Source organism: Bos indicus x Bos taurus, chromosome 1, assembly GCF_003369695.1.
Source record: "Bos indicus x Bos taurus breed Angus x Brahman F1 hybrid chromosome 1, Bos_hybrid_MaternalHap_v2.0, whole genome shotgun sequence".
Classification (NCBI taxonomy): Eukaryota; Metazoa; Chordata; class Mammalia; order Artiodactyla; family Bovidae; genus Bos; species Bos indicus x Bos taurus.
This window is the reverse complement of record NC_040076.1, coordinates 57,982,293-58,096,706: the sequence shown is the minus strand read 5'-3', so window position 1 is coordinate 58,096,706 and position 114,414 is coordinate 57,982,293. Positions and strand designations below refer to the sequence as shown.

General features: G+C 41.8%; 1 protein-coding gene and 1 non-coding gene across 4 annotated transcripts; both read right to left on the bottom strand.

The window, feature by feature from the left end:
- Positions 1–5,706: 5,706 nt before the first annotated feature.
- SIDT1 (SID1 transmembrane family member 1) lies at positions 5,707–113,518 on the bottom strand. Of its 3 annotated transcripts, XM_027522156.1 has the most exons (26): positions 112,611–113,517; positions 73,888–74,009; positions 72,762–72,932; positions 63,793–63,838; positions 57,670–57,771; positions 56,969–57,052; positions 55,050–55,137; positions 53,398–53,469; positions 52,589–52,682; positions 41,320–41,363; positions 33,981–34,052; positions 32,517–32,662; positions 31,684–31,757; positions 30,579–30,645; positions 28,844–28,917; positions 27,290–27,413; positions 26,976–27,093; positions 23,340–23,476; positions 22,600–22,708; positions 19,370–19,384; positions 18,225–18,301; positions 16,253–16,299; positions 10,941–11,046; positions 10,740–10,850; positions 9,428–9,541; positions 5,707–8,069 (listed from the first exon to the last, which is right to left on the bottom strand). In XM_027522156.1, exons 1-26 carry the CDS (start codon positions 112,818–112,820, stop codon positions 8,007–8,009), a joined length of 2,487 nt encoding a protein of 828 aa, XP_027377957.1. In that variant the 5' UTR covers positions 112,821–113,517; the 3' UTR covers positions 5,707–8,006. The 3 variants fall into 3 exon arrangements, with proteins under 3 accessions (XP_027377957.1, XP_027378058.1, XP_027377966.1); XM_027522257.1 differs by lacking the exon at positions 33,981–34,052 and having other exon boundaries at positions 112,611–113,518; XM_027522165.1 differs by lacking the exon at positions 19,370–19,384 and having other exon boundaries at positions 112,611–113,516.
- LOC113899818 lies at positions 43,175–43,281 on the bottom strand. The gene has a single exon (XR_003513000.1). It is a non-coding gene; the product is annotated as a U6 spliceosomal RNA (small nuclear RNA).
- Positions 113,519–114,414: the final 896 nt, after the last annotated feature.

Here is a 114,414-nt window from a genome sequence, read left to right as displayed (position 1 = left end):
TGCCAAATGTAGTCAGTGAATGTATAAGAAGGGCTTTGGTTCTTAACTGTACAAGCTTAGAAACTGAAGCGAGAGTCCAGTTTAGGGAGCCCAAATGATTCAAAGCTGCAGTTTTATCTTGGTTGGCTTTCCTAAAGCACAATGTGTTCAGTGTCACTCAGGTTTATATAACAAACATCTAAATTTCAGAAAAACTTTCTCCTTTTGTTAATATGTTCGGGGGTTATACAATTCCAGGCTGTGTTTTGCATATACAGACACAAATAAAAGCTACAATTTATCTTGCCTGTCTCTGTTCTTGTTACATAAACCACTTATTTCTATGTTTCAGTTTTATCCATCTGAGAAATGGGGATAATAGTAATAATGCAAACTTTACGGGATTAGTGGTGGTAAGTGTTTCAGGATCAATGTATAGAATGTATATAAACCCTTGGCACAATGCCAATGACACGTTTGCTGTTTTAATAATCAGTTCTGCCACCGGGCTTCCCTGGTGGCTCAGAGGGTAAAGCGTCTGTCTGCAATGCAGGAGATCCGGGTTCTATCCCTGGGTTGGGAAGATCCCCTAGAGAAGGAAATGGCAGCCCACTCCAGTACACTTGCCTGGAAAATCCCATGGACGGCAGAGCCTGGTAGGCTACTGTCCATGGGGTCGCAAAGAGTTGGACACGACTGAGCGACTTCACTTCACTTCTGCCAACGTTAATCTTGTAGAGGTTCGAGATGAAAATTGAGGGCAATAGTTTCCGATAGCAAGATCCCACTAAAAGGGCAAACCTCAGACCTCAGTCCCATGCTTGTCCTCCAGCAGGGAGGGGTTTTCGCAATTTCTAAGAATTAGGGAGATGGAGCTGTTTTTGTTTCTTCAAGGATGAATTAAAATGATCCCCACCTCAATCTTCTCTCTTTTTATGTCTCTGTCCTCTGCTGGGATTAAAACTGTGACTTCTGTTTTTCTTATGAAAAACTGAGGTTGTTGGTTCAAAGTATTTGTCTTATTTTTCTGATTTCTCCCCTTTCACTGGAGAGGACTCACTTTTCTCTTCCTCTGGGTATGACAGGCAGGTTGTGAGAGCCCAACAGTGTAACCTTCCTGCGAGTCCAAATTGACGTTTTCAAGTACTGCCCAGCTCGGCAGCCTCAGCTCAGAGGAGCCTAAGGGTCTCTTTCATTTTGCTTTCAGTCTTCCTGAAAACAAACTCACAACTGGACCACATCAAAAGTGCATCCATCCTCCTTTGGCTCAGTCCCCTTCTCTGACCATCTTTACAGAGTTCTCACTAAAACAGCATTCCCTAGGCTCTTCCCATCGTGTGTGTGCCACCAACACCACGGCCCGGTGCTTCTCCAGAAGGTAAACGACTTTCTTCCCCTTCTGGTTTACTCTTAAACTTTGTTACTCAAAGAATCAGCTATCTTCCCCTCTGTGTCCCAATCAAGTCTTAATTTACCCTTTTGTTTAATGCCAGTTTCTTAGGGATGGGTCAGGCTGAAATCTCATTGGTCCCTTCCTCTTTCAGTTCAGTCGCTCAGTTGTGTCCGACTCCTCGCGACCCCATGAATTGCAGCATGCCAGGCCTCCCTGTCCATCACCAACTCCTGGAGTTCACCCAAACTCACATCCATCTAGTCAGTGATGCCATCCAGCCATCTCATCCTCTGTCATCCCCTTCTCCTCCTGCCCCCAATCCCTCCCAGCGTCAGGGTCTTTTCCAATGAGTCAGCTCTTCGCATGAGGTGGCCAAAGTACTGGAGTTTCAGCTTCAGCATCAGTCCTTCCAATGAATACCCAGGACTGATCTCCTTAAGATGGACTGGTTGGGTCTCCTTGCAGTCCAAGGGACTCTCAAGAGTCTTCTCCAACACCACAGTTTAAAAGCATCAATTCTTCGGCACTTAGCTTTCTTCACAGTCCAACTTTCACATCCATACATAACCACTGGAAAAACCATAGCCTTGACTAGAAGCTTCCCAGAAAACCCTTCTGCTTGAACCAGACCTTTGATCGAATCTCAGTTTGGTCTCTCAGGTTTACGTTTGCTTATTCTTGCCTCATCTCAGCTTTCCTTCTCCTTAATTCTTCATACACCTAGTTATTACATTGTTCTAGCACTTGAAAGTCAATTTGAAATTCTGACATAGTTGACACAATATTAGTAATAAGCTAATGTCTTCAAAGTAGTACGTTCCTGGGAGCTAGTCATAGCACCTTCTCTCTGACACTGAGCAGAGTGCCTCCAATTATTCTATTTCTCTGCTTGGTTGTGTGGTAGAATTGGCAGCCACAGATGGCGAGAACCTACACCTCCCTGCAGAGGTCCTCCTGGAAACCTATCAGGTATCTTTTTCTAGGAATTTGGTTTTGAGAGTTGTATCAGTAGTTTAGGGCCTACACGTCTGGGCATAAATATTGCTGATAAATATTTGGACTCTCTTTGGGTCTGCATTAGGCCATTCTCTTCTTGGAGCTCTTTGCCTGCTTATAATGAACAAACTATTTGTTTCATGCGTATCTCCTCTTTTGGAGCGTAGACCCATGATGGAAGAGACTGTGTTTAGTTCATTGCTGTGCTTGGTTCCTCCCAGTGCTTGGCCCAGATATTTCTTGACTTTTGACTGAAGCAGTGTTTCTGATTCTACATAAGTGAACAGAGAAGTGGTGAGAAGAAGATAAAGGGGAAATGGATGCCCTAAAAAGCAAGTGACTTGACAAGGTATCCCACACTGAGGGAGAAACAGGGTGGACCTCAGGCCTGAATTTGTTCTGTTCCTTGAAGAGGCCTGCCTAGATCCGGGTACTGAGCTTTGTGAAAGGCCCAGATAAGGAACACAAGAAAAATCATGAAACACAAATCAGCCTTTTTTTTTTTCCTGTGCTGGCAACATTAGAGCACCCTAAAGGGGAGGGCTTTTGAGTTAATTTGGATAATCTTCTCTTTAAAGGATTTAAAAGCTCTAATTCACAAAGAATGTAAAGAGTCAGAGGAAATTAGGGGCCCAGGAACCAGCCACAATGGGATTGTATGTTCTGACTTGAAAATATTGCAGTGTTTCAATTTCTTGTCTTCTGAGTCATAACTATAATGCTGGGATAAGAAATGGGACACCCAGACATTAGCATGGCTGTAACTTGATATGACTTCAAAGCTATTGAAGTGGTTAGCTGTTTTTCATCTCCAGTGAAATGGATAAGCCTTAGATGACAGGGACTTCAAGGCAATGAAAAAGAGGTAGGAGTTAAAATTTTTAGTTCAGGGGAAATCATGAAAACTTCTAATCTACAGATATTTAGAAAGAGGGAAGAGTCCCTTACTACCGCCTTTCAGAAACTAATTGGCAAAGGCCGATCCACCACCCTAACCAAACTTATTTGAATTCATGTGTGTTAAAGCCTAAGATTTAGCAGGTGATTAAGAGGAGAAGGGGATGACAGAGGATGAGATGGCTGGATGGCATCACTGACTCGATGGACCTGAGTCTGAGTGAACTCCGGGAGTTGGTGATGGACAGGGAGGCCTGGCGTGCTGCGATTCATGGGGTCGCAAAGAGTCGGACATGACTGAGCGACTGATCTGATCTGATCTGATCTGAATCTTATTGATGATGGTGCCTTAATATGGAGGAGACATTTGAACTTAGCCACACAAATATATCTTGTTCCCACTGAAACTGTTGGTAATTAGTCAAAGCCATTTCCCCTGCATTCCCTAATCAAGGTTGCTTTAAGACTCCCATGTCCTCCAAGCCGCACGTGGCCCAGACAATAAGAAACGTGTTTGCCTGAGACGTTTTCCGGGAACCTGGAGTCAGTGGCATCTAGCTCAGCTGAATTGGTTGAAACGAGGTGGGATCCCCGACCCTCCAACTGGGCATGCGCGGGTGTCTGCCTGTGCCCTTTGGGGTGTGCAGAGGCCCGTAGCCTAGTCACGCCTGCAGGAAAGATGTCGACACAGCTTTTCCCCATCACCTATCCATGTCTCGCCACGCTCCCTGCGCCCCAGCCCACCGTGCTTCGGCTTCTTTATTCCTCATCCCAGATATACCCCGCCTCGTGCCTTCGCGGAGGAGGAGCTGAAGTTTGTTCTGCCGGCTACTTGCATGGCTGCTATGTGGATAAACCCTGTCTTTGCTGCGAACCTCAGCGTCTCGGCGTTTTGGTTGCTGTACGTCGGGTAAAATGGACCTGGTTCCGTAACACCACCAAAGAGCGTTAAAAGCCAAAAAACAAAAAGCGACTATAAGCTGGGCAAAATTATGGTAAACAAGGGCTTTACTTTACTTCGGGCAGACGCCGGTTCTATCTTTACTCGTAATGATCTTCGTTAGTTTCACCAGGAGACGCTCCCAGGCCTCCTCTGGGACCAGTTTTGTTACCTGCAGGCTGAACATCCCGGCTTTCTCTACGGATAAGGGTGGGGAGGGTCAGGGGAAACGTTTGCACAGGGCATCCCCTGGACCGTGGTAGCAGTAACTGCTGGGGAGAGGACAAAGTCTAGGTTTTCTCTGAGATTCCCAGGGCAGAGCTGTCAGTAATGAGGTGTGACTTTGTGCACAGCCAGACTTTCCACTTGGCCCTAGCTTTGGTAGGGATTTTTCATCTGTGTTGCAGTCTTAAGGGCCGGCGACAGTGAAATGCAACTTTAAAAGGACAAGGAAGGGAGGGAGATGTTTGTTAACTCTGGACAGTTCCTCTGGAGGGGGAGAGGCCTCCCAGCCCCTTGAGGGCCTCCTGGGACTGAGGACAGATAACAGCACAGCTGGTTTCAATGAAGGGCCCGCATGGGTGAGAGATGCCATCCAAGCAGGGGAACCTGCCACCCTGCAGGATTCGAGAGGTGCATGTGAGGATCTTCTCTTTGCAGGCACTGCTCCTCCTGCTCTGCACAGCTCCATGAAGTGTCAGGTAGATGTGGCAGGTGAGGACCAGAGAGTTCCAGGACTTTGCACAAGGTCACACAGCAAGCAGGTGAACATATCTGGACTACAGTCTGACTCAAGACTTTTTCCGAGACCCAACAGGTCCTTCTATGAAGAATGTGTATCTTTGTTTTCCCCCTTTCCCCAAGTTTTAGACAGTCTCCTAGGAGGAGAAACATTTGGGTATTACTGTTCCCCTGACACATACATTTGTGACCCCACAGATCACTCTGGGGGCTGCCTGGAGCCACAGAAGAAGCAGCTGCCTCTGTCATTGCCCCAGGTGCTGACTCCATCTCAGCCATGGAAAGTCCCTTCCCCAGATAGACTCTGGTTTTCCACTGGTTACTCCTGCTGCTAAAATAAAACCAGGCTGATCCCTCTACCGCCCAGTGCTAACAGCTGGGGCCGCCTCCAGCCTTCGTCAGGGGTGTGAAGAGGCCATTTCTTATGTGCCGTTTTGCTCCTCTGGCTGCCACGTCTCTGCCCTCCAAGTGAACTGCTCTCATTACCCTGTGCCTCTGCCAAGATCCTCCTCACGGGCTGGCTGTCTCCCGTTACCCTCCTGTTGAACTCAGAGTTGCCTTCCCCTCATGTAAAGAGAGAAGTCCACGAGCACAGAATTTGCACAGGCCTGTGCTAAGCGTGGACGAGGGACCACTATGAATAACTCTGGCCACCCCCTCCATCCTGAGTTCCTATCAACCCAACCGACACAGTCAAACGCCTTTCTTGTATCTTCCTACCACTGCACAAATCAGCACAATAGAAAGAGCTAACAACAAATACATTTAGAATTGATATTTATAGGAGCAGGTTTGGTCTGGGTTTTCAGCCCTGCTGCAGAGAACAAAACTGAACCACAATATGTGAGCTTATAGCACTCGGCAGACACTGTCAGAAAACAATGCTGAAGAATACAGCAGCATAATCCATCCATTTCTACAGGGCCCCCTCTCCATTTCCATGGACATATTTCCCAGACAAGCTACCGAACAGGTTAAGTGTCCTACCATTTATTCACTCAGGCCACAGGGGTGCTTGAACAAACTTTGTTGTTCACATCCTGCCCCCACCTTTTTTGGATACGAAATCCTTTAGTGCATTAAAAATAAAAGAACTAAGTCAACTCAGCAAAGTTAAACAGGTTTGAAATTTGTTTTAGATGTTAGATTAATAGAACCATTTACTAGGTGGCCTTCATATGGCCTATGTGTTGAGTTCAGTTCAGTCACTCAGTCGTGTCCAAGTCTGCAACCCCATGGACTACAGCATGCCAGGTTCCTCTGTGCATGGGATTTTCCAGGCAAGAGAACTGGTGTGGGTTGCCATGCCCTCCTCTAAGGGATCTTCCAGACCCAGGGATTGAACCCATGTCTCTTATGTCTCCTGCAGGTGGTTCTTTGCCACTTGCACCATCTGGGAAGCTACCTGTGGCCTATGGAAGCCAACAATTTTTAAGAAATAAAGAATAACAGAAGACCAATTACAAATTTGGGAGCATTTTAGAAAAAAAGGTCACAATGCTTCATTGAAAGCATCTCTGTGTTCTTAAAATTAGGGTTAGTTTGCTATTTAAACTTCCAAAATGTGTTGTGAACATTATTTTAGAGAAAGAATAATATATTTTAAAAAGGGTGGCTGATCCATTTCCCTAATGAAAGATCGGAAAAGCAGAGGTGAGAAAGTAACTTCGGTTTCACAGGCAGACATACCTGTGTGCGTGTGTTTGCATGTACAAGTTATGATGGCATCCTAGGCCAGGTAACAGGGGAGTTTGGTCAAAATGGGACTTTCTGGGGGCAGAGCAGCCACCAGTGTGAGAGTGAGGGTGGGGGCTGTTGAACTTTTCAACACTGTCCTGGGGAGAGAATGTAAATCCAAGAGACAACTCCAAACTGGCTGAGCTCTCTGCAACTGGAGAGGAGGAGGGAGATGCGCTCATCCTGAGACTGGCCTCCGGAGAACCTAGGGGGGAAGGTTGGAGCCCTGATCTGCACGAAGCAGCAGAGGAGGGTCATGGTCGGTGGCACAGGAGCCTGAGAGCAGTGACCCTGATGAGAACACTTATGTCTTCCCCACGGGTGATGTGGGCACAGGATGGAGCTATTTGAATTGGAGGTGCTTTTGCTTTTGCTAAATCTGTTCCAGGAACCCAAGTCTTTTGTGCGAGACCCACTGGCCTGATGCTGATGTCACCAGTCTCCTAGTGCTGTCGGGCATTCCTCTTGTTCCTCCTGATGGTGGAAGAATTTCCCATTTCCCCGTCCATCTTGGAGCTGATCTGTGGAGAAACAGGGCCTTCGCAAGAAGGTAGAGCCTGAGTCATGGGGTCAACACACAACGGAGGGATGAAGACGCAGGGAACAGGGAAGCACCCACGCCTTGGTCCCAGAGACAGTTACCTGCCAAGGGTGTGTGACAACCTGGAGCCCAACCTGGAGTCCTCCTAATGCTGCTGGGAGCCTGAGGGAAGCGTACAGCATTCCTGCAGTGGAGGTGACCAGCTGGTGCTACAGAACGTCTATCCCAGTTGGGCAGGGCCTTGGAGCCACCCCTCTACCAGACTTCAGGGAATCACATCATCCCAGGACCTTGGAGAAGGAGGCTGGTGTTTGGGGATATCTAGAGCAGCGGATGTTACAGAGGTGCACAGCCTGGAGTTTCTGGGCAGGAAATCTGGGCTGCTGGCCTCTCTGGGCAGGGAGGCAGGTGGAGGGCAGAGTGTAGCATGGTTCTGCCATGGCTGGTGAGTCTCAGGTGAGGGTAGGAAGAGTCCCAAGGTGGTTGACTTCAATGCAGCTTGCCCACGTCTAGTTCAGAGTTGCGACAAAAGGGGATGGTGGGTGTTTCTGACTCTGGAGGGCTCATCTCTGTCCACAGCTGCAACTTCTCTTCTGCCTCCTTTTCTTGCAGGTTTGGGTCCCTCTTAGCGCCTCTCCTCCCTGTGGGAATGTGTACAGAGCTCACCCATCAGTGGGCGAGTGGAGCGTTTGGCAGTGGTGACTTTGCTGCAGTCCCTGTATTTTTCATGAAACAGCACCAAGATCAGTGGCTCTCTCTCCCCAGCTCTCCATGCTGGAGGCTTAGAAGACAGGAATCTGGTCTCTCCTAACCAAATCTAGGTCATCATCCAGGGTTAACAAAACCTGAAACAAAACGGGCCAAAAAATGAGAGGAATGCACAGTTGCGTTAAGTCCCTGTTTTCTGACTCACAAGTGTACTTAATTGTTTTCATGTCTTCTGCAGTGCTGTGATCTTAATAGACACTTGTAATCCTGCAATTCATTTATTCAAGTATATATCAAGGGTCTATTAAGTGCTATTCTAGATGCTAGGGATACAGCTTAGGATAAAAGATAGACAAATGTCTACCCTGATGGAGCTTACATTTGAGAGAGGGCTTCAGACATGAAGCAAATGCATGAACAGAGGCTACTATGTTAGATAGCAGTATGTACTAAGGATAAAAATTAAACTGTGGAGGGAATATAGGGAGTATGGGATGGGATGAGGTAAAATTTTTTGGGGGTGGCTGGGGACATCATTACCACTTAGAAGGGGACATTCGAGTGGGGACCTAAAAGGAATAAAACTTTGTTGCAATAGAATATTGCTATAAGAATTGTTCCCCTACCCTCCATTTATAGTTCCCTCTACCATCACTCTCTCTGTGATGTAGAGGGAACTCTTAGCTCCAATTTTATTATCTCTCTCTCCCCAGAGAATGTGACGATTAAAGAAAGCCTTAAGGAAGAATGTTTATACAGACTGGTTAAACTTCCCAAACTGGCCACTAGGAGGCAGCCCCGCTCCGCTCTTGAGGTTCCTTGGCTGAGACTAAAGTAAGGGGTCAGAGTGAACCCAGGAGGCCCCTATTACTTGTTAAAAGAACTTGTGTGCAGGCACCATATACTTTTATTTTGGAAAAGTCAAAATTAAGATGGAAGTATGCTGGGAGTTGTCATCCTGGGTTGTTACAATATGCACAGCTTCAGGGAAGGTGTGTGGGCAAAAAACGAAGGGACTGCAGGAGAGATTTGGAAGAGACTGGTTAGAAAGGCAGCGAGGAGGCCTGGTTGCTATCCTGAGCCACTCCAGGAATTTGGAAAATGTTTGTATTAATAAAGTATGTAGTGAGACTGGAGGAGAGGAAGGAATGTGAGTATGACACAAGAAGGAATAACCTAGTGGGGCTGAGATGGTAGCGAGTGCCACCAAAAGCACTTCCTGGGGAAGCTGGGCATGTGAGTTCCAATCATCAGTGCAGTCCAAGCATTGTGCAACTGAAGAAAAATTATTTTATCACTGTGTCTTAAAGTATTGAAGAGTAAAAGAACAAAATGAAGATCTAACTAGAGGATACAATGTTAAAAAAAAAAGAGATAATCTGTACATTGAATCATAATGAAGACTTGGAAATTAAAAATAGGATGTAAGTAAGAGGGGAAGAGAAAAAAAAGAATATAAGATGTAAAGAGAGAAGCAAAGTTTTTATAAACTCACCAAGAATGAGAAAAACAGGGCAGTAGCAGAGAGGAAGTGCCAGATGTCATGGTCGTCAAAGAAATCCAGCAGGATGCACTCTCGGTTCTTCTCCCGGGACTCGGCTGGTGTTCCCTGAAAGGAGGTGAGGCAGGATGTGGGGGAGTAGTCCCACAGTTCAACTCCGTAGAGGACGGAGCATCCAGAAACCTATAGTCGCTACTAGATGCCTGGGTCACTACATTATTAGCTTCCAAGAAAACATACGTCCACACAAAAATGTGTCCACAGATGTTCATAGCAGCAGTGTTCATAAAAGCCAAAAAGTGGAAACCACCCAAATATTCATCCACTGAACATCTGCTAAAATGAGGCATGTTCATACAATGGAATGAAAAGTGAAAGTGCTACTCAGTGGTGTCTGACTATTTGCGACCCCATGGACTATAGCTCACCAGGGTCCTCTGTCCCTGGAATTCTCCAAGCAAGAATACTGGAGTGGGTAGCCATTCCCTTCTCCAGGGGATTTTCTCGACCCAGGGATTGAACCCTGGTCTCCTACACTGCAGGCAGAATCTTTACTGTCTGAGCCATTATTCAGCAATAAAAACACATGATGTGCTGATATAATGTGATCTGTACAAGGGTGGACCTAGGAAACGTTACACAGAGAAGGCAGACTCAGACTGCGTATGATTCCATTTATGTGAAATGTCCAGGATAGGTAGATCTATAGAGACAAAAGACTAGTGGTTGCCTCGGGCCAAGGGGTTAGGGAGAAATGGGGATGGACTGCTAATGGATGTAGGATTTTTCCTGGGGTGATAAAAATGTTCTGACATTGTTTGTGGTGGTTATGGTGATGGGGAGCTAAGACTTCCTCCCTGGTCTATGCCTCACATACATCACCAGTTTCCTAGGCCTCAGCTTTCCTATCTGTGAAATGGGTTTATATACATCTGCACCTGGGTATCTGTTTATGGATGATGACTATGATAAGGTGGCGACGATACACTAATCAAGCGTTCTGTACATATTAAGCATCCATTGGAACAGGATCGCAATCATAATACAACACACAGTGAAGATCACATTGGCAGTGGGGATAGGGTTTCGTGTTTAAGAAGTGCCACCCTGGTAATAATGACATGGCATTTATTGAGTATTTATGTGTGGATATTTATATAAAACCAACCCCTTTTAAAAAAGCGTTCACATTAGAGAATATAAAACAGATTAACAGCAATAAGCCCATGAAGAGAGGGAGATAGGAAGGTCAGAAAAGCAAGATGGAGAGAGCACGTTGTCCAGGAGACAAACACTGTTCTCTTACCTCCCAGCTGCTGAGATTCTGGAAGAAAAAATACAGGGCGGCAGCCCACACTACAGCGGTGGCGACAATGCAGAAAAGCGGGATCAGGAGGATCTTCTCGGAGCTGCGAAGCTGTGGGTGAGAAGCAAATGCCGCCAGGCTGCATGCATCACCCGGTCACCTGAGGAGGGCCCGCGGCGCCCAGCCAGCAGCCACTCTTACCTTCATGATGATGTAAAAGGCCAGGTAGAGCAGCAGGTTGCAGATGAAGATGCCCAGCATGTAGGAAGCGAAGTCCCTGGGTCGGTAGATGAGTCCAAAGAGGGCGCTGAGCGCACAGAGGAATTGTTGTGTAGCCAGGAAGCTGGACTTTTGGCATTACCCACCCTTCCAGCCCCACCCCCATTTCTGGTGGGAGGGGAATTTAAAAAATCTTTTAACTTTCAATTTATTAAATCTCTTTCAGAACATTCATTTTAATGATTATAAGGTTCCTATCTGTGGATGTACCTAAACAGTACTCTCTGGCTGAAATGAGTTTTCTCTTTGTCCTTCAGTTGTTCACTATTATAAAAAACGGCAACAATGAATGCCTTTAGACATATCCTGCTTTTTTCTTTTTGCATTTAAGATGACTAGATGACTAGACATAGAATTGTCTCAATAATTGGTTTGACACATATTACCAATTTTTAGCTAGCTGTCTAAATACTGAAGTTTATTTGGTTGGGGTTTGGCCTTAATTTTGTTCCAAATTTCTACTCAGTTATAACAGAGATCTTTATTATGTGGGGCTTCCCTGGTGGCTCAGCTGGTAAAGAATGCCTGCAATGCAGGAGATAACAGAAATATTTATTATATAGCTCTTGCTTATCTTGTGATTTTGAAAGCTTGTTTTTAATACACACTCTGCACATGTATGACATATAGTTGGATTTCTGGCCTCTTCATTCTGATTCACTAATTTATAATTTTGAATCAGTGCCTCACCATGTTATTATTGTTTTATAGATTATCTAACATAGTTTGTCAGATGTGGTTTAGTCGCCAAGTTGTGTCCGACTCTTGTGACCCCATGGACTGTAGCCCGCCAGGCTCCTCTGTTCATGGGATTTTCCAGGCAAGTGTGTTGGAGTGGGTTGCCATTTCCTTCTCCAGGGGATCTTCCTGACCCAGGGATTGAACCAGGATCTCCTGTATTGCAAGCAGATTCTTTACCAACTGAGCTACCAGGGACTTCCCAACGTAGGTTAGGCTAGCTTGCACTATCCAATATGGTAACCACATGTGGCTATTTAAATAATTGAAAGTGAATTTTCTCAGTCAGACTCCATTTCAAGTGCTCAAATAACCACAAGTGGCTAATACACTAAGCTTTATTCCAGAAAGTTCTGTTGGATAGTGTGGGGCTGTCGCTATACACTTCTGTGCTTGCTTTCTTCTGTTAATCCTTTGCAGAGACCTTTGAAAATTTTGTCTAACTAGGTAAATAAATTTCCGAATAAAACCCTATTAACTTAGTTCCAGTTTCTAAATTTGCACATTACCTTGAGAATTGATATCTTTACAATAGTTAATCTTCTCCCCCAGGGCATGGTATCTTTCTTCATTTAGCTAAGTTTTTGTCTATATCTCCTAATGAGGCAGTTAAATGTTTTGCAGAAAGATCCTACATATCTCTCAAAGTTTATTCCTAAGTATTTAAAGTGTAAAGCTGTTACTAACAGTTTTTGTTCACTTTTTAAAATATACTTTTTATTGAAGTATAGTTGATTTACAATGTTGCGCTAACTTCTGCTGTACAGCAAAGTGACTCAGTTATACACCGAGTGCATTACATACATGGATTCCACTGGATGCATCCATGTTGCTGCGGATGGTGTTATTTCATTTTTCAATGGATGAGTAGTATTCCATTGTATGTATGTACCACATCTTCTTTATCCATTTCTCTGCCAATGAACATTTAGATTGTTTCTATGTCTTGGCTATTGTGAGTAGTGCTTCTATGACTGTATAGGTGCCCATTTCTTTTTGAATTATAGTTTTCTCCAGATATATGCCCAGGGGTGGGATTACTGGATCATATGGTAATTCTATTTTCAGTTTTCTGAGGAACCTCCATACTGTTTTCCAGAGTGGCTGCACCAACTTACATTCCCACCAACAGTGTAGGAGGCTTCCCTTTTCTCCATACCCTCTTTAGCATTTGCTGTCTGTAGACTTTTTAATGATGGTCATTCTGACCAGTGTGAGGTGGTACCTCATTGTAGTTTGACTTGCATTTCTCGAACAATTAGTGATGTGGAGCATCTTTTCATGTGTCTGCTGGCCATCAGTATGTCTTCTTTGGAGAAGACTCTATTTAGGTCTTCTGCCCATTTTTCGATTGGGTTGTTTGTTTGTTTTTTATTATTGAGTTGTATAAGCTGATTGTATATTTTGGAAATTAAGCCCTTGTTGGTCGCATTGTTCGCAAATATTTTCTCCCATTCCATTGGTTGTTTTGTTATGGTTTCCTTTGCTGTGCAAAATCTTGTAAGTCTGATTAGGCCCCATTTGTTTGTCTTTATTTTCATTTCTATTGCCTTGGGAGACTGACCTAAGAAACCATTGGTATGGTTTATATCAGAGAATGTTTTGCCTATAATCTCTTCCAAGAGTTTTATCAAGTCATATGTTGTGTTTAAGCCTTTAATCTATTTTGGGTTTATTTTTTTGTATGGTGTAAGGGTGTGTACTAACTTGACTGATTTATACGTGGCTGTCCAGTTTTCCAAACACCACTTACTGAAGAGACTTTTTCCCATTGTATATTCTTGCCTCATCTGTGGAAGTTTAATTGACTATAGATATGTGAGTTTATTTCTCGGCTGTCTATTCTGTTCCACTGATTTGTATGTCTGTTTTTGTGCCAATATCATGCTGTTTTAATTGCTGTAGTTTTGTAGTATTGTCTAAAGTCTTGGAGGGTTATGCCTCTTGCTTTCTTCTTTTTCTTCAGAATCATTTTGGCAATTCTGGGTCTTTTATGGTTCCATTTAATTTGAGGATTGTTTGTTCTAGTTCTGTGAAAAATATCATGGTAACTTGAAAGAGATTACATTAAATCTGTAGGTTGCCTTTGGTAGTATGACCACTTTAACAACATAAATTCTCCCAATCCAACAGCATGGGATAGCTTTCCATTGATTGTTTAAAAAAATATCTTTTAAACTCATACCTAAATAAATATATAAAATATTTAGGAATAAACCTGACAAAACAGGTAAAACATTTATATGCTAAGAACTATAAAATATAATAAAGGAAATTAAAGGTGATTCAAAGAAATGTTTTTGTTCAATTTTTATTTCAACTGACTTTGTCCTATATGATATAGGAAATTTCCTCTTCTCACAATTTGAAAGCTTCAGTATACTCTAAACTCTTGTATACTTTTCACACATATTCATCATTTATTAGCATTTTGCCACATTTGTTTTATTTTCTCATTCTCTCTCGATGTATACATACATCTCTCCCTATATGAATATACATACACACCACTCTTGTTCTTCAAGGACTATATGGGACTGACTCAAGGTTGCTGCTGCTAAGTCGCTTCAGTCGTGTCCGACTCTGTGCGACCCCATAGACAGCAGCCCACCAGGCTCCCCCGTCCCTGGGATTCTCCAGGCAAGAACACTGGAGTGGGTTGCCATTTCCTTTTCCAATGCGTGAAAGTGAAAAGTGAAAGTGAAGGCGCTCAGTCGTGTCCGACTCTTCGCGACCCCATGGACTGCAGCCCACCAGGCTCCTCTGTCCATGGGATTTTGCAGGCAAGAGTACCAGAGTGGGGTTCCATTGCTTATGTTCAGTCATTCCATGACCTTTGTAATATCCATGGGAAACTGAGGATGGAGAGCCTTAGTGAGGAGGTACCGCCCCCTGCTGGGCAGTCACAGTACTAGTGTGTCGTTGTGCCTCATTTCCCCCAACCCTGCGGGCGCTGGTGTCCCACAGAGATCCTGCTAAGAAGAGAAAGGCCATACACCTTGTCTTGTGAGCAGACCTGGTTTGATTTTAGTTCTACAAGAGGCAGGGACAGGCCAGGTGATTCTGACCCTGTGGACAATGTCATCGGTTTTTTCATTATCGTATCTCCTACCAGCACCCTCCACCCTGTCTTACAAAGTCACCAGGACTGTAGGGTCTTCACTAAAAGGGTGGCCAAGCGAACATCACAGGTGATCACGGCCAAGAATCACCCATCTCGACGTGTCCCTCAGTGAAGCACAGTCCTTCACAGGCATGACCTTCCCCAAGGTAACCCCTGGGGCAGCAACGTTGTGGGAAGTTTATTTTGGATGCACGTGGCCCGTAAATAAGAATCAAATTCTCATGACTTGATTCTGGTTTTCCTGGGTTCCTTGATTATGGTTTTCAAGAATATACATTTTTAAGAATAATTTGGGACTTCCCTGGTGGTCTAGTGGCTGAGACTCCGTGCTCCCAATACAGGAGGTCTGGGTTTGATCCCTGGTCAGGAAACTAGATCCCACATGCTACAACTAAAGATCCCACATGTCACAACTAAGACCAACGCAGCCAAATAAATAAAAATAAATATTAAAAATTTAAAAAAAAAGAATAAGTTGCAAACACTAGATACATAAAATATAGCTAGCATAAACATACTTTTGCTGCACTGTTCTACTTTGAGGTAGGTCATTTGAGGAAACAAAGGGGCTTCCCAGGTGACTCGAGTGGTAAAGAACCTGCCTGGTAAAGACGTGAGAGACACGGATTTGATCCCTGGGTTGGGAAGATCCCCTGGAGGAGGGCATGACAGCCCACTACAGTATTCCTGCCTGGAGAATCCCATGGACAGAGGAGCCTGGCGGGCTACATAATCCATAAGTTGCAAAGAGTTGGACACGAGTGAGGCAACAGCACGCATACAGGAGGAAACGAAGCCAAGGTAATAATGAAGGAAAAGAAAAGGCAGAAGAATGATACATGCAGAGTAGGAAGACTGAGACCTGGAGGGAAAGAAAGAAACAGGAAAGAGACTTACACACACACACACACACACACACACACACCACCCCACTCCCCCTAGTAAGAAAGAGATGCCTGCTGGGTAGCATTATGGAAAGCTCTAAAAAAAAGAGTTTAAAATGGTTGCATTTTTGACTGCTGGCATAGTTAATCTCTCTCTTTATAAATATGTGTGTATGTATGTATATGCATATATAGCTAATCTAATTTATCCACATAAATATAGCAAATTTGATGTTTGTCTTGTTGAACAAATGAGTTCCAGGCATCGACATGTGGGACTCATTGCTTTAAGGTAGGCCACTGCTAGTACACAAGTGCATTTTTTGCAGGACGACAAATAGCTTTCTTTCAAGTCTCTAGAACAAGCACAGTCCCACACTCTCCTTAATTTCAGATTTCTTTGTAAAAATGACAGCCAAGGAAAGCTAAGCCACAGTGTTACAGAGAAGTTAGTAAAGAGAAAGACATGTTTTCCTAAGACTACTTACAAGGACCAGTTAACCAGGTTCCCCACGATGAGTAATACCATCCTGTCCTGGAAAGGAGGAGAGAAACCAGTGAGTGAAAGGCTGCGTGCACTACTTCTTACCATACATCAATTATGAGAAAACTGCTTTAGTGAAAACAGTTTTTCTATCGATATAGGAGAGCTGTGCCTATGAATGAACACTAATCCTCTGAAGGACTAAATGGCAAAGCCTCCGACTACAAGCAGACATGACCTCCTCCCTGTAAATGAATGCCTGGTAAGCAAAGCAGTCTTGCTGTTTCCTTCCTGTTTTTAAAGGAGCTGGGCACCTGTGATTCTTTCCCTGGGTTGTGGTGACTGGTGGGACCTAAGGCAGCTCTTGAGACACAACTGGGATTTGTTTCATTACTCTGGCTCCAAGGAGGTCCCGCAGCTCCCAGTCTCCTGGTTTCTAGACACACATTTTGAATATGTTATTGACCGGAAACGTAGAAATACATTTTAGAGAGTGATACAATTGACATCACTGTGAGAAGCTGTTAGCACCTAAAATTGACCAAAAACTCATAATATAATTCACGGTTGTCATTATCATTCACACTTTGCCCCGTTTGGTTTTTGTTCCAATCTTGTGTATATTATAGGGCTGCCCTCATAGCCCAGTAGGTAAAGAATCCGCCTGCAATGCAGGAGACCCCAGTTCAATTCCTGGGTGGGGAAGATCCGCTGGAGAAGGAACAGACTATCCACTCCAGTTTTCTTGGGCTTCCTTTGTGGCTCAGCTGGTAAAGAATCTGCCAGCTATGTGGGAGACCTGGGTTTGATCCCTGGTTGGGAAGATTCCCTGGAGAAGGGAAAGGCTACCCACTCTAGTATTCTGGCCTGGAGAATTCCATGGACTGTATAGTCCATGGGGTTGCAAAGAGTCAGACATGACTGAGAGACTTTCACTTCACTATGTATATTATAAACTCAAGTGTATTACTATATATTTTTTAAAATGATGTATCATGAACTTTTGAGTGAAGAAGAATTTTTTGGTGCAAATACTTTGCACCAAATACTTTCTCTGATTGTCTGAGCGATATATATATACTAGTGTCTGAGAAGATCATAGTACTTCAGAATATGGATCCAGATGATGTGATAATCACAAGTTCATGATACATCATTTTAAAAAATTCATAGTAATACACTTGAGTTTATAATTTTATATATTCTTTATATAAAAATCCTTCTGATTATAAACTATCAGCAGGAATTCAGTGAACACCTATGTGCCAGGCCCAAAGGGGATCACGGGTTCTGACCACAGGCCTGGGTAAAGGCTGGGGCAGTGGCTCAGAGGAGGGATGCAAGTTCTCTGGGGTCCCTGGCCAGCGAGCCAAGGCAGCTGAGACCAGCACCCTGATCCCTCTGCTCACTGTAGTAGCATGTAATGTATTGAAAACTATAAGGCAGAATATTTAACAGTGTATTTTTACCCAGAACCAATAACTATAAATTTGAAAAAAGCATTCCTACTCACTGTCAGAATCAAACAGTACACAAAAAGCAAACAAATGGAAACTCTAAAAAGTATAAGTTCCTGATGAAAGTGATTGGAATGACCATATGACCCAGATGGCCTGGGACGGTCCAGGTGCCATCATTAAGACTGCCTTCTATTCACAAATGAAATAATCATACTTCTTTGGATGATGCTTTTATAGGGACACTCTGTCTTGACCCCCCCTCCCTAGCAATCATCACTGTTTGACAGTTTTATATATTTTTTTTCTTTATAGATTAGCAATTTTTATGTAAAAAGGGTACCATTCCATCTTGTCTTTTAAGAGTGAGAAGAAAAGGAAGCAAGATGCCTCTTCCCTCACTAACTGGATCTCAGCCACCCTAGGCCATCTGGCCCCCTTGGTCTAGGGAGCCTTGAGTGACTGCCCGCCGCCCTGTTGTCTGGGAGAGGGCCAAGGGACACAGAGACACGCACGTACCATATACAGAGGCCGGCTGCGCTGCTGGATACAGTCCGTGTAGAACACCACAGCGGCCCGCCGGAAAATTCCCCAATCTGCTGATGACACAATCGCATGGTGAGAAGGCTTAGTCACTGGTAATACAGAACACTCCACTGTGGCCAGAGCTTTTGTGGCCAGGATGAAGATGTCCTCACCTCATAAAAGCCATGCTTTGCACCTAATAGGTCAGTAATAAATACTTGCTTTAAGAAATGCACCACCACCCCCACAGCCACCAGGGATTTCATGACAGGTGTGCCTCATCCGTGCGACATCCCACAGAAAGGCAAGCAAGATGGACACGGGACAAGCACTCACAGATCACTCGGGCAGCTGGCCAACCCGCCTACGGTCTCCTGTGGCTAAGTTTCCCTCTGTTGATGGTTTACTCTAGTGCTGTTTTCTTTACAGCAGAGATGTGATGGGGCCTCTCAAAAGTCACCTTAAAACATCTGCTCTCTCTAGACCATGGGAAATCGTAGCTTGTGAAAATTCAAATTTGTATTTCTCAGTGTGGTTAAAAGTCAGTAAAAATTAAGCCAGGGGATACTGGGGACTATTGAGCATGTCCAGAAAGGCTGAATGTGGATTGAAACAATAGTCAAAGGAACATAGATGGGAGAGAGAGAGGGGGGAGCTTTTTTTTATTTAATGCAATCCTTCAAAAGGATGGTATGAAACACAGTGAGTATGCATGTCACAATTGTTATATAAACAGGACCAGAGCCCCAGGTGGGGCCATCCTGTGAGCCATCTGCATGTAGATGTCACAGGCAAGGCTGGAGTCTGCCTGAAGTGAACATTTCAGTGAAGGTGGACCCCAGGTCTGTTGTGACTGCTGCTACTCTTCAAGGCCAACCCTGGGTTCGGCTGAAGCAGCTGGACTAGATACAGTCTGGGGGCATGGTGGTAGGGTAGGGGGATGTGCATGCACTAGCCCAGAGGAGGTGGGCTGGTTGGGGTGCATACCTGTCTCTGAGTCTCTCTCTGCACCCTCTTCCTACCAAATCCTGCCCAATTTGGAAGGCATGTTTAGAAAGCAGACTTGGCAGGTCAGCCAGGCAGGTTGTTTTGTTAAGAAAACAAGCTAGAAAACCCCGGGAAGGACAGCTGAACATTACCTGTGTCAGACACATCTGAATCAGTGGGAAGCAGAGAAATGAGAAAAACAAAAAAAGATTTGTAAGAAGGAAGCCAAACAGGTAAACTACTGATTGTTTTATTTTCCTCTAGAAATGGATGACTTTAGTTTTCTGATTACAAAAGAAATGTTTTCTCATAAAGAACACAGACTGCTGCTGCCTGTCTCACACGTTCAGAGCATGAGTCAGACTTTTCTCTCCCTGTGTCCTTTTGTGCAGACTGAACTGAACTGAACTGCAGCTTATAACCCTTCCTCTCTCTGTGGTCCTTTTGGGGAGGCAAGGGACACAACGGTGATTTGGGCAAGTAGCTCTGTTGTTTTCTGTCTGGGTTTCCCTGGTGGCTCAGATGGTAAAGAATCTGCCTGCAATGCAGGACACCCGGTTTTGATCCCTGGGTCAGGAAGATCTCTGGGAGAAAGGAATGGCAGTCCACTCCAGTATTCTTGCCTGGGAAATCTAATGGACAGGGGAGCCTGGTGGGCTATAGTCCATGGGGTTGCAAAAAGTCAGACATGATTGAGTGACTAACAACACTATGCAATGCTCTGCCTCCTTGCTGCCACTGTTCCTGTGTCCACATTTATTTTCAGGTGAGGCTTGAGGGCCACAGGGAAAGGAGTCTGTGATTTGAGAAAGCAAAGGCAGTTGTCTGACCACTCTCCACTAACCCAACTTCCTGCCTCTGGACTAAATGTAGATGCAGTTGTCAAATGAAGTACCGAATTTTCCTTTTGACTCTGGTAAATCTGTAACCACTTGGGGGAAGACTCCCTAGGTACAGGAATTTAAATCTTCAGATAAGCTATGTGAGGACTATCTTCCCTTTGCTTCTCCAGACCCACCTACCATGTCTCTGTCCCTACCATGCCTGGGGAGGCTGACCATAGGGACCATGCAGTGGGTCCCCTTAATTCTGTTGGGTTTGGACAGTGAGAAGCCCCAGCAGGAGACTTCAGGGATAGAGAAAGGACAGTCAGCTCAGAGTACCATCTGCCTGGTGCCCGCCCTGTGAGGCTGCCTGTCAACCAAAGGACATTGATCCTTTCCTGCTGACTTGCTCTCCATGATGCCCTCCTTCCACATCTTGGTAACCACTTCCTCCATGTCTTTTTGGGCTTGTGGATAGTAAGCTTCTCTGCTCCTAACCCCAGGTTACTTTCATTCTTCTCTACCCCACTCCTATCCTATGGAGAATCCCTTTGTGAATAAATCATTTGTCTTTGGGCATGACATCTTTTTCCTGTTGGGACCCTAACAAACTATTTTATGGTTATAATAGACTACATTAAATTCCTCCTTTTTAGAAAGGTATGGGGCAAAGGTGATATAAATATATTAAAAGCCCCTCTATCTATTAATGGTCATGACCATTACATGTATCTATATTCAGTTTTATTTTTCTGACTTGGAAAACCCAGAAAAATAGTGCTTAAATTATTTTCCTTTTGAGAGTTTAGTTTGTACAGTTTCATCCACTTCTGAGTATGGAGGATGGGACATGAACAGACAGCTGGACCAGATGTCCTACACAACTAGCTCATGACGCTTCCACTGGAGGAGTTGGAGGCACCCTGGCTATGTTAACACCAAGTGTTAATCTACTGAGCATGCCAAAAGGGAAAATTAAATTGCTAAAATGATTGATTGTTTTATTTTGTTGTCTAATCTTAAAGCTGGGCTTCTCTGGTGGCTCAGATGGTAAAGAATTCTTTACCCAGATGGTAAAGAATCTGCCTGCAATGCGGGAGACTGGGTTCGATCCCTGGGTTGGGAAGATCCCCTGGAGGAGGGCATGGCAATTCACTCCAGTATTCTTGCCTGGAGAATCCCCATGGACAGAGAAGCCTGGCAGGCTACAGTCCATGGGGTCGCAAAGAGTCAGACACGACTGAGCGACTAAGTACACAACAGTTTTAAAGCCAATTGTTATATAGAATTGCTCTTAGATGTGGGCAACAGGGGTGCCATATTTGAAAGGCCCTCATTCCCCAGTGAGTGAGGAGTCTGCAGAGCAAGGGGATTGCTCCTCCCAGGCCACATTCTGAATTCCTGGACCCAAGAATTCCCTGCCCTAATGGCCTTGAGTTTGCTCTCAGAACCTGCATAAACTTTTCCCCTGGTTTATTTTCCTGAGGGCAGTATGCACTTCTACAGGCAAGGAATGGCCAATTGGATGTTGGACAAGTGTGTCCATATGCATACCTGTGAGACCCCTTAAGATGCTGGACAGAGCCAGCAGTGGGAAGAAAAGAGTGGCAGGGGCTGGAGACCAGCTCTCCTGTACAGCTGTGTTCTGTTCTGTGTTCTAGGGTATTCTCCCATGCACCTGAGAATTTTAAATTTGAGCTTGTACCTTTTAGGTTGTAATAAAGGTGCATTTATCAGTTGTTGGTCTGCTTTCTTTCTTCCCCGTATATAACAGTGTTTTTAGTTTTCTTTATAACATAAACATTTTCATATGTATGGTGTATAGGCTTTTATTTACAGTCTTGCCTTGGCTCTGGAAATATTAGGGATGAGGCTCTATGTTTATATATGTTGGTTTTTCTTGAAATATACAAATGAATCTTTGGGTCTGACTTCCCAGACCTTAAAATGATGGGTGAAATTTAGATGCTCTAATATGACTTGTTTCCATGTATGCTGAATGACCAACAGGAGCTCAGAAGCTGATTTCCACAGGGCACTAGGCGTTCTAACATGATCTATTCACAATGTTAGAGAACGTTAGGCAGGTATCCTGCCTCTGAGATTGGCAAGTTGATCTCTGAGAGTTCCAATCCCAGAATTTGAAAAGCATATATAAGTTCTTGATAGCCACTTAGCATGGTTAGAGAAATATTCTTTTTAAATACTACAGACTGAGAAATACTCTTTTCGGTGGAATTAGTGGTGTGACAATCATACTGTTCTGCAAACGCACTTTCAAAGCCTGGTGAATTGTAAAGCTTTTGAGACTTGGGAGTTAGAAGGATGCCTCAGCTCTGAGCTAGCTTAGTTTCTCAGTTGAAAACAGAACTAGTGATAATAAGTTGCTGAAATTTTATACAGGAGAGGAAGCTCTTAGAGAAAATATATGCTAATAAACACAATTCAGAGCACGTGCTCATGGTGACCAGTAACACTCCCATTTAGGATAAGCAGGACAATTATTTCTTGGGGGGGCATTAAATGGCATGTTTAGTATAGGGGAACAGGTGACTCACCTATCTTGAAACGACCCATGTAGTAGATCTGGGTGCTGAGGGCCAGAGAAGCCAGAATATGGATTGCAGAGAAGATGACCCAGAACCACACGTCATTCTTCCCAAACACCTGGAAGTAAAGATGGAAGTTACCATCATCTATTCTTTTCCCCAAAGAACTCACTAAAGTTGTTCCTTCTCTTGTGCATGCATACGTTGTCAAAAACCGAGCCATGTGTCTGTTTTGGATTTCCCCGTCCTCTGAGCTCTCAGGGATCTTACTACAGTCAGAGAAGGAGGAAGAATGGCTACCTGGCTGCGTGAAAAAGAAAGAAATGGAAAAGGGCAGCAGTGGGTAAGGCAGCTGAACAGCAGTCGAAGAGGCAGGCGGCCTACAGTTGGAGGCTGATGCTCTCCAAAGAACAGAAGGCAACTGACACTTGTCCACACGTGTTGGGGAAGTGGCTTCTGTTCCTTCAGGCCAGTCTCTGTCCCATTAGGGCCTATGTGTGTCTATTCCAGTTTTACCTGAGTCTGGTCCCAGCTGTATATTAACACTGTCCAGGGTCAGTTATACAGGGATCTGTTACATTATCAAAAATTCTAGCTAAATAACTAAAATGCCATGAATGGGCCAATGATGAGAGTGTGTCATGGGACAAGGATTATGGTTAATTAAACCTGTACACCTGAGGTCCAAAAAAAACACCAAACGTTAAAAAGCCTCCCAAGAGGGCTGCTGGCCGTGGGGAGGGACACACCACTCCAAGGACGGTGAGTGTGATGACCAGGGCAAAGGAGGCGTAGGCGGCGTAGGCGCTGGCGTTGATGTCCGGGTGGCGGGTCTGGTAGAGCTTCAGCATGCAGAGGCCGGCGATCATGTACATGAAGGAGGTGTCTGCGGAGGAGCCGAGACAGTCAGGATCCAGTAGGCGGCAGACTGATCTTCAGAGAACCCTGCCCTCCCGGCCTTGGAGTATTTGCTGCCCTCAGCCCGTGTGCTGACCTCCAGTGTACTAGCCTCCCGAGACACATTCGAGGCAAGCCCTACACACTCCACTTCTCACCCCCTCCAAGAGGGGGCTCCTAGCTCACAGAAGAAAAGTACCAGATGATATGATGAATAACTGACTCGCAGGGGTGAATGTGTATAAACGCCCCTGTGCAACAATAAAAGAACCTTTAACAGTGACAGGATAGTGTGACAATAAAGAAAGTCCCAGATGGATGCAGGAGGTCCTTCTCAGTGTCCTGAAACATAACCACATTGATTACTGCCCATGTACACAGCTTTCTAGCCTAGGGACAGGAGACACCTAGAAATTACACATGGCTTAGCTGTATGAGGGTTGTGGTTGTTTAGTTGCTAAGTCACGTCCAGCTTTTTTGTGACCCCATAGACTGTAGCCTACCAGGCTCCTCTGTCTATGGATTTCCCAGGCAAGAATATTGGAGTGGTTGCCATTTCCTTTTCTAGCGGATCTTCCCCACCCAGGGATCAAACCCAGGTCTCCTGCATTGCAGGCGGAATCTTTACCATCTGAGCCACCAGGGAAGCCCCAGGAGGGTTAGGGAACTGCAAATTAAAACAACAATGTAATGTCTCATGTTACTAAAAAATGTGGCAAACTGTAAGTATCTAACAATAACACAAATTAGTGATAAGGGGAAAGTGGGAACTCTCACTCAGCTAGTGGGAGTGCAAACTGATACTCTGAGGAGAAACTTGGTGCTTTTTTTGGTAAAATGGAAGATACATAAAGCAGGTGATCCCCAAATTCTAATTCTAGGTGTTCCAGGGAACCTTTCTCACATGTTCACAAAGACATATATATGAAGATATTCATTGCAAAATTGTCTGTACCTGACCTGCCTCTTGAGAAATCTGTATGCAGGTCAGGAAGCAACAGTTAGAACTGGACATGGACCAACAGACTGGTTCCAAATAGGAAAAGGAGTACGTCAAGGCTGTCTATTGTCACCCTGCTTCTTTAACTTATATGCAGAGTACATCATGAGAAACGCTGGGCTGGATGAAGCACAAGTTGGAATCAAGATTGCCAGGAGAAATATCAATAACTTCAGATATGCAGATGACACCACCCTTATGATAGAAAGTGAAGAAGAACTAAAGAGCCTCTTGATGAAATTTAAAGAGGAGAGTGAAAAAGTTGGCTTAAAGCTCAACATTCAGAAAACAAAGATCATGGCATCTGGTCCCATCACTTCATGGCAAAAAGATGGAGAAACAGTGGAAACAGTGGCTGACTTTATTTTCTTGGGCTCCAAAATCACTGCAGATGGTGACTGCAGCCATGAAATTAAAAGACGCTTGCTCCTTGGAAAAAAAGTTATGACCAACCTAGACAGCATATTCAAAAGCAGAGACATTACTTTGCCAACAAAGGTCTGCCTAGTCAAGGCTATGGTTTTTCCAGTAGTCATGTATGGATGTGAGAGTTGGACTATAAAGAAGGCTGAGCACCAAAGAATTGATGCTTTTGAACTGTGGCGCTGGAGAAGACTCTTGAGAATCTCTTGGACTGCAAGAAGATCCAACCAGTCCATACTAAAGGAAATCAATCCTGAGTGTTCATTGGAAGGACTGATGTTGAAGCTAAAACTCCTATACTTTGGCCACCTGGTGCGAAGAGCTGACTCATTTGAAAAGACCCTGATGCTGGGAAAGATTGAAGGTGGGAGGAGAAGGCCCGACAGAGGATGAGATGGTTGGATGGCATTACCAACTCAATGGGCATGAGTTTGAGTAAACTCTGGGAGTTGGTGATGGACAGGGAGGCCTGGCATGCTGCAGTCCATGGGGTCCCAAAGAGTCAGACACAACTGGGCGACTGAACTGAACTGAAGTGAACTGAGCAAAATATTGGCAACCTTGAAGTGCTGTACAACAGAGAAATTGATAAATGTAGTATATTTTTATTACATAGTGACAGTTTTCAAAAATGAATGAACTGGATATCCTTGATTCATTACCAATAATTCTTGAAAATTTTGTTGAATGAAAAAAGGATGTAGAACACAGTGTGATAAATTAGTATTAATTTGTTATTCAAATTAAAATGAAGAACTATTCAAATGAAGAAAAATTATAAAAACGAACTAGAAGGATAATATAAAGTTGATCATAGTTGTTGCTTCTGAGGAAGGAGAGAGTGGACAAGTTTGGAAAGCAGTTTGAAATAGGACCTCAACTTTACACATGTTGTATTTCTTTAACAAAGTAGATTAAGGCAAATATTTTAAAGTGTTGGCATTTTTTTCCTTCTGAGTGGTGAATGGTATTGTTCTCTATAGATTTCCTCTATTAAAAATGTCTTCTATTTTTAAAAAGTTAAAATATAACAGAGTATCTGTGGTGTTAACAGCTGGAGGCTAGAGCACAAACACAAAATAACTGTTTGCAAAATTCACATCCTCAAGTGTGGAGGATATTGTTAACTGCCTTCTTCCAGCATCAGCTATTCCTGCTCCATCCTAATAGCATGAAGATGCCAACTCAAATATCTCAGCTCCACTTCTGCTCAGAAATGCACACCTCACAGCCTGTTTGTTTAGGAAAGCTCACAGCACTTCTGGTTTCAGGGAAGCGTCTCCCTTGTCTAAAGGTAACTTCCCCTCCTTTGGCACGGGGATTGGTGTAGCAACCCTGGCCCAAACTAACCCACACACAGAAAGAATCTGAAGTGGACTCAGGGCTGTGTGAGCTATTGAGGAGTGAGGGGCTGTCATCTGGGGAGTGTGGGGAAAAGAACTCTCCTTGATTTCAAATGATGGCTTCCTGGAAGCCAGCTTGCTGCCTCCTCCAAGACATCATGGTATGGAGATAGGAAGTAATGACCCAATGTAGCTATTTTTGCCACCAGGAGGAAATACAGCCTGAGGAGAAGACTAACATGCAGTCTGGGTGCAGCCAAGGTGGGTGGTCACAGAGAAGGGGAAGCAGGGCCACCTCTGGACTTGTGCTGATAAATATACTTGTTATTTAATCCGATTTGAATTGGATTTTTTAAATTACTTTCAACCCAAAGCAAGCAAACTGCTAAGTTAAGCCAAGCTACATTGAGGGAGATTTCTAGATGCCCTGTTGGCAAATCTACCTGCCCTGCTGCCTGACACCTACCCCACTGCCTACCTGCAGACCTAGCCATGAGATTGATACTCAGTGTTCAGTGCTTTCTAGTCGATAAAATGTGGTCAGGGAGGAAGAAATGATACAACGTGGGAAAATCACGCCCTGTGGCGAGGCACCCTCTGATCACTTCAGCACATGTAAATGTAATTTAATTCTTGCAAGCTCGACTTTGGCATTTTTGAGAGAGTCCCAGGATAAGACTCCTGTACCTCAGATCTGTGTAGCTGATGTAAATTGTGATTACCGAACTGGAAGTTGGAGTAATTGGGGCAGACGTGGTAACAAGCACTGAGCACCCCTTCCATCATCAGTGCAATGCCCATGGCATAGAAGAGACCGAAGTGTTTGGGAATCCCGTATTCCTGAAAAAGCAGGAAGCGTGGTCAGTGGGAAGATCCTCATTAGTGACTTTGCCGCAGAACCCGGCACCCGCGCTCTGGCCCTGTGTGGTCCCTTACACGTGATCCATCATCACACCAGATGTCCCTCCTACTTGCAGATCCTGTTTGGAACCATAACCCTTCCTAGCTCCCACCTCCCTACCTGCCCTGTACTCACCATGGCAAAGATGTCCTTGGCTTCCAGAGCTCTTCGATGGAGAATGTCCCGGTGCAAGACTATCAGCAGGAAGAGGCAGCCCAGGAGCACGTGGCCCAGGTTACTGAGAATGTTGTTGAAGGCACTAAGGAGATAGAGATAGCGAGGGAGTCAAGGCATCCGAGAGCTTCAGAGGCTGAACGAAGGCATGGAGGGGCGAGGGAAATCAGCACTGTTTTCCACCAATAACCTTTCCATGAGACTTCAGGACTGAAAATCATCAGAGAGCATCTTTGTCCTACCTCCGTATTAGGATGCTTTGCTTAGCCTGTGATAATGTGTCTATTTCCTCCCAGGGATGCCTGTTCAGCCTCCCTAACACCCAATGATCCTCTCCTGTCCCGGTGGGCACTGGCAGAGTATGAATCCTAGGAAAGAGAGCTATTCTGCAGATGGGCAGCTGGGCCATTCAGCTAGTTGCGAGAGTGAATTCAAATACATGGACCCATGTTATACATCCATATTCAGCTCCGTAACTGTGAATTTCAGGATAAATGTCAACTGGTCACAGTCAGCAGATTTCTTTCAGAAAACTGAGTCTAGTTCATTCTGGATGAAAAAGCCAGGCTCCCAATTGCCAGGAAAATCCCTCTTTCCACTTCACCATGTGCTGGAGGATGGAGCACAACCTTAGGAGCAGCAGGTCCAGCTATGAGGCCCAAATCACTCACAGTTGAGGGAGCTTCTGCAAGTCCTTGCCTTTCTAACTAAGCCTTAATATCTTTATCTAAAAATGGGAGTAATGAGACTTCTCTTGTGATCCAGTGGTTAAGGCTCCACACTGCCAGTGCAGGGGGCATGGGTTTGATCCCTGGCCAGGGAGCTAAGATCCCAATGCTGTGCAGTGCAGCCAAGAAAATAACTTTTTTAAATGATAATAATAATTAAAAGTAATCTCCTTAAAAATAGCAATAAAACTACTAAATTAAAAAAAACAGTGGTAATAATAAGCATATCTATCTTATGAGGTTGTTTAGTGGATTGAACGTATTTGCAGCTCATGCCCATAGACAAGGGTCATCACAGCTAGGGACCTGATATTTTCAAACACATCCCACCTTCTCCTTAGCAGATTATTCTTAGGGCTGTTTCCTGAGCTCCTCCCCGACCCACCCCCCTCATACAGGAGTGGGAGAGGAATACCTAGTCTCAAATCCTTGATTTCATTGCCCTTTACCCTTGATTAGGGCTTCCCTGGTGGCTCAGATGGTAACAAATCTGCCTGCAGTGCAGAAGACACGGGTTCAATCCTGGGTGGGGAAGATCCCCTGGATAAAAAAATGGCAAGCTCACTCTAGTATTCTTGTCTGGGAAATTCCACGGACAGAGGAGCCTGGCGGGCTATAGTCCATGGGGTCCCAAAGAGTCAGACACGACTAAGCAACTATACTTACTTTTTGATTGAGGTAGTTTTCCACAATTGTTTCTAGTATTTTTTTAAATACACATTTCATACTACATTACACAAAAAGGCATCTCTCATTGCCTCATGGGCAACCACAGGATTGGGCTTACCTCAAGACACCCAAGGGGTGAGCACAGAGGAAGTTGTAGAAGCAGATATCCTGGTTGCCAGTGACGTTGACAACCTGTAAAAGCAAGAGCGAGAAGAGGAGACGCTGTCTGTCTCCATCCCCTGAGCCTGAAATCACAGAAAGCAGGCGACAGTGCTTGCCGTGATCAACTGTCAGAGATCTACAGTGTAACCAGTGCTCCTTCTCAGCAGGGCATGAGTCATTACCTCCAGCCTTCACACAGGTACAGACACATTTCATTTAAATGCTACCGTCTTGCTTTGAACTCAAATATTCTGTGTCCCTCATTAGGTGGCCAGACAGAATTCAACTGAAAACATTTCCTTTGTTCTTATTGTAAAAGGATTCTGAAAGGATGTTAACTCTGGGGCCTGCCTAGCAGGACTGTCACAGTACATCCTATTTTCTAGATGAATCTTGGGAGGGTAAAGAGCTGTCCCATCCTTTGTATTGAATTGATAACCACAGGGCAGGTGGACATAAGGAGATATGTGGTCAGTTTTCCATATTTATCACTATCGTTAAGAACCCTCCTATACCACAGCTGTATCTTCCAACAGAGCCCCAAAGTATTCAGAGAATATTTAGAGTATAAATTATGGTGCTCAAACCTTATAAAGTCCTTGTCCTCATCATGTATTAAGTATGGAGTTGGTGAAATATTATTAAACTGTTGACACTCTAATGTGGGTGTATATTGGAATCACAAAGAGTTTCATCAGTATTGATGCCTGATTCCACTCTGATCTAACTGCTGTGGGGTACAGCTTGGACACTGGTATCTTAAAAAATCTCACAGATGATTTGAACACACAACAAAGTTTGAGAGCCATTGTATTAGAAACACCTTTAGCCTGGTGCTATTCTAAATGGGCTTTTTCATGTATAATAGATCCTAGACAAGATCATTTATGTGTGGGGATTCTCAAGCTGTTTTAATTATTGTTTTTTTTTTTTTTAATTCTGATTGCCTTTACAAAATCTGTTTATTTATTTTTCATTGCAAAGGACCTTTGTTGCTACACAGGGGCTTTCTCTAGTTACAGCTAGTGGGGGCTACTCTGATTTGCGGTGTGGGCTGCTCATTGGGGTGGCTTCCCTTGCTGTGGAGCATGGGCTTCAGAGCACAGGCTCAGAGGTTGTGGCACACAGGCTTAGTTATTCTGTGGCATGTGGGATCTTCCCAGACCAGGGATCAAACTCATGTCTCCTTCATTGGCAGGTGGATTCCTATCCACTGTGCCACTAGGAAAGTCCTTTGTTTGTTTATTATTTATTTTATATTTCCTTTTCTTTTAATATTTTATTAGTGAAGCTGTTCTTACTTTTACAAAAAATATTTACCCTCAATGACGGGACACCGGCTAAATTAGACATCAGGTTTCTTTGTTTTGGTCTGGAACTTTACCCATCATCCCACAATGATCAAAAGTTTAGACTGGTTAAACAATAGACATAGCTGACAGACACCAAGACTAAATGAGTGCAAGGTAATAATTTCAGACTGGTAGACAAAGTAATACAAGAGGTCTGTGATAAAACATTGGGGAACTAGATTTAAAGCTCAAAGACGACCCAATGGGGAAATCCTGTGGGAATCCGAATGAGAAATTAATTCTTGGACAGAGCTCTTTATACCTTTCTCTGTAAATTACAGCAAAGGTCTTTCTCTGCTCTGTGAAAGCTGGGATTTGGGGGTCTGAGGCCGCACTTACTGTTTGGTAGGTGATAACCAGCTGGATCACAGGCAGTGCATAAAACACAGCAATGGTAATGATGTTCCTATGCAGACAAAAGGAACCAGAAATGGTTATTTCCAAATTAACAATGGAATTTTTGCTTTTTAATTTTTTTAAAGTATCTTTCCACCCCATAACTGCCTGCTTAACTCACCAAAGTGATTAGACACTGATTACATGGTTCCTGTTTCTCCAAACTTCCTCTCATACAATCATTTGCATAACAGTGTAAATACTACTTCTGGTTTAAGGAAATTATCAATAAAGGCCTATCTCTTTAGGATATCATTAGATTAAAAATGATCAGAGAGCAGGTAATGGGTGATGGATCACACGAAGGGGATGTGGCTCTCTTAGCTACCTCTTAGTTCCAAAACACTGGTCCCACTATGCCGTGGAGTTCCACGTGACCCCCACTGGGTGGCTCTTGTTTCCCTCTAGCATCCGTGTCCAAGTAAAAGGTCATCCTTCCAGAGAAAAGAATGAGAGGAGCTGCCACAACTGTCTGTCAGGGGTTTCTGAGGGAAAAGAGGGACCCGGCCAGGCACCTCAGACTTTCTGCCTGGAAGGTGGTCCTGGAAGGACCACCACCTCTGTGTGGTCCATTTATCGCAGGTCTATTTATCATTGGCTGATGATATCATCTTCCCTCAGGGTGATTTCTAGCTACCGGGAGGTGCTCTAGGCATCTCATCCCAGAAATCACTGGCTCTCCCAAGGGTAAGTCCTGGTGAGAGAAGAGGGAATGGTTCCTATTTAACATGCCTCCTGGAAGATAGTTTTAGTATCTTCCTGGAAGAGGATTTAGTGTCTCCCTAAAAACACGGGATTCCACTACTGTTCTTATTTATACTTTGTATTTATTTCATTTAGGACTGGTTGCCTTTGATTGTGTTTTGTTTGTTTGTTTTTCCTATGCATTGTGACTTAAATCCTTTAAACACCTCTATGTGTGTCTCATTAAACACTGAAACCTGTGATTTGGTTCACTTATATGAATCACGTAAGTTCACTGTGGCTTTTACAAAGAAAATTTTAATTTTACTAAAGAGAGCCATAGTCCTTCTCATCATCTACTCACCAAAAATAAATCTTATACTTTTTGCTGACAATTCTTCGGTCCTTCCTGGACAGATCTGACAGGTAAAGGAACATCTGGGATGCCAAGTAAAAAGAGAATGCAAAACTGTACTTGGATGTCTTGCATAAAATACAAAGAAGAGCTTTACATATTTCAGTTTAATCCCTCATTAGGGATTAAAATGATTAAACAAGACTTTTCTCATAATTTTGCTTTTCCTAGGATGCCTTTAAAAATCCTAGTATTTCCCTTGGCTTTAGGGAAAGTGGCTGATGTGAGAAACCCAATGGGAATCTTGAATACTTCTTAAATTTCAAGAATTGGTTTCCCAGTTTTCAGAGATGCCCACTGTGTGATTCTTGAATTACAGAGTTGAAACCATACCATTCACCTTCATGTCGCTTACTGGGTACAACATAGTCTGATACACATGAATCAGAAAGAAATGAGCTTTTACTCCTGAAGCATTTTATGTCTGGAACCAGGGCGTTTTTCCAAGTACACCCTTCAGTGAAATCTTTTCTTGCACCTGGTTGGAACCCTTCCTCATCTTTGTCCATAATCAGCCACCTCAGACCCATGAACATTTTAGTGCTCTGTTCTCTTTACTGCTGTCACTTTTTCCCTCCAGAAAGGAGTGTTAATTAACTGAGTATTGCTTTTAGTAGCTAGTTAAGCTTTATCTAAAAAGCCCCCTGTGAAATTTGACTCCCCCTGAAGAAAAAAAAAAAAATATATATATATATATAAAGGCAATTGAGGCATTGTTGAAGTTGTATTTGACTCCTGAACTTTCTGTCCTCTGGAGGGTGTGGCCAGGCAGAGAGAGGTACCTTGGTGCGGATGATGTTCTTATCGCTCTCAATGTCTGGCATGGTGTCAAAGTCACTTTCCTCCACGGAGCTGTCAGTGTCTGACTGGCATGGCTGTCTACCATCAGAGGAGGATATTTGCCTGCCAGGACTGGAGCTTGACTCATCTGAAACAGAGGAGACTCTTCTGCCTTCCCAAGCTGAGAAGAACCCATGGAACCCATCTCGCTCTCTCTCTGCAAAACACAGTGCTGACTCATTCTTGGACACGTTGTGTGGGTAAAAACCAACTCCTTACCCACAACACATGCTCTCTCAATTCTTCCTCAATGGACTTCTGACTCTCCTATTTTTACATTTAAATCACCTATTTCTAGGGCTGAATACAAAATATAAAGGCATCTTCTGTGTTAACTCTTTGGATGCAAAGATAATGTGCTTATATTTCATGTTTCATACTTTGAAATATGAACATAAATATATAAACATACACATGCATGTACTTATGTATAGCATCTACCACATGTATATGTAAGCACCTACATATCCGGCAGCTATACATTTCTCATGGATAAGGTATCTGTACACTGAAATCCCCCACATGCCGTATCTGTGATTATATAATGAAAACCACATTTCAGGAAGAATCCTTGTGTTCCTGTGAATGTTTCTGAGAGCAGATGGGAATTTGTGCAGCTTAATGAGCACATGAGCCAAGCCTACCTTCCACTTTTATTTCTTCTGTTCAGATGGTTAAAGAAAAAAAACAAAACCCTGTTCTTGCAGAGCCAGAAATAAGTCTCCGGCGCTGAGCCCACATGCTTCTCAAAGTTACAGAAGAACAGGGCAGGAATACAAGATTCCCAGCCCCGCTATACTGACAGCTTAAAGCACACCATTCATAGACCTGTAAGCATCATGGAAGTGTGTGGAAGCCTCAGTGCCCTCCAATGCTAGCAGGACAGAGATAAGAATTCTGTCCCCTTCAGGCCACTTAAGCAGCCTGGGGGTTGCCGTGTGAGTGACTGGTGGCAGTGAGCAGGTTCAGTTATGAAGTTAGCCCAAATGGAGGATTGCTAGGCTTCGGTCATGTTCACCTGCTGCACAGCCTCATCTTCTGAGCGCCCTTACTCCTCTGAAACCTGAGAATGAAACAATGGGTCAACTGATGTTGGGCTCCCTGACATCAGACTCTTGACGCATTTTCCACACCCTAAACTCAGTCTGGGTATGAAAAAAAACCCACAGGAGTTGACAGCAATGGTCCCAGAAAATTCTGCTTGAATGTGGCTAGCAGACTCAAGAAACAGATCAATAGAACCAGAAAAAAAGCTGGAAGGAAACTTCCAGATCACCCAGTCAATTAATCTTATATGATGACCACCTTGCCCACTTTCACAGTTATTAGTGGCTGGAGGGTCACTTGTATCCTATTCTTGGGAGAATCAGGAGACACTTCCATGAATGGACTCATTGTAAAAATACCTATTGCCCCGTAATTGCTCCCTTCAGGGGTACTGGCAGCAATGGGATTTGACACCGACATATTTCCAGAGCCTGTTAAAAAGAAAAACAAAGAGGCAAACACTTGTGTCTAGTTGCTAGAATGAAAGGACATGACTTTAAATAGTTTGATTTTCTTTTCACTCTAATATAAGGAGTCTGCAGGGCAATTTTATGGTCTGCAGGCCAAATCTAGCTCGCCACCCGTTCCTGCATGACCCTTAAACTAGAAATGGTTTAAAATTTTTTAAATGGTTGGAGGAAAATCAGAAGAGCAATACTATTTTATGACAGGTGAAATTTTAGATTTTAAGTGTACATAAAGCTCTATCAGAACACAACCACTCATTTGAGTCTGGCTATGGCTACTTTTGGCTATCAAGGCAAGGAGAAGCAGTTGTGACAGAGACTCCATGGCCTGCAGAGCCTGAAATATTTACTATTTGGCACTTTCCAGAAAAAAAAAAATGTTGCTGATTCCTGCCTAACAGTACTGCAGAATCATAAGGAGTGTGGGTCCTGGAATCACTGTGAGAAAGGTCACCCCTGAACATAAACACCAGAAATAAACTTCTGTGATTAAGGCACTGTAATTCAGAGGTTTATTTGTCACAGCCATTAGCAGTACCCTAACTGTAGGCAGGATTAGCCCTGACAGGAAAGAAATTACTGCACTCCTTGGAACAAACAATAGTGACTACAGGAGCTATGTACAGGAATATGGGTTATTTGGGGCATAACACAGAGATGGAATGGACTTCCCTGGTGGCTCAGACAGTAAAGGATCCACCTGCAATGCAGGAAACCTGGGTTCGATCCCTGGGTCAGGAAGACTCCCTTGGAGAAGGGAATGGCAACCCATTCCAGTATGCTTGCCTGGGAAATCCCATGGACAGAGGGCCCTGGCAGGCTGCCGTCCATGGGGTCACAAAGAGTTGGACACGACTGAGCGATGAACACTTTCACTTTTTTTCAGAGATATAATAGGCGTGTCTGTTGCCGAATGGCTGTTGGCAGTGAGAGAAAAATATTTCTAAGATGGTACTCCTCAAACTATTCCAGTGAGGTTTGGAAAGCCCCAGAGAAAGCTGCCTCCTAAGCTTCTCACTGGTTATTGGAAAAGATGCTCTCCCGTTGAGTTTGTCCACTTCTGAGAATTAGGAGGAGCTGAATAAAGAGAACACAGACAAGGGCGCAGGCATCTAGGCAGTTTCTCTGACTCTGACTTAGTGCCACAATATTTCTGGGAGCCACCGTCATCTGTGAAGACACCTGAGAATATTTCTCTGCTGTCTCCTAAGCTTTGTCAGGGTCTGGGATGTTGTCAGGCTGCTGGGAATTCCATCATGTGTCTTCTTCCTGAGAGGTGAGATTGCTTGGATCACACTAGGGGTGAAGAAGTCTGTGAGTTAACTAGTCAGTGTCTTGTACTCTTGCAGAAAAATCTATTTTCAGTGAAGACATGTAAGATAGTCTATATCCTCATTGCAAATATATTTCCATTTCTTCTTTGAAAATATCATCTGTATTCTTTACATTAATGCTACAGTATGCAACACACGTAAAAGAACCAAAAGCCTCAGACAATTCATTTGTTTGTCACAATTAGCTCTTTTCATCCAGCTTTCAAACTTCATTCCCACTGGTGGACAGTAAAAACATTCATAGTTTGGGGAGCCAATCTGTAGGCTTCATCATGTTTTCACTCTTTGTGGGCCTATTCCTTTCCTCCATGGAGAAAAATAATTAAATCTTAAGTTCAAAACATTTAGCCAGTGATGAGGAACAAATCAATAGCCTGGGAGACTCAATTTCCTCCCTCCTTTTGGTAGCCTAGCCAAGAGCCAGCTCAGTTGGACAGCAAGGCCTCTGGCTAATGCAACATTCCTGGCAGGCAAAGCTATTCCCAGGGCTCTCACAATGGACTTTGGCATTGTTCCTAGGCTTGGAGACTCCTTGATATAGTTCTTACTATTTAGAGAGAGTAGATGTTCCTTGGCTTTTCTTGGGCTTACCCATAAATATGTAACATGGTATCAACACCATCTGTGCTTTTCATCCAACTTCAAGGCAAAGAAACAGGTTACTTTCAGACTCTTAAGAGTGAGAGATTACATCTTTTGAGCACAGTCAGAGTATTATGGGAAGATGCCACGTACAGTTTGACCGACTCTCCTTGGCCAAGGACAGATTTGGCTGTAGTTTGGGCAGAGCGCTTTGCTGCCGCCACTACTGAGGGTAACAAGTAGTATTACCACTATTACCACCACTGCTGGTGCTGCTCCTCAGGCTTCTATACTGTTGCTGCGCTTGCTGCTGCTATGACTTCTGTCACTACTGCTGCCTGACGTAGAGCGTCTGACACAAAGTAGTAAGCTTTTGATAAACGTTAGGCAGCAGTGGTGACACTGGTGTGTGTCAGACACTCCTTTAAGTTCTTTCCAAGAATTCATTCTTTTAATTTTTCAATAACCTTGTGACATGGGTGCTATTACTATCACCATTTTAAAGATGACAAAAAGCAGGCACAGACAGATCAAGTCATTTGTCCAGAATCACTCACATAGTGGATAGATAATGGTTCATTGCACTGATCTCAGTTAAAATTTATCTTCTTAATTGAAAAAAAAAGGAAGGGATTTTCCTTTAACATTTGAATACCTGGCAGTGAGTGTGTTGCTTTTACAGTGCTCATTTTTCAAAAGAGACAAGGAGTTGAGGCGTATTTGCATTTCCACTCATATATTCAAAAAAGGTATCTAAGCACAATATTTGATTTTTAGTTGGGATGCTGCTGCTTGCCTGTAATTCCGTATAGTCTTCTTTCTATCAAGGTCATTCTGTGTGGGGCGGGGCGGGGGGCAGGCGACTCTCACAGAAACCACCATTCTGGTCTCTTCCTTAAGTGATGTAACCTTCACATTTCCCTTAGTAGCTTTCACATTTTTCCTCTTTTCAAGCCTAAATTCCCTTCTTTTAATCATTAACTTAGGTCCTTGTTTACAGTGTAATTTAAAAAAATATTACATGTGCAAATAGTGAAAATGATACTAAAATCATAAACCGCAGGATTTCAGGTCTTTTCTGTTCCCAGGAAGCCCTCTGGTATGGAAAATAGATGCGTGCATAGGATAATGCTTGAGTTCCACTGTGGCGGGGGGTTAAAGTGGTCTGTGGGAGGCAAAAGGTTTTTGTGTGTGTGATCAAAAGAGGCAAAAAAAAAAAACAAAACGAAAACTAAAATCAAAGCAAGAGTGCAAACAAAATCACTGTTTTGTTAGGCAACAACTTCACTAAAAAGAAAAAGCCAGCTGTGTAGGTTTGTTCAGACTTGGATCGTTTCTGCACTCTACTCTGCCTCACAGCTGAGCAGGACCTGGTTTCAGTATAGTCCCCAGTCCCTTGCACTCCAAAGCAACCACAACACCAACAGTTCTATCATGGACAAGAGCATCAAGATTTTCATTTGCAGTACAATTGTTTCAAATCTGTGCATTTTTATATGCACAATTAAATAGGAGATTGGCCAACACGGGATTACAATATTCTGTTAACTTTTCTAATGTCTAGAAAGGCAAAAACCAAAGCACTGCCTCCCAAACTTCAAATGTGATCGATGCTCCCAGAAGGCAAGCCATATTTCTGTTTAACTGTATGGTATATAGAAAGCAGAATTAAACACAATATACCAGCTTATAGGACAGACTGAGATGTTCTGGCTGGGAATAAGCAAACATATAAAGTTGTGAATGAGCTCATCTTAATGAGGAAACTTGTTCTGGTATGTTTTTCTTTACACGTGAGCCCTTTGCCATCTGTCTGCTTTGCTAACTTAGAATAGGATAAGCTTGCCTGCCTGCCTTTTATATTAATTGCTCCATGTGAGGGGAAAAACTTCATTTCATTTTGAGCAGGCTTGACTCTTTCAGGGATTTCACATTTATAACTGTCCTGCCCGCTTCTGTCTCTAGCCTTAGAAGGTTGGAAGCTAAGAAGGAGTCAGAAATGATTGTCAATGAGCTGCTGTGAGGTTTCATTTTTATGCCAGTTGGCTCCCTATTCCAGCTGGTGTCGTGTTGTATTAACATGTCAAAAGTTGAGGAGAAAATAAGGAAGGACACCCATCTTTTCAAGGGTGTAAAAGTAAAATTCCTCTAGAAGAAACAAACAGGCAAGCAAAATCAAGGAAATTTGGAAAAATCTATCAGCAAGTCAATACTAGAGCCTGAGACCCGTTACCACAGATTCTGAGGATGGCTTGTGCTCCCCGACTCCTCTGCACTCAGCACACTGCTTGTCTTCTCCCTTCCAGACCCTGCTCTCTGCTGGGAGGCTGATTCAGTAATAGCTCCGTCCAGGGAAGGATCTGATTGGTCATTTGGTTCCTCAGTCTACAGACTTGTCAGGTTTGTCCAGCTCTCCTACTTGAGAAAGTACCCTCCTCTTAGGCTGCACACAGCATCATGATGACAGCTCATGTGTCCCAGAGGCCTGCAAGTGATGCTTCATCTGTCTCTCTTTCGAGGTGGTAACTGAATTTCTGTGCAGGCTCTTTAACAGTGATGTGAAGTGTAGGGTTTCTCCACTGACAGAGTCCCTGAGTGAGAGAATGATAGTGGCTCGGGCGTGTCTGACTCTCTGTGACCCATGTACTGCAGCCTGCCAGGCTCCTTTGTCCCTGAAGGAAATGTTTCTAGAGCACGGAGGCTTGCCTGGTGCCCCTCAGATGACCAGAGAGACCCCTGTCTTAAGTGACAATGGAGAATACGAGGTCCATCCAGTCACACCAGAGTAATCACGCCCCTTCTCGCCCGAAGCTGCTCTTTATAAACACTATTTCCACTTCATCTGGGCCCCAGGGTCTTATCTCCTTCTTATTCCCATGAAGTATGAAAGAAATTCTTCTGCTTTTTTAGTTCAGTTGGAGCCAGTGTCAACATTTTTCAAATAAGCTTACAAACTGCAGGATAAATCAATGAAAAACAAATGCAGGGGAGCTAACAGATTTTCCAAATGCAGCCGTCCTATTGTTACGTAATTAAGAGATGCCAACCGTTTGGCGAATTGTAGGGACCTGGCTCCATTTCCTCCACCTCAGGCACACCTAAGGTGAAAGCATCAGGCCCAGTTCCTCCTATGTCTAACTCCACATTGAAAGGCAGCCAACAGGCCAAGTCTAGTGGGATCCCCTCTTTCAGACTCTGCTCCTAGCATTTTTTTCTAGGCTCTAGCCCCCAGGGCACTTCCTGTATCTCTGAGCTCAGTTAAACTTCATGTAGCCCCTGTGGGCACACTGATCCTGGCCCTTCTGTATCCTTGCTCTCTGTATCCTTGCTCTTCTCCAGAATTTCCTCCCCTGAATCTCTCACATTAGTCTACAGGTAAAATCCCTCACTTGCTTCTGTCTCTTGCTCCAGACTGGTTTCTCAGTGATCTGCTTCCTACGATTAAGAGTCACTAACTGGTTCTTTCCTAGGATGGAGATTGTCTTCTCTGCTCTTTTTTGCAGCACCTGAGTCTTGTCTCACCAGTGGTCATGTGCCGTCTTTCCCCATAGCCTCTCTGCATGACAAAGGTTCCTTTCGTGCATGAGTGCTCAGTCGCTTCAGTTGTGTCTGACTCTTTGTGACCCTATGAACTGTAGCCCACCAGACTCCACTGTCCATGGGATTCTCCAAACAAAAATACTGGAGTGGATTGCCATGCCTTCTCCAGGGGATCTTCCTGATCCAGGGATGGAAGCCATGTCTCTTGCATCAGCAGGCAGGTTCTTTACCTCTAGCGCCACCTGGGAAGCCCACAAGGTTCCTTTCTTCCTCCTAATTTCAAAGCCCTTTGGCATGAACATCTCTATTTTCTAACTAAGCTAGGATTTTGTTCCTGTATTCTCACCTGTGCCTGGCAGCCCACATTTTTAAGTCAGTGATTCTCAGTTGGGGGTAGGAGTAGAGGGAACATTTTGCCCCCAAGAGGACACTTGACAATGTCTGGGGATATTTTCTGTTGTCACAAGGTGGGAGCGTATTCCTGAATTCTAATAGATGGAGGTGAAGAATGTGGTTAAACATCCTACAATGTACAGGGCAGCTCCCAACAACAAAGAATCATCTGAATGTAGTGTCAACAATGTTGAGTTTGAGAAACCCTGATCCTAGAGAAGGATAACCTAACCCTAATTCTATAAGCAGGCTTGACTGATCTTAGGTAAATAGATTCCTTTGCAGTGACTGGTTTAGAAATGAGTGTATGATCCACTCTAGGCCAATGAAACATGAAAGACGCTTTTAGGTGCTTCTGAAAAAGTCCTTCCCTCTGGATGTTGTCAGTAAGGACCCACCTCACCACCAGCACTGGGGGAAAAGCAGAACCAGGGGAATGGCAGGCAAAAGGACCTGAGCCACTGGATTCAGTGAATCCTGAAGCCTACCTTTTTGCTCAACTTTCAGGGAGAGGAGACACTCTTTATTGTTTAAGTATGTTTGAGATAAACTTTGTTGTTACCTGTAGCCACCGGAATCCAACTGATGCATCTTTATTTATTTATTTTTTGGATCACTCTTTCATTTCTGCTTGCCATCTGAAGGGTACCTCTAGCTCTGAGCTAATTTTCAGAGCCTTCTTGATCTTGTCAACACTAAGTAACTCATGCTGATTTAGGCTTTTTAGAAAATAGGACACATAAAAGGTACCCAACTTCCAGTTATAAAATATAAGTCCTGGGGATGTACTGTAAACATGGTGACTAGAGTTAATAATAATGTATTGCATATTTGAAAGTTGCTAAAGAATTGATCTTAAAAATTCTCACCACAAGAAAAAATTGTGTGGTGATGGATCATCTTGGGCTTCCCTGGTAGCTCAGACGGTAAAGCGTCTGCCTTCAATGCAGGAGACCTGGGTTCGATCCCTGGGTTGGGAAGATCCCCTGGAGAAGGAAATGGCAACCCACTCCAGTACTCTTGCCTGGAAAATTCCATGGATGGAGGAGCCTGGTAGGCTACAGTCCATAGGATCGCAAAGGGTAGGACACCACTGAGCAACTTCACTGGTGGTGATGGATGTTAATTAGATTTCTATTGGTGATCATTTTGAGTCTATACAAGTATAGAATCATGTTGTACACCCAAAACTTATACAGTGTTACATGATTGGTTCTTACTAGCTCTGCTTTCTGTAGAAAGACTACAGATTAGACCACTCAGGGGGGATGGGAATCAACAGAGGATTTGGAAATAACAGAAGTCAGAGAGACAGAAGTACCAGATGGGATGTTATCTTTTACTTGACATCAGTTTGAATTGAAACCAGGGGTTTTTCTTACCATCACTGGAACCAAAGCTTCCATCAGTGGATTTTCTCCGAAACCTGCAGACAAGACATACACATGTTCCTAAGACAGCAAAAACCTCAGCATTTTACGTTTGTTCCCATAGACTTTGTTGCAGATTTCTCTGCTGGGATCTCAAATGGGCCTTTGGATGTACAGAAAACTCTGACACACTGCTGGTAGAATTGTAAAATGGACCAGTCACTTTGAGAAATCATTTGGCAGTTCCTCAAAAAGGTAAACCTAGAGATGCAATATGACCCAGCAATTCCACACCTAGGCACATACATGCCATTTATTTCCACGTTCATTTATCTTCAGATCATTCACATGCCATAAAATTCATCCTTTAATGTGCAGAATTCAACCAATTTTAGTATGTTCACAAAGTTGGGCAACCATCACTATTCTCTACGTTCAGAACATTTTCATCATCACCCAAAGAAATCTCAAACAATAGCAGTCACTCCCCATTTTCTATTCCTCCCTGCCCCGGGGAACCACTAATGTACTTTCTGCTGCTATAAAATTGCCTATTCTGGATATTTCATGTATAAATGGAATTATATTGTATGTGGTCTCTTTGGCTTCTCTCACTTAGCATAATGCTGTGTGGTAGCATGAATGAATACATGAGTCTTTTTTAAATGCTTAATTTTATTGGAGTACAGTTGATCACCAACTTGATGGACCTGAGTTTGAATGAACTCCGGGAGATAGTGATGGACAGGGAGGCCTGGCGTGCTGCGATTCATGGGGTCACAAGGAGTCGGACACGACTGAGCAACTCAACTGAACTGAACTGAACTGATAGTTGATTTATAATGTTGTACTAGTTTCAGATGTACAGCAAAGTGATTCAGTTATACATATACATACATTCATTCTTTTTTAGGTTCTTTTCTCATACAGATTATCACAAAATATTGAGTAGAGCTTCCTGTGTTATACAGCAGGTCCTTGTTGATTATCTATCTTATGTATAGTAGTATGGGTGTGTCCATCCCAAGCTCCTGATTTATCCCTCCACCCCATCTTTCCCCTTTTGTAACCAGAAATTTCTTTTTGATATCTGTAAGTCTGTTTCTGTTTTGTAAATGAGTTTCATTTATACCTTTTTTAAAAATGAATTCCACATAAGAGTGATATATAATATTTTTCTTTCTCTGTCTGACTTAGTATGATAATCTCTAGGTCCCTCCATGTTACTGCAAATGGCATTATTTTGTTCATTTTTGTGGCTGAGTAATATTCCATTATATATGTGTGTGTGTGTATGCATACACACACACACACACGCACACACACATATACCATATCTTCTTTTTTCATCCCTCTGTTGATGGACACTTAGGTTGCTTCCGTGTCTTGGCTATTGTAAACAGTGCTACAATGAACATCAGGGTGCACATATCCTTTTAGATTATGATTTTCTCTGGATATATGCTGAGGAGTGAGATTGCTGGATCACATGGTAGTTCTATTTTTTCTTCTTTATTTTTTAAGCTATGAAAGTATGATAACACATTTATAAGAGACTCCAAATATACAGAACAAAGTTACATATAGTTCCACTATATATTACAATTATTTCTTAAAGCAGGTCAATTAAGATTTTTAGTTGGAGTTTCAACATCAAACTCTCAAAAATTAATAGAATGTATAGACAGAAATGTAAAAGGAAAAATCCCAGAGGGATGGTATGGGGAGGGAGGTGGGAGGGGTCTCAGGATGGGGAACGCATGTACACGCGTGGCAGATTCAAGCCAATGTACAGCAAAACCAATACAATATTGTAAAGTAATTAGCCTCAAATTAAAATAAATAAATTTATACTAAAAAAAAAGAGAAAAATACGGAACACTTCACGAATTTGCATGCCATCCTTGCGCAGGGGCCATGCTAATCTTCTCTGTATCGTTCCAATTTTAGTATATGTGTTGCCCAAGTGAGCACTGGTAGTTCTATTTTTAGTTTTTTTAAGGAACTTGCATACTGTTCTCCATGATGACTGTATCAATTTACATTCCCACCAACAGTGTAGGAGGGTTCCCCTTTCTCCAAACTGTCTTCAGCATTTCTTGTTTGTAAACTTAAAAAAAAAATATTCATTTGACTGCTTGGAGTCTTAGTTGCAGCACTCGGGGTCTTTTGCTGCAGTGCACAGACTCTCTAGCTGTGGTGAACGGGCTCAGTAATTGTGACATGGGGGCACAGTTGCTCTTCAGCCCAATCAGGGATCAGACACACATCCAGGGTGTTTGATGCGTGTTTGATCCCTAGTTGCATTGTAGGGTGGATTCTTAACCACTGAAGCAGCAGGGAAATCCCTATTGTTTGTAAACTTTGATGATGGCCATTCTGACTGGTGTGTGTTGATATCTGTACGTAATTTTGATTTGCATTTCTCTGATAGTGATGTTGAGCATCTTTTCATGTGCTTTCTGGCCATCTCCATGCCTTCTTTGGAGAAATGTCTATTTAGATCTTCTGCCCATTTTTTTGATTGGTTTTTTTTTTTTTTGGACATAGAGCTGTTTGTATATTTTGAGGATTAATCCCTTTTTGGTCACTTCATTTGCAAATACTTTCTCCCATTCTTTGGGTTGTCTTTTTGTCTTGTTTAGGATTTCCTTTGCTGTGCAGAAGCTTTTAATTAGGCCCTGTTTATTTTTGTTTTTATTTTTATTCCTGTAAGAGGTGGATCAAAAATAGACTGCTATTTATGTTAAAGGATGGTCTGCCTGTGTTTTTCCTGAGTTTTATAGTGTCCAGCTTTACATTTAGGTGTTTGATCCGTTGTAGTTTGTGTGTGTGTGTGTGTGTGTGCACAGTATTAGAGAATGTTCTAATTTCATTCTTTTACATGTAGCTGTCCAGTTTTCCCAGCACCACTCATTGAAAATACTTATATCTTTTTATGGCTGGATAATCATAGCTATTGTGTGGATATACCAAGTTTATTTGTTTATACTTGATGTACACTTCGATTGTTTCCACATTTTAGCTATCATGAATAGCACTGCTATGAATATTTGTGTGCAATTTTTTGTGTGTGGATATATGTGTTAAATTCTCTTGGGTCTATATCTAGGAATGGAAGTGCTTGGTATGAGGTAACTTTTTAAAGCTGTTTTCCACTGCAGCTTGATAGCAGGAACTATTTTACATTCCCACTAGCAATGTAGAAGTTTCTAATTTCTCTGACATCATTATCAACTCTTGTTATCTTTCCAGTAAAATTTTTTATTGTAGCCATCCTAGTGGATATAATGTGATATCTCATTGTAGTCTGACTTGCATTTCCCTGATGGCTAATGATGTTAAACATCTTTTCATATGCTTATTGGCCATTTATATATTTTCTTTGGAGAAACATCTATTTTATTTAAAAAGGCCCTTTTAAAATTAGGATATTTTTATTTTTATCATTGGGTTGGAAGGATTCTTAATATAGTCGTGGTTACTAGACTATTATGGATATATGATTTGCAAACATTTTTTTACAATTTTTTGTGTTGTATTTTCACTTTCTTGATAATGTTCTTTAAAATAAAAAGTTTTAATTTTGATGAAATCCAACTTACCTATTTTTTCTTTTGTTACTTTTGCTTTGGGCGTCATATCTAAGACACTATTACCTAATCCAAGGTCACAAAGATTCACTCCTGTATTTTCTTCTAAGAATTTTATAAATTTGACTCTTTTATTTAGATCTTTGTTCTATTTAGAGTTTACTTTTTTATATGTTCTCAGGTAGTGCTGAAGCTGAAACTCCAATACTTTGGCCACCTGATGCGAAGAACTGACTCATTTGAAAAGACCCTGATGCTGGGTAAGATTGAAGGCAGGAGGAGAAGGGGACGAGAGGATGAGATGGTTGGATTGGCATCACTGACTCGATGGACATGAGTTTAAGCAAGCTCTGGGAGTTGGCGATGGACAGGGAGGCCTGGTGTGCTGTAGTCCAAGGGGTCGTAAACTGAGCGACTGAACTGAACCGAACTGAGGTAGAGGTACAAGTTCATTCTTTTTCATGTGGAAGCCTAAGTGTCTCAGTATTATTTGTTGAAAAGAATATTCTTGTTTCATTGAATTGTCTTGGTATATCCTTGTCAAAAATCAATTGACCGTAAGTGTAAGGGTTTATTTCTGAACTTTCAATTTAGTTTCATTGATCTATATGTCTTATGTCAGTGCCAGAGGTTTTTTATTTTTAATATTTATTTATTTGACTGCACTGGTTCTTAGTTGCGACACCTGGGATGTTTTAGTTGTGGTGTGCGGAACTCTTAGTTGAGGCATGTGGGATCTAGTTCCCTGACAAGAATCAAACCCAGGCCCCCTGCATTGGGAGTTCAGAGTCTTTGTTCTTTTTGTCATGATTGTTTTTCCTATTTGGGATCCCTTGCATTTCCATATGAATTTTAGGATCAGTTTATCAATTTTTGGAAGAAAGTCAGCTGGAACTTTCATAGGAATTGTGCTGAATTTGAAGATCAGTTAGAGGAATATTGCCACATCTTTTAGTTTATATCACTGCTATAACAAATTATCACAATATTATGGTTTACAACAATACACATTTATTATTTTCAGTTCTGGATGTCAATTCTAAAATGAATCTTATGTGGCTAACATTAAGATATCAGCAGGGCTGTATTCCTTCTGAAAACCCCAAGGAAGAATCCATTTCTTTGCCTTTTCCAACGTCTAGAGGTAGCCTGCATTCCTTGAGGCATGGCTCCTTCTCTATCTTCATATATGTTACTCTAACCTGGCCTTTCCTCATCATATCTTCTACTTTGACTCTCTTGCTTTTCTCTTATAAGGACCCTTGTGATTACATTAGAATGTATAATTACATTATACATTACACAGATAATCTAGGGTAATCACCATAATTTTATCATATCTGTAAAATCTCTTTTGACATGTAAAGAACATAGTAACAGGTTCTAAATATTAAAACAGGGACATCTTTTGGGGGCCACTATCCTGTCTACTATACCGTTTTAACAATATTAAGTCTTCTAATTCATGAGTACAGGATGTCTTTTTACATATTTAGATTTTCTTTAATTTCTTTCAAGGATGTTTGTAGGTTTCAATGTACAAGTCTTATATTTAATTTGTTAAATTCTTTTCTAACTGTTTTATTTTCTTTGATGCTATTGTAAATAGATCATTTTCCTGATTTCATGTTTGAATTGTGTATTTGCTAGTGTATAGAAATACAATTGATTTCTGTATATTGATCTTGTATCCTATAATTTTGGTAAACTCAGGGTTTCTTTTTAGAGATAATGAAAGTTAGATAGTGGTGATGGTTGTGTAACTATGAATATACTAAAACCACTGAATTTTTAAAAAGGAGTAGATTTTATAGTCTATGAATTATATCTTAATAAACTCACTAATGTGTTTGTTCTCTAGCTGAAGTTTTTTTTTTAATTATTAATTGCTTGCCTCCTTATCTGTCTTCCCTTTGTACAATGTAAGTTCTATTAGAGCAGGGATCTAGACTGTCTTCTTCATCACTGAATCCCTAACCTTTGGGACAGGGCCTGGCACCCAGGAAAGGATAAGTAAATATTTGTTGAGTCATATCATTAAGGAGAGCAGTTACAATTGGGTCTGATGAGTCTAGGTGACAAATGAGGCTCTAGTGAAGTCCCTCTAAAAAAGAGCAAGTTTAGTGATATTAACTAGCAAGCAATTATACAAACTGATAAAAGATGATTGGGTTTGTATTAATTGGCTTTACCCACATTTGCCCTAGGTTTTGGAGCTGATAAAATTCTTTATTAGAGAAGTACAGTGATTTACAAAGCTAGTGTGAGGCAGGCAGTATATAATAAATAAAAGAAAAAGAGTAAATGAGAACTATTCTAGATTGGTTGAAAAATGGCTATACTTCATCTTGTATTCAGCCCATTCAATCAAAAATGGATTGTATCTTCACCTCTTGCATCTGGACTGGGCTTATCACTTGATTTGACCAAGGACACCAAGGGGGAAGTGATATTGAGCCCCTTTAAAGCCTACACCTTAAGGAAGCCCTGCATTTTGTGCAATTTCTCTTGAAGATACAATAAACCAGGGCTTGACTGCTGGAGGATGAAGGGCAAAGTACACCTGAGGCCAGTCTGGAAGAGCCTGTGCTTCTCTAACCTGCCCAGTAATTTCACATTATGACCATCCCAGCTGAGATCTCTGAAATCTAGTGCATGTGTGCATGCTAAGTCACTCAGTCATGTCCGACTCTGTTCCAGCCTATTATGGACTGTAGACCGCCAGGCTTCTCTGTCCATGGGATTCTCCAGGCAAGAATACTGGAGTGGGTTGCCATGCCCTCGCCTCCAGGGGATCTTTCCGACCCAGGGATTGATTCCATATCTCTTTGTTCCTGCACTGCAGGCAGGTTCTTTACCACTAGCGCCACCTGGGAAGCCCCTAAGCCTAGTCCAGAGTCCAAATTAGCAGAATCATCCAGTTCACCCATAGATTTATGAGCAAATATAAATATGTATTGCTGTATGCCATTGGAGTTTTTATGGTTGATTTCTATGCAGTGTTATTGTGGTAACAGATAATTAATACAGGAATCAACAGAAGGACAAGTAATCAGTATTATGCAGTTTAAATTCAATGTCTGGCACAGTGACTGAGAGGACGGAATGAGAGACATGGATGCAGTCAGTGCTTGACTCAGAGTATCATTGCAGAGGCTCCATAAATACTTGTCAAATGAACTGTAGCTTGGAGGTGGGAGAGGGATGGAGTTGAGCCAAAAAAACATTTAAAAAAGAAAAAGAAAAAACAGAAAAAAGCATAAAAACACTTTGGATTCTGAGCTCCCTGAGGACAGGAGCCAGGTCTGTAATCAATGTTTCCACCCGCATCTCATAGTATGTGCTGCAAACACTACAGGTATTGGTAACAAGGAACAGGAGGCTCAGCAAGCAAATGGTATTCTGCTCCAGGACTGGCTTCGCTTGCTTCTGTAGAAAACTTTGTGATTTCTGCTCGGTTCAATGAAGGAAGCGTTCTGTTAGCATTTTCTCTCATTCCGTTTCCCTAGTTAGATGCCAAGTAGTTCTTATGTCTCCAGATCTCTATTTTCAGTTTGCCTGTATTTGGAAAGATTCTATGTCTGTGCAGCTGACTGTATAGCACAGTAATCTGGGGCAGCCAGAGGTTTCAATAGAGCCTTAGGCCGCAACTTTTAAAAACTGTGTTCACTTCAGCAGGCTGCATAACAGCTTTAGAGAGATTGATATCCAGTTATTAACTTAATTTTTCTGTCAGTTGTAGTGTTGATTATGTCTGCTAGGTAACTAAAGAGGTAAAATCCTGTTTTCTAAAATCTAAAACATCAGTGGTAGAGACAGTTGTCCTAAGAGAGGCAGAAAAGATGAACTTCTTTTTCCATGACACTAGAACTCATCTGAATCAAAGTTGGCAGCTTTTTGGACCCTTTTTCAACTGAATCCATGCTGGGGTGCCAGGCTTTGGATCTGGTCTCCTTAATCAGGACTACCCTTCCTCACATGCCCTGCCCACTCCAGTCCCATCTTGACCAGCTTGCTTTAAGAGCTAAGACTCTGGAGCCAGACTCAGTTCAGTTCAGTCGCTCAGTCATGTCCAACTCTTTGTGACCCCATGAATCCCAGTTCGACAGGCCTCCCTGTCCATCACCAACTCCTGGAGTCTGCCCAAACCCATGTCCATCGAGTCAGTGATGCCGTCCAACCATCTCATCCTCTGTCGTCCTCTTCTCCTCTTGCCCTCAATCTTTCCCAGCATCAGGGTCTTTTCCAATGAGTCAGCTCTTCACATCAAGTGGCCAAAGTATTGGAGTTTCAGCTTCAGCATCAGTCCTTCCAATGAACACCCAAGACTGATCTCCTTTAGGATGGACTGGTTGGATCTCCTTGCAGTCCAAGGGACTCTCAAGAGTCTTCTCCAGCACCACAGTTCAAAAGCATCAATTCTTCGGCGCTCAGCTTTCTTCACAGTCCAACTCTCACATCCATACATGACCACCAGAAAAACCGTAGCCTTGATTAGACAGACCTTTGTTGACAAAGTAATGTCTCTGCTTTTTAATATGCTATCTAGGTTGGTCATAACTTTCCTTCCAAGGAACAAGCATCTTTTAATTTCATGGCTACAATCACCATCTGCTGTGATTTTGGAGCCCAAGAAAATAAAAGTCAGCCACTGTTTCCACTGTTACCCCATCTATTTCCCATGAAGTGATGGGACCAGATGCCATGATCTTTGTTTTCTGAATGCTGAGCTTTAAGCTAACTTTTCACTCTCTTCTTTCACTTTCATCAAGAGGCTCTTTAGTTCCTCTTCACTTTCTGCCATAAGGGTGGTGTCATCTGCATATCTGAGGTTATTGATATTTCTCCCGGCAATCTTGATTCCAGCTTGTGCTTCTTCCAGCCCAGCATTTCTCATGATGTACTCTGCATATAAGTTAAATAAGCAGGTGACAATATACAGCCTTGACATAGTCCTTTTCCTATTTGGAACCAGTCTGTTGTTCCATGTCCAGTTCTAACTGTTGCTTCCTGACCTGCATACAGGTTTCTCAAGAGGCAGGTCAGGTGGTCTGGTAGTCCCATCTCTTTCAGAATTTTCCACAGTTTATTGTGATCCACACAGTCAAAGGCTTTGGCATAGTCAATAAAGCAGACACAGCTGTTTTTCTGTAACTCTCTTGCTTTTTTAATGATCTAGCCAGACTGCCTGGGTTCAAATCCCATCTCCTTCATTTAGTGGCTGTGAATTCTTGGTCAAATTACTTAACTTCTCAATACCTCAGTTTTCTTAACTGTCAAATAATAATAATAATACTAGTACTTACTGTTGTTGAGATTTAGATGAGATAATCTACTTAGAAGGCCCAGTGCAGTGCCTGGCATAGAGCAAGTATTTGTTCTATGTTAGTGGTTATGATCTAATCAATTAGTTGAGCTGATAACCAGTTAATATATATATATACTTTCCAGGTGTATTTGCCTGTAGACTGCTGTTTTTATTTTTAACATTTTTTATTTGAAAATATTTTTAGAGAAGCCATAAGAATGGACTATAGAATCCCCACATATTGTTACCTAGATTCATTTATTGTTAGCGTATTACTCCCTTTGCTTTACCATTCTTTGTCTCTGGGTACATGTGTGTGTTTTCATATATGTGTGTTAGTCACTCAGCCGTGTCCAACTCTTTGCGAGCCAATGGACTGTAGCCCGCCAGGCTCCTCTGTCCATGGGATTTTCCAGGCCAGAATACTGGAATGGGTTGCCATTTCCTTCTCCAGTTTTCATTTATATGTATATATAAATTTTGGCGGAACAATTTGAAAGTAAATTGCATATGTCATCAATTTTTATGCCTAAATACTTCCAAAGAATAAAGATAATCTCTTATATAATCACAGTGTAATTGTCAAATTCAATACACTTAACACTGATATGATATTCTTATCTTGTCTGTATTACAGTTGTGTCAATTGATCCAATAATGTCCTTTACAGCGTATTTTTCGTCTAGTAAAAGATCCGGTCTGAGATCGGGTATTGTCTTTAGTCATCACGTATCTTCAGTCTCAGTCAATCTGGAACATTTCCGTAGCTAATTTTTGTCTTTTGTGACACATTTTAATAGAATGTTCAACATTTTGAGTTTGTCTAGTTTTTTCCTCATGATTATAGTAAAAATGGGCATTTCTGGCTGGAATACTACACAAGTGAGGTTGTGTCCTTTTCAGAGTACCACACCTGGAAGTGTCCATCTTCCTGTTGGTCATATTAATATTCATCACCCTGTCAATCATCCAATTTCTCCTCTGTATGGTTAGTACTTATCCCTTACAACTTCCAAGCTTTTTGTGGGGAATCACTTTAAGGCCATGCAAATATCTTGATCCTCATCAGATTTTCCTCCTAGCTTTAGTATTCATTGATGATTCTTAACCTGATCTATGCAAAATACTGATTTTCCAATTCTGGGACTCTGTCCTTATTTACCAGTCAGTGTTTGGTGTTCTGCCCTAGGCAAGGGTCTTCCCTCCTATGTCAATATTTGCTAATGGCTCCTTTCCCTAATGTGGAAATGTTTTAGTAATTTTGTTGAATTCATTGAATGTATATATGCAAGTATTTAGGTCCTTCCTTCCCTCCCTCCTCTCCTCCCTCTCTTTTTTTCCTTCCTCTCTCCCTTGTTGATAAGGATTCATGAATTTCTGTTTTTCTCAATGGTTTGTAATTCACTATTCTCCTTAATAATTTTGGTGCTCAAATTGGCCCAGATATGGTCAGTGGTTTTTGAAGTCAGTTTCTCAGTTGCACAGCTTCATAAAGGTCAAAGAGGGATTCATTTCAGAGGTAGGCCTGTATCACTGAGAAGTTGTATTGCTGTGGTAGCTGTGAGGTGTTTCTACAAATGAGGCTAATCTTTCCCAATAATCTGAAAACTCTACGTTGGCTTTGTTTACTTTAGATGCTCAAGAGGAGAGAGAACATTTGTTTATTGTACCTCCTGCCATTCCTTTGCAGTTGTTTCACAGAGACCAGGACACACTATGGAATTCTCAAGTTCAGGCTTGTTCAGAAATACAAGGAAAGACTGCAACTCTTTTTCACTGGGGGCGCCAAACTCTTGGGAAGGGAAATTTCCTTGGTCAAATTACAGCATGATTATCTCCTTTTTTCCGGTCAGGGAATATTTTGACTGTAAAATTGATGCTGTAACAGTAAAAAAGCACCTGGAATATAGTGTCACAGCATATGTATTACTCTTGGCACTTATTATACCACAAGATTTATTTTAGGCATTAATTCTACTTTTTGATGGAATGTTCAAAGCTGTTTCTAAATCTCCATGTTAGGTAAAACTGATTTCCTACATTCCATAAGATCTACACTGAGCACTTTCTGTTCTAAAAAATACCCAAGCTGCCTTTCTGTTGAAGTTTCACTAACTATGAAAATAGCTATCACTACCAACACTTACTCTGTGTAGGACATTGATATAAACACTGCAGTTATACTGATCTGTGAGGCAAATTATTGTCTCATTTTACAGATGAGGAAAGTGAAGTACAGAAACATTAAGTAACTTGCCCAAGATCACACAGTGGCTAAGGTAGAACTGAATCCAGTCAGTATGACTCTAAAGTCTAATGTGCTAACTGCTAAGCAGAGACAGGTGAAGGCGGTTGACATTTCTTTAAGCTCTTGACATACCTGATATAATGAATGAATGCAACAAACAGGCATCCCAAGTAGAAGGAGAAGAAGATGAGGAAACTGAGAAGAATGGCTTTCACATAAACGGATCCTGAGGGAAGAGAAATCGCTCTGGTCAGGATGTCCTCAGGAGAAAAGAGGACCGTGTTTGGGGCAGGACAGCTTAACAGGCCCATCTGCATCATACTAAGCCACTTCAGTCGTGTCTGACTCTGTGCGACCCCATAGACAGCAGCCCACCAGGCTCCGCCATCCCTGGGAGTCTCCAGGCAAGAATACTGGAGTGGGGTGCCATTGCCTTCTCTGCATCTGCATCATACCCATTCTTAAATTCTAAGATAATCCCGTTCAAAGCAGGGAAGCTATTGGAGGTCACCTAGTCATTGTCCATAAACGTCTGCCTTTCACAGTGATGACTTCCTCAGGGAAGCTGGGAGGGACTTCCTATACACAAAATCATAACTGACTTCCCTTTCTTTCTGTAAGGAATTTAACAAAATGCTTTGATTCTCTCTTCTATCTCTAAGATAAACGTTAGTTTTCTTATGATGTTTCTCTGAAAGGATGACATTAGCACTGAATGACATGATCTCCTTCCTGACAGGAATCTCTCCACTGAATGCTGGTACAAGGAGAAGAGGGCAGCAGAGCATGAGGTGGTTAGATAGCATCACTGACTCAATGGACATTAATCTGAGCAAACTCTAGGAGATGGTGAAGGACAGGGAAGCCTGGTGTGCTTCTGTCCATGGGGTCGCAAAGAGCTGGACACAACTTAGTGACTCAAAATAACAACCAAAACTGACCTTTACTGGAAGGAACAATGGTGACTTGAAGGTTCTTTGCACGTTGTAGATTCCAAGTCTGGTTTTCCTTTTCTGGTAAAAAAAAGAACAAAGCACAATGGGTCAGATACTATGTTCCTGGCCTCTCATCTGAACAGTTGTTTAAAAACTATCCAGGATGAATTCTTGTTGCTAAATTTTCTTTTAGCAAGAGCTATATGAAAACCAAACCACCAAACCTTCAAACCATCTAATACTCTTTGGTTAAAACTTTCCATTTGACCTTGGTTTGGGTGCACTTTGGTAGCACTAAGTGACTTAATTGAGAATGTAGCCTCATTTCTTAAATGAAGAAGTCTTGACCTTTCTGCTCATATCACATATGACTCAATATATCATGGAAATCTGAGGAAAACAGCTGCAAAAATAGAGAGCTCCTTCATCTTTTGGTTTGCATTTTTCTAGCCAGTGAGAATTTGTTTTTCTTATATAGCCATTAAAGGATTTGTAGTTTACAAAAACATTGGATGTTGGCAAAACTCTAGAGCTATGTAACTAAGAGATTAAAGAATATATGAGAAGGCCCAAGCGGGAGGGGATATATGTATACTTTTAGCTGATTCACATTGTTGTTTAGCAGAAACTAACACAACATTGTAAAGCAAATATATTCCAATAAAAATTAAAACAGTGCTTAAAAAAAGAATACATGAGAAGATTCACCTGAATACCAAGAGAACACTGTTACACTCAACAGTAAACACTCTCCACGTTGGTCACATATGGCCCATCAGCTGTTGAGGGGTCCATGTTTTCCATCAACAGCCTTTTCTGTTGCCATGGTAATTAGTGGGTAGTTGCCCACAACCACTGTATTGTGCCTAAGAGCTTACACATTGGGTAAGTTGTCAATTGGGATAAGTTGCCCTATGTTGCTTACTTACTATCTTGAAAGATACAATTTTGGCAGTGGGAATTGAGAATTCTGACTTTTCCTGGGGAAATGATGACTACTGATAAATATAGGTGGCTCCATTACTGCTAGCTACCAAAATGATCTTAGAAAATGGACCTCAATTTGCTGTATTAAAATCATTATTTCATGTGTGTGTGTGCGTGCATGCACGTGTGTGTGTGTGTGTGTTAGTCACTCAGTCATGTCTGACTCTTTGCAACTCCATGGGCTATAGCCCACCAAGCTCCTCTATCTGTGGATTTCTCCAGACAAGAATATTGGAGTGGGTAGTCATTCCCTTCTCCAGGGAATCTTCCTGACTCAGGGATTGACCTGGGTCTCCTGCATTGCAGGGGAATTCTTTACCATCTGATCCACCAAGGAAGCCCCATTACTTCATAGTAGTAAATATTTGTTGAGTAAAGAGCCAACCTACCTCATATAGTCTGAGGAAGTACAAGACTTTGAAAAGATTCAAGGTGGTAAATGGCATTTTGAAGTATCAATAATGTCTTGAGATCTATTATTTTCTTCCCTTTATTTTTTTCTCAAGTACATCTCAGACTGCCTTGTCAAGCCACTGCTGATAACCCTGACTTACTTGGAACTAGAGATGGTTGAAAGGGATCAGAAGGGGCCAAAATGAACTTTTTGGTTCGTTTCCATTCCATTCCATTACGTTTTTCTTCATAGCCAATTATTCCTCACTGTTGCTTACCCTGGATGAAGAAAGATCCTCCACAGGCATAATCTTCAGGCTTTATCACAAACACCACAAAGAACTGCTCACCTGGAAAATCCTTCTTCTGCGTAAGACATAAAGATAGTGAGAAGAAGGGAGAAAATTCATGGTGGTGGGGGCAAAAAAGAAGGAAAGAGAAAAAAAGTAAAGTTCATCCCTCTCCCTAACTCCTTAGGAAGGACTCACACATTCCCATGATCTACTCCAGGTTATCCATAATAAAATAATTGTTATATCCAAGGAATTATGTAGATACACTCTTCTGATTTCAGTCTGTCTTGTGCCACTTGACTGCTTAGAATTGTATAAAATATATGTCAACAGCCTATGTTTAATAATTAATACTTACATATTAAATTCTTGAATAAACTTTATTTTTAGAGCTGTTGTAGCTTTTTATAGTGTTTTTATCTTAAAATTCATTGATAAATGACTTTCTGAAAAGTCATTCAGTCAGCAGACAAATAAATAATTTAGGTTAGGGAAGCAAATACTCAAGTTAGGAGACCTGAGTTATAGTCCTGGCTTTGACTTTCTCTGAGTGAGCTTCTCTGTGTCCCAGTTTGTTAACCATGAATGACGCATGGTTGACAAGATAATCTTTAAGATCTAGTATATTTATACAATCTTGACTTTATATTATTCCCAAATTTCTGATGTTTAACCTACCCAGAAAATGGCCCAAGACTGAATCAGGAGTCCAGAGAGATGTACTAATTTGTTGCCAAATACATTCAGAGTAAGAAAATACTGATAAACTTCGTTCTTCATTAATTTACTGTCCAGATGGTGTAAAAATCTGAAATTATGCTTATTTTTTGTCCTTTTAAATTTGGGACTATATAATGCTGAGGTGCTAAGGAAAAAAAATACTAAAACAAGAACAGATATTTGAGGTATCAAATCTGAGACATTAAAAATTAAAGCCTAATAGAAATTTTTAGTTCTGATACTTAAATTATAATTAACCCCTTCTCATTCATGGCCTGCTATTCAATAAACAGTATCTCCTTACCTAGAGAACACATCAAGTTGCAGGTACCTCAAGTAAATACCACTCTAAAGGCAGGAACAGAATCTCTTTGAAAATATGCTGACATGATGTGTATATATTTTTGCCATAAAATTATCACTGAAACAAAAATTTAATTATAATACCAAAAGGGCAAACTTCTACACAAATGTGGTTCATATACCTTTGAACTTACCCATTCTGTCCAGAATTGAAGTCCTCTTTTGGTTACTGTCATTAGTACAAATTATCAAAATATGTGTCTTTTAAATTGAAATATACTATTTTCAGGTGTCTCAGTGGTAAAGAATCTGCCTGCCAATGCAGGAGACGCAGGAGATTCAGGTTTGATCCCTGGATTGGAAAGATCCCCTGGAGGAGGAAATGGCAACCCACTCTAGTATTCTTGCCTGGAGAATTCCATGGACAGAGGAGCCTGGTGGGCTGCAGTCCATAGGGTAGCAAAGAGTAAGCAACTGAGCATGCATGCAAACATAGCTGATTTGCAATATTGTTTCAGTAGAATATATTTAGTTGTTTTAAATTGATCAGATAAACTTTACGCTAAATTGGCACCCGCCCCCCGCATTGAGTAGACTGGCATCTTTCACCCTTACCTCTGTAAGCAGACACCTCTCCTGCTGCATCACAGGTTCCCAGGATTCCCCAAGGGGAACAGGGCACCTGGTAGAGCAGCATTATCCACCAGGTATAGCAATCTTTATTTTGAAATCAATCAGAAAAGAAAGAGATTCAGTGTACACAGTGAGTGGTAATCCTTGACGTTTCTCGAAATTCAGTGGGTGACCAAACTGGTCCAGTAGGAAACCTGACTATAAACTGTGCATTGTCACTGATGATGCCCACAGAAGTGATGTCTCACCTGTAGTGTGATGGCAGCTTTCTTAGTCATGGACTGGTAGACACCATTAAATTCCACATTGTGGTCAAGGTCATATACTGGGCACTGTCATGTGCATGGGGGATAAAAAGGAAGACATCACTAATGTCACATATACATACCACCCATACCACCTGGATCACAAAGGAGGGGGTCCTTACTGAGCCAGAAACCATGAAGAGTTTCATCCCAGAGCAGTCAGGAAATAATTTTCCTAAAATTTGGTGCCTTGTCCTCTGAAGTCAAGGTCACTTAATATTAATATTAAAGAGAACATAAAAGATCTGTCTTAAAGTATATCACACCTTTCCCATATTTTACTAATACTTTATGAGACAGAAAGGGCCTAATGACACAACAAAAAATTCAAAACATAGAACAAGCAGTAGGTTCCTATTTTTCTTGTGCAGTTCACAACTTCGTCTTCCTTATTCTCTGTCACGATCCTCCTTCCCGCCCTCCCTTCCTTTGTTTATCTTGGTGAAGAGTCAACTTCTATCTCCCCAGATCAACGTCTATAAGCACACACTGTGCACTTGTGTGCATAAGATATAGCTTTTACTATTTAGCAGTCTTGTCAGCAGTACAAAGTAAGAGGATGAAATGGTGCTCACGCTCTCTCTCATTTATCCTAAGACAATATAAAACTCCATATTGGAAGGTTAACAAGTTATGAAACTCACCATGATATTCTGGACTGAGACAACAGAGCATGGATAAGCCAATGTAGACACGACTTTAATGATAACTGAGTCTACGTCTTCAGGAAATTTGTATAGGAAATACTGAGAATAAAAAAAAAGGATTTGTTAATGTTAAGAAATGTTTATAGTCACAAACTATTTTCTCATGAATAAGGTGGTTTCCTCTAATATGAGGCACAAAGTTCAGATGTAAATCTCAGTAAGCCTCCAGTAATTCAGCCAGCCATTCATCTCTTGCATATTGAGCAGATGCTCTGTGCAGGGCTCAGATACTAGGAATACAGCCATGAGCAGGACAAAGGAGCCATTTCATACAACATTGCTGTATTATTTTTTTATGATATTTATTTCTCAACTAAACTTTGCTACACTTCATTCCAATTTCAACTTAAGAAGGTCCCCCCACCCTTTGAATCAGAGATATGTGAAATGTAACAGGAAACAAAGTTTACCTCTATGTGGTCATTTTGAAATATGAAGCTCTTTCTTGAAAGGCAGACAAGCTTGTTCTTCAAGAATCTTAACCACCTTGCCATAGGTAAGAATTAGCACTACATCCACCTTTCCCCTAGACTTTTTTTTTTTTTGGCCAAAGAATCTATTTCTTGGCTGGAACTCAGTGAGATGACATTTAGATTCAAAGACTAAGCCCTACATTTAGGCTCCTGAAATATGTTCACAATTTTGGGCAGGCTAAGATATCTTTAAAAGTATTTCTCAAATATCAGAATAAGGAAGCATTTATAATAGAGGTTATACTATTTACCTACTTAGATTATCAATTCACCAGAAAAATTTATTAACTCTAAATTTTAAGCATGTTGCTAATAATGAAGAAAGGGAACTTCTTCCAAGTAATTATAAATATAGTAACTGGTTGAGAAGCTTGACATGAAATACATGATTAAGACTTTGAGGAAAACCAGAGAAAGATGCCACAAAAAAAGAAAACTACAGGCCAATATTACTGATGAAAATAGATGCAATAATCTTTAATAAAATTCTAGCAAACAGAATCCAATAACATATTAAAAAGATCATACATCATGACCAAGTGGGCTTTATCCCAGGGATGCAAGGATTCTTCAATATCTGCAAATCAATCAATGTAATACACCACATTAACAAATTGAAAGATAAAGACCATATGATTATCTCAATAGATGCAGAGAAAGCCTTTGACAAAATTCAACATCCATTTATAATAAAAACCCTCCAGAAAGCAGGAATATAAGGAACATACCTCAATATAATAAAAGCTATATATGACAAACCCACAGCAAACATTGTCCTCAATGGTGAAAAATTGAAAGCATTTCCCCTAAAGTCAGGAACAAGACAAGGGTGCTCACTCTCACCACTACTGGAAGTTTTGGCAACAGCAATCAGAGCAGAAAAAGAAATAAAAGGAATCCAGATTGGAAAAGAAGTAAAACTCTCACTGTTTGCAGATGACATGATTCTCTACATAGAAAACCCTAAAGACTCTCCCAGAAAATTACTAGAGCTAATCAATGAATATAGTAAAGTTGCAGGATTTAAAATTAACACACAGAAATCCCTTGCATTCCTATACACTAACAATGAGAAAACAGAAAGAGAAATTAAGGAAACAATTCCATTCACCATTGCAATGAAAAGAATAAGATACTTAGGAATATATCTACCTAAAAAAACAAAAGACCTATATATAGAAAACTATAAAACACTGATGAAAGAAATCAGAGGACACAAATAGATAGAGGAATATACCATGTTCATGGATTGGAAGAATCAATATAATGAAAATGAGTATACTACCCAAAGCAATCTATAGATTCAATGCAATCCCTATCAAGCTACCAACGGTATTTTTCACAGAACTAGAACAAATAATTTCACAATTTGTATGGAAATACAAAAAACCTTGAATAGCCAAAGCAATCTTGAGAAAGAAGAATGGAACTGGAGGAATCAACCTGCCTGACTTCAGGCTATATTACAAAGCAACAGTCATCAAGACAGTATGGACTGGCACAAAGACAGAAATATAGATCAATGGAATAAAACAGAAAGCCCAGAGATAAATCCATGCACCTATGGACATCTTATCTTTGACAAAGGAGGCAAGAATATACAATGGAGAAAAGACAATCTCTTTAACAAGTGGTGCTGGGAAAACTGATCAACCACTTGTAAAAGAATGAAACTAGAACACTTTCTAACACCATACACAAAAATAAACTCAAAATGCATTAAAGATCTAAATGTAAGACCAGAAACTATAAAACTCCTATAGGAGAACATAGGCAAAACACTCTTTGGCATAAGTAACAGCAGGATCCTCTATGACCCACCTCCCAAAGTAATGGAAATAAAAGCAAAAATAAACAAATGGGACCTAATTAAACTTAAAAGCTTTTGCACAACGAAGGAAACTATAAGCAAGGTGAAAAGACAGCCTTCAGAATGGGAGAAAATAATAGCAAACGAAGCAACTGACAAAGAATTAATCTCAAAAATATACAAGCAACTCCTACAGCTCAATTCCAGAAAAATAAATGACCCAATCAAAAAATGGGCCAAAGAACTAAACGACATTTCTTCAGAGAAGACATACAGATGGCTAACAAACACATGAAAAATGCTCAACATTACTCATTATCAGAGAAATGCAAATCAAAACCATGATGAGGTACCATCTCACGCCGGTCAGAATGGAAGCCATCCAAAAGTCTACAAGTAATAAATGCCAGAGAGGATGTGGAGAAAAGGGAACCCTCTTACATTTTTGGTGGGAATGCAAACTAGTACAGCCACTATGGAGAACAGTGTGGAGATTCCTTTAAAAACTGGAAATAGAACTGCCATACGACCCAGCAATCCCACTGCTGGGCATACACACCAAGGAAACCAGAATTGAAAGAGACACGTGTACCCCAATGTTCACCGCAGCACTGTTTATAATAGCCAGGACATGGAAGCAACCTAGATGTCCATCAGCAGATGAATGGATAAGAAAGCTGTGGTACATATACACAATGGAGTATTACTCAGGCATTAAAAATAATACATTTGAGTCAATTCTAATGAGGTGGATGAAACTGGAGCCTATTATACAGAGTGAAGTAAGTTAGAAAGAAAAACACCAGTATAGTATACTAACTCATATATATGGAATTTAGAAAGATGGTAACGATAACCTTATATGCGAGACAGCAAAAGAAACACAGATGTATAGAACAGTCTTTTGGACTCTGTGGGAGAAGGCGAGGGTGGGATGATTTGGGAGAATAGCATTGAAACATGTATATTATCATATGTGAAATAGATCGCCAGTCCAGGTTCAATGCATGAGACAGGGTGCTCAGGGCTGGTGCACTGGGATGACCCAGAGGGATGGGATGGGGAGGGAGGTGGTAGGGGAGTTCAGGATGGGGAACACATGTACACCCATGGCTCATTCATGTCAGTGTATGGCAAAAACCACTACAATATTGTAAAGTAAGTAGCCTCCATTAAAAGAAAAAAAGACTTTGAGGAAACCAAACAAAAAAGCCCCCATATCCAGCCATTAGTAAATATATCACTTTGAAGGAGTGGCAAACCCATTAAAACTTCATTTTGCATTCCCTCATCCTCTTTACTAATCTTATCCTGAGAACCAGAGCAATGAAAATAGAACTTTTCAACAATCCAAAACCTTCCAAGTGGGGAAAAATTATCTTAAGATTAAAGAGTGTCGTTAATGCTACTGTCTGGAAGTCTGTTCATTCCTTGTAGCAGAAGAACCCACTTCATTTTGCGCTTTTATTTTGGAGCTTGATTCAAATACATAGAATACAGGGCTCTTCGAAAGGTGAATACTCTGGAATTCCCAACATGTGCTCTTGGTTCTTAGGGAAACCATACTTTATTACCTCAAAAGCATTATTATGGCTACTATTAGCAGTAATGAAAATGAATGTCATATATATTCCTATATATTCTAGGAGTTAGTTTTGTGCAAGCTGTAGACCTCTGCTGAAGTCTTATCTATATGCCAAAGTATTACCAATCTTCTTTTTTTGTAAATTGCTTTAAATTTTATTTATTTAATTACTTGGCTGTGCTGGGTCTTTGTTGCTACATGCGGGCTTTCTCTGGTTGTGGCGAGTGGAGGCTACTCTCTAGCTGCAGCGTGTGGGCTTCTCACTGTGGTGACTTCTGTTGTGGAGCACGGGCTCTGGGGCATGAGGGCTTCAGCAGTTATGGCGCAGGAGGTTAGTTGCCCCGAGGCATGTGGAATCTTCCCGGACCAGGGATCAAACCCGTGTTCCCTGCATTGGCAGGCAGATTCTTAACCACTGGAAGAACCACCAGCGAAGTCCCACCAGTTTTCTTTATCTCTAAATTACCATAAATCCCAAGTAAATAAACCCTTTGCCTTGATAATGTACTTTTTCCAGAAAGAAGCAAATGACAAGGATCTAAAGCAATGCCTGGAATTGAGGCTAAAAATCACCTTCTTACGTCCTGATTACCTAACCAGTTTCTGTAACCTGCTTCTATCTATAGGAACAGAGGCAGGCAGTGATGATACAGGTTGTCTGAGTCTAAATTCACCCAATAGTTTGGGTGAATTTAAAGGTACAGAAATTTTTTCCTACAGTTGAAGAAGATATAAAATATAGGCCAAAATGGGAACAGTTATGAGTAAAATAAGACCTTATAGGTGTCAAAGGATTTCTGTTTTGTTTCATGAGTTTTTCTAGGTATATTTTACTCTAGTTTGTAATTTATATACAAATTGTTTGGACTTTAGTGTTTAATAATTTTTTTTAATGGAAAGAAGCTGCAATATATAATCATCACTGGTTTTCAGTCTACAAAGTACATCACGACATTCAGGACTCTGGACTGGACTATTCGACTGTACTCTTTCTGCAGTTGAGGTGCAAGTTTTTCCCTTCCTATCTAGATACCTCCCACTGCACCTTGCAATTAGTGCTTTCAAACATTTTGTGAATCAAGTGACCGATACTTTGAGGTCAGTGGACTGTGGGTCTGTAGCCTCTTCTGTCACTGGGTGGCAGCATACATGCACGTGGAGACTGACTGATGGGGTGTGTGACTCTTAAAGGTGTGCGGGGGTCAGCTTTGGCAGGTTTGGGGAGCTGACTGTGCACATGGATTTCCAACTCTGTGCTCAGTGATGTCATGATGGCAGTCTGAAATCAGCCGGGGTGGAGGTATTTACACTGCAGAAATGGGCAAACTACAAAACAGGGCTTCTCTCTGAGAACTGGTTCACCAGCTCACAAGTGATTGTAATAGATTTACAACAGCATCTATACAATATGTTAATCTAGTATATCCAAGGCCACTTTTGACCAAAGTTGTATTGCAGCCTACTGAAAATTTACAAGAAACATCCGGACATTAAGTAAATCTGCTTTAAACTTGGCTATTGCATGAACCTTACTCTTTCAGAATCTATGAAAGGAAAAAGGAAAGTAGCTAGCAGTATCACTAGACAAGCAGCCTGAATCAGTCAAAGTTCTAATCTGTTTATTTGGTTTACAATGATGGCCTAGTGGAGAGCATAACCCAAGTATCTAAATCTTCTGATAATTTTTGTCAGCATACCTGTTCTTTCTTAATGATGGGAGAAATGAATTTTATCCGTAACACTGTAGATATTAAAATCTCTCATTTTTGTTATATTTTCCAGATCAGTTGTTTACTTTTGTATCTGTTTAGTGGTGGCCTTCCACTCTCTGTCTCCCCATCCCCATCCTAATTATAAGGTCCATGCAGGCAGAAGTGGCACCTCTCTCCATCCTTCTATCCCTGGCACCTAATACAGCTTAACACTGTACCTGGTGTGCCTAGTTGGCCCACAATTTGATGAATGAAGGTTAAGCAAAGGAATATCTGTAAACATGTCATGCCTCCCATTTCATACCAGTTCCAGTGATAAGGTTAATAATGTGTCTAAAATCTCAGTTATAAGAACCACATTCCAAAAATACAAATATAGCTCAAATTGTAAAAGATTAAGGGCAACACCACATGCTAACTCAACTTGTTACCATGGTTTATTTGGGTAAGAATCATGATAACTTTGAAGCCTTCACTTACCTGAGGTTGAGAGGGGCTGGCAGTGAAGTGAAAGGCAACATTTGTCCTGAGAAATACAAGGAAAAGGGGGAAAAGTGAAAGAAAAGCAAAAGTTATTTCTTAAAAAAAATCTCAAACTAGATGCAAGAAAAGCCCTTCCCTTTGACAAAGCAGTTCTGTCTGGGCCCATAAAAGTGACAAAGTACACTGCATGGGAACTTGGTGGTTTCAGCTATCAAGAATGATCAAGGTGGGGAAGGGATCAATTTTATGTCTTTATTAAAAAAAACCCATAAAGTTATACCTATACAAGTAAGTACTTTGACTTTTATAGACACATTTGTCTTCAGATTCTCTTAAGATTTTACACTCAACTATAGGTTTTAGGTGTCAGAAGTGGGCTGAAAGAGAGAGGAAAAGAAGGCTTGAGGTTCTTTTGCATAATTCAGATAGAACTTAAAAATAATTTTGATGTATCTATGGCAACAGTTAGAACTGGACATGGAACAACAGACTGGTTCCAAATAGGAAAAGGAGTACGTCAAGGCTGTATATTGTCACCCTGCTTATTTAACTTATATGCAGAGTACATCATGAGAAACGCTGGACTGGAAGAAACACAAGCTGGAATCAAGATTGCTGGGAGAAATATCAATAACCTCAGATATGCAGATGACACCACCCTTATGGCAGAAAGTGAAGAGGAACTAAAAAGCCTCTTGATGAAAGTGAAAGTGGAGAGTGCAAAAGTTGGCTTAAAGCTCAACATTCAGAAAATAAAGATCATGGCATCCGGTCCCATCACTTCATGGGAAATAGATGGGGAAACGGTGGAAACAGTGTCAGACTTTATTTTTCTGGGCTCCAAAATCACTGCAGATGGTGACTGCAGCCATGAAATTAAAAGATGCTTACTCCCTGGAAGGAAAGTTATGACCAACCTAGACAGCATATTCAAAAGCAGAGACATTACTTTGCCAACAAAGGTTCGTCTAGTCAAGGCTATGGTTTTTCCTGTGGTCATGTATGGATGTGAGAGTTGGACTGTGAAGAAGGCTGAGCACCGAAGAGTTGATGCTTTTGAACTGTGGTGTTGGAGAAGACTCTTGAGAGTCCCTTGGACTGCAAGGAGATCCAACCAGTCCATTCTGAAGGAGATCAGCCCTGGGATTTCTTTGGAAGGAATGATGCTAAAGCTGAAACTCCAGTACTTTGGCTACCTCATGTGAAGAGTTGACTCATTGGAAAAGATTCTGATGCTGGGAGGGATTGGGGGCAGGAGGAGAAGGGGATGACAGAGGATGAGATGGCTAGGTGGCATCACTGACTCGATGGACGTGAGTCTCAGTGAACTCCGGGAGTTGGTGATGGACAGGGAGGCCTGGCGTGCTGCGATTCATGGGGTCACAAAGAGTCAGACACGACTGAGCGACTGATCTTATCTAATCTGATGGCAAAAATATCACTTTTTAAAAAACATGATGAATAGATAATCACCAGGGGAGGGTCTCTAGGGAGAGGAGTATGCTCTTCCTGCCCCAAACACCCCACAGTTGTCTACATTTCCCTCCAAGATGGGTCTTCTTTGGGTTAGGCATTGCCTTCTAAGACCCTTCTTAAAATGCACATACCACCAAAAGAATATAATGAAGCTATTTTCTTTTCAATTATCAATTTTCTAGAAATTATTTTATTAGATATTTGCATCTTCTGTGAAAGACAGCAGTGATCCAGCTCTGAGGAGAGTGTGAGGAGGATGTGGGAAATATACATTTGTAGCATAGAGTGCTATTGGAAAGGACACGTGTGAACAGTTCAAGAGACTGGAAAATGCAAAAACAGAGTAGGTCTTCTCTGTAGTCACGCAAGGGCTGTTTGGGGCTTTTGTTCTTTCTGGTTCTTGTCTCATCTTTAATTGTGAGGATCACTCACACATACTCACTGTACTCTCAATGCCTGCATCAGGAGAATGGCATGATCCCAGCCCTTCAGTGTGACCTGCACTTCTGGAAACCTGAACTTCTGGGGCCCCTCCACAGCTTCATCCCCTGGCGCTCTCTAAAGAGTCTTGTTTTATCCACTCCTAATTTTTCCTTTTATAAAAATTAAACCGTTAAACATTTTTACTAAGGATTCCTTTAGAAAGGGCATGTCAGGACATCTGAAGCATGAAGTTTGTAATTGGAGGCGTTGTTTAGAAGTCACAGATTTTGAGCACTGTTTCTAAAGGTAATGACAAACAATTTAGGTCATTAGCAGACTAGACTTAGAATTTAGCAATAGATACAATTTATATATATATCCACTCTCAATAGAAATCATCACCAGAGTCAAGGGTTGGTTCTGCTGAAGCATGGTTAATAACACATGACCTTACGTCACGTAAAGAAACTGAAGTTGGTGTCAAATCCAGCTCTGTGTGTGCTCTGAGACTCCACAGCCAGAGTCAGAAACCACATGCTGTGCATGGCTCTCTGCAGCATGCATGGGGAATGTCATCTGCAGTTACCAGGGCAACACGGGCCCTCAGTTCTGTCTGTTACCAGGTCAGGGGAACGAAAAGGATGGTGGTTTTCTTGGCTGGCAACAGACAGGTTAAGATTTCCAGAAGCGAACAGTTTTCTTTGGCCAGAAATTTGTTTTTAAATTCTCCCCTGTCATTTGCATTCCAGTTAAGACATTGAATTGTGTGGACATGGATAGGGATTTTCTGTGTTTTTTTTTTCCCCCTTGTTCTTTCTGTTTTCTTTACTAGTACAAAACATATAAACTTTGAAAACATATTATTTTCCTTAAGACTATCCCATGTAATCTCCTCTTTCTCCTGGAGTCAACAGTGTGTGCAAAATAAACATGGTGCCTGTTGCAGATGAAAGGTTCTGCTTCCTTCCGCATCGGCCTCCAGCAGAGGTGGAGAAGGCTTATTTTAGCAGGGGTCATTAAACAACAGAACAAGTCTAATTGAGACACATGTACACCTTCAGTTTTAGAGAAGGAAGTGTATAATTTTTGACTTATTTGTTTGAAAAAATTAAACACAGGAAACAAATGTTTACCTAATAAATAAGAAAACCTAAAAACTAACTTTGTTTCCTCACTGGCTAGCTTGAGGAAGAGTGAAAGAGAAAAAGAGCAGAGGAGTCAAGAGAGATGGGAGAAGAGGGGAGAGGGGTCCATGGAGAAGGGAGAGAGAGAGAGAGAGCAGGAGGTAATGAAACAGGACAAGGAAAGGGAGATGGGGAGAAAGGATCAGTGGAAAGACAAAGCCAAAAGCTAAGTCATTTTTTAAGGTGAGTACAGAGAAGACTGTGAGATTCATATTCATCTTATTATATGACAGCAAGCCCCTAGCACAGAGCAGAGTGGGGATTCAAAACCCTCCCTTTGTTTGTCGAAGGAAATTACACTGGTTATTCACCTGGACTATGGACTTCAGAGTATCGTTTCCTGTTATCTCCTTCCTGCCATCTGTCATGAACTGACTTTGTTTACCACAAATCTCCCCACAGCCCTCCACCATCTGTAGCCCTCCACCTCATGGCTCTGGTCAGAGGATAAACTCCACGGATGTGCTAAATTCTGTCCTTTCTTCTCTTCTCTGGGACTTTGCTTCTACAAAAATCCAACTGTCCTATAAACTTTATTTGCCTTGCTTCTCCTTGGTTTATAAACATACTGTAGTCTCAACCATTTTCAACATAAATAACAAACAAATGCCCCCAACAAAGTTGTGCCCTTTCCCCTGGATTTCCCTCCTTCGACGTCATTCTGTATCGTCCCTCTCCTTCACAGACCAGCCTCATCACAGGGTGCTGTGCTCCCATCCCTCATTCACCCTTTCCTCTCCCCACTGCTGTCAGGGTTCTTTCCCTACCATCTCCCTGAGGTTGCCAGTCACCTCCTCTTGGCTAAATCCAGTGACTTAATCCCTAATGTTCTTTCCCTCTTTGTGACATTTGACACTGACTACCACACCTTCTGCCTTAGAACTTTGCCTCCCATGGGCTCTGTGACATCTGCTTTCCTGGGTTTTCTCTCATGCATCTGCCCATGCGGACTCAGCATCTTCTGAGAGTTCCTGTTTCTCAGAGCATCCCTTACATGAGGATCTGACCCACAGTCCTGTTTTTGATCTCATTTTCCTTAACCATATATATCTTCATTCATATATGTATAACCATATGTTATAATTGCCATAAAAATCTCATATATATGTATGTATGTATGTGTCTGCACACACACACACACACACACACACACACACACACAGTTGCTGCAACAATGCCAGAGAATCACAAGTCTCCACATTCAGCCCAGGGCTACTTCTAGAGCTCCACTCACTGACAAGTGTTTCTCTGCTGGGCTTCTGTACTTCACTGTCCCTCAAGGCATCTCAAACTCCATATATGATCAAAATGGAATGTAATCCCCTTTCCTTGACCCTTATCTGCCACGTCTGTCCATAAGCCTCATCTGACTTCTGATACCATTGTTGGAGTGATCTTGGATTCCCCTCCACAACTACTGCTCACTCTGTCTTACTGATTCTATTAGTATGAAGCACTGTCTTTGCTCAAGTAACATCCAATAAGAAAACAAACAAATAAACATGAAAAGCAATGTAAATCATTATGTACTCTACCCCAAATATCAAAGGGCAATTACATAGGATGACGCATAATAAAATGGTCTAAAAGCCTCTTCACTCATCCATTTCCTCAAAAATCTATTGCTATTTACAGCATAGTAGCTGTGCTAGCACACTGAAAACTCCCTCTCAAAACAGACTCAAGAGCCCACTTAGAAGGCTACAGGAGGGTTGAAGGATTCAAGTACTCATACAAGACTGTATTTTTTAAATTTAAATTTATTTTTTAATTGAAGGATAATTGCTTTGCAGAGTTTTGTTGTTTTTCGTCAAACATCAGCATGAATCAGTCGTAGGTATACATATGTCCCCTCCTTGTCTGATCATGCCACATGTAGTTTTTGGATTTGTAAATTGTCCCCATGTGTGTTATTTGACTCTTTTTCTCCATTACAACTTTGTTGCCGCCATAATATATTCAGGTCCTGATAACTTTTTTATTCCTCTCTATTCAAGTAAGTTTTCATTTGCCTATGTGCCTCTACCCCTGCCTCTCCAATTCGTCTTCCACATGGCTACTAAAATCATCTCAAAGATCAGATTCATTAGTGGCTTCCATAATCTGCAAGGTGAAGTCTAAACTCCTTGGTACAGAATAAAGATCTCAAAGAGCAAGGATGGGGTACTGCCTGCCTTTCCCCTTGTCTCCTGTAATTCTGCCTTGGGCACCACATGGCCCAGCCTTCCACGTGAAGCTTCTCTTTGGTGGGCGCTGTGTCGCTCAGCCCTCTCTCCTGAGCATTGTGCTGGTGTGCATTCGACACTCTGCTAGGTACTGCACTTCAAGTTCAGCATGAACTTATCATCTCTTCCTTCCCTCCTCAAAATTCTCATTTTCTCTTAGAGGCACCGCCATCTACAAGTTATAATGGTCATCCTTGACTCTCCCATTTACCTCACCCCAAATATTCAATCAAGCTTTGTCAACTTCACCTCCAAATTCTTCCATTCATCTCCATATTATTTATCTCGATCACAGCATCAGTCCTTTTAATTTCTCTGCCTCCAGTCTTGCCCCCTTCAAATCCATTCTCCACACACCTATGACAATTTAGACAACTGTCTAAATTTCTTAACAGCCCTTCCAAGCTCCTCCCACCCCAGGGTCAGGTGTCTGCCTGTTCCTGCAGCCTTCTGCTCTTCCCTGTCTGCAGCATCACACTCTGGCACACTGAACACCAGAGCAATGGTGTCTGGGAAAAGAAGTGAGGGAAAAACTGGTGTGTGTGTGTGTGTGTGTGTGTGCACGTGTGTGTGTGGAGACAGGTGCAGGAGAGTTAAGACAGCGAGGAGTAATGTTTTAAAGCATAATTTTATTTTTTAAGCTGGATTTAAATAAAGAAATGCTTCTTGGAATTGAGAAACATTTTTAGGTCAACAAAAATTCAGAAGGCAGTTTTAAAACAGAAAGTAGAAATAGCATGTTATAGTGGGAAGAACTCAGAACTGCAAGTCAGAGTCAAATCTAGTCTTGATGTTGCCCTTTCTCAGCTGTGTGAGTGTATACAAATCACTTAACCTCTCTGGGCATCAGTTTGCTCATCTGTAAAAAATGAAATGAGTGAGTTCAATCCCCAAATGTCCTTCTATTCTTAAAATTTATAATTCGAGAAAAAAAAATCCCAGGATATGTTTCATGTACCTTCTAGTCTGACACAGAAAAACATACAAGAGAAACTTCAATGTAAGGAAAGTTGAGTTAATTCTTCAGTGTTTCTCTCAATACCTAGAGTCCAGATGTCCCCAGACCTCAGCTCTTGCCTGATCCATCATTCTCTGGATTTCTGGGTTTCCAGCAATGCAGGATCCCTGGTTCTATCCCTGGGTCGGGAAGATCCCTTGGAGAAGGAAATGGCTAACCACTCCTGTATTCTTGCCTGGAGAATTCCATAGGCAGAGGAGCCTGGCAGGCTACCATCCATGGGGTTGCAAAGAGTTAGACACAACTGAATGACCTGGGACAATCCAGGGCCAGGGAGGAAGGGACACATAAATCTCAGTTCCATCTCTTCTCTGGCTTATTTTAGTCTCAGAGAAACTCTTGTAACTATGTACATTTTGAAACAGTCTTGAATGTTTGGTTGCTGAAGTCAAGTCACATTGTGAGAGGCAGAAACAAAAAACAATGTGAGAATAGATTCGCAGTTTCACTACATGTGAATCATTCATTAACACTCGCAGACTTGTGACCTTATGACTTCAGTTTCACAGAATTCAGTTCTCCAAAGCATCTAATTAGCCTTAGAGATACCAGCCCTAGGATTCAAGTACACTGCTACCAAGTGACAGTGACAGGTTAGACACACAGAGGCCAGTTAGTAGATGCAGGGCTTCTCTGAAGCTCAAAATGCCCTCTGTTCAAGCAATGTGTGCCATGTCCTTCAGATTATGAGCACGCATTCCCATACTGTTTAATATCACAAATAAATTTAAATATTAAAACAAGCACAAGAACCACATTTAGAAATTGCTTAAAGGTAGTTGTTCTCTAACTCTGGCTGCACGTTAGAATCACATGGAGAGTCTATTAAAAATATATACACTATAATGATCAAACTTCCCTCTTAGATACTGATATAATTGATATTTTTCTGCCTTTTTTGGGGGGTAGGTAGGTGGTTCTTTGCTCTTGAAATCATCACATCACTTTTTTTACTCTGCAGTTAATGGAGGGACTTGTAAAATGCTCTAACTATTTCTCCATCCTTCTGAACATTCATTAATCCATCTGTCCATCTATGTCCAGGTATATATACACCGTCACAGGGTACAGAGAAGACCAAGATAAATACCTGAGAAAATTGAAAGAGAGTTTTATAATAGAGCAGAACATTCTGATCAGAAAAATAAGCTGCAAAAATAAATTTCTCTATAGCTAATAATGCGTTTTGCATTAAGGAATATCTCGTATAATATGATATACTATATCAACTTTCTTTTATTTAGTATCAGCATGATATTTCTTTTACTATCTTTTATTTACATTCATACATTCTTTTTTAAAGATTGTACTCTTGTAAGCAACATATAAATGGACTCACATATGCCAAGTAAGACTAATGGGATTTAGAAAACTCATCACATATGATATGTTGTTCATTTTCATTGGGTAAATATAAACATTAGTTCTCCTTCTGAGATTCTTCTGACTCTGTCCCAAAGTTCCAGTGAGAGGTCAGAGTTGTGATTGTTTTCTCAAGTAGTTTCTGGCCCTGAGGTCTCCTCATTTTTGCCTCAGAAAACCTATTCACTCCACTGAAATGGAGTCTGAACCTAAGCAGTGCTCAGACTTGTAGGCTCTAAGATCCTCAACCAGAAGAAGCCAGAGCCACAGAAGGATGGGTGATACCGGAGATGGCAACCAAAATCTTGTCAGTGTTTTCTTATTTTTTTATAGAGGTTCTTTATGCATTCTGTATATGAGTCCTTTCTTACGTATGTTGGAAACATATGCTCCAGTCTATGGCTTGTCTTTCTGTTCTCTTAATGATACCTTTTGATGAGTACAAATGAAAATTTTAATATAAGCAGTTTGATGATATATTTTTAAAAGTTTCCTTAGAACACTGAAAAGGGAGGAAATGGTTTGAACCCTTGAGAACCCTTGAGCTTAGAGTAGGATGGGACAGGAAACTCCCTGAAGTTTTTGACCTTATTAAGGAATAACCTTAGCTTTTCTGTTTACCTTTTCACACAGATTTATGCAATATTTTACATGAGTAACCTCTGAGAGGGAACAGATGCTTTGGAGACAATGCCCTCCACTTTACTCCATGTCTAAGGTAAACAATTTGAGATGATGTATCCTGACCGATTTGGTTTCAAAAGACAGTAGTGCAAGGAGAAGGAGGAAGCAGTCGTTAAGTTTTTTACACACAGGACAAAGCCACATAAAATATTATTTTCAGCCTGTATACATTCCTAACCAGAAAGAGAAAACTGGAATAGTAATAAGGACGAGAAAACCAGCTTAAGATCTTCCTTAAAACAAAACTAAAACTGCCTTCAGGAAGGTGGCACTGGTGAGGAACACAGAAGTACCCACCCTAGTGCTTGGACATCACTCTAGCTGGGATGGCAGACAGGAGGGGGTCTGCAGAGACCCCCAGGAACGGATACGCCTGTCGGGTCCACCACTCTCCCCTCTGCCCCCCTGTTGCACAGATTAAGGCCCTGCTGCCCAGCTGTGAGCAGGGGAGTTCCGAAGGTGCACAGACAATATGCCAAGTGGCTGACTTCCTTCTGGAGTGCTGATCTGGGAGGGAGGAAGCAGGGCCAAGCACGCACAGCACAGGAAGAGCAGACAGGCGAACACAGAAAGGCCACAAGGAGTCCTGCTTACTGCAGCTGGAAGTGCTTGAGCTTGGTAACCAGCAGTTTGTACTGGGCACCCAGGGGCGCCATGGATGCGACATCTACAAATATCAGTTGCTCCAGAGGTCCTGTTTCATTGGTTGCTTCAGAAGGGCAAAGGGTACGGCTCACTTCCTGGTAGTTGTAGCTCCTCTGGTATCTGCAGCAGCCAGGGGAGGGAAAACCAGCGAGAAGGAAAAGGACACTCAATGAACAAGCAGGGAAACAAACATTTCCTTTCAGTTCTCTCTGAATTTCTTTCCAGGTCCTTATATTTAAAACTTCATACTGGACCCACCGACAGTGATTTTTACAGCTAAAGTACTTGGCACAGAATTGTGTGACATTATAGCACAGATATGGGGACTGCTGAGGGCCGACCAGTTCACTTAGACTGTGTCTGCATCACATCACCCTCCTAATTCAATCAGAAAATTAATCAGATTTTGGAAGGGAAACTGTTCTGATAAAACAACCTGATTCCATTTTGCCACTCTTTAAGCCTTTGCTAAACAAATATAAAGAAAGCCCCAGAATCCGAGTCAAGGCATCAGAGTCAGTGTTTCAGTCCTCACATTCTTAGCCTCCAAGATGATCTCACACTGTGCTCTGTGCCCATGTCTGCATGCTTTCTGGTTTGTCCCTGCTAGTGCTCTACTGTCCTATAGTGTCCCCTGCGAAAATAGAAACTCCATGAGGAAGAGACTTCATTGTTGTTTTCCACCACTGTATCCCCAGCATCGATCATTTAGTAATGCTCAATAAATATTATGGGATAAAGAAAGCACACTCGGTGAACACTGTGAAGAATGGGAGCTGTTACTCACTTAAGGTGACTGCAAGGCCTAGCCCTGTCCTCCATGGATGACCCACTAACCAACCAAGACATTCTTCAGGTGCTACAATTCTAGGTTCTTATCAGAGATTATCAAAGAGGAAAGAAGCTGGACAGAGCTGAACCGGTCAGGGCAGGTAGCATGTCACCTGTTTGCACTCAGCATGCATACTATGTCAACGAGTCGAACATCTGATTTCTCTAGGGAAAAGAGCAGTTGAAGTCTAGGATGTTGAAGGAAAACAAATGTAATGACGCTGTCAAGGCAAGATCCACTTACAGTCCTTGGAAGAGCAGAGGAACTTGCCAGGACAGCACCTCTTTCTGCTGGCGAACCACGACCAGGACCGGGTAGTCGAGGTTTTCGGAGGAGCTGTTCACGTACACCCGCACGGCAGTCACCTACGAGCAGGGCAGAGACACAGCAAACACAGATCACACGTGCACAGACATGTACATCATAGCTGCCACCAGAAGCTCTGAAAAACTGCAGTTCCTACGTTTGCTTCTGACCATAACCCACTCCAGGATTCTTGTCTGGAGAATCCCATGGACAGAGGGGTCTGGCGGGCTACAGTCCATGGGGTCACAGACAGTTGGACATGACTGAGCGACTAACACTTTCACTTTTCACTTTCATAGATACTCCAAATATCCCAGCTGTCTTCTCATTGATATTGTAACCACAGTCAGTTTCAATACTGCTGCACAATCCCCAGGGGAGATTAGAAAACAAACTGATGCCTGGGTCCAACCCTCAGAATTCTGATTTAAGGCATTTTGGGTGAAGCCAAATTATGGAGGTGTCGAACGGCAGGCTGAGGAGTTTGAATTGGGCAGTCAACACAAGATTAGGAGAATAAGCCCAGAACAGAAAAAGAAAGATGTCAGTGTGCTTCTCTTCTTATCTGAATATAAATGGTAAATATACAAATATCTTTAAAAAGAAAAAAAGACCTACAAGTGCCTCAACTGCTTACAAACTTTAACTTTGGCTTGTAAAATCATTCTGTGCTTTCAACCAAATGTTATTATGTTTTGTTAAAGCCTAGCAGTGGCCACAGGACTGGAAAAGGTCGGTTTTCATTCCAATCCCAAAGAAAGGCAATGCCAAAGAATGCTCAAACTACCGCACAATTGCTCTCATCTCACACGCTAGTAAAGTAATGCTCAAAATTCTTCAAGCCAGGCTTCAGCAATACATGAACCGTGAACTTCCAGATGTTCAAGCTGGTTTTAGAAAAGGCAGAGGAACCAGAGATCAAATTGCCAACATCCGCTGGATCATCGAAAAAGCAAGAGTTCCAGAAAAACATCTATTTCTGATTTATTGACTATGCCAAAGCCTTTGACTGTGTGGACCACAATAAACTGTGGAAAATTCTGACAGAGATGGGAATACCAGACCACCTGACCTTCCTCTTGAGAAACCTATATGCAGGTCAGGAAGCAACAGTTAGAACTGGACATGGAACAACAGACTGGTTCCAAATAGGACAAGGAGTATGTCAAGGCTGTATATTGTCACCCTGCTTATTTAACTTATATGCAGAATACATCATGAGAAACGCTGGGCTGGAAGAAACACAAGCTGGAATCAAGATTGCCGGGAGAAATATCAATAACCTGATATGCAGATGACACCACCCTTATGGCAGAAAGTGAAGAGGAACTAAAAAGCCTCTTGATGAAAGCGAAAGAGGAGAGTGAAAAAGTTGGCTTAAAGCTCAAATTCAGAAAACGAAGATCATGGCATCTGGTCCCATCACTTCATGGGAAATAGATGGGGAAACAGTGGAAACAGTGTCAGACTTTATTTTCTTGGGCTCCAAAGTCACTGCAGATGGTGACTGCAGCCATGAAATTAAAAGACGCTTACTCCCTGGAAGGAAAGTTATGACCAACCTAGATAGCATATTCAAAAGCAGAGACATTACTTTGCCAACAAAGGTCCATCTAGTCAAGGCTGTGGTTTTTCCAGTAGTCATGTATGGATGTGAGAGTTGGACTGTGAAGAAAGCTGAGCGCCAAAGAATTGATGCTTTTGAACTGTGGTGCTGGAGAAGACTCTTGAGAGTCCCTTGGACTGCAAGGAGATCCAACCAGTCCCTTCTAAAGGAGATCAGTCCTGGGATTTCTTTGGAAGGAATGATGCTAAAGCTGAAACTCCAGTACTTTGGCCACCTCATCATTGGAAAAGACTGATGCTGGGAGGGATTGGGAGCAGGAGGAGAAGGGGACGACAGAGGATGAGATGGCTGGATGGCATCACCGACTTGGTGGACATAAGTTTGAGTGAACTCTGGGAGTTGGTGATGGACAGGGAGGCCTGGCGTGCTGCGATTCATGGGGTCGCAAAGAGTCGGACACGACTGAGCAACTGAACTGAACTGAACTGAGCAGATGGCCTGATGTTCCCCTAGCCACATATATGATACGGGCTGAAGAGTCTTCTCTTTGCCCTTATCCAAGGTGCAATCAATCCCTAAATGCTTTTTTAAACTAGCTGCTCCTTTGTTCCCCAGTGGTTCAGACAGTAAAGAATCTGCCTGCAGTGGGGAAGACCTGAGTTCAATCCCTGGATGGGGAAGATTCCCTGGAGAAGGAAGTGGCAACCCACTCTAGTATTCTTGCCTGGGAAATCCCATGGACAGAGGAGCCTGGAGGGCTATATAGTCCATGGGATTGCAAAGAGTCAGACATGACTGAGCGACTAACACAAACAGAAGGATAGTTTTAAAAAACTATCATGGTTGTTTAAAAGATAGGACATTGTATGATGCCCCTGGATCTAGATGGTTCTAATGTTTTCACTTCTTATAATATTTATACTATAGACAGTAGAAAAAAGGCAAAGTAAGAAAAAGTTGACCTTTCATATGAGATGTTTTCTCCCTAATGTATTTAAGCCTTGAAAGTGAAAGTGAATTCTCTCAGTCGTGTCCGACTCTTTGCTACCCCATGGACTGTAGCCTACCAGGCTCCTCCGTGCATGGAATTCTCCAGGCAAGAGTACTGAAGTGGGTTGCCATTTCCTTCTCCAGGGGAACTTTCTGACCCAGAGATTTAACCCAGCTCTCCCGCATTGCAGGCACATGCTTTACCATCTGAGTCAGCAGTGAAGCCCATTTAAGCCTTAGTGTTCTCTTGAAAAGTAGGGGAAAGAAATGAAACAAGGAAGCCTTGCAGTGAAACCCTGAAGATCTATGACCTGTTCAAAATGGAAATTGAGAGCCAACAGGATATCATGGGTATCATAGATTATTACTATTTGGGTCTCATATATCATCCTTGATGAAGCCAGTTTTGCTTTTTAATGTTAACAACAGTCCAAGATTAATTTATTAATTAGATAAGAAAGCTTGCTCACAAAGGGAGTGTTTTCTTGTACCCACATGCTACATGTTTCCATGGAAATTATGCTGCAGCTGATCACTGCCAACATCATGTCTCTAATGCAGACTTCTTTCCTAAGCTCTGGATGTTCCACAGGCACAGAGACAAACTGTCTGAGTGGAACCTGTCACTTCCTTCACTCCTAACTTTAATATCTTCTGAATTTCCTTGCTTTTTTTTGGAGGAGTGAGGGGGTTGCTGCATTGCAGCATGCGGAACTTCCCTGACCAGAAATCAAGCTCATGCCCCCTGCAGTGGATGTGCTGAGTCTTAACCACTGGGCCATCAGGGAAATTCTGAATTTCCTTGCTTATTAAATGAACCACACAGCCATTCTGAGCCTGAGTCATCCCTGATTCCTACTTCTGTAGCATTCTCCATCAGTAGGTCATCAAGTTCTACCACTTCTACCAACTTCATAGTGTCCATACCCAGATCCTCCCCTCTCCCATCCATGACACCCGCCTGGTCCAGTCCTTGACCCTCACTGATGGTGCCTTATCTAGCCTTCTTATCCCCAGGGCTATACCCCCTCAGATGCCAATTTCAGCTTGGCATTATCCTTGCTTACCAGGCCTTTAATGGATCTGAGAATTTTCAGATTTACTTCCAAAAGAATGAGAATAGTATTTTTATGACAAGATAGAACAGAATAATGAACACTCATGTACTTATCACCCAGCTTTTGTTGTTACTGTTCAGTCGCTGAGTTGTGTCTGACTCTTATCCAGCTTTAATAATTATTTTTAAAAGTATACCATTTAATTTTATTTACACCTTTTCATTCCAATCCCAAAGAAAGGCAATGCCAAAGAATGTTCAGACTACCCCACAATTGCACTCATCTCACACGCTAGCAAAGTAATGCTCAAAATTCTCCAAGCCAGGCTTCAGCAATACTTGAACTGTGAACTTTCAGATGTTCAAGCTGTTTTTAGAAAATGCTGTGTGGATCACAACAAACTGTGGAAAATTCTTAAAGATATGGGAATTTCAGACCACCTGACTTGTATCCTGAGAAGTCTATATGCAGGTCAAGAAGCAACAGTTAGACCTGGACATGGAACAACTGACTGGTTCCAAATCTGGAAAGGAGTACGTCAAGGCTGTACATTGTCACCCTGCTTATTTAACTTATATGCAGAGTACATCATGAGAAATGCTGGGCTGGATGAAGCACAAGCTGGAATCAAGATTGCCAGGAGAAATATCAATAACCTCAGATATGCAGATGACACCACCCTTATGGCAGAAAATGAAGAAGAACTAAAGAGCCTCTTGATGAAAGTCAAAGAGGAGAGTGAAAAAATTGGCTTAAAACTCAATATTCACAAAACTAAGATCATGGCATCTGGTCCCATCACTTCATGGCAAATAAATGGAGAAACAGTGGAAACAGTGAAATTTTATTTTTTGCGGCTCCAAATCTGCAGCCATGAAATTAAAAGACGCTTGCTCCTTGGAAGAAAAGTTATGACCAACCTAGACAGCATATTAAAAAGCAGAGACATTACTTTGCCAACAAAGGTATGTCTGGTCAAAGCTATGGTTTTTCCAGTAGTCATGTATGAACGTGAGAGTTGGACTATAAAGAAAGCTGAATACCAAAGAACTGATGTTTTTGAACTGTGGTGTTGGAGAAGACTCTTGAGAGTCCCTTGGACTACAAGGAGATCCAACCAGTCAATCCTAAAGGAAATCAGTCCTGAATATTCATTGGAAGGATTGATGCTGAAGCTGAAACTCCAATACTTTGGCCACCTGATATGAAGAACTGACTCACTTGAAAAGACCCTGATGCTGGTAAAGATTGAAGGCAGGAGGAGAAGGGGATCACAGAGGATGAGATGGTTGGATGGCATCACCGACTCAATGGACATGAGTTTGAGTAAGCTCCGGGAGTTGGTAATGGACAGAGAAGTTTGGTGTGCTGCAGTCCATGGGGTCACAAAGAGTGGGACATGACTGAATGACTGAACTGAACTCCATTTCCCATACACATCTTTTTTTTTTGGATTATTTTAAATACCAAAGATGATACCATTTCATCTGTAAATATTTCAATCCATATCTCTAAGAGATAAGGCCTCCTCTTTTTAATATAACATATTACCATTATCATACTTAATACAATTAATGATAATTTCAAAAATTATCCAATACCAACACAGGGATTCCCTAATAGCTCAGTTGGTAAAGAATCTGCCTGCAAAGCAGGAGACCCTGGTTCAATTCCTGGGTCTCGAAGATCCACTGGAGAAGGGACAGGGTACCCACTCCAGTATTCTTGGGCTTTCCTTGTGGCTCAGCTGGTAAAGAATCCGCCTGCAATGCAGGAGACCTGGGTTCAGTACCTGGGTTGGGAAAATCCCCTGGAGAAGGGAAAGGCTACCTACTCCAGTACTGAGGCCTGGAGAATTTCATGGACTGTAAAGTCCATGGGGTCACAAAGAGTTGGACATGACTGAGTGACTTCAGAAGAGCACAGTGTTTGAATTTCTTCATTTATTTAAAAATTGTCTTTTTCAGTATTAAAAAAATTTTGAGTACAAACAAGATCCATATATTTCATTTGGTTGATAAGTATTTTGAATCTCTTTTAATCTAAAGGCAACACTCCCCACCGCAACACTCTTTTGGCATTTATTTGTTGAAGAAAGCTGCTCACCAAGCAGTACAAACCTGATACACTCATACTCTGGATTTTGTTGGTTGCACCTTTTGGTGTCGTTAAACAGGTTCTTTTATCCCTTGTATTTTTTATAGGCTGGCAGTTAGGCTTGATTAGATTCATGTAACTTCATCTCTCAGTCTTCAACCTTGGAGTTTGAATTAGAGTCCAGAAAGTTTTCACCACTCCAGGTTGCTGAAGCCTGTGTTTTCTTCTAGTACTTTATGATATCATATTATTAATACTTAAATCTCTATCCTTTTGTGATTAACACTAGTATATGATATGAGGAATGATTTTAATTTTGTCTTTTTTTTTTTTTTTTCAATATGGCTCTCCAGTTGTCCCAACACTAACTATTAACAAGTTCATCTTTTCTGCACTGGTTTGAATCACTCAGGACTTTTCTTAATCACTGTCTTGTTCTCTAGTTTATTTGCCTGGTAGTCCCTCACATGCCTAATTCCTTGCTGTTTCTCAAAAGGGCTATGTCTCCGATATCTGCCCTTTTAATTTCTTTTTTTTTTAATTTAGTTGTTTTAATTGGAGGCTAATTACTTTACAATGGCCTTTTAATTTCATTCTTATCCCTAATGTCCTCTTTGGGCAAGTCTTCCTTGATATTTCTCTATCCCATCCAATAAACAGATGTCCCTCTCTTGGAGGGGGCTGTGTCGCCTTTGATTACCTCAATACAGCATGTTAATACCACTGTAAAATAATAGGAAAAAATGTGGCCTTTGCCCCCAGTTCCTGAAACAGATTTCCAAAAACCCTTGTAATTTCCTAAGTGATAAAGTCCTGGGTGTTCATTGGAAGGACTGATACTAAAGCTGAAACTCCAATACTTTGGCCACCTCACGCGAAGAGTTGACTCATTGGAAAAGACCCTGATGCTGGGAGGGATTGGGGGCAGGAGGAGAAGGGGACGACAGAGGATGAGATGGCTGGATGGCATCACTGACTCAATGGACATGAGTTTGAGTGAACTCCGGGAGTTGGTGATGGACAGGGAGGCCTGGCGTGCTGTGCTTCATGGGGTCGCAAAGAGACGGACACGACTTAAGCGACTGAACTGAACTGAACTGAAGAGCACTAGTAGCATCTTTTGTTCTAATATTTGGTCTTATTTCTGGCTCCTGACAGAGCTCCTAAATCCCTTGGAATTGCCTAGGTGATAAGCGTTTCTTTCGTTCTAATGAAGAGATTCTAGGTGGGCTTCTGGATAACTTCAGAATGGGAGCTGGTTACCCAAAAGACCTAGCCATGATTAGAAGCTTGGAACTTTCAGCTCTGCCTCCATCATCCAGGAAGTGGAGGGGAATGGAGATTGAGTTAATAATTGGTCATTCCTATGGATGAAGCCTCCATAAAAATTCCTACGATACAGGTGTGGAGAATTTCCAGGTTGGTGAATGCATCCAATACCAGGAAGGTGGAGAACTCCAACTCCATAGGAACAGAAGTTTCTGTGCTCAGGACACTTTTGGACTTTATCCTATGCACCTCTTCCATATTGCTCATCTTAAGTTAAAAGTGAAAGTGTTAATTGCTCAGTCATGTCTGACTCTTTGCGACCCTGTGGGCTGTAGCCTGCCAGGCTCCTCTGCCCTTGGGATTCTCCAGGCAAGAGTTCTGGAGTGGGTTGCCATTTCCTACTCCAGGGGATCCTTTTTATAATAAAGAAGTAATCTAGTAAATTAACTGTATTTCTTCTGTGAGCTGCTTAGCAAATTAATCAAACCTGGTGGGGGAGGGGTGTCACAGCAACCTCTGATTAACAGCTGGTTGGTCAGCGCACGGGTAACAATCTAGACTTGTGATCGGCATCTGAAGTGGGAGGTGGGTGGTCTCGTGGAACTGAGCCCTTAACCTATAGGATCTGATGCAGACCTTAGGTAGATCCTGTCGGAAATGAAATGAATCATAGGACACACAGCTGCTTGATGTGTGTAAGATCCACACATCTGATGTTGGAAGTATTGGGTGAATAGAAGAAAACAGAAGTTAGCTTTTCCTATAGACAGCCCCAAATCATTTTTTTTTTCATGTAGTCAAATTGACTCCTTTCTTGGCCATTTCTCCCATAACTTTTTAAAATTGAGACATAGATCAGATCAGATCAGATCAGTCTCTCAGTCGTGTCTGACTCTTTGTGACCCCATGAATCACAGCACGCCAGGCCTCCCTGTCCATCACCAACTCCCGGAGTTCACTGAGACTCATGTCCATCGAGTCAGTGATGCCATCCAGCCATCTCATCCTCTGTCGTCCCCTTCTCCTCCTGCCCCCAATTCCTCTCAGCATCAGAATCTTTTTCAATGAGTCAACTCTTTGCATCAGGTGGCCAAAGTACTGGAGTTTCAGCTTTAGCATCAGTCCTTCCAAAGAAATCCCAGGGCTGATCTCCTTCAGAATGGACTGGTTGGATCTCCTTGCAGTCCAAGGGACTCTCAAGAGTCTTCCCCAACACCACAGTTCCAAAGCATCAGTTCTTCGGCGCTCAGCCTTCTTCACAGTCCAACTCTCACATCCATACGTGACCATAGATAACACCACACAAATCACTCTTAAAAGTATAGAATTCAGTAGTTTTAGTGTATTCACAGAGCTCTGCAAATATCACCACTACCTAACTCCAGAATACTTTATTGCCCCGCTAAAGAAGCCCCGTGCCCATTAGTAGTCACTCCTCATTCCCTCCTTCCCACAATGCCTCGTAACCAATAATTTAATTTCTGTCTCTGGGGATTTGCCTATTTCACGTAGGTGATTTCCTTTTCCATATATTATGAAATAATATGTATGCTTTCTTGTGTGTGGCTCATTTCAGTTAGCATAATGTTTTCAAGGTTCTTCCAGGTTGCAGTGTGTGTCTACGTGTCAATATTTCATTTCTGTCTATTGCTCAGTAATATTCCAATGACACGAATAAAGCACATTTGTTTATTCTTCAGTTGATGGAAATTTTGGTTGTTTCTACTTTTGGGCTATGAACATCTGTAAAGAAGTTCTTGTGTAAACAAGTGTTTTCAGTTCTTTTGAGTGCATCCCTAAGAGTATAATTTCTGGGTGACATGGAAACCCTTAAAACATTTTACTTTTTTTTGTTTTTAATTTTTGACTGTACTGGGTCTTCATTGCTGCATGCGGGCTTTCTCTAGTTGCAGCGAGCCAGGGATACTCTGGCTGTGGTGCATGGGCTTCTCACTGCAATGGCTTCTCTTGTTGTGGATCCCCGGCTCTAGGGCATGCAGGCTTCAGTAGTTGTCGCACTCAGGCTTAGTTGCCCCATAGCATACGGGATCCTCCAGGACTAGGAATCAAACCCATGTCCCCTGCATTGGCAAGAGGATTCTTAACCACTGGACCATCATGGAAGTCCTCCTATGTTTAACTTTTTGAGGAACTGCCAAAATGTCTTCCAAAGAGGTGCATCATTATACATTCTAGCAATTTACATAATCAGCAATGTAAAAGTTTCAACTTTCTCCACACCGTTGTCAACACTAACTACCGTCTGTCTTCTAGATAATAGTTAATCTTAAAGGGTATGAAGTGGTATCTCACTGTGGATGTGGACCTCCCAATACTCAGTTGATTTAGCTTGCCTGCCTGACTCTTCTGGGAAGCTGAAAACATCATCTTTGGCATCTCTGGTGCTGGCACAATGAGTTAGCTTAGAAGCAGGCTCATTTTTCAGGTTCAAAAACCAACACCAGCATTACCCACAGCACATATGCTTAGAGCACACTTTTGCCTGGCTTAAATCTATAGAAGTCAGAACCAAGGTAAAAGCCTAAGGAAAGCTGTGAACAAGCCAGCTTTATCTTTAGCTTGTCTGCTTCCCTTTTCACTACCTAGGCTGCAGACTCCTCCTCCCTTCTTATGTACTTAATGCCAGAAGGATTTCCCTCCTTTTTTTTTCTCCAAACGTCACTCTAAGGCAGTAGTTCCCAAATTTTAGTGTGCTTTTTAGCATTCAAATCTCTCAAACCCAACACTCAACATTTCTGATTCAGCAGATCAGGAATAGAACTTTAAAATAATGTGTTTTAACAGAATGCAGGGAGATTCTGATGCACATGAATTGGAGCCCACACTTTGGGAAGTACTGTTCCAATGGAACCATCTAGTGGATGGCCCCATTTGTCAACACCTTGCCAGTTGCCCTTGTGGGCTTCCCTGATGGCTTGGTTGGTAAAGAATCCGCCTGCAATGAGGGAGACTTAGGTTCAATCCCTGGGTTGGGAAGACCCACTGGAGAAGGGAAAAGCTACCCATTCCAGTATTCTGGCCTGGAGAATTCCATGGATTGTATAGTCCATGGGGTTGCAAAGAGTTAGGCACAACTGAGTGGCTTTCACTATCACACTTTCACAAGGTGCACAATCATGAGATCACCAGTGTCACTAGCATGTCTGGAAGCTAGTGTGTCTGGTGGGGCCAGCTGGAAAGAGGTCTGCTTGAAGAGGAGCAGAGCAGATGAATTACTGCCATGGTTACTCTAATCCACTCGTTATCTCCACACTCTTTCATTCCTAGTCTGGCTCTCATAATCCACTTACATTTTTATTTTTGAATAATGATCTTACTAATTATGATTTAAAAACCTCAGAAGAGACACAGATACAAAGAACAGACTTTTGGACTCGGTGGGAGAAGGCAAGGGTGGGACAATTTGAGAGAATAGCATTGAAACATGTATATTACCATATGTGAAATAGATTGCCAGTCCAAGTTTGATGCATGAAACAGGGCACTCAAAGTCAGTACACTGGGACAAGCCAGAGGGATGGGATGGGGAGGGAGGTGGGAGGGGTTTTGGGGATGGGGGACACATGTACACCTGTGGCTGATTCATGTCAATGTATGGCAAAAACCACCACAATATTGTAAAGTAATTAGCCTCCAATTAAAATAAATAAAATAAATAAATTTTGTTAATAAAGTAAAAAAAATTAAATTTTTAAAAAAGCCACTGTGTTGGCTTCCCCAATAGCTTAGTTGGTAAAGAATCTGCCTGCAATGTAGGAGACCCTCGTTCGATCCCTAGGTTGGGAAGATTCTCTGGAGAAGGGATAGACTACCCACTCCAGTACTCTGGCCGAGAGAATTCCCTGGACTGTGTAGTCCATGGGGTTGCAAAGAGTCGAACATGACTGAGTGACTTTCACTTTCACCTGTTTAGGCTTCGCTGGTGGCTCAGACGGTAAAGCGTCTGCCCGCAATGTGGGAGACCTGGGTTTGATTCCTGGGTTGGGAAGATACCCTGGAGAAGAAAATGGCAACCCACTCCAGTATTCTTGCCTGGAAAATTCCATGGACGGAGGAGCCTGGTAGGCTACAGTCCATGGGGTTGCAAAGAGTCAGACACGACTGAGCCACTTCGCTTATATTCAGTAGACACACAACACTGTAATTATCCTTCAATTAAAAATTAAAAAAACAAAACCAAACCTCAGAGATACTGGCATAATAAATTGCAAAAAAATATATTAGAGTAAGAGGTAGAAAACACTGGGAAGTTTTTCAAGATGAGCAGACAATGTACCCCTCCCGCAGGAAAGGATTAAAAGTCCTGTTCAGATGTTGCTTTTCCAGAGGCCAATATTCAACTGAGAAAGTTAGATTATCTTTGCAGCAATGAAGCAAGCCATGTAAAGGCAAAACTAAATGAAGGTTTGAATTCATAACAGACTCTGATACCTTGTAAAAGACCACTCTTAAGACCCAAGATTTCCCCTTCTGTTGCTGCTTCCTGTTGTCATGACAACAAAAGCACTTTTATATATATAACTTGTTAACTATGTTTACTACAAGTAGGGAATTGCATTATAACTATGAGGGAAGAAGTATTGAAGTATTCCCATCTCTAATATATAGATCACAATTATGAAAGGTCTTAAAGTTTAGAGAGTCCCTTTTTAATCCTTTAGAACATGTCAGTAGGGAAAAGTTCAAAATTGCAAATAATGCAGCTCTGTTGCAGAAAGAGGGTAAAAGTGAGTTTAATTCAAGATCTAGTTTGGTTTTGCTAAAATAATGAGACTTTATTGGAACATGAGATTAAAAATTAGAAATTCAGTTCAGTTCAGTTCAGTTGCTCATGTCTGACTCTGCAACCCCATGAACCGTAGCACACCAGGTCTCCTTGTCCATCACCAACTCCTGGAGTCCACCCAAACCCATGTCCATTGAGTTGTGAAGCCATCCAACCATCTCATCCTCTGCCATCCCGTTCTCCTCCTGCCCCCAATCTTTTCCAGCATCAAGGTCTTTTCAAATGAGTCATCAGGTGTCCAAAGTATTGGAGTTTCAGCTTCAACATCAGTCCTTCCAATGAACACCCAGGACTGATCACCTTTAGGATGGACTGGTTGGGTCTCCTTGCAGTCCACATGAGATAAAAATCAGAAATTACTGGTTTCCATTATTAGGGCTTCCCAGGTGGCACAGTGGTAAAGAATCCGCTTGCCAATGCAGCAGATGCAGGTTTGATCCCTGGATTGGGAAGATACTCAGGAGGAGGAAATGGCAATCCGCTCCAGTATTCTTGCCTGGGAAATCCCATGGACGGAGGAACCTGGTGGACTACAGTTCATGGGGTTGCAAAGAATCGGACACTACCGAGCACACACACAATTATTAGGCATACCATTGTTTTATGATGTGATCTTGAAAAACTGATTCTACATGTAAAGTAGCTACAATAATATTCATTAATGGTTCCTCTTCCTCATGTTACAAACATCACAGAACAAATTTTTTACAAACAAATAGAAATGATTTGGTAACTGTTTTAATAACTTATGTTCATTGGGTGTATACTGTCCTTCTATCCCTACTTTATTCCTTCCTCCCTCTCTCCCTGCCTTCTCTGTTTCCATCCTTTCTTCCTACCTGCCCATGCTCCCTCCATCATTCATCAAACATTCACTAAATCAGGAGCTATGGGAGGTACTAAGGATATACTACAGGCAACCCTGTCCTTGTGTAGCTCATGATCTAGTCACAGAGACAGATGGTGTTATTATCAAAACCATAATGTGATGGTGTTATAGTAGCAACATGAGCGGTGCTGTGAGCACCCAGAGGACAAAGTGGCTACCCATGTGGAGGAGTTAGAGTGAAAAACACAGAAGCTAGTCAGTCACTTACCAAGTTATAGTGAAGTGGAGACTGTTCACATAGGTCCTGCTGTTGCCTGGCTGGTGCACATAACCTGGACTGATAGTGTTAGAGAAACTTACATCTGGGAAGGTACTCAGAAAGATCATCTAGTCCAAAGGTTCCATTTACAGAAGAGGAGCCAGAGACTATTTTTTTGGGCTCCAAAATCACTGCAGATGGTGACTGCAGCCATGAAATTAAAAGACACTTGGTCCTTGGAAGAAAAGTTATGACCAGCCTAGACAGCATATTAGAAAGCAGAGACATTACTTTGCCAACAAAGGTCTGTCTAGTCAAAGCTATGATTTTTCCTGTAGTCATGTATGGATGTGAGAGTTGGACTATAAAGAAAGTTGAGCGCTGAAGAATTGATTCTTTTGAACTGTAGTGTTGGAGAAGACTCTTGAGAGTCCCTTGGACTGCAAGGAGATCCAACCAGTCCATCCTAAAGGAAATCATGCCTGAATATTCATTGGAAGGATTGATGCTGAAGGTGAAACTCCAATACTTTGCGAATAACTGACTCATTTGAAAAAACCCTGATGCTAGGAAAGATTGAAGGCAGGAGGAGAAGGGGACAACAGAGGTTGTATGGCATCACCAACTCAACGGATATGGGTTTGGGTGGACTCCGGCAGTTGGTGATGAACAGGGAGGCCTGGCGTGCTGCGTTTCACAGGGTCGCAAAGAGTTGGACATGACTGAGCAACTGAACTGAACAGACAAAGCATCAGTATCTTGAATATATAAAGAAACCTGAAAACTCATAGAAAAACACAGTAACCCAGTGAAAAAAATGGGTAAAGAATATAAACATCAACTGAAGAGAAGAATGACCAAAGAACATGTGGAAAGATGGGAATACTTTATACTCAGCAGATAGGTAAAGACAAAGGTATGACAATACCACATTTCCAAGAATGGAGAAAAATAGGAACTCTTGTATATTGCTTATGAAAATGTTAGGTACAACCATATCAGAGAGCAAATTGGCAATATGTACTAAAGCTGACAATGGTTTCACATTACATTCCAGCATTTCCACTCCTAAATCTGTACACAAGGAAAACTCTTACATACGCACAAGGAGTCATCAACAAGAATGAAATGAATGAACTAGAATATGGATGAGTATGAAACACTAAAGGAGATAAATTAAGAGAAAGTTGCTGAAGGATACATACCGCATGAACCTATTTACAAAACTTTGTAAATAAGCAAAACAGTATCTATCTAACTTGTCTGTCTATATTTCTGTCTGTCTTTAATAAAAATATTTATACATGGAAATAATAAACACCAAATTTAAGACCATTGTCTTAAAAAACTTGGAAAAATCTGAGACTACTCCATTTGCCACAGTTTCATCAATATGGATAGAAGACCCAGACTCCTGAGTCTTAGAGGAGTTAGAGGCAAGGACTTTATTAGTCTGGTCACAAGATGGGCAGAAAGCCTGCCTGACCTTTGTCCCATCTCTGTCTTCTGAGGTGTTCACTATATAAATGTCCTTGAAAGAATGGTATAGAAAACTTTCAGTCCTTGCTTTCTTGTAAGATGTGCATAAATCAAGAGACCTGTGAAAAATTACATCCCTATAATGGTTACTTTGGGGGATGAAGGAAGAGGATGGGCAGGGGTAAGTAGGGAATTCTGATCATCTTTTTGCTTCCTGAAGTTGTGGGTACATAAGTGTTTGTTATATTATTTTCTACTCTTGTTTATTGTATGAATTATGTCAACACCATCATCATCATCAAGGAGCCCGGTGCACTAGCATTTGCATTTGCCTACTTCTGAGCAACAACTGTCACTTTTACATTTTATACAGGTTCTCTGTTTTCATTTTGGCTGCACGGCTTGCGGAATCTTAGTTCCTCAACCAGGGATTGAACCCCAGCCCTGGCAGTGAAAGTGTTAGGTCCTAACCACTGCTGCTGCTGCGGCTAAGTTGCTTCAGTCGTGTCCGACTGTGCGACCCCAGAGACGGCAGCCCGCCAGGCTCCCCCGTCCCTGGGATTCTCCTAACCACTGGACCACCAGTATTCTCTGTATATTAAATTCTGTATACAGGTTCTTTGTTATTCAGGGATGTGGCAAACAGTCTCCAAACCTTACTCTCATTGCTCTCCTGACTCATTTTGCTATAGTCTGATCTTACTAGTGATTGACCTGCTTATATTAACTTCACTGATTACAGCCTCCCTCTCTCCCTCTCTCTCTCTCTTGACTGGCTGGAGAACCTTACATTATCTTTGGTCTGATTAACATGGCTCATTTCTGCATTGCTCTTCCCTGGAAAAGAAAAATGAAGATGAAGCCAGGACGGCACTGGACAGTAATGTGCCAGCCTAGAATTCTGTGTTATTAGGTCTATGAATTTTCTAGGGCTGCCATAAGAAAGTATCACAAACTGGTTCTTAAAACAACAAAAATGTATTCTCTCACAGTTCCAGAGTGTAGATCTGAAATCAAGATGTCAGGCAGGCCATGCTCCCTCTGAGAGTCTGGTAGAATCCTTTCCTTTCTTGCCGCTTCCTGATTCTGGTGGTGATGGTCAACCCTTGAGGTTCCTCAGCTTGCAGCTGCATCAGTGCAGTCCCTGTCGCTGTCATCATGGTGTTCTGTCGGTGTGTGTGTTTCACATTCTGGCCTCCTCTCTGTGCATGTCTGGGTCCAAAATCTCTCTCTTTTTATAAAGATTTCAGTCAAATTGAATTAGGACCCATCTTAATGACCTCATCTTAATCTAACTACATCTGCAAAGACCCTTCTTCCCAGTAAGATTACATTCACAGGTCCTGGGGGTTAGCCATTCAACATTATTTGGGGAGGAGGGCATAAATCAATCTGTAACATTAGATTTGTAGACTTTTTAAGTAGTGAAATCTCCAGGACTCCACACCTTTTCCTGACTAGCAGCTGATCTCCAACCTGTATCCCATGCCAAGAGCCTTCATGCTGAATGAAGACACGCTGCTGACAGAGTCCATTATGTGACTACTGAGTGAAAAAAGCTGCCCTGGAGAAAAGTGACCTTGCAATTCTGAATCCTTTTCTTATTAGAAGCTAGAAAGTCCTAGTAAATGAAGCATTTCATCCATGAGTTTCATAACTCCTGCAGGGAACTGAGTTGCTTTAATCATACTTTTTTTTTTTTTAAGATAAGCATTAAAGTGATTCCTATAGTTATTGATGTGATTGTTTAAAATTCACTTTACCTGATGCAGCCTTAGAAAACTATCTTCTGTAAACCTCTGCTATCAGAAAGACACGTAGACCTGGATTTTATTTCTGGTATTACATCTACTATCTGAGGGACTTTGGACAAATCACTTAAATTCTCAGTTTCCTCAACTGTAGAATGGGAACAGTCACACCCAAACTATCCATCTCCCTAGACTATGGGAGATGGATGACCATGTTCTGTGACCTGCCGAGTATCAGGCAGAGTAGAAGCAGAGCTGCCCTACCCGGCTCTGGGTTGGGACGGTAGTTTCCCACTCTTGCACGTTCACCAGTTAATCAGCTGTTGACTGACAGTTTTCCATGTATGGAGACACACAAGCCCAACTACCCCGGCAGAGGAGAAGGCTGTGTAGTCCATCTCACATAGGATATTAATTTCCTTTCACAGTTTGGCTTCCAGCTTTCCTGGAGGAGCTCGTTCATCTCATCGAAAACAGCAGTTTACCCCTTGGAAACTATTTATTCCCTATTTTAGAGTCTCAGCATTTTGTATTCAGAGCACTTTCCTAAGAATCATGCTTTACAGACCTTGTCTCACCCATGTAATTATGCCGGCAATCATTTGGACAGAAATACATTTATATACTCTTTCCTCATTTGGCTTATGATTTAAACTTTATTTTAAACATTTAAATTCCAGTAAAAACATGAGAAAACAATGACTATAGGTATAATAATTGGCAGGCTAGAAATATAGAACAATACACAGTCTAGATTGTAGCTGCTTTAGGATGGACTTTGTTCATTCAGTAAATATTTGACTCCCCACCCTGTGCCAGGCATTGTTCCAGGCACAGAGGTACATTACTAAGCAGTGAGGACATAGCCTTTGCCCTCACTGAGATCACATGTTTGCACACGGAATCCCAATTCAACAAGCAAGTGTATTAACATTCAAGTCGCTGTGGAAGTGCATGGCACAGACTTTCTGGGAAATATCTTCCTAAAGGATGAATAGAAATTAACCAGAAAAATGCAGACAAAGCAAGAGAAATGTCCAAACAAAGGGAACAGCACAGCACACACAAGGAAGAAAAGAGAGGAAGGAGGGAAAGAGAAAGAGAGAAAGAGAAGGCAAGATGCAAGTCTGAAGGATTAGGGGAAAATTGGGTTTGCTGAAGTGTGAGGTCCTGAAAGGCCATGATGGTCCTGAAGAGTCTTAAAGTCACAATAGGGAAGTGGGAGCTTTACTCTAAGGACAATAGGAAGCCTTTGGGAGGTTTTAAGTGCCACCCCTTTGCAACGACCATCCCCGGATGCCCAGTGCTGCCTCTGTTGCTGCTGAACAGCTGCCTCCCTGCATCACTGGCTCCGTATCAAAGTCTGGGGAAAGCAGGTCTGATAGGCATCACTGAGGCCACACGCCCAGGTCTGAGCCTGGTGGGTGTGGGAAAGGTGTGTTCGAGAAAGCAGATGCCTGCTGTTCTGCTTCCCTAGTGGAAAGAGCTCTATCTCCAGCAAGGACTCATGAAATGAGGACTTTCCCCCAAATATACAGGAATGGGGTTCAGATATTGGGTGGCCAAAATATGACCAAATTCCACTACGCTTGGAATCCCTTTCACATGCAGCACTGAGACTATTCCACATAACAATGTTCCATAGAATACATTTTGGGAAATTCTGTGATTTTTTTTTTTTCCACAAGAACTGGTGTCAAGTCTGGTATGTCCTGAAGACTCATAATTCACCTTAATCTTGTCATTCAATATCATAAAACTTATGAACTGTATGAACTGTACTACCCAAGTTAGCACTCAATTACATCATATTTTCATATTTGCTTATTGTTCCATGTATTTGTTTTGTCTCTCTTTAAGGACTTTATCTGTGACGTATTTGGAATCAAGCATGTATTTGACACTTAGTTCCCTGGTGGCTCAGATGGTAAAGAATCTGCCTGCAGTGCAAGAGATTCAGGTTCAGTCCCTGGGTCAGGAAGATCCCCGAGAGAAGGGAATGGCAACCCACTCCAGTATTCTTGCCTGGAGAATGACATGGAAAGAGGAGCCTGGCAGACTACAGTCCATGGGGTCTTAAAGAATCAGACACAACTGAGCGACTAACAACGCTAATACATACACCACAGTTATTGTTTTCATATGACTGCAGGTAGTCCAGCTAAGGTTGTGCTGCTACTAAGTCACTTCAGTCGTGTCCGACTCTGTGTGACCCCATAGACGGCAGCCCACCAGGCTCCCCCGTCCCTGGGATTCTCCAGGCAAGAACACTGGAGTGGGTTGCCATTTCCTTCTCCAATGCATGAATGTGAAAAGTGAAAGTGAAGTCGCTCAGTCGTGTCTGACTGTTAGCGACCCCATGGACCGCAGCCTACCAGGCTCCTCCTTCCATGGGATTTTCCAGGCAAGAGTACTGGAGTGGGGTGCCATTGCCTTCTCCGACAGCTAAGGTTGTAGCTCTTCACAAATCTTAAAAACACCCCAGGATGTCAGGGAAATGGCTGTTATTGATTCTTCAGCATTATTTCTACAGATATTCCTTTCTCTCCATTTGTTTTCTTCCTGTGAGACCCCTATTATGTTGATGTCATACTTGGGTCTTCCCTCCCAATTTCTGAATTTTTCTCTTTATTTTTTTCTCTTTAATTTTGACATCTCTTTAGGTAGATCCTCAGCTTTATTCTCCAGTTCTCTAATCCATCATTCACTCTAATGTTCAACCCACTGCTGAGGTCTTTGTGTAAACAACATTATTTTTTAAACCTGGGATGTCCAGTTGCTTCATCATTATAACTATAACCTGTTTCATTTGAAAAGTGCCCTCCTATTCATATCTCTTCCAGGATATTCACTTTGCTTATTATGATGCCTTATTCCTCATGTTCATTAATTCTGCTGCATCTGATAAGGGTTGATGTTTCTCATGTTAGTTCCCTCTGCAAATCTGTTGTTATTTTCTCCCATAAGCTCTGATTTTCTGAGGTATCATCCACCTAAGGTAGCAGTGAGAACCTCAGAAAAGAGAAGCTAAATGCAAAGGGAGTGAAGTGTGCCAGGGGACACTGGAAGGGTAGAGAGCCTAAGGTGACCACACCCATTATCACCCCTCCAGGTTCTTTGTTTCTCCCACCAATTTTACTTCTACCCCTCTCCCCCACCACTTCCCCACCATTCCTGCTCCCATCCTGACTTGCTGGCCTCTACCCTGAGAAGGCAGCAGTGGGGAAGCAGGGGCTGCTCAGAGTCAGCAGGTCAATAGGCATGGTGGTTACCCTGCTCCCCTCCAGCCTCCACAGACATCATCCCACAGGCCAGCATCCCCAGGTGGGTGCTGCTTGCTTCCTCCCTCCTGATGATGACAAGGCCGGAGAGGTGGCAGTCCACTGGGGCCAAACCATGGGAGGCAAGAAAGCACTATGCAAAAACTCTCCCCCATCCTGTTCCCTACCCATGGCCTCGTAAACTGTCGGCAGCCATTTGCCTCTCACGCCAAGAGCTGGCCATCTTCTGTCTCTCCAGGGCCTCTCACAGCCTTTGCATTAGCTCCTCCGTCCCACTTCCCTCCCTCAGGTTGAGGCATCTCCAGCCTGGGCTCCTGGGACAGAATCAGGGGTTTCTGTTGATTCACCAACCTCTCAGGCATCCGAGTATGCTCATCCTTATGTGTGATTCCTCTTTCCTCTTTATCTTTCCTTTGTCTCCCTATTCCCTACTTCTACTCCTTCTCCTATGAGGGGGTTAAAGAGGGAAAAATGATTATTTTTCTGATTTGAGGCAGAACACAAGAAGCTACTCCCTGGCTTTTATTTATGTGCTGAGTGATTGCACTGCAGGCATGCTTCTTCTAGAGCTGTTCTGGGGCCTAATTAATTAATGCTCTAAAGATGGAAAAGCACTATGAAACTGTGATAATTGTGAGACTTATGATCTGACACTTATCAGCTGTTTATTTCTGTAGTGGTATTCATTGCCAGACTGGTGCCATTTATAATTTTAAATACGTATGGTCAGGACATAAGTGTAACCTAAAGTAAACTGCTTCCTAAACAAGACAAAGCCAATCATCTGCAAACATCTTCCTCTTCAAAATCTTCAAAGAAAATTTCCCGAGACAAGCAGAAGACATCTCAGGGAAGACCATATTTAAGAGACAAAACTATTTCTAATTGTGGAGTGAACACTGTGGCAGAGATGATATATATATGACTTGAGTTCTACTCTGATGTTCAGATGAAACACTTCTCATTAAATGGGCAAAGACAGAAGCCCTTGCTAGCCTAGATCTCCTCCCTTCAGTCCCGATCACTTATGTCTGGGTCCATGTAGCTGTCTTCCAACAAACATCCTCACTAGAGACACCCCATGAGAACTTTAGTGGGGTTGATAGTGGCCCTAGTGATAAAGAATCCACCTGCCAATGCAGAGACAAAAGAGACATGGGTTCGGTCCCTGGGTCAGGAAGATCCTCTGGAGGAGGGCATGGCAATGCACTCCAGTATTCTTGCCTGGAGAATCCCATGGACAGAGGAGCCTGGTTGGCTACAATCCACGGGGTTGCAAAGAGGTGGACACGACTGAGAGACTTAGCACACACAGGGACAGAGGAGCCTGGCAGACTATAGTCCATGTGGTCACAAAAGAATAGGACATGACTTGGCAACTAAACAACAGCAACAGCAACCAAATGCCTTGCCTGTTTTAGAGGAACTTCCTCCCCTGTATCGCACTTGTGTGTTTGGTGGGAGGAAAGATTGCCTGTAGATGCCACAGAGGCCAGATACAGGACCCACGCTCAGATGGTTGGATGGTCTCACCCAGTACTTTCAATGGTGATTAAATGATACAAGATGAAGGGAGAGTTTAGCATTCACTGTCAGTAGTGACATCAGTAGGGACCGTGACAGCAGGGCCTAGGGGTGACCATGTCTAATGGCTGGGAAGGTGGTGGTGCCTAGGTGAGCATCCTGGCCACAACATTCCTGCTTCATGACTGTTGTTATTTCTACAGTGTATTCTCTCTTGGTCACTCTAGTGGGAGCTTAGGAACTCAGGCTGGGTGCACCCAATATCCGTCTAATAAATTCTTTTTCTGCTTATGTTGGTTAGTTGATTTCTGTTGATGTAGCCAAAAACCTTGCCTGACCCCACACCCTCTTTCCTTCTCTGTCTGCTTGACTCATACCCTGCAGCTAACTTGAACTTTACTATCCACGGATCACCCTAAACCACCTCTTCACACCCAGACTTCCCTCTGTTTGCCTCTCTCATTATCCCCCACATTTGTCCCTTTAATACCCAGATAAACACAGTCCTTCTCCTAGAAATCTTTAATTTCTTCACTCTGGTGAAGACAATATGGGGAGAGTTTGGGGACAAATACAGGATTCCTTTTTTGTAAGTATTAGAGAGGATCAAATAAAATGGTGAGCATTTACATGCTAATTTGGGAGGGAGCATAATATATACCACTGGTTAGGTAAATTAAAATAGTTGTGAGTCACTTCATCCACAAAAGGGCAGTTAGATCTAAAGGGACAGAGTAGTCAGTTATTCCTGTTTGCTATAGTTTATCTTCATAGCTTATTTCCGGACTCACTGGGGATCTGGAAATACCAGTTCTTGGGATTAACACTGCCTTAGGGTAACAGGTTAACTGCTTGGGTCTCCAAATTGCACTCTGTCTGTGCAAAGAAGGAACCCAGCATAAATGATGAGAAAGCACTAAAGAGATGAACATTGGTCCGCAGGGTGTCAGGGTAGGATCATGGTTGGTGGGCGGATGTGGCTCTGTGAAACACTGAAGGAAATCTGTCAAATTCACAGCTGTACTTAGCGTCAACTCTGCTTGCCCGACTTACATAGGCAAAGAGATGTTTAGACAATCCTTAGAAGAAAAACAGAAATGAGAATCCTCTTGTTTCAATTTTCAGTAATTGTAAGGGAGTCAGACATCAAACTCTTAAACTGTATGATCAAACGACCTGATGTGGAAGTATGACTATAGTTCTTAAAAACTGTGTATTGTTGTTGATAACCACAAAAGATGTGCTTTTGTGGGAGGCTTTAATAGAAATATCCCAAGGAAATGTCCTTAGGAACCCAAGTTATGTTCCTGGCTTTGCTTCAAACTAGTTACATAATTTGGACAAGTAATTTATTTTACCAGCTCAGTTTTCTCTCCTGTTAAGAGGAAGAGATTGGATAATTTATAAGGTCCTTTCAGCTCTTAAGTTTAAACTACAATTTTCACTTTCTTATGGTTTTGGGGGATATTTTATATTTCTTTTTGGAAAGGATAGAAAAAAGTCTCAAATGCAATCCCAATGACGCATTTCTGCAGCTAAGCAAACTTGACAAAGAAAATCTTGTTAGCATGAATAAAGGCAAAAACAGGACATGAAGTCAAGACAAATATACACTGAATGCCCAAATGATATATGTTCTTCATCCTCTACCACTGGTATTAATAAAATTCTATAGCAAAACCTTAAAAATTGAGAGACAGCTCTCCAGTGAATGAGAGGACCCATTATGGCTCTGAACCAGGAAAGAAGCAACAAGCGTATCTTCTGAAATGAAGGAGAAAGAATATTTTGCCAGTAGCAAAGCTTCAAAAAGCCAGAGGAGAGCAAGAACCTTGTTGGGCTGATAGTGTTCACAGAAGACTGGAAACACAAAAGGGATGGGAAAAAGCAGAGAGACATAAGATACATAAAGCAAAGGAGCAACAAGAGGCTGGAGGTGGTGGTAACAGAGAGGAAGGTTGGGAACAATAGTGAGGGCAATGAATCCTAAAAAACGAGTTGCTTCAAGCTCTTTGGTCCAAGATAGGCCATAAATATACACGTAAGACTGAAATCCTAGGGCAGTCTTTTCAACAATGGTGCTAGAACAATTGGATATCATATGCAAAACAAAAACCAAACAAAAATTCCAGACAGAGACCTTATACCTTTCACAAACACTTACTCCCGATGAATCACAAACCTAAATGTGAAATTCTCAACTATAAAACTTCCAGAAGATAATATAGGAGAAAATCTAGGTGGATCTTAGATTTTATGACAACTTTTTAGATACAACACCAAAGCCATGATCCATGGGGAAAAATATTGATAAATGGTAATTTATTAAAGAATGATTGCTCTGTAAAAAATACTATTAAGAGAATAAGAAGATAAGCTCACAGACGAGGGGAAAATATTTGCAAGACTTGTGTCTGATAAAAGACTGCTGTCCAGAATCTACAAAGAACACTTAAAATTCAACAACAAGGAAACAAACAACCCAGTTTAAAAATGAACAAAAGATCTGAGAAGACGCCTCACCAAAGAATATATGCAGATGGAAAATAAGCATATGAAAAGATACTCAACTGCGTATGCCATTTGGAAGTTGCAAGTTAAAACAATAAGATATCATCCTACACCTATCAGAATGGCTGAAATCCAAAGCACTGACAACAGAAGATGCAGATAACGGTGTGGAACACAAACTCTCATTCATTCCTGCTGCTGCTGCTAAGACGCTTCAGTCGTGTCCAACTCTGTGCGACCCCATAGACGGCAGCCCACCAGGATCCCCCCGTCCCTGGGATTCTCTAGGCAAGAACACTGGAGTGGGTTGCCATTTCATTCCTGGTGGGAGTGCAAAGTGGTACAGCCACTTGGGAAGACAAGTTTGAGAGGTTTCTTTATAAAACTAAACATACTCTTACCATATGATCTAGAAATTAAGCTCTTGGGTAGTTACTCAAATGAGTTGAAAACTTGTGTCCATACAAAATCTGCACCCAAATGTTTACAGCAGCTTAACTCATAATTGCCAAAAATTGGAAGCAACCATGATGTCTTTAACAAATGAATGGATAAACAAACTATGGTACATCCAAACAATAGAATATTTAGTACTAAAAAGAAATAAGCTATCAGGTCATGAAAAGATATGCAGGATCCTTGAAAGCATATTGCTAAGTGAAAGAGGCAAGTCTGAAAAGGCTACATGCTGTATGATGTTAATTATGTGACGTTCTGGAAAAAGTGAAACTAAAAAGAGAGTAAAGAAAATCAGTGGTTGCTGGGGTCTGAGAGAAAGGAAGAAAGGAAGAGTAGATAGAGTACACAGGATTTTTGTGGGAGTGAAATTATTCTGTACAATCTACTGTAATGATGGATCTATGACATGATACATTTCTCAGCACCCACAGAACTGTATAACACCAAAAGTAAACCTAATGTAACCTATGGACTTTAATAAATAATTAAGGTCAATACAATATCAATATTACATTAATATCGGCTCATCATTAGTGTGCCATGCTAATGCAAGATATTAATAATAAGGGAAGCTGTGTGTGAGTAGAGAGAGAATATATGGGAACTCTCTGCATTTTCTGCTTAATTTTTCTATAAACCTAAAACTGCTTTGAAAAATAAAGATTAGTTAAAAATATATACATATAGGAGAACAGTGAGGAAGCTAACAAAGTTGAAAATCTTTTGCATCCCAGATTAGGCAGAAGGAGAGGTTAATTTTTATCTACACTCTTTACAGTATCAAGTTTAAGTTCCCAGGAGGCCAAAGGATGTTTTTACTCAGGACAACATGTTACTTGATGATGTTAGATTAATTTTGTCACCATTTTTGGAAAATAAGTATTTTATTCAAATACTTTAAAGTTTAACCAAAACATAGGTGATCTTAATTTTTAAATAGCCAATATTTCCATAATTATATACTGACCCCCCAACCATCCTTGGGATCAACTGTAGAAGGCTGGGTCCAAAATAAAGTTTCTTCAAAGTATGGGTTGACAGCTAGCCCCTCAAGAGCTTTTCAGTGGTTCATGCGTGCAAAGTAGCTTCAGTCGTGTCTGACTCTGCGATTCCATGGACTATAACCCTCCAGGCTACTCTGTCCATGGGATTCTCCAGGAAAGAATACTGGAGTGGGTTGCCATGCCCTTCTCCAGAGAATCTTTCCAACCCAGGGACTGAACTCATGTCTCTTGTGGCTCCTGCATCATAGGCAGATTCTTTACCCCTGAGCCACCAGGGATAGAGAGAAAATGTCCCAGGCCTGGGGAACTGTGACCGGGAAGTGGATTTCTACCAGTTTCTTATCAGGAAAGAAAACTTATATGCAGCTTTCTCTGCACACATTTTCTCAATATGACACCTTCAAGCCAGCCTCACTCTTCTTGTTCAACCAACTGAAAATTCCCTGTCAAATCTTGCAATAAAATTAATATCTGCATATAACTTCTTGCCAGTAGTAAAATCAATTTCTTTGGCTATTACTGTCACTTCAAATAAACTGAGGGGGTAAGGGGAATAAAAATTTGAACTAATTAGTACAGAAAATTAATTTTAATTGAGGCTATTATTAATAAAATTTACTATATAATTTCAATTTGCTACATAAGACTCAGCTTTGCTTTTTAGGAACGAAGTACTATCTTGTAACATGTAAATCAACTGCTTCTCCTATACAATTTTTACATACATTCTTAGAAACATTATATATAAAAGCCAAAGGATCTTAGGCTGAGGACTTAATGGAATATGATGCTCTTATTTCTTATCTTAGGTTTTGAGCAAAATATAAGTCCTTCAATTTTCTTTTGGTTTATATTACCAACTATGTACCAGAAAACCTCAAAGTTTCCATTTTCAAAATATTCAAAAGAAAAAAATCAACGTTTATAAATTTATTTTTATTTTAAGCAAAATAGAAAGGACTGTGAATGTATTATCTGGTAGCCCATGGTATATCTGATATTTTTCTTAACAAATAAACAGAAAGGGTGATGAGGCCCAATAGCTCATTAGATGTGCCTTTAAACCATTAATGCACCATCTTGATGTGTTGAGATGGAACTTCAGTCAGCTTCAGTGTTACACAATGCAGGAGGAGCTGGCTAACACACTCTGGGTTGCTGCATGGCAACGAGTAATAGTATCAACAAGGAGTGATTACTTCTGTTTGAAATGAAGAAAGAAATGCAACAAAGAGGTTTCGTGGTATCTTCAGGTCAAGCTGACAGGAATGACCTAGGGGATATATCAAGTAACACATGGAAACCAAGTCAGGAAAGGCAGAAAGGCAGAAAATCTTGACGAACTGTGTAAGAACCTAAAATACTCCCTCAGAAGAGACCATCACAGCTGTAAAAATCTACCCCAAACCAAATAACAACTGAAAAACCAAACCCAAACCTAGAGGAAGCCTATTGATGTGGCACTTGGAAAGGAAAAAAAAGGAATTGATTGGAAAACAGGTTCAGCACATGCAGCAGAGGCAGAAGGAAAAAACAAAACTAAACCACTTCCAGCAGTGAGGAGCCCTATGGGAAACCCCTCAGAGCATACAAAAAAGACAAGTTTTTTTGCTCTCCAGAAAGCAGGAATAGAAGGAACATACCTCAACATAATAAAAGCTATATATGACAAACCCACAGCAAACATTATCCTCAATGGTGAAAAATTGAAAGCATTTCCTCTAAAGTCAGGAACAAGACAAGGGTGCCCACTTTCACCATTACTATTCAACATAGTTTTGGAAGTTTTGGCCACGGCAATCAGAGCAGAAAAAGAAATAAAAGGAATCCAAATTGGAAAAGAAGAAGTAAAACTCTCACTATTTGCAGATGACATGATCCTCTACATAGAAAACCCTAAAGACTCCACCAGAAAATTACTAGAACTAGTCAATGATTATAGTAAAGTTGCAGGATATAAAATCAACCCACAGAAATCCCTTGCATTCCTATACACTAATAATGAGAAAACAGAAAGAGAAATTAAGGAAACAATTCCATTCACCATTGCAACGGAAAGAATAAAATACTTAGGAATATATCTACCTAAAGAAACTAAAGACCTATATATAGAAAACTATAAAACACTGGTGAAAGAAATCAAAGAAGACACTAATAGATGGAGAAATATACCATGTTCATGGATTGGAAGAATCAATATAGTGAAAATGAGTATACTACCCAAAGCAATTTATAGATTCAATGCAATCCCTATCAAGCTACCAATGGTATTCTTCACAGAGCTAGAACAAATAATTTCACAATTTTTATGGAAATACAAAAAACCTTGAATAGCCAAAGCGATCTTGAGAAAGAAGAATGGAACTGGAGGAATCAACCTACCTGATTTCAGGCTCTACTACAAAGCCACAGTTATCAAGACAGTATGGTACTGGCACAAAGACAGAAATATAGATCAATGGAATAAAATAGAAAGTCCAGAGATAAATCCACACACATATGGACACCTTATCTTTGACAAAGGAGGCAAGAATATACAATGGATTAAAGACAATCTCTTTAACAAGTGGTGCTGGGAAATCTGGTCAACCACTTGTAAAAGAATGAAACTAGACCACTTTCTAACACCATACACAAAAATAAACTCAAAATGGATTAAAGATCTAAACATAAGACCAGAAACTATAAAACTCCTAGAGGAGAACATAGGCAAAACACTCTCTGACATACATCACAGCAGGATCCTCTATGACCCACCTCCCAGAATATTGGAAATAAAAACAAAAATAAACAAATGGGACCTAATTAACCTTAAAAGCTTCTGCACATCAAAGGAAACTATTAGCAAGGTGAAAAGACAGCCTTCAGAATGAGAGAAAATAATAGCAAATGAAGCAACTGACAAACAACTAATCTCAAAAATATACAAGCAACTCCTACAGCTCAACTCCAGAAAAATAAATGACCCAATCAAAAAATGGGCCAAAGAACTAAATAGACATTTCTCCAAAGAAGACATACAGATGGCTAACAAACACATGAAAAGATGCTCAACATCACTCATTATCAGAGAGATGCAAATCAAAACCACTATGAGGTACCATTTCACACCAGTCAGAATGGCTGCGATCCAAAAGTCTACAAGTAATAAATGCTGGAGAGGGTGTGGAGAAAAGGGAACCCTCTTACACTGTTGGTGGGAATGCAAACTAGTACAGCCACTATGGAGAACAGTGTGGAGATTCCTTAAAAAACTGGAAATAGAACTGCCTTATGATCCAGCAATCCCACTGCTGGGCATACACACTGAGGAAACCAGAAGGGAAAGAGATACGTGTACCCCAATGTTCATCGCAGCACTGTTTATAATAGCTAGGACATGGAAGCAACCTAGATGCCCATCAGCAGATTAATGGATAAGAAAGCTGTGGTACATATACACAATGGAGTATTACTCAGCCATTAAAAAGTATACATTTGAATCAGTTCTAATGAGGTGGATGAAACTGGAGCCTATTATACAGAGTGAAGTAAGCCAGAAAGAAAAATACCAATACAGTATACTAACGCATATATATGGAATTTAGAAAGATGATAACAATAACCCTGTGTACGAGACAGCAAAAGAGACACAGATGTATAGAACAGTCTTATGGACTCTGTGGGAGAGGGAGAGGGTGGGAAGATTTAGGAGAATGGCATTGAAACATGTAAAATATCATGTATGAAACGAGATGCCAGTCCAGGTTCGATGCACGATACTGGATGCTTGGGGCTAGTGCACTGGGACAACCCAGGGGGATGGTATGGGGAGGGAGGAGGAAGGAGGGTTCAGGATGGGGAACACATGTATACCTGTGGCGGATTCATTTTGATATTTGGCAAAACTAATACAATTTTGTAAAGTTTAAAAATAAAATTGTAGTTGGAAAAAAGAGAAGTTTTTTGGAAACAGTAATTTAAAGTTTCCATTTACTTGCTTTTACATGACAAAGAGAAATGATCTTTTTGGCAAGAAATTTCTAGTCTATAGTTAAAAAAAATCTACAATCTCATACATGGTAAAAAAAAAAAAGTCAGAAAACAGAACCTTAGTTCTTGAATAAGGATCAGAACTGCAATCTTCTCTTATCAGTGGGAAAAATAAAGTTCAGGGAGGCAAGAGAATTTGCTGAAGGATCACATGTAGTTAAAGGGATAAAAACACATAAGGGTAGAACACACAAGGATAAAACACTGCCTCAGTCAGTGCTTCCCTTGCCTTGAGTAAAAGTAAAATATTATTTTTTACTTTTATTACAAAATGTTTATTGTATTTATTGTGAAATGTTTGGAAAGTACAGAGAAGAATATTAAAATTCTCCATAACCTCACCACCCAAAGATAGTAGATAAACAACAAGGGCCCACTATATAGTACAGGGTACTACACTCAATATTTCATAATAACCTATGCTGGAAAAGAATCTGAAAAAGAACATACAGATCTATGTAAAACTGAATCACTTTGCTGTATACTTGAAACTAATACAATGTTGAAAAATTAATCATTCTTCAATTTAAAAATTCAGAGAGACAAAAAAAATATTCTGGCTCAGAAATGAAAAAATAAATGACATAAATCAATATTATCTTACTGTTCCTAATGAATTAATGAAACTAGACAATCATGATCATGTGGCTGTCATCACAAGAAGAGACTAGACATTATGTGTTGCCTGGTGGGAATATATACTGCTACCACCTCTGATGGCAGTCTTGCCAAAGAAGAAATAGAACATATTCTTCCATATCTGAACAGCCCTTCCCCTTTCTTTGTGCGTATCCAAGTTCTACTTATCTATTTTGACCTTTTCAAGCCTCATTTCCTCCGACAAAATTATCTGTAGGATGTATGACTTCTCTAAAGTCTTGTAGTCCTGGGACCAGTGCTGTCCAATAAAAATATGAGTCACATTTTGCTTTCAAATTTTCTAGAAGCTACAGTAAGAACATAAAAAGAAAGAGGTGAAGTTAATTTTACTGATGTATTTTATTTAACCGAATATATAAAAATATTTGATCAATAAAATATTAATGACACATTTTATGTTGTTTATTTCACACTGTCTTCAAAATCTGGTGTGTGTTCTACATAGCACATCTCATTTTGTGACTAGTCACATTTCAAATGCTTGATAGTCACGTGTGGATAGTGGCTAACATATTGGACAGCACACACAGAATCCATTATGCGGTTTAGCAAACGACTATCAGGTCAAGGCAGGCAGAACATGGGTCCTCCATAAAATCAGACTCCTAACTGGAGTAATGTCAGCCTCTTAAACACCCTTATAACATGTCAATACTTTTTTTTTTTTTTTCCAGAGCCACACAGGAAAAAAGTGAGAGAGAACTCTATAGACTGAATGCTTATGTACCCTCTCTCCTCAAATTCATCAGTTCAGTTTAGTTCAGTCGCTCAGTTGTGTCCGACTCTTTGCGACCCCATGAATGGCAGAAAGCCAGGCCTCCCTGTCCATCACCATCTCCCGAAGTTCACTCAGACTCACGTCCATCAAGTCAGTGATGCCATCCAGCTATCTCATCCTCTGTCGTCCCCTTCTCCTCCTGCCCCCAATCCCTCCCAGCATCAGTCTTTTCCAATAAGTCAATTCTTCACATGAGGTGGCCAAAGTACTGGAGTTTCAGCTTTAGCATCATTTCCTCCAAAGAAATCCCAGGGCTGATCTCCTTCAGAATGGACTGGTTGGATCTCCTTGCAGTCCAAGAGACTCTCAAGAGTCTTCTCCAATACCACAGTTCAAAAGCTTCAATTCTTCAGCGCTCAGCCTTCTTCACAGTCCAACTCTCACATCCATACATGACCACAGGAAAAACCATAGCCTTGACTAGACAGACCTTTGTTGGCAAAGTAATGTCTCTGCTTTTCAATATGCTATCTAGGTTGGTCATAACTTTCCTTCCAAGGAGTAAGCGTCTTTTAATTTCATGGCTGCAGTCACCATCTGCAGTGATTTTGGAGCCCAGAAAAATAAAGTCTGACACTGTTTCCACTGTTTCCCCATCTATTTCCCATGAAGTGATGGAACCATAAGCCATGATCTTTGTTTTCTGAATGTTGAGCTTTAAGCCAACTTTTTCACTCTCCACTTTCACTCTCATCAAGAGGCTTTTTAGTTCCTCTTCACTTTCTGCCATAAGGGTGGTGTCATCTGCATATCTGAGGTTATTGATATTTCTCCCGGCAATCTTGATTCCAGCTTGTGCTTCTTCCAGCCCAGCATTTCTCATGATGTACTCTGCATAGAAGTTAAATAAGCAGGGTGACAATATACAGCCTGGATGTACTCCTTTTCCTATTTGGAACCAGTCTGTTGTTCCATGTCCAGTTCTAACTGTTGCTCCCTGACTTGCATATAGGTTTCTCAAGAGGCAGGTCAGGTGGTCTGATATTCCCATCTCTTGAAGAATTTTCCACAGTTTATTGTGATCCACACAGTCAAAGGCTTTGGCATAGTCAATAAATCAGAAATAGATCATTTTCTGGAACTCTCTTGCTTTTTCTATGATCCAGCGGATGTTGGCAATTTGGTCTCTGGTTCTTCTGCCTTTTCTAAAACCAGCTTGAACATCTGGAAGTTCACAGTTCACATATTGCTGAAGCCTGGCTTGGAGAATTTTGAGCATTACTTTACTAGCGTGTGAGATGAGTGCAATTGTGTGGTAGTTTGAGCATTCTTTGGCATTGCCTTTCTGTGGGATTGGAATGAAAACTGACCTTTTCCAGTCCTGTGGCCACTGCTGAGTTTTCCAAATTTGCTGGCATATTGAGTGCACCACTTTCACAGCATCATCTTTCAGGATTTGAAATAGCTCAACTGGAATTCCATCACCTCCACCAGCTTTGTTCATAGTGATGCTTTCTAAGGCCCGTTTGACTTCACATTCCAGGATGTCTGGCTCTAGGTCAGTGATCACACCATCATGATTATCTGGGTCCTGAAGATCTTTTTTGTACAGTTCTTCTGTGTATTCTTGCCACCTCTTCTTAATATCTTCTGCTTCTGTTAGGTCCATACCATTTCTGTCCTTTATGGAGCCCATCTTTGCATGAAATGCTCTCTTGGTATCTCTAATTTTCTTGAAGAGATCTGTAGTCTTTCCATTCTATTGTTTTCCTCTATTTCTTTGCATTGATCGCTGAGGAAGGCTTTCTTATCTCTTCTTGCTATTCTTTGGAACTCCGCATTCAGATGTTTATATTTTTCCTTTTCGCCTTTGCTTTTCGCTTCTCTTATTTTCACAGCTATTTGTAAGGCCTCCCCAGACAGCCATTTTGCTTTTTTGTATTTATTTTCCATGGGGATGGTCTTGATCCCTGTCTCCTGTACAATGTCACGAACCTCATTTCATAGTTCATCAGGCACTCTATCTATCAGATCTAGGCCCTTAAATCTATTTCTCACTTCCACTGTGTAATCATAAGGGATTTGATTTAGGTCATACCTGAATGGTCTAGTGGTTTTACCTACTTTCTTCAATTTAAGTCTGAATTTGGCAATAAGGAGTTCATGGTCTGAGCCACAGTCAGCTCCTGGTCTTGTTTTTGCTGACTGTATAGAGCTTCTCCATCTTTGGCTGCAAAGAATATAATCAATCTGATTTTGGTGTTGACCATCTGGTGATGTCCATGTGTAGAGTCTTCTCTTGTGTTGTTGGAAGAGGGTGTTTGCTATGACCAGTGCATTTTCTTGGCAAAACTCTATTAGTCTTTGCCCTGCTTCATTCCGTATTCCAAGGCCAAATTTGCCTGTTACTCCAGGTGTTTCTTGACTTCCTACTTTTGCATTCCAGTCCCCTATAATGAAAAGGACATCTTTTTTGGGTGTCAGTTCTAAAAGGTCTTGTAGGTCTTCATAGAACTGTTCAACTTCAGCTTCTTCAGTTTCATCAGTTGAAGCCTAATCCCCAGGGTGAGAGAATTTGGAGGCAGGGCCTTTGGAAGGTAATTAGACCACGAGGTTAGCGTCCTTAGGATGAGATTAGTGTCCTTATAAGAAAAGACAGGAGAGGGACTTTCCTGGTGGTCCAGTGGCTAAGATTCTATGCTCCCAAGGCATGGGGCCTGGGTTCGATCCCTGCTCAGGGAACTAGGTCCTCCATACTATTCCTAGAGATCCTGAGTGCTACATCTAAAACCCAGCAGAGCCAAATAAATAAATATTTTGGGGCTGGTGCACTAGGACGACCCAGAGGGAGGGTATGGGGAGGGAGGAGGGAGGAGGGTTCAGGATGGGGAACACAGGTATACCCGTGGCGGATTCATTTCGATATTTGGCAAAACTAATACAATATTGTAAAGTTTAAAAATAAAATAAAATTTAAAAAAAAAATAAAAAAAGAGTAAGAGAGAAGAGACAGGAGAAAGCTTGTTTCTCTCTCTGCTCTCTGGGCTACGTGAGGACACATCTGTAAGTGCTGTTTACAAGCCCGGAAGCCAGCTCTCACCACATGCAGGTCTGCTAACACTTTGATCTTGGACTTCCCAGCCTTCAGAACTGTGAGAAATCAGTGTTTGTTTTCTAAGGCACAGTCTGTGGTACTCTAACAGTCCGTGCTGACTGAGACAGTAACCAGCCACCCCGATACTGTGCTAACGAGATGAATCTCTCTTTACATACAAGCACCAGTCCAGTTCAGCAAGGAGGTGTGGGAGGACAGCAGAGCAGGCTTCTCTGCTGCAGGATATATAGAACACAGGGGGAGACAGACAAGATGGGGAGAGCTGAGGCATAAAGATTTTAAAGGCTTCTTTGTAAGTAGTAATATACATAGCTAAAAGTTAGTCCTGCGATGTCCTGATATGTATTTCATTGTTCATGAGAACTGGATAGGCTTTTTGAATCAGGATCTGAAAAGCTGCTATAACTGGTTCTAGATACTGCTAGATATTAATAAAGCCAAGCTTTGTTCCTTAGGCATAGAAATGTTTATGTCATTAAAAAATAAATGCCTCAGTTTAATAAACAAAGTATGTCCAGAGAAGCATTCCAAATTCAAAAATCTATAGCACGTGATGATTTCTGTTATTGAAACAGAAGACCTCTTGTTGGGTGATGCTCAGACTTTTATTTAAGGGCTTCTTATCACCATCTGGCTCAAATAGAAATATCTTATTGTTGTCACCACCTGTCTCTACAAGAGATTCTCATGTCCTAATAAACCTTTTAAGCTCTATGTCCCAGTCAAACATATCCCTGGCAACTTTCTCAACAAGGTGATTTCCTTCTGGCTTGGCCCCACCCAGCCTCAGGTTATAGAACACCCTGACTGACGCAATGAAATCCTCGCCCCTTAAAGCGAGTCTCCAGACACTGCCCCTCCAGGGAACTGAAATGAACCATGATCTTGCCTAATCTGTACTTTAAATAGTTATTTTCATTATCCATTTTTTAAACCAGTCACTCCAGTTTTTCAGTGGTTTTTCTTTTAATGGCAACTGAATATTTACATTTCTTTGCCTGGAAGGCATGTAGGACTTTTCCTGGTGCTCGCTCAGCTGACTAGCTAGACACACTTGGCTGAATAGTTCTGGGAGACAGAGTTTGGTACCGGAGATGCAGTGGCTGACAGGAAAGATTAGCAACAAAGTCTCCCATGGCAGTTTCCTCTCTCCACCAAGGTCTAAACTTAGAATAGCCTTTCTCTTCCAAGATATAGGAAAAGTAATGGCAAACCTATCAGTGCCTTGAGGAGATAAAGAAGATAAAATGAAACAAAAAATAGCCTTTTAATTTCTAAATCAGATTTTTTTTCTTTTAGATGACACTTATCCACATTGCTTTAATTTCTTCTTCCTTTACTTACAGCGTTATAATCAGTATTTTCAGATATGTATTTATAAGAAATATCCAGTGCAATTTTAATGATGATTAGTCTTTTCTAAGTAAAAATCTTTGTGTCCACCAGCACAAATATAAACACTGTTCTATGTATTTCTTTCAATATTTTTCCTTTTTCCAATTAGAATATACCTACATCTAAACCAAACTCTTAGTTGTACTGAAGAGGAGTAGATGGGAAATGGCCTGTGCAGGAGAGACAGCCCTGACCAAGCCTTTGCTTGGGCTAAAGGAAAAAGGTCACGGCCAAGCTTCTGTTCTTGGGTTCATAGATCTTTATTTAACAGAGTTCTTCAGTGAGTGTGGAGTTGGTCATGAGGCAAAACTGCTTGATGTGAGACAGTAACAAAAATTTAGAGACTGAGGTCAGCATAGCGGGAGAGGGGTGGCCAAGAAAATGTAACAAGCCAGGGCCTGGAAAATAGTGCTACTATCTTGACATTTCTTCTGGTGGGGGAATAGCTGGTAAATTGTTATGACAGCATTGCTTAGATTTCAGATTTTTAAAAAGGGTATATTTAAAATTTTATTTATTTAATTTTGACTGCACTAGGTCTTGGTTGCCGTGCGCAGGCTTTCTCTAGTTGAGGTGAGCAGGGGTTTCTTACTGTGGTATCTTCTCTTGTTGCAGAGAATGGGCTCCAGAGCTTGGTGTAGTAGTTATGGCATATGGGCTTCAGTGCCCCTTGGCATGTGGAGTCTTCCCAGACCAGGGATCAACCCATGTCCCCTGCATTGGCAGTCGCATTCTTAACCACTGGACCACCAGGGAATTCCTAGATTTAATCTATTACCTATTGATTCAATCTATCGCCTCAGTTCAATTCAGTTGCTCCGTTGTGCCTGATTCTTTCCGACCCCATGGACTGCAGCACACCAGGCCTCCCTGTCCATCACCAACTCCCAGAGTTTACTCAAACTCATGTCCATTGAGTCGGTGATGCCATCCAACCATCTCATCCTCTGTTATCCCCTTCTTCTCCCGCCTTCAATCTTTCCCAGCATCAGAGTCTTTTCCAATGAGTCAGTTCTTCACATCAGGTGGCCAAAGTACTGGAGTTTCAGCTTCAGCATCAGTCCTTCCAATGAATATTCAGGACTGATTTCCTTTAGATCAGTTGGATCTAAAGGAACTGGTTGGATCTCCTTGTAGTCCAAGGGACTCTCAAGAGTCTTCTCCAACACCACAGTTCAAAAGCATCAGTTCTTTGGTGCTCAGCCTTCTTTATAGTCCAACTCTCACATCCATACATGACTACTGGAAAAACCATAGCCTTGACTAGATGGACCTTTGTTGGCAAAGTAATGTCTCTGCTTTTTAATATGCTGTCTAGGTTGGTTGTAACTTTTCTTCCAAGGAGCAAGCGTCTTTTAATTTCATGGCTGCAGTCACCATCTACAGTGATTTTTGGAGCCCAAAAAATAAAGTCTGCCACCTACTTTCTGATTTAATCTATCACCTACTCTGCTATTCAGTTCCCTCATGCTATTCCAAACCTTCAGTAAAATTCTGCTATATTCAATGGATTCTGTTCATGGTATTAGAAGGAGGGGGTGCTGGTTTCCAAAATAGGGCAAAAGGGACCAAAGAAGAGAGGAAGCCACCCAGAGAAACAGAATAATGGTTTGAATGGCTAGATCAGAAAAATGCCATCTCTGGAGAAAGCATCTGGAATACTGGACTGGAGAGAGAGAAGGGCAATTTTCCAAAGTAAGTGGATTGAGGGCTCTACTGTCTTATTTGCACATTAAAGAGAAGTTTCAGAAGGCTGTAAGATTTGAGGACATCTGGTTCATATTATTCCATATTGGCATTAAAATAATTAAAATACTTGAGTCCCATGGTTCCCCACTGTATTTCCCAGACTAGTGAAATTTAAGGACTGTCAGCTTTTTATTGCATCATGCAAAGATATTTTTAAAACTAACTATCACCATTGTTTCACAGAATAAAGGGCATTTTAGCATACATAAAAGCAAAATAGGAAGAGCATAACCTCAGAACAATTTTTTAAAATTTTGTTTTTATTTGAAATGATCTCACAGTCAACCTACTAAAAAGCATATATTTTATTTAGTTGTAGCTTAAAGATTCCTTAAGTTTTTTTTTTTACCTATTTATTCATTTTTTCAAAAACATTAGCAAACTGTTAGGTGCTAAGCACTGTGCTAGGTACTAGGGTGGAGAGAATGTAGCAATACAGATACAGAAATGTATCAATATCTCATGGTTTTCTGGGAGAGTAAAGTAGGTGACCCTAACTGCAAACAGTGTGACTTGTGCTGTGGTAGAGGAACTCACTGAATACTATGGGCAAAAAGGTCGAAACAACAGCTAAAAAAAAAAAAAAAAGTCACTCTATCTCTAAGCGGAAGTGTAAAAACTATTAAAGCTTGATGTTAGATCTTACTCTGCATCCGTCATTTGAGTTTCCTTACCAATGATTTAGAGGGAAACTGACAGTACACGCCAGAGATCATGGGATTATTCAGACTTTTATTTTTACTGAGCCAGTAACAGAGCTGGGAACATACTTCAGTGCAATGTCAGCTGATCAATACAGCACACCCAACCAGAAGAACTGGGTTAGGAGGAATGTAAGGAGTAAAAACTGCCACCTCCCCCTCTTGTCTACAGTGGAATGGCTCTGCACACAACCACTCTGCTCACTTTAGGATGTACAACCTGAAGGTCAGTGGGGGACAGGACAGGGTAAGAATATGGTGACATAGTCCACAGTGAAGACTAAGCTTAGGATCTGGTGCCAGACTGGAGATGGAGCACTTGCTCGGTACACGCACTGGGGAAATGTCTGGGAGTGGTGATGGGCCCAGTGGTCCCTCTGGCTCAATACTACTCCAAGCTACCAGGTTTCTGAGTTTCTATCCTAAGTGAGAGTTAGGAAGGCACATCTTGGTATCTCAGTTTGGTTCTGAATTTCCTGAGGGAGTCGGGAATGCTGGCACAGCAAGGGATACATACACATTCATACAAATGTATACATACATACACACATTGATTCACAAACGTTTATGTGAAGAAGAACCGGAGGCAGGTACACTGGGGAGTTTTTCCGCTGTGCCTCAAAGGGTACTGTGTTAGAGGGGGGAAGCTAACTATGCATTTTCTCACATTGTGCAACCAGAGTATATGTGTCAAAGGGACAGATGCTGAAACAGTCTTTTCCTTTCCTTGTCTCACCTCAACTTTGGTCAGAAATAGGTCTAGAACTTGCACTCAATTATCCATCCTTATATAAACTCAAAACCTCCAGAGATCGGCTGAGGGCTTCAGCTCTGTATCTCTGGCCGGGTCTTCTGGCTTCTCTGAAGCACATGCGTGTGACGACGATACAGAATCGCAGGCAGTGGCTCTTGCACACACACAGAGGTTCTGCAGCTCTCGTCCATTCTCACACATTCCCATTTTAGATTCTGAGCAGCTCTCCCTCCCCAGGTGCTATGGAATAGAAGGGTCTGACAGAATCAACCAAAAGAGATGAGGTTCCTTCCCCACGGGAGCTTGGGAACAGAGGTGTGGTCATTTTTCTTCTCAGCTTTAAAAATTGTGACTTCCTAGAGAAGGGCCGGACAGGGGACCGAGACCCGCAGACGGTGCGGGTAACCGGCGCCCCTGCAAAGCCCAGTAATGCCCGCGACCAGGCCGGGGAGGCGCGAAGGGAGGCGGAGTTGTCCCCAGGCCGGTGGCAGAGGATGCGGCAGCTCGGGCAGTGACTGCTTTGAAGGAGAAAGGGAACGAGGGTTTCATGGTCCCCGAGGTCTCCCGAGGTCGACTCCTCGGAGACCCAGAGCAGCGGCGGGGCTCTGAGGTCGGGCAAGTTCCTGGGAGCGCGGGGAGCGAGTGTCTTACCTGGCCGGGCTGGCTGGTGTAGTTGAAGGAGTAGATGTTCTCGGTGGGGAGGCTCACCACCCCGCTGTAGATGCGATTGAACTCTGCGCCCCTGGCGGGGTTGCGGGGGTCGCGGCGCAGCGCTGGGGGTGGCGCAGGGCGCCCGGCTGCCACCAACGGCAGAAGCCAGGGCAGCGCGCAGAGCAGCGCCAGCCGCGTGCAACCGCGCATGGTGGGCACAGCGGCCCGGCCGCGGCCAAGCCCAGCGGCCCGGGGGGAGGGGGCGAACGCAGAGCCGGTCCTCCCAAAGCCCCCGGCGGCCCCCGCGCTGTTTTCAGCGCCGCGCTGGCGATGCCTCGCAAGCCCCGCCGACGAGTGCTGGCAACGCGCTGGCAAAAAGGCTGATCAAATATTGATGCAGCCTCCTGGGGTCTCCACGGAAGGTCACCAGGCGGAGGTAGTGGGTGCGCAGCAAAGGGGAGCGACCGGGGGCTCCTGCCGCCTTCTAAGTCTGTTTGCTTCCCCCTTTCTCATTTCTGAGAATCTCTCACTTAGCCAACCAGAATTTCAACCGATCTCTTCCCCCTCAACCTCAAAAAGGAAAAAACAGCATTGGAGACATTAAAAGAAAATACCCACTAGTCTTGAAGAATCAAGACCAGCCATTGAGCAGGAAATTCAGTCCGTTTTAAATAAATATGCACCTTCCTGCAAGCAAAGGAACAGAAAGCCTGTCTCCAAAGAGGGTGCACGAGTTCGCATTTCCAGTCTGCTACCTGCAGAGAACTCCGGCTCCTCTGAGAGATGGTTATTAACTCTCAAGTCTCCCTTCTCGAACAGAATTCTCACTTCTCCCTTCCCAGTCACCTGCTTTATTTCCTTATCACCTCCTCCTAATCTCAAGGAGCCTCACGTCATCACTTTTTCTTTCCCTTGCCATACGTGAACATATGTAAATATGTACAGTCATAACAAAATAAATATGTTAAAAAAAAAAAACAACAACAACAATCTTAACGCTGCCTGAAGTCGAGTCCCGGAAGTTGTCAAGAAGACCCAGAGCAACTGGGTTTGTGCAGAGGGCACACATTCTGCTCCAACTTAGGGTCTCCTTTGTCCCTGCAGTGACTCTCAGATCAGCAGAATCCCCAGGACTCTGTATTGTTTTTCAAGAGAGAAACCACAACCCCAAATCAAAAGGAAATATCCTTCAGGCAAAAATTAGGAGATTCAATTTAAACAATTGAAGTGGCAGGTCAAGAGTGGGTTGAAACCATCAGGATATTGTAAACTAATTATCCTCCAGTTAAAAATAAAGTAAAATTTAAAAAAAGAGTGGAGTGAGGTGAGGATCTCCAGTAAATCCTTTTAGAGCACCAGATAATCCCAGTTCAGGAGGACGCTGTTTCATTTCAGCTTCAAGTTATTTGTAAACTGGAGAAGAATATAATTGAGATCAACCAGAGGGGACATTAAAAAAAAAAGCCACAAAGAAGAAAAAAGATCATATTCAAAGAGTTAAGATTGCAGATTAAAATCCCAGCAGTTACCATTCAATGGAAAGGGTTTCTCTCTCTTTTTTTAAACCTCATTGAATTTCTACAATTTATTAAAACATCAAAAAATGAGTGTAATACATTTGATATACAGTTGTGTGATGAGAAAACAATGCAGATGGAAGATTGATTTAGATGACTTCCTATTAAGACTTTAAAAACATTTTTTACTTTAAAAAATGTTTTTGAAAATATATGGGCACGAGGACAAAAGTGCTAATTCAAAGAAGAGTCTGGGGGGTAAAGTTTAACATAGAACTGAGGTTCCT

Excerpts from the sequence above, each read along its gene's own strand:
- SIDT1 (XM_027522156.1), bottom strand. The coding sequence starts at position 112,820 with ATGCGCGGTTGCACGCGGCTGGCGCTGCTCTGCGCGCTGCCCTGGCTT. Across the intron at positions 74,010-112,610 it reads ACACCAGCCAGCCCGGCCAG|GTGACTGCCGTGCGGGTGTA; the intron begins GTAAGACACTCG and ends CCCTGCTCGTAG. Across the intron at positions 34,053-41,319 it reads AAGCTTTGGTTCCAGTGATG|GCTCTGGAAATATGTCGGTG; the intron begins GTAAGAAAAACC and ends TCTTTTTAACAG.